This window comes from Nothobranchius furzeri, chromosome 3 (assembly GCF_043380555.1).
Source record: "Nothobranchius furzeri strain GRZ-AD chromosome 3, NfurGRZ-RIMD1, whole genome shotgun sequence".
Classification (NCBI taxonomy): Eukaryota; Metazoa; Chordata; class Actinopteri; order Cyprinodontiformes; family Nothobranchiidae; genus Nothobranchius; species Nothobranchius furzeri.
Window position 1 is genome coordinate 52116736 of NC_091743.1, and position 144179 is coordinate 52260914.

The window sequence follows — 144179 nt, forward strand, 5'->3', positions numbered from 1 at the left end:
TCTGCTGTTTAGGATTGTTTTCTCCGTTCTTCACTTTTTGTGCTTTATTTACATTTTGGTGCTTTTTGCTTCTAAATCTTTCAAAACATTCAGCTCATTTTAACAGTTTTTCTTAGCTTCAGCTTCAGCAATTAGTTTCTGAATTCAGCATATGATGCTAATTCCACAGTTCAGCTAAATGTAAAAATTAAACTGTTAAACTAGTCCTACTCTAACAACAAGTGTTTAGAGTAGAGACATTTTTGCTGTCCAGATTTTTAAATAATGTTCAGATTTCAGTTTTCTGCTGTTTAGGATTGTTTTGTCCGGTCTTCACTTTTTGTGCTTTATTTACATTTTGGTGCTTTTTGCTTCTAAATCTTTCAAAACATTCAGCTCATTTTAACAGTTTTGCTTAGCTTCAGCTTCAGCAATTAGTTTCTGAATTCAGCATATGATGCTAATTCCACAGTTCAGCTAAATGTAGAAATTAAACTGTTAAACTAGTCCTACTGAATTAACAGGTGTTTAGACATTTTAGCTGTCCAATTCTTTTAAACAGTGTTCACAGATTTGAGTCTTCTGCTATTTAGGATTAGTTTTCTTGATTCTTCACTTACTTTTTGTGCTTTTTTTGCTTCTTGGTGCTTTTTGCTTTCACATCTTTCACTACATTCAGCTCATTTGACAGTTTAGCTTAGTTTCAGCTTACTTCAGCTATTCAACAACTTCAGCAATCAGTTACCAAATTTAGCATAAACTGCTAATTTCACAGTTCAGCTAAATGTAAAGATTTAACTGTTAAACTTGGCTAACTGAAATAACAGGTGTTTAGACATTTAAGCTGTCCAGATTTTTATACAATGTTCACAGATGTAAGTTTTTTTTTGCTATTTAGAATTATTTTTTCTCTATTCTTCACTTACTTTTTGTGCTTTTTTTGCAAGTTTTGCTTAATTTCAGCTTCAGTTCAGCTGTTCAGCAGCTTCAGCTTACAGTTTCAGCTATCCAGCATTCAAACAGCATTTGTGCAATAAATGCAATTTTTCTAGTTTAAGTTAATTTTTAAGAAACCACATTACTGATTTAATGTTTTTAATTGCATTTTAGGTGGAAAAAAACACAGAACACAATTTTCATCTCCCATGTTGATAAATTAAAATATTGTTTATTGTAAGTTTTATCAACTATGATTTATAATCTGACTTTGTTCTTCTATTCCTCTCTATTCTCATCCAGAACCAGTACCTTTAAGGAGCATCTGTAATTTCATTATGCCCACAGTGTTCTCTGTTGTTAAATGACAATAAAGCCTTGTAATTCTAATTCCCTTTGTCTGTAGGACTGCAAGTATCCAGGGTCAGGAGAGGGAGTCAGCGGAAAGCCCACTGCTGAAAGCTGGCCCTGGTTTGTCCCCATGGACGAGGTGTTGGGACAGAGGCCTTCCACTATGCCTCCTGTCCTTATTGCTTCCATTCCCGAGGACACTCCAGGGCCAAGTGCAGCAGTGGGTGAGACAGAGGACAGGGAGAGTGGTGGAAGGAAGCCGGACTCCTCATCAGGGAGAAAAAGGAGAAGGGCTGATGAGCTCCTTGGCCTGATCAGGGAGGACATGAGACAACAGAGGGAAGCGGAGGAGAGGAGAGAAAGAAGGATGGACAGATGGAAAGGATGGCAGAGAAATGGGTTTTTTTTCTTTTAGTTTCTTCTGGTTCAGGTTCTATATATGTGTTTGAATGTTTTTGTTATTTGTTTAAATGTAATAAAATTTCTATTAATTGATAACTCTTTTTTGATCATTAACAGTTTTATTATTCAGTTTTTAACAAGTAACAACATAGTAAATAAATTGTAAGGGAACACTGTAAGGAATAAAAGTAAAGATAAAAGTAAAATATATACAGTAAACTTGGAAAGCAGGGAGTCTTTGGTGGTGTTGCTAAATCTACTAAACATGGATCGAGGTGGATGGAGTGCAGGAACCGAGATCTGTGGCTGAACGTTTCTGGTTGATAAGTGGAACATCAGACAGAGTGGTCTGCAGAGGGTGCTTCTGGATACCTCATCTCACTGACCACTGCATCGTCCATCAAAAGGGTTTCTCTGGGCTGGCTCAATCGACGGCTGTCACATCACTAACATTCAGATATATGCAAAAAAGGAGATCATGAGTATAATACTTGTAACTCTAGCAGATAACAGGACTAAATTATTTTTAAACTTTAAATACAAAGGCCGGTGACGTTTATTGAGCCGTCGCAGCTCCTCAAAAACCACAAATAAGATGAAATATTGCTGTGGATCCATTTTCAACGTCGCCACTAGCTTGTTAGCTTGTTAGCCTGTTTGCCGCCGTCACGGTAGCTAGGCAACTTGACCTGGGGGCGGGAATAAAAACTAGGCGAGTACTGTCCGAATTCAGAGCCGCTGATTTCGGGGGGAGGCGACAAGATGGCGGAGTGAGCAGTTCGTTTATAGCAGGATCCAAAGGGAAAAAAGTATTTTTGCAAGTCCAAAAGCTGTTAAAAAGGTAAAAAACCAAGCCATAACGTATTGGAGGAGACTTTCATCCGTTTTTTGAAAAACTGAGGAACTTTTTTGACGAGCTAATTATGGTGAGAGAGAGTTAAAGATGGAACAACGTAGCGAAGCTAGCATCGTCGATCATGATTATGGCATGGCTGTGATGGATGATATGAGTGAAAACGAACCCCAAAATACAGAGCAAGCTGATGATAATCTTGAGGACAGTGAAACTGATATGAACAGTCCACAACCCAAAAAGCTGAGGAAGAGAAGTTTGAAGGCAAGAGAGGAGAGTACAAATAGTCTTGTGCAAATGATGGAGATTCTGATAAAAAAAATTGACGGGCTGGACGGGAAGTTGGAGAACACTGAAGGGAGAATGAACAATGTTCAAGAAGCTCTAAAAAAGTTGGATGCTCTAGAAAGCAAACTACAAAACATTGAAAAAAGCACAGAAGTCACGAAGAAAGAAACGAGTGTAAACAAAGAAAACATCACTAAACTACAAAAACAAGTTGAGTTTCTGGGTGTCGAAAATAAAGCTCTGAAAGAGAAGGTACTGGAAGCTGAGAGGTACAAGAGGAGATGGAACCTCAGGCTTTTTGGGTTAGCTGAAAAAGAGGAAGAGAAAATCAGAGAGGAAGTTATCGGCATACTCACAAGAGTGGTCCCCGTGTCTGTCGACGAGCTCCGCAGGAATGTGGACACCGTTCACCGTTTGGGAAAAAAAGATGCAAGGAATACCAGGCCAAGACCCATTATCATTCAGTTTGTGTCACGTACGATGAAGGAAGAAGTGTGGAAGATGTCGAAAGAGGCCAGAGTATGCAAGGAGAAGAAGATCATCTTTAAAATGGACTTCTCCAAAGAGGATCGGGAGGCGAGGGAGAAGCTGTGGCCCCAGGTGGAGGAAGCCAGACGACGTGGAAAGAAGGCCTTCTTGAAGGAAGGAAACGCCATCATCGATGGGAGGAAGGTCTATATATGTTAGAAATATGATGCATTTCAATATTCAGGAAAGGACCAATACACTTTTTTTCTAATATACTGTTCCTGTGTTAAGATGGGCTGCTATTTTGAGAATGAGATCTCACTAGACCAAACAGCCCAATGTTTTTTATCTTCTGATTGTTAAAGGTGGAGGTTTTGAATGAGATATAATATAGTTGGACAATATTGCTCATTCCCTCTGCTTGGATAAATCCAGAGCGGATAAACTAGGTAACATTCTAGCCATTTGTTTTGTTTGGTATGTCAGTTATGAGGGTTGAAAAACACCATAAAGCGCAAGGCACTTTTTTTTATTTTGTAAAGAGCTTAAGGCCAACTTAATTTTGTTACAGGAAACACATTCAGGCATAGAGGAGGAAACATTTTGGAGACAACAGTGGGGGGATAATATTTTATATAGCCATGGTACCAGCTATTTGGCAGGGGTTATGATACTATTTAACAAATTTACAGGGAAAGTTATTAATCATAGAGGAGACAAAGACGGCCACTGGTTAATAGCAGCTATAGAAATATATGATCAGAAATGTATTATACTTTCTATTTATGGATATAATAACAAAACTAAAAACAGAGAGATGTTAGAAAACTTGGGAAGAATGATAACAGATTGGCAGAATGTTCATATGACAGATAAAGTGGTTTTGGGATGAGATTTTAATATCGCACCAAACTCTTGGTTAGATAGGTTACCACCTAGAGGTCAGCAACCTGAAAACAATGATATCTTACAAAATTTCTGTTCTATCACTAATACTTTTGACTATTGGAGATTAAATAATCCTACAAAATCAGAATACACATGGATCAGTGCTTCTAATGGAAACCAACAGTCAAGAATAGATTATTGGCTAATCTCATACTCTATAGGTAACAATGTAAAGAAATGTGAGATTATTACTTCGCCGCTTACTGATCACTGTTTAATAAGCTTAACTTTAATAATAATAAAACAAACATGTTCTTCAGACAGTTTATGGAAACTAAATAATAGCCTTTTATTAAATGAAGGGTTTTGCAAACAGATAAAAGCCCTTTGTCAAAAGGTAAAAAGCATGGATATGTCAAATAAAGGAAAATGGGAATGGTTTAAATTTGAAACAAAGAGGATAGCAATTGAAATGGGGAAAATTATGACATAAGAGAGAAAATTAAAGCAGAAAGAACTGCTAAAAAGAATCAGCCTACTCTGTGATAAAATTAATAACACGGAGGATGAACTAACAGAGCTAAACTTGCTCCAAAAACAGCTTGACGAAATTTATATAGAAAAAGCGAATGGAGCCTTTGTAAGATCCAGGGCTAAGTGGATTGAAGAAGGCGAAAAGAACTCAACATATTTTTATGGTTTAGAAAAGTCTAGACAATCAAAAAAGAAAATATGCAAGGCCTGCTCGCTGTCCCTCGGTCTAGGTGTCGTACCCGTGGGGACCGGGCTTTCTCAGTCCTAGCACCGTTACTCTGGAACCAGTTGCCACCCTCAGTTAGGCTGTCCCCTTCTCTGCCAGTCTTTAAGAATCACCTAAAAACACACCTCCTCCGCTTGGCGTTTCCAGAACATGTTTGATTATGGCCCTCTATTATGTTGAATCCATTCCACAGTTTTCATTGGTACACTCAATCCATCCACTCAATCCAATTGTGTTTCACACATTTGTATTTTACCGGCATGTTTAATCTATCTTGTAATTAGGCCCGAGCAGTGAAGCTGCGAAGGCCTATTGTATCTGCTCCGTTTCTTCTTATTATTAGGCCCGAGCAGCGAAAGCGCTGCGAAGGCCTCTTGTTTTTGCTCTGTTTATTATTTTTAGGCCCGAGCAGCGAAAGCGCTGCGAAGGCCTCTTGTTTTTGCTCTGATTATTATTATTTTTTGTTATTCCGTGCCCCCTTTGAACAGCTTTTTGGGGACCTTAACATACCCCAAAACTCACAATATTTTGCACACTTGTCAGGCCTGGTGAAAAATTTGATATTTTAAAGGTCCCAAAAAAATCGCAAAGAAAATGGCTGAACAGCGCCCCCTACAAAGTGAAAAAAAACCCTCTCCATAAAGCTTAGTTTATCGTACAGTTATGAAATTTGGTACACTTGTAGTACTCAACAGTCCGCACAGAAAAGTCTCTTGCAACCATGGTCAATATCAAACAGGAAGTCGGCCATTTTGGGTTGAAATGGCGATTTTTTGCCGTTTTTGCCGTTTTTAGGGTCCGTTTCTGATTGGATTGCTCGATCATTTTTCGCACGATCGTCTCAAAAATTGTGTAAAATTGCTCAGAAGGGATGGGCGAACAAAATGAGATAAGGATTCTGAGTTTTCGTATATGTTGAAGGGGCGGAGCCAGGCCTCGAAGTTTGACTACTCGCCAAAAATATTTAAATTGCTATAACTTCATAACTGAATGGAATAGAGTTACCAAACTTTCTGTGGTCATTCGTCATCCACCCACAAAGTAAATTGAAAGGTCGGATGATGACATCACACAAGCCCCGCCCCCTCAGGACCAAAAAGATCAAGTTTTACTGTGAAAGGTCCCAAATTGCCCCATTTCACTTAATCACCACAAATTTGTAGCTGGTAACTCAAGACAAGTGGGGGTTGCTTGGCGTCACTTTATGGGAGTTTTCGGCAGAGGGCGGGGCTGTGGTGGCGCGGCGAATTCAGGCGTACCGCCTTGGCCTTACGTTTGCCTCCCATTTCGTCATTTCCAAAGATATCGTCACGAAACTTCTTGTGAGTGATCCTAGTCCGGCCCCCCAAAAGATCTGATGTGAACATCTGGTGGGCGTGGCCTATTTTCTGAAATAGCGCCCCCTAGGACCATTAAAACTATTAGCCCCAAGCCATGCTTTGACTGAGGATTACGAAATTTGGTACACTAATGTGGTGTCTCAGGACCTACAAAAAAGTCTCTTGGAGTCAAGTTCAAAGTCGCACAGGAAGTCGGCCATTTTGGATCAAGTACGCGATTTAGTGGTTTTCGCACACGTTGTTTGGAGAGTGATGCTCCGTCGCCCTTTTCACCAATCTCCTTCAAACTTCTGCTATATACCCTTAAGACATAGGGGAAAAAATTCAACCGTCGGATTTTTCAAAAGTTGAAAGGTGTGGGCGTGGCTAAGCCTCAAACTTTGACCTGTCGCCACGCTACTCTTTTTTTCACAGCTCCCTACTGGACTCCTTTTACCCAATCACCAGGATTCTGTGGCAAACAGCAGTAGACAAGTTGAGGTTACTTGGTCTCCAGTACTGGCAGGTTTTGAAAAAAGGCGGGGCTTTGGGACCATGGCGAAAATCGCCATCACGCCATGGAAATACGTTTGTCTCTCATTTCTTCAGTTATCGTGATATTGCTACGAAACTTCTGGTGAGTGATCCTAGTCTGAGCTCCAAGAGAAATAGACAGCTGAATTTTGTGGGCGTGGCCTATGTTTTGAAATAGCGCCCCCTAGGACCATTTAAACTATTAGCCCCAAGCCATGCTTTGACTGAGGATTACGAAATTTGGTACACTAATGTGGTGTCTCAGGACCTACAAAAAAGTCTCTTGGAGTCAAGTTCAAAGTCGCACAGGAAGTCGGCCATTTTGGATCAAGTACGCGATTTAGTGGTTTTCGCACACGTTGTTTGGAGAGTGATGCTCCGTCGCCCTTTTCACCAATCTCCTTCAAACTTCTGCTATATACCCTTAAGACATAGGGGAAAAAATTTAACCGTCGGATTTTTCAAAAGTTGAAAGGTGTGGGCGTGGCTAAGCCTCAAACTTTGACCTGTCGCCACGCTACTCTTTTTTTCACAGCTCCCTACTGGACTCCTTTTACCCAATCACCAGGATTCTGTGGCAAACAGCAGTAGACAAGTTGAGGTTACTTGGTCTCCAGTACTGGCAGGTTTTGAAAAAAGGCGGGGCTTTGGGACCATGGCGAAAATCGCCATCACGCCATGGAAATACGTTTGTCTCATTTCTTCAGTTATCGTGATATTGCTACGAAACTTCTGGTGAGTGATCCTAGTCTGAGCTCCAAGAGAAATAGACAGCTGAAGTTTGTGGGCGTGGCCTATATTCTTAAATAGCGCCCCCTAGAGCCATTAAAACTTTCAGCCCCAAGCCATGCTTTGACTGAGGATTACGAAATTTGGTACACTAATGTGGGGTCTCAGGACCTACAAAAAAGTCTCTTGGAGCCAAGCGTAAAGTCGCACAGGAAGTCGGCCATTTTGGTGCAAGTACGTGATTTAGTGGTTTTCGCACACATTGTTTGGAGAGTGATGCTCCGTCGCCCTTTTCACCAATCACCTTCAAACTTCTGCAATACACTCTTAAGACATAGGGGAAAAAATTCAACCGTCGGATTTTTCAAAAGTTGAAAGGTGTGGGCGTGGCTAAGCCTCAAACGTTGACCTTTCGCCATTACTTTACTTGACTTAATAACTCCCATGTGCATGATCAGATCTTTTTCGAACTTTGTCTGTGTGATCATTGACCATATCTGTAAACAATGACAATGTGGACAGCTGACATCACCTAAGCCCCGCCCCCTGACTACAGGAATTTATTTTTTATGCTGAAATGCCCATATTTGTCCCCTCTAATTTAGTCAACATGACCCTAAGGTCATGCACTGTCTTCATGATGCTGTAATGACCATTCAGATCTGATAGCTTTCCAGAAAGGGAGGGGCTTTGATGCCATGGCGAATTCTGGCGTAACGCCGTAATCTTAATATTCAATTTAATGGTGAGCTCAGAGGGGATGCTGAGTCAGGGTGAGGTGCAGACTAGGAGGCCATTCGCGGTTTCTGGTGTCGGGGTGGTTGACGTTTCTGTTCTGTCAGACGTGCACTGGTGCCCCGGGCTGCCGTCCAGACCGGAGCGGCGCGGAGCTGCGAGGGCCGAACGACGCTGCTTGCAGCTTTAATTTTTATTTATTATTCCGGTGCCGCTTTGAATGTCTTTTTGGGGACCTTAACATACCCCAAAACTCACAATATTTTGCACACTTGTCAGGCCTGGTGAAAAATTTGATATTTTAAAGGTCCCAAAAAAATCGCAAAGAAAATGGCTGAACAGCGCCCCCTAGAAAATGAAAAAAACCCCTCTCCATAAAGCTTAGTTTATCGTACCGTTATGAAATTTGGTAGACTTATAGTACTCAATAGTCCGCACAGAAAAGTCTCTTGCAAGCATGGTCAATATCAAACAGGAAGTCGGCCATTTTGGGTTGAAATGGCGATTTTTTGCCGTTTTGGCCGTTTTTAGGGTCCGTTTCTGATTGGATTGCTCGATCATTTTTTGCACGATCATCTCAAAAATTATGTAAAATTGCTCAGAAGAGATGGGCGAACAAAATGAGACAATAAAACTGACTTTTCGTAAATACTGAAGGGGCGGGGCCAGGCCTCGAAGTTTGACTACTCGCCAAAATTTTTTAAATTGCTATAACTTCATAACTGAATGGAATAGAGTTACCAAACTTTCTGTGGTCATTCGTCATCACCTCACAAAGTAAATTGAATGGTCGCATGATGACATCACACAAGCCCCGCCCCCTCAGGACCAAAAAGATCAAGTTTTACTGTGAAAGGTCCCAAATTGCCCCATTTCACTAAATCACCACAAATTTGTAGCTGGTAACTCAAGACAAGTGGGGTTTGCTTGGCGTCACATTATGTGAGTTTTCGGCAGAGGGCGGGGCTGTGGCGGCGCGGCGAAGTCAGGCGTACCGCCGTGGCCTTACGTTTGCCTCCCATTTCGTCATTTCTAAAGATATCATCACGAAACTTCTTGTGAGTGATCCTAGTCTGGCCCCCCAAAAGATCTGATGTGAACATCCGGTGGGCGTGGCCTATTTTCTGAAATAGCGCCCCCTAGGACCATTAAAACTGTCAGCCCCAAGCCATGCTTTGACTGAGGATTACGAAATTTGGTACACTAATGTGGTGTCTCAGGACCTACAAAAAAGTCTCTTGGAGCCAAGCGCAAAGTCGCACAGGAAGTCGGCCATTTTGGTCCAAGTGCGCGATTTAGTGGTTTTCGCACACGTTGTTTGGAGAGTGATGCTCCGTCGCCCTTTTCACCAATCTCCTTCAAACTTCTGCTATATACTCTTAAGACATAGGGGAAAAAATTCAACTGTCGGATTTTTCAAAAGTTGAAAGATGTGGGCGTGGCTAAGCCTCAAACTTTGACCTGTCGCCACGCCACTCTTTTTTTCACAGCTCCCTACTGGACTCCTTTTACCCAAACACCAGTATTCTGTGGCAAACAGCAGTAGACAAGTTGAGGTTACTTTGTCTCCAGTACTGGCAGGTTTTGAAAAAAGGCGGGGCTTTGGGAGCATGGCGAAAATCGCCATCACGCCATGGAAATACGTTTGCCTCTCATTTCTTAAGTTATCGAGATATCACCTCGAAATTTGTTGTGAGTGATCCTAGTCTGACCCCCAATAGAAATGGACAGCTAAAATTTGTGGGCATGGCCATTTTTCTGAAATAGCGCCCCCTAGGACCATTAAAACTGTCAGCCCCTAGCCATTCTTTGACTGAGGATTACGAAATTTGGTACACTAATGAGGTGTCTCCGGACCTACAAAAAAGTCTCTTGGAGCCAAGTGCAAAGTCGCACAGGAAGTCGGGCATTTTGGTCCAAGTACGCGATTTAGTTGTTTTGGCACACGTTGTTTGGAGAGTGATGCTCCGTTGCCCTTTTCACCAATCGCCTTCAAACTTCTGCTATTTACTCTTAAGACATAGGAGAAAAAATTCCACCGTCGGATTTTTCAAAAGTTGAAAGGTGTGGGCGTGGCTAAGTCTCAAACTTTGACCTTTCGCCATTACTTTACTTGACTTAATAACTCCCATGTGCATGATCAGATCTTTTTCGAACTTTGTCTGTGTGATCATTGACCATATCTTTAAACAATGACAATGTGGACAGCTGACATCACCTAAGCCCCGCCCCCTGAATACAGGAAGTCTATTGTTTTATGCTGAAATGCCCATATTTGTCCCCTCTAATTTAGTCAACATGACACTAAGGTCATGCACGGTCTTCATGATGCTGTAATGACCATTCAGATCTGATAGCTTTCCAGATAGGGAGGGGCTTTGATGCCATGGCGAATTCTGGCGTAACGCCGTAACCTTACAATTCAATTTAATGGTGAGCTCAGAGGGGATGCTGAGTCAGGGTGAGGTGCGGACGAGGAGGCCATTTGCGGTTTCTGGTGTCGGGGTGGTTGACGTTTCTGTTCTGCCAGACGTGCCCTGGTGCCCCGGGCTGCCGGCCAGGCCGGAGCGGCGCGGAGCTGCGAGGGCCGAACGACGCTGCTTGCAGCTTTAATTAGGCCCGAGCAGCGAAAGCGCTGCGAAGGCCTCTTGTTTTTGCTCTGTTTATTATTAGGCCCGAGCAGTGAAGCTGCGAAGGCCTATTGTATCTGCTCCGTTTATTATTTAGGCCCGAGCAGCGAAAGCGCTGCGAAGGCCTCTTGTTTTTGCTCTGTTTATTATTTTTCTTTATTATTATTTTTTGTTATTCTCGTGCCCCTTTGAACGGCTTTTTGGGGACCTTAGCATACCCCAAAACTCACAATATTTGGCAAACTTGTCAGGCCTGGTGAAAAATTTGATATTTTAAAGGTCCCAAAAAAATCGCACAGAAAATGACTGAACAGCGCCCCCTAGAAAGTGAAAAAAAACCCTCTCCATAAAGCTTAGTTTATCGTACAGTTATGAAATTTGGTACACTTGTAGTACTCAATAGTCCGCACAGAAAAGTCTCTTGCAAGCATGGTCAATATCAAACAGGAAGTCGGCCATTTTGGGTTGAAATGGCGATTTTTTGCCGTTTTTGCCGTTTTTAGGGTCCGTTTCTGATTGGATTGCTCGATCATTTTTCGCACGATCGTCTCAAAAATTGTGTAAAATTGCTAAGAAGGGATGGGCGAACAAAATGAGATGAGAATTCTGAGTTTTCGTATATGATGAAGGGGCGGGGCCAGGCCTCGAAGTTTGACTACTCGCCAAAAATATTTAAATTGCTATAACTTCATAACTGAATGGAATAGAGTTACCAAACTTTCTGGGGTCATTCGTCATCCACCCACAAAGTAAATTGAATGGTCGGATGATGACATCACACAAGCCCCGCCCCCTCAGGACCAAAAAGATCAAGTTTTACTGTGAAAGGACCCAAATTGCCCCATTTCACTTAATCACCACAAATTTGTAGCTGGTAACTCAAGACAAGTGGGGGTTGCTTGGCGTCACTTTATGGGAGTTTTCGGCAGAGGGCGGGGCTGTGGCGGCGCGGCAAATTCAGGCGTACCGCCGTGGCCTTACGTTTGCCTCCCATTTCGTCATTTCCAAAGATATCGTCACGAATCTTCTTGTGAGTGATCCTAGTCCGGCCCCCCAAAAGATCTGATGTGAACATCTGGTGGGCGTGGCCTATTTTCTGAAATAGCGCCCCCTAGGACCATTAAAACTGTCAGCCCCAAGCCATGCTTTGACTGAGGATTACGAAATTTGGTACACTAATGTGGTGTCTCAGGACCTACAAAAAAGTCTCTTGGAGCCAAGTGCAAAGTCGCACAGGAAGTCGGCCATTTTGGTCCAAGTGCGCGATTTAGTGGTTTTCACACACGTTGTTTGGAGAGTGATACTCCGTCGCCCTTTTCACCAATCACTTTCAAACTTCTGCTATATAGTCTTAAGACATAGAGGAAAAAATTCAACCGTCGGATTTTAAATAAGTATAAAGGTGTGGGCGTGGCTAAGCCTCAAACTTTGACCTTTCGCCACGCCACTATTTTTTTCACAGCTCCCTATTGGACTCCTTTTACCCAATCACCAGGAATCTCTGGTAAATAGCAGCAGGCAAGTTGAGGTCACTTGGTCTCCAGTACTGGAAGGTTTTGAAAAAAGGCGGGGCTTTGGGAGCATGGCGAAATTCGCCATCATGCCATGGAAATACGTTTGCCTCTCATTTCTTCATTTATCGTGATATCACCTCGACCATTGTTGTGAGTGATCCTAGTCTGACCCCCAATAGAAAAGGTCAGCTTAAGTTTGTGGGCGTGGCCTATTTTCTGTATTAGCGCCCCCTAGGACCATTAAAACTGTCAGCCCCAAGCCATGCTTTGACTGAGGATTACGAAATTTGGTACACTAATGTGGTGTCTCAGGACCTACAAAAAAGTCTCTTGGAGCCAAGTGCAAAGTCGCACAGGAAGTCGGCCATTTTGGTCCAAGTGCGCGATTTAGTGGTTTTCACACACATTGTTTGGAGAGTGATGCTCCGTCGCCCTTTTCACCAATCGCCTTCGAGCTTCTGCTATATAGTCTTAAGACATAGAGGAAAAAATTCAACCGTCGGATTTTAAATAAGTATAAAGGTGTGGGCGTGGCTAAGCCTCAAACTTTGACCTTTCGCCACGCCACTCTTTTTTTCACAGCTCCCTATTGGACTCCTTTTACCCAATCACCTGGAATCTCTGGTAAATAGCAGCTGACAAGTTGAGGTCACTTGGTCTCCAGTACTGGAAGGTTTTGAAAAAAGGCGGGGCTTTGGGAGCATGGCGAAATTCGCCATCACGCCATGGAAATACATTTGCCTCTCATTTCTTCATTTATCGTGATATCACCTCGAAATTTGTTGTGAGTGATCCTAGTCTGACCCCCAATAGAAATGGTCAGCTTAAGTTTGTGGGCGTGGCCTATTTTCTGAATTAGCGCCCCCTAGGACCATTAAAACTGTCAGCCCTAAGCCATGCTTTGACTGAGGATTACGAAATTTGGTACACTAATGTGGTGTCTCAGGACCTACAAAAAAGTCCCTTGGAGCCAAGTGCAAAGTTGCACAGAAAGTCGGCCATTTTGGTCCAAGTGCGCGATTTAGTTGTTTTCGCACACGTTGTTTGGAGAGTGATGCTCCGTCGCCCTTTTCACCAATCTCCTTCAAACTTCTGCTATATCCTCTTAAGACATAGAGGAAAAAATTCAACTGTCGGATTTTTCAAAAGTTGAAAGGTGTGGGCGTGGCTAAGCCTCAAACTTTAACCTTTCGCCATTACATTACATGACTTAATAACTCCTAAGTGCATGATCAGATCTATTTCAAACTTTGTCTGTGTGATCACTGACCACATCTCAAGACAACGACAATGTGGACAGCTGACATCACCTAAGCCACGCCCCCTGACAACAGGAAGTGTATTGTTTTATGGTGAAATACCCATATTTGTCCCATCTAATTTAGTGAACATGACACTAAGGTCATACACTGTCTTCATGATGTTGTAATGACCATTCAGATCTGATAGCTTTCCAGAAAGGGAGGGGATTTGATGCCATGGTGAATGCTGGCATGACGCCATGACCGTATATTTGACTGTAACTTCCACAAACGGCCTCCGATTTGCCCGAGACTGAACATGGCAATGAACAATCATGCCCTTTAGCCAATGAGGCACAAACGGTTGGTGAATGTTATATAATGTCACCAAAGCTGACCTCAATGGGACTTTTCTGTAGTTGGTCACAGCGCCCCCTAGATAACGTTATCCTTCAATAACTTTAAAAAACATGGTCAGAATAGCATTAAAGTTGGTCACTGTCATCACATCACCAGTGTGGTTCAGATAGAGGATTCCCTAGTGGTGAGACATAAAATATAATGGTGGGCTCAAAGGGGATGCTGAGTCAGGGTGAGGTGCGGACGAGGTGGCCGTTAGCAGTTTCGGGTGTCGGGGTGGTCGATGTTTCTGTTTCACAGACGTAGCCGGGTGCCCCGGGCTGCCGGCCAGGCCGGAGCGGCGCGGAGCTGCGAGGGCCGAACGACGCTGCTTGCAGCTTTAATACGCTTTCTTTCTTTCTTTTTTCTTCCGCGTCTTTGACTGGCCTTTAGGGGGTCTTAGCATATCCAAAAAGTCACCAAATTCTGGCCCAATATTGAAAGTGCGTGAAATTTACGTATTTCACTGGCAATGTGAAAGTTCATAAAAGAATGGCTGAACAGCGCCCCCTAGAAAGTGAAAAATACCCCTCTCCATAAAGCTTAGTTTATCGTACAGTTATGAAATTTGGTACACTTGTAGAACTCAACAATACGCACAGAAAAGCCTCTTGCATCCATGGTCAATATCAAACAGGAAGTCGGCCATTTTGGACTAAAGTGGCCATTTTGACCCTGTTTCGGCCATTTCTTGGGTCTATATTTGGTTGAACAGTTTGGTCATTTTTCGCACGATCGTCTCAAAAATAGTGTGCGATCGAACAGAAGCGACGGACGATTAAAATGAGACAATAAAATTGACTTTTCGTAAATACTGAAGGGGCGGGACCAGGCCTCAAAGTTCGAGCACTCGCCAAAAAAATTCAAATTGCTATAATTTCATAAATGAAAGAATTACAGTTAAAGTAACTTTCTATGGACAATCATCATCGCCCCCCGAAGACAAATGAATGGTCAATTGATGATGTCACATAAGCCCCGCCCCTTCAGGACTTAAAAGGTCAAGTTTTACTGGGAAATTTTCCAAAATTTGCCCTTTCAAATAATCATCCCAAATTTGTATCAGGTAACTGAAGACAAGTTGGGGTTGCTTGGCGTCACTTTATGGGAGTTTTCTGCAGAAGGCTGGGCTGTGGCGGCGCGGCGAACTCAGGCGTACCACTTAGGCCTTACGTTTGCCTCCCATTTCGTCATTTCTAGAGATATCGCCACGAAACTTCTTGTGAGTGATCCTAGTCCGGCCCCCCAAAAAATCTGATGTGACATTCCGGTGGGCGTGGTCTATTTGCTGAAATAGCGCCCCCTAGGACCATTAAAACTGACAGCCCCAAGCCATGCTTTGACTGAGGATTTCGAAATGTGGTACACTAATGTGGTGTCTCAGGACCTACAAAAAAGTCTCTTAGAGCCAAGTGCAAAGTCGCACAGGAAGTCGGCCATTTTGGTCCAAGTGCGTGATTTAGTGGTTTTCGCACACGTTGTTTGGAGAGTGATGCTCCGTCGCCCTTTTCACCAATCGCATTCACACTTCTGCTATATACTCTTAAGACATAGATGAAAAAATTCAACCGTCGGATTTTAAATAAGTATAAAGGTGTGGGCGTGGCTAAGCCTCAAACTCTGACTTGTCGCCACGCCACTCTTTTTTTCACAGCTCCCTATTGGACTCCTTTTATCCAATCACCACCAAACAGTGGCAAATTGCAGCAGACAAGTTGAGGTCACTAGGTCTATAGTACTGGCAGGTTTCGAATAAAGGCGGGGCTTTGGGAGCATGGCGAAATTCGCCATCACGCCATGGAAATACGTTTGTCTCTCATTTCTTCAATCATTGTGACATTGCCACACAATTTCTGATGAGTGATCCTACTCTGACCCCTAATATAATTGGACAGCTGAAGTTTGTGGGCGTGGCCTATTTTCCAAAACAGTGCCCCCTAGGACCATTAAAACAGTCAGCCCCAAGCCATGCTTTGACTGAGGATCACAAAATTTGGCACACTAATGTAGTGTCTCAGGACCTACAAAAAAGTCTCTTGGAGCCAAGCGCAATGTCGCACAGGAGGTCGGCCATTTTGGTGCAATTACTCAATTTAGTGGTTTTCGCACACGTTATAAGGAGAATGATATCTCCTCGCCCTTTCCACCGATCACCTTCAAACTCCTGTTATATACTCTTAAGACATAGAGGAAAAAATTCAACCGTCGGATTTTAAATAAGTATAAAGGTATGGGCGTGGCTAAGCCTCAAACTTTGACCAGTCGCCATTACTTTATTTGACTTAATAACTCCCATGTGCATGATCAGATCAATTTCATACTTTGTCTGTGTGATCACTGACCACATCTGAAGACAGTGACAATGTGGACAGCTGACATCACCTAAGCCCCGCCCCCTGACTAAAGGAAGTCTATTGTTTTATGGTGAACTGCCCATATTTGTCCCCTCTAATTTAGTCAAGATGACACTAAGGTCATGCACTGTCTTCATGATGTTGTAATGACCATTCAGATCTGATAGCTTTTCAGAAAGTGAGGGGCTTTGATGCCATGGCGATTTCTGGCGTGACGCTGTGACCTTACGTTTGACTGTAACTTCCACAAACAGCCTCCGATTTGCCAGAGACTGAACATCACATCACCAGTGTGGTAAAGATAGAGTATCTCCTAGGGGTGAGACATGTAATGGTGGGCTCAGAAGGGATGCTGAGTCAGGGTGAGGTGTGGACGAGGAGGCCTTTCACGGTTTCCGGTGTTGGGGTGGCTGACTTTCTGTTCCGACAGGCATGCCCTGATGCCCTCGGCTGCCGGCCAGGATGGAGAAGCGCGGAGCCGGGTTTGGAGAGCGTCGGGGATGGAGCGGAGGGGGTGCTGAAGGAGGGCGAGCAGCTTCGCTGCGAGGGCCGAACGACGCTGCTTGCAGCTTTAATTAGGCCCGAGCAGTGAAGCTGCGAAGGCCTATTGTATCTGCTCCGTTTATTAGGCCCGAGCAGTGAAGCTGCGAAGGCCTATTGTATCTGCTCCGTTTATTATTATTATTTATTATTATTATTATTATTTTTTTTCTTCCGCGTCTTTGGGTGGCCTTTAGGGGGTCTTAGCATATCCAAAAAGTCACCAAATTCTGGCCCAATATAGAAAGTGCGTGAAATTTACGTATTTCACTGGCGATGTGAAAGTTCATAAAAAAGTGGCTGAACAGCGCCCTCTAGAAAGTGAAAAATACCCCTCTCCATAAAGCTTAGTTTATCGTACAGTTATGAAATTTGGTTTACTTGTAGTACTCAACAGTCCGCACAGAAAAGTCTCTTGCAACCATGGTCAATATCAAACAGGAAGTCGGCCATTTTGGGTTGAAATGGAGATTTTTAGCCGTTTTGGCCATTTCTAGGGTCTACATTTGGTTGAACAGTTTGGTCATTTTTCGCACGATTGTCTCAAAAATAGTGTACTATCGAACAGAAGCGATGGACAGTTCAAATGAGAAAATAAAATTGACTTTTCGTAAATACTGAAGGGGCGGGACCAGACCTCAAAGTTCGAGCACTCGCCAAAAAAATTCAAATTGCTATAATTTCATAAATGAAAGAATTAGAGTTAAAGTAACTTTCTATGGATAATTGGCATCACCCCCCGAAGACAAATGAATGGTCGATTGATGATGTCACACAAGCCCCGCCCCCTCAGGACTTAAAAGGTCAAGTTTTACTGGGAAATTTTCCAAAATTTGCCCTTTCGAATAATCAGCCCAAATTTGTAGCAGTTAACTGAAGAGAAGGTGGCGTTGCTTGGCGTCACTTTATGGGTGTTTTCTGCAGAAGGCGGGGCAGTGGCGGCGCGGCGAAGTCAGGCGTACCACTTAGGCCTTACGTTTGCCTCCCATTTCGTCATTTCTAGAGATATCGCCACGACACTTCTTGGGAGTGATCCTAGTCCGGCCCCCAAAAGAATCTGATGTGAACATCTGGTGGGCGTGGCCTATTTTCTGAAATAGCGCCCCCTAGGACCATTAAAACTGTCAGCCCCAAGCCATGCTTTGACTGAGGAGTATGAGATTTGGTACACTAATGTGGTGTCTCAGGACCTACAAAAAAGTCTTTTGGAGCCAAGTGCAAAGTCGCACAGGAAGTCGGCCATTTTGGTCCAAGTACTCGATTTAGTGGTTTTCGCACACGTTGTTTGGAGAGTGATGCTCCATCACCCTTTTCACCAATCACCTTCAAACATCTGCTATACACTCTTAAGACATAGAAGAAAAAATTCAACCGTCGGATTTTAAATAAGTATAAAGGTGTGGGCGTGGCTAAGCCTCAAACTTTGACTTGTCGCCACGCCACTCTTTTTTTCACAGCTCCCTATTGGACTCCTTTTACTCAATCACCAGCAATCACTGGCACATAGCAGCAGACATGTTGAGGTCACTTGGTGTATAGTACTGGCAGGTTTCGAATAAAGGCGGGGCTTTGGGAGCATGGCGAAATTCGCCATCACGCCATGGAAATACGTTTGTCTCTCATTTCTTCAATCATTGTGACATCGCCACACAATTTCTGATGAGTGATCCTACTCTGACCCCTAATAGAAAAGGACAGCTGAAGTTTGTGGGCGTGGCCTATTTTCTGAAATAGCGCCCCCTAGGACCATTAAAACTGTCAGCCCCAAGCCATGCTTTGACTGAGGAACACGAAATTTGGCACACTAATGTGGTGTCTCAGGACCTACAAAAAAGTCTCTTGGAGCTAAGTGCAAAGTCGCACAGGAAGTCGGCCATTTTGGTCCAAGTACTCGATTTAGTGGTTTTCGCACACGTTGTTTGGAGAGTGTTGCACCATCGCCCTTTTCACCAATCACCTTCAAACTTCTGCTACATACTCTTAAGACAAAGGGGGGAAAATTCAACCATCGGATTTCAAATAAGTATAAAGGTGTGGGCGTGGCTAAGCCTCAAACTTTGACCTTTCGCCATTACATTCCTTGACTTAACAACTCCCATGTGCATGATCAGATCTATATCAAACTGTGTCTGTGTGATCATTGACCACATCTCAAGACAATGACAATGTGGACAGCTGACATCACCTAAGCCCCGCCCCCTGACTACAGGAAGTCGATTTTTTCATGGTGAAATGCCCATATTTGTCCCCTCTAATTTAGTGAACATGACACTAAGGTCATGCACTGTCTTCATGATGTTGTAATGACCATTCAGATCTGCTAGCTTTTCAGAAAGGGAGGGGATTTGATGCCATGGCGAATTCTGGCGTGACGCTGTGACCTTACGTTTGACTGTAACTTCCACAAACAGCCTCCGATTTGCCCGAGACTGAACAACACATCACCAGTGTGGTAAAGATAGAGTATCTCCTAGTGGTGAGACGTGTAATGGCGGGCTCAGAGGGGATGCTGAGTCAGGGTGAGGTGTGGACGAGGAGGCCGTTCACGGTTTCTGGTGTCGGGGTGGTTGACTTTCTGTTCTGCCAGACGTGCCCTGGTGCCCCCGGCTGCCGGACAGGATGGAGAAGCGCGGAGCTGGGTTTGGAGAGGGTCGGGGATGGAGCGGAGGGGGTGCGGAAGGAGGGCGAGCAGCTTCGCTGCGAGGGCCGAACGACGCTGCTTGCAGCTTTAATTAGGCCCGAGCAGTGAAGCTGCGAAGGCCTATTGTATCTGCTCCGTTTATTATTACGCTTTCTTTCTTTCTTTTTTCTTCCGCGTCTTTGACTGGCCTTTAGGGGGTCTTAGCATATCCAAAAAGTCACCAAATTCTGGCCCAATATTGAAAGTGCGTGAAATTTACGTATTTCACTGGCAATGTGAAAGTTCATAAAAGAATGGCTGAACAGCGCCCCCTAGAAAGTGAAAAATACCCCTCTCCATAAAGCTTAGTTTATCGTACAGTTATGAAATTTGGTACACTTGTAGAACTCAACAATACGCACAGAAAAGCCTCTTGCATCCATGGTCAATATCAAACAGGAAGTCGGCCATTTTGGACTAAAGTGGCCATTTTGACCCTGTTTCGGCCATTTCTTGGGTCTATATTTGGTTGAACAGTTGGGTCATTTTTCGCACGATCGTCTCAAAAATAGTGTGCGATCGAACAGAAGCGACGGACGATTAAAATGAGACAATAAAATTGACTTTTCGTAAATACTGAAGGGGCGGGACCAGGCCTCAAAGTTCGAGCACTCGCCAAAAAAATTCAAATTGCTATAATTTCATAAATGAAAGAATTACAGTTAAAGTAACTTTCTATGGACAATCATCATCGCCCCCCGAAGACAAATGAATGGTCAATTGATGATGTCACATAAGCCCCGCCCCTTCAGGACTTAAAAGGTCAAGTTTTACTGGGAAATTTTCCAAAATTTGCCCTTTCAAATAATCATCCCAAATTTGTATCAGGTAACTGAAGACAAGTTGGGGTTGCTTGGCGTCACTTTATGGGAGTTTTCTGCAGAAGGCGGGGCTGTGGCGGCGCGGCGAACTCAGGCGTACCACTTAGGCCTTACGTTTGCCTCCCATTTCGTCATTTCTAGAGATATCGCCACAAAACTTCTTGTGAGTGATGCTAGTCCGGCCCCCCAAAAAATCTGATGTGACATTCCGGTGGGCGTGGTCTATTTGCTGAAATAGCGCCCCCTAGGACCATTAAAACTGACAGCCCCAAGCCATGCTTTGACTGAGGATTACGAAATGTGGTACACTAATGTGGTGTCTCAGGACCTACAAAAAAGTCTCTTGGAGCCAAGTGCAAAGTCGCACAGGAAGTCGGCCATTTTGGTCCAAGTGCGTGATTTAGTGGTTTTCGCACACGTTGTTTGGAGAGTGATGCTCCGTCGCCCTTTTCACCAATCGCCTTCACACTTCTGCTATATACTCTTAAGACATAGATGAAAAAATTCAACCGTCGGATTTTAAATAAGTATAAAGGTGTGGGCGTGGCTAAGCCTCAAACTCTGACTTGTCGCCACGCCACTCTTTTTTTCACAGCTCCCTATTGGACTCCTTTTATCCAATCACCACCAAACAGTGGCAAATAGCAGCAGACAAGTTGAGGTCACTAGGTCTATAGTACTGGCAGGTTTCGAATAAAGGCGGGGCTTTGGGAGCATGGCGAAATTCGCCATCACGCCATGGAAATACGTTTGTCTCTCATTTCTTCAATCATTGTGACATTGCCACACAATTTCTGATGAGTGATCCTACTCTGACCCCTAATATAATTGGACAGCTGAAGTTTGTGGGCGTGGCCTATTTTCCAAAACAGTGCCCCCTAGGACCATTAAAACAGTCAGCCCCAAGCCATGCTTTGACTGAGGATCACAAAATTTGGCACACTAATGTAGTGTCTCAGGACCTACAAAAAAGTCTCTTGGAGCCAAGCGCAATGTCGCACAGGAGGTCGGCCATTTTGGTGCAATTACTCAATTTAGTGGTTTTCGCACACGTTATAAGGAGAATGATATCTCCTCGCCTTTTCCACCGATCACCTTCAAACTCCTGCTATATACTCTTAAGACATAGAGGAAAAAATTCAACCGTCGGATTTTAAATAAGTATAAAGGTATGGGCGTGGCTAAGCCTCAAACTTTGACCAGTCGCCATTACTTTATTTGACTTAATAACTCCCATGTGCATGATCAGATCAATTTCATACTTTGTCTGTGTGATCACTGACCACATCTGAAGACAGTGACAATGTGGACAGCTGACATCACCTAAGCCCCGCCCCCTGACTAAAGGAAGTCTATTGTTTTATGGTGAACTGCCCATATTTGTCCCCTCTAATTTAGTCAAGATGACACTAAGGTCATGCACTGTCTTCATGATGTTGTAATGACCATTCAGATCTGATAGCTTTTCAGAAAGTGAGGGGCTTTGATGCCATGGCGATTTCTGGCGTGACGCTGTGACCTTACGTTTGACTGTAACTTCCACAAACATCCTCCGATTTGCCCGAGACTGAACATCACATCACCAGTGTGGTAAAGATAGAGTATCTCCTAGGGGTGAGACATGTAATGGTGGGCTCAGAAGGGATGCTGAGTCAGGGTGAGGTGTGGACGAGGAGGCCTTTCACGGTTTCCGGTGTTGGGGTGGCTGACTTTCTGTTCCGACAGGCATGCCCTGATGCCCTCGGCTGCCGGCCAGGATGGAGAAGCGCGGAGCCGGGTTTGGAGAGCGTCGGGGATGGAGCGGAGGGGGTGCTGAAGGAGGGTGAGCAGCTTCGCTGCGAGGGCCGAACGACGCTGCTTGCAGCTTTAATTATTTTTTTTTTTTCTTTCTTTCTTTTTTTTTCTTCCGCGTCTTTGGATGGCCTTTAGGGGGTCTTAGCATATCCAAAAAGTCACCAAATTCTGGCCCAATATAGAAAGTGTGTGAAATTTACGTATTTCACTGGCAACGTGAAAGTTGGTAAAAAAATGTTTCAACAGCGCCCCCTGGAAAATTAAAAATACCCCTCCGCTTTGACCTTTTTTCATAGTAGAGTGATGAAATTTGGTACACTTGTAGAACTCAACAATACGCACAGAAAAGCCTCTTGCACCCATGGTCAATATCAAACAGGAAGTCGGCCATTTTGGACTAAAGTGGCCATTTTGAACCCGTTTTGGCCATTTCTAGGGTCTATATTTGGTTGAACAGTTTGGTCATTTTTCGCACGATCGTCTCAAAAATAGTGTGCGATCGAACAGAAGCGATGGACGATTAAAATGAGACAATAAAATTGACTTTTCGTAAATACTGAAGGGGCGGGACCAGGCCTCAAAGTTCGAGCACTCGCCAAAAAAATTCAAATTGCTATAGATTCATAAATGAAAGAATTACAGTTAAAGAAATGGTCTATGGACAATCGTCGTCGCCCTCCGAAGACAAATGAATGGTCAATTGATGATGTCACATAAGCCCCGCCCCCTCAGGACTTAAAAGGTCAAGTTTTACTGGGAAATTTTCCAAAATTCGCCCTTTCCAATAATCACCCCAAATTTGTAGCGGGTAACTGAAGACAAGTTGGGGTTGCTTGGCGTCACTTTATGGGAGTTTTCTCCAGAAGGCGGGGCTGTGGCGGCGCGGCGAAGTCAGGCGTACCGCTTAGGCCTTACGTTTGCCTCCCATTTCGTCATTTCTAGAGATATCGCCACGAAACTTCTTGTGAGTGATCCTAGTCTGGCCCCCCAAAAGATCTGATGTGAAATTCTGGTGGGCGTGGTCTATTTTCTGAAATAGCGCCCTCTAGGACCATTAAAACTGACAGCCCCAAGCCATGCTTTGACTGAGGATTACGAAATTTGGTACACTAATGTGGTGTCTCAGGACCTACAAAATAGTCTCTTGGAGCCAAGTGCAATGTCGCACAGGAAGTCGGCCATTTTGGTCCAAGTGCGCGATTTAGTGGTTTTCGCACACGTTGTTTGGAGAGTGATGCTCCGTCGCCCTTTTCACCAATCGCCTTCACACTTCTGCTATATACTCTTAAGACATAGATGAAAAAATTCAACCGTCGGATTTTAAATAAGTATAAAGGTGTGGGCGTGGCTAAGCCTCAAACTTTGACCTGTCGCCACGCCACTCTTTTTTTCACAGCTCCCTATCGGACTACTTTTAACCAATCACCACCAAACAGTGGCAAATAGCAGCAGACAAGTTGAGGTCACTTGGTCTATAGTACTGGCAGGTTTCGAATAAAGGCGGCGCTTTGGGAGCATGGCAAAATTCGCCATCACGACATGGAAATACGTTTGTCTCTCATTTCTTCAGTCATTGTGACATCGCCACACAAGTTCTGATGAGTGATCCTACTCTGACCCCTAATAGAATTGGACAGCTGAAGTTTGTGGGCGTGGCCTATTTTCTGAAACAGCGCCTCCTAGGACCATTAAAACAGTCAGCCCCAAGCCATGCTTTGACTGAGGTTCACAAAATTTGGCACACTAATGTAGTGTATCAGGACCTACAAAAAAGTCTCTTGGAGTCAAGCGCAATGTCGCACAGGAGGTCGGCCATTTTGGTCCAAGTACTCAATTTAGTGGTTTTCGCACACGTTATTAGGAGAATGATATCTCCTCGCCCTTTCCACCGATCACCTTCAAACTTCTGCTATATACTCTTAAGACATAGAGGAAAAAATTCAACCGTCGGATTTTAAATAAGTATAAAGGTGTGGGCGTGGCTAAGCCTCAAACTTTGACCAGTCGCCATTACCTTATTTGACTTAACAACTCCCATGTGCATGATCAGATCAATTTCATACTTTGTCTGTGTGATCACTGACCACATCTGAAGACAGTGACAATGTGGACAGCTGACATCACATAAGCCCCGCCCCCTGACTACAGGAAGTCTATATTTTTATGGTGAAATGCCCATATTTGTCCCCTCTAATTTAGTCAACATGACACTAAGGTCATGCACTGTCTTCATGATGTTGTAATGACCATTCAGATCTGATAGCTTTCCAGATAGGGAGGGACTTTGATGCCATGGCGAATTCTGGCATGACGCCATGACCTTATGTTTGACTGTAACTTCCACAAACAGCCTCCGATCTGCCTGAGACTGAACATGGCAATGAACAATCATGCCCTTTAGTCAACAAGGCACAAAGGGTTGGAGAACGTTGTATAATATCACCACAGCGCCCCCTACATACCTTTAAAACTGTAATAACTCCTACAGAAGAGGTCGTAACTGCATCAAACTTGCTATGTGTCACAAAGGAACCCAACACAATCATGTGGTAATTGGTATATATAGCTTTAGCTCCGCCCCCTAACAGTTATTAGGCCCTGAATAACACATGCATGATGCAATTCACACCAAACTGCACACAAATGACTGTTATCAACCTACAAACTTCTTCATGGAATATTTCCTAAATTTGGGACAGCGCCCCTTAGATACAATAAAACTTTTGTAACTTCTGCAAAAAAGGTCTAAACTATATTAAACTTGGTGGGAGTCATCACACAACTGCAATCAACACATGTATGTTGCTCACTTGTTCAAATCACTTTAACTCTGCCCACTTAGAGCCTTTTGTCTCTAGATGACACATGCAACATTTGATTGATGCTAAATTAACAGGAAACCATCTTTGATGAGCAAAGATTACCTCTATGGGATTTACAGTAGTTGTAAATGGTCACAGCACCCCTAGATAGGTTCAAACTTTATTAACTTCTGAAGACAAAGTCAGAATGGCAATATACTTGGCTTGTGACATCACGTGATTGCACCAAACACATTGATGTGGTTGTTGGTTTTAATCCCTGTAGCTCCGCCCCTTTCAGCTAATTGGTTCTAGAAAGAACACACAATGTCTGATTGATGTCAAAATAACAGAAAACCATCTTTGTCAACCAAAGCTGACCTCAATGGGATTTTTCTGTGGTTGGTCACAACGCCCTCTAGATAAATTTAACCTACAATAACTTCAAAAAACGTGGTCAGAAAAGCATTAAAGTTTGTCTCCGTCATCACACCACCAGTGTGGTAAAGATAGAGTATGCCCTAGTGGTGAGACGTTTCTGAGTGCTGTGCGAATGCAATGTGAAAATGTTCTTACTGGAAGGATGGTTCTAGGAACTTATGCAGTTGGTAAGCGCCTATAAATGCAGCGTCTAACTGAACTATGTGAAAATTGTTAAAGCATGTGATCCATTTTCTCTACAGTGCCACCTACACACTTTTAAAAGTGTAATAATTTCTACAGACAATTGGCTCTAGATAAATAATGCAGTGTGATTTACACCAATTTACACCACATTGATTTTAATTCTCTCAAGAACAGCTCAAAGAGATTTTACGTGAATTAAAGACAGCAACATCTAGATGAATTAAAACTTGAACAACATCAACAAATAAAGTCACAAACATTCCAAACTTGTTGTATTTTATTACACAACACTGGTAAATGTTTTTAGTAGCTCAGCAAATTAAATCACTTTAGCACCATTTCCTTAAACATTGTTTGCTTTGTATGATATATGCATGATTTGATTGTTTTTACAATTTTCCACCAATATCAACATCCCATTATAATAAATCCAAACTTTTTTGATAAATTGTCTTTTTTCCCCCAGAATTTAAAAAAACTGAAACAGAATGGTGGCTTAGCAAAAATGACAAATAGTTTCTTACAGTAGAAATTTAGAGGAGAGAAAACAACAATTAGTGACTTTGATCTCTGACATAAGTTAGATTTAAATTTTATGTTCTGATTTTTTTTCCCTCAGACATGTCTGAAGAAATAATCAAGGATTTAATTAGATTTTTTCAACTGTTAAATGCTATTCAAAAGGGTTTGGCTATGAAACAACACAAGTACCTTGTCTGTGTTAGAAGCTTATTATTGGGCTTCTTTAGCACCAGCCTGTCTGATTACTGAAGAACCTTAGCAAGTTTAACCCTTCAGCCTTTCTTGTAACAGCATTTCTCCACTGCGCTCATCTCCCATGAGTCCTGGATCACTCCGACGTTACCATTTGGTATGAAGGTTCGTGAGTGGCCAGACCTGCGTCAAAGTTCCACCTTCTAGTTTGATTGACAGCTGCTGTTTTCGTCTCACAATCAGTTTATGCAAGATTCAAAGACCTGTGAAAAATAATGTAAATTCAGGTCTGTCCCACAGAAAGAAACGTGGTTCCTAATGGCAGCATGTCAGCCACTCAGGAAGGCTCAGAGTAGAACGGAACGAAGTAAGATCCTGTGATGCTGGAAAGGTGAGCACGATCAAACCATTTTTGAGACAGGGGAGATTTGCTATATTATTGTTTTGTCCATTGTTTTTAGATATTAGTAATGTGTTTAAAAATCACCATAAATTGTAAAAATAAATAAATAAATGTTAAACTTTAGGGGTGCTAGAGATTAATTTACGGGTGCTTCAGTACTCACAAAAGCAGGCTAGAAATGCCCATGAGTGTGATCTTATCAGTTGTCCTTGAAATCAAAATGTGTGTTTAGTTCTAGGGTGAGGGTGCTTCAGTACTCACAAAAGCAGGCTAGAAATGCCCATGAGTGTGATCTTATCAGTTGTCCTTGAAATCAAAATGTGTGTTTAGTTCTAGGGTGAATTGCAGCAAGTAAGATTTTAAACTTAAATTTGATTGTTTTTCGCCTTTTTGAATAATAGTTTTTTTCACTGATCAACACAATTAGCAGGGCAACACAGGGATTTGAACCCTGTCCCACAAGTGGGAGACCAGACCATTGCCTTTGCTTTTTTGTGCATTTTACCAGGTAAAGCAAACCCTGCATTAAAACAGCATGGAATTCACCAGTTTAATTTTTAACATTATGCATAATTTGGGGTTTAATTGTTACATCACTCAATAGTGATGAATGAGAAGCCAATTGTACTAAAGGTTTTCAGTTTAATTTCAATAAATGCCACCTTAATGCAGGAAACGAAACCTTTAGAAAGCTTTTAAACACATTTAATTTTGATGTAAAAAAAGACATGTTTAAAAGCTTTCCAGTACATCCTAGACATTTTGCAACAAAGAAGATGAAATACACACACACACACACACACAATCACACACACTTACAAACATTAAAACAATAAAATTAGTGTATTAATTGCTGATCAGGACAGATGTTTTTAGTTTTGATTAAAAAGTGGGTGAGAGATTAATGCAGAGGACAAGGGGAAAGAGCATTCTAGAGCTGAGAGAAGGTGGGAAATGGCTAAATGTTATTTTGACTAGGTCAGTAGGGGACATGAAAATTGAAGAAATCACAGAAATGGTGAAGCATACAGCAGCAGTTAGTGGTTTTTCCTACATAGGCGTGGTGCTGCACTACACCCGAAATTCTAGTGCCATGACAAATGCACGACACCAAAACGTTCCGCGCGTTACTACCCCCTTCGTTGCTCTCATGACAGCGAAATAGTTTGCCAATGTAACACTTCTCACCTATATGCATCAGAGAAATTTCAACACCCACAGTTTAAAAATCTTGCTACACTCCTGTGCGCACATTGTCCTGCAACCCCTGCTCTCACACATGGAACGCGGCAGCGAAGTTGTCCTGAGTGTGCACAACCCCTCAACGGCATCGAAACATGTACACTGCTTAAAAACAATACATCCAATATATTTCATATAGAAAAGTTCTGACAGACTATATGTATGATATATATATATAAGTTCTATTGTCATTGCATAGGTGTACAACGAAATTGATTTTGCTCTCAGTAGAGATAGCTCATGTAAGGAAAGGTAAAATATTCGTAAAAGTAAAGCTAAAATTGATCTCACACACACACACACACACACACACACACACACACACACACACACACACACACCACACACACACACCACACACACACACACACCTCTTTACATTACAAATTCTGCAGTTAGGTGTTGATCAAATCAAATCTGTTTTTTGAGGTGAACTAAAGCCGTGTGAAATCACACATGATGCCCTGATGATCACTAAAATATGTTGGAACAACAGATGCTTCTGTTATATACTTGTTGGATTTTACATAGACATGATCTATTAAAGTGCCTTTTTTGGTTGTTGGCTGTTTGACTATTTGGGCATAGCCTCTGTCAGTCAAAAGTTTTAATATTGTTGATGATTTTAAAATGTCATCATTAAAATCTCCCATTAGCACTAATGTCTCACTTTGTAGCTCCAGCCAATCAAGCAACTTTGTTAAATTTACTTTAAACAAAGAAAGGGGATACAAAGGAGGTCGATAAATGAGTCCAAGTACTATGTGTAAGTTAACAAAGCTATACACTAAACTCTCCAAGTTGACGTCTGGAGCCTGCAACATTTTAAATGGCACACCATCTGCAGTATAAAAGCCAACACCACCATGTTGTTGTTCTTGAAAAGCAACCAATGACTCATGGGTACTAGAATAAGCTAAAACTCGTGGGCAGTTGTAAAAACTATAGCCATCAATCTGTACTGCATCTGATCTGTCTGTAGATACCCATGTTTCTGTGACAGCAATGCAATTAGGTTGCAAATGCTGTGTGCAGAAAGCCAAGTCTTTAACGTGTCGATTCAGACTTTGGACATTCATTAAAAACACAGTGAATGCAGAAGAGTTAAATCTGTCGAACTGTGAGTTTGGAGTCAAAAAAGGTGTCATATTACTAACTGCAACTGTAATGTCTTCTTTACAATAGATTCGTTTTTCATCAAAGTCCTGAATTGTGAGTCCTGAAAGACTTGTTACACGGCTAAGTGCTACATATGCTTGACCTGGTGCAAATATTTTTCTAAAACTAACAACGGCGTTTTCAAGAGTGAGTCCCTGAACTTTATGAACCGTAACCGCCCAAGCTAATTTAAGAGGAAATTGTCGACGTAATCCACCTTTAACAGTGGCCCTTTCCTCCTCGGGTTCAATAGGTGTAGATCCAGCTAAATTTGATGACAGAGACTGGGAGGTTTTCCTCCTCTGCAAGCCTACACGATGGTCATCAAACTGAACATAAACTTTTTTAGGAAAGGTGTCATTTTCTAACATTTTAATTTCCATCAAAGTACCACAAACTCCGTTTACTAAACCGTCAATGACATCCACATTTTTACACAACATTACACGCGCACCCTTACCCAACTGTAACACTTCTGACAAGTTAGTATTAGAAGCTCTGGCATGATTCCCTTCCAACAACTTCAGTTTGCCTGTTCTTTTATCATTAACATAATCTTTGGCTGTAATTGATATGTAATCAGGACAAACGTGACATAACTGATGGATGTTGTGATTATTTACTTGATTATTTGTTGCAAATATGTGCAATGCTGAGCTCGCCTCACCTGTTTCACAAGTTTTTAAAACCTTTAAATCCTCAGGTAACAATGGTGTACCTTTTGTATGAGTTCTGATTCTATTTAGCAGTCCAGAAAACACAGCATCTTTCTGTCTAACGACTTCAGTTAACTGTACAACTTTAAATAGGCTTGACCATAAGTTGCTACCTACACCATCAGAATAGAGTGGCTTCCCTTTAACAGGAGGTAGCTGGAAGAAATCTCCAACGGCCACTACACTGACATTTCCAAAAGGTGAAAAATCACCCGTTTGTTTAATTTGACGTAATCTACCATGAACATAGGACAACAGGTTATGATCGACCATTGATATTTCATCAATAATAAGAAGCTGCAGATCACAATATTTTGTACGTAAAGAATTTAGTTTTTCTTCACCCAGAGGAGTGTACGGTAAGCGCACATCCTTTCCTATAGACAGTGTAGTGTGGATTGTTGTTGCACCTAAATTATATGCTGCAATCCCAGTAGGAGCTGTCAATACTACACATACATTATCAGGATGTCTACAGCTTGGTGACAGTAATCTCTGTGTTTCATACTCTATTGCTCGAATTAAATGACTTTTCCCAACGCCCGCCCCGCCTGTAACAAAAACATGCAGTGGTTCAGGGTTATTACCATTAACTTTATCTACACACCACTGCCTGATTTGATTAAAAACAGAAAACTGTTTTTCATTTAAAGACCTAATCAATGCCAGACCTTCACCTCTACTCATTGTGTTTCTCTTCTCTAAATGTGCAGTTTGGTTTGAACATGGAGCCAAATCTGGGATTACTTCTGCCTCGTCACTTACTGTTGGTTCTGATTCTTTCAGTATTTCAACACACTCCAAACGTTCCATTTCAACTGCCGGACACAACTCACACCATGCATCTTCTAACATTACATCACCAACTAGATTATTCACAGCATCCAAATGATCAGATTCTAACTCAAATTTACTCCGATTTAAATCTACAACAGCCTTTACCGAGTGGTTTGTTCTATCAAAAAATCTAATTAAACCAGTTCTGTAAAATTCCTCAAAAGTTTCACAGTTAAGCTTAAGCTGACTATCATGGCGGTACGGTAAAAACAACTGCAACATGCTTTGAAAAAATTTCTCTGGGTCTTTGGTTTCAGAGAAACGCGCGTAACGAACAACCGCTGGTTTAGTCCGAGTTCTTTTTGTAACAAATCCTAAATCATTACTTAACTTTATAGGATTTCTACATTTTTCGTTTTTACTCAAAACACGATATTCTGATGCAAACGTAGCCAGGCACATATCATTGAACACATCATCATTTGGCCTCTTCTTATAACGATCAACTAATCCGGTCATCCACATGTCATCTGAAGTAAGATCCTGTGATGCTGCTTTTTGCCTCAAAACAGAAATAGGCAAACTCATTTTCACTATATTATCACCGGTGGGAACAAACACAACTTTCCTAGAACACTCCTTAAGATGCATGTTAGTTAGCCTGTAGACTGCTTCCTGCGCACAAACATCCCGATTATGAAGATAAACATTACCAAGAGTCTTCAAGGCCTCTTTAGCACTAAGATTACCATCTTTGGCTGCTTCTCTTTGAGAATTAGCAAGCAGAAGGCCAATTTCCCGTTCACTTTTAGACATGTAAGATATTATGTATACACAGCACGCATAAGCATCGACGCAATACTGGATATCAAGATTAGCATTCCAAGCTTTTAACAGCAACTTGCTATACTGATTAATCCAGATTTCATTAACTTCCCTTTTCAAAACAACATGTGTATTTCGACTAAATCGTTTATATGCCATTTCAAATAGTTCCTGACTGATACCTAGGCCCTGAAACAGACCTTCTACACTGTTATATGGACAGTCTTCACTAGAAATAGCAGTCTTCACTTTAGTTAAAATGGCACTTGCTACTTCTTTGTCCATTTCCTGTTTACGTGCTTTATCTTGAGACGCACAGGCACACTGTACAGTGCTATCTGTTTTATCACACTTGCAAGTCTTCACTGCATCTTGATACTTTTCACCGCGGCTAATAAAAGTTCTAACAGATGCGGGTCGTGGAAAATTAAAACGACAAACAGTTTTTTTCTTTCTACAAGTCTTTGAATGCCGTTTGGAGTGCTGCTGGACAGATGAGACGACTTCATGTAGTGAATAGTCTTCAGAAGGAAGTTCACATGTGACATATTCATCAACAAATGCAATGACCTCCTCATCTGTGTTCTTATCTAAAATGGGAGCACCAGAAACCCAGAAAAGGCAATGACAGTGAGGAGAACCACGCTGCTGGAACTCAACACGATAATAATAATCTTCTATTTTACCAATGGGATTGGCAGGAGACATCAGCACTTCCCTTAAGAAGACATGCCATCTAAAATCAAACATTCGGGCAGCAGTAACTGGATTCCTACGTAGGAGGTCACATTTATCAGCCCACTCCAGCTGTTCAACTGTCTCTGTTCTGCCTTCCTGTTTCAAAATACTATAAAGAAGGTTAGTCCACCTCAAATCTGCCGATGAAAATGATGCGAACCAAGTAGGTTTGCCCAACATTTTTACACAAGCCAGGAGGTCTCGCTGTGCAGATTGCCAAAAAGCAGGTGTGCCGCGAATTGGTTTAAGAAACCGGTAGCCATCATCAAACTCTAACAGCTTATTTAAAGAATCCTGATCCTGTATCAAATTACCCAACTTCTGAGATTCACCGCTTTTACCTTTACGCAAAGCTATAGAAACTTTGGACACAACTTGCTCTAGTTCAGACATGTACTGTGCAAAAAATATATATTCTACATTGTTAGCAAATCGACCATCGACATGAAGAAGCCTGTTGTTGAAATACCGATTCAGAGTCAAACGAAACTGTCTGCTTTCATAGTAAGTATTTGATCCTGAAGGAAACAAGACGGGAAAACATTTTGCTTCATTTGTAAAATCTGAAAGCAATTTCACTGGATTGTTACCTTCACCTGGAGCTACATTTAATATGTTATCTACATACTGGTCCAATGCTTCTTGTCCTATATCTACTGGCATGAGACAGGTGTCCTGAAACATACAGTGCTGTTGTCTGTCATGCAATAACTCATCTTCTCCATCTATGCAAGTATCTTCATCTTTACTAGAACCACTATCCTTTTCCAAAACAGATGACTCATCTTCCTGAGTAAATGTGTTAATCCAAGACTCATTGAACTCTACATCTTTGTAATGCAAATTATGATGTTTTAAATACTGAAGAGCTTCCTGAACATGCTGTGTGTCAACATACTGATAATCATAGTGTCCTTTATATGTCAATTTACGCTTTAACTTTACAGGTAATAAAGACCCCTCCATGTTGGTACGTGGTAACAAACTGCACGTTTCCACTATATTTGCAGGTATACAAGTTATCGGGCCATGAATCCCATTCTGACCACCTTTAGGCAGAGCCAACATTTTCATAAATGGTATATTCATCGCTATTAAATGTTGCTCTAATGTATTTAAACATGCCAGTTGAGGTGGGATGGGATCAACAGTCAGCCTGTTGATTGAACTTTCTGGGGGTATCTGACATTTACCCATTTTATAATGGCACGAGTAACAGATGTACAGTTTATTTCTACATAAATTAAATTTGCAAGGTAATCTACAGGCATCATTGCATTTGTGCAGATGATTGTCACTTATACATTTATCTGCTATAAGTGACATTTCTTTGGTTTTTCTATAGTATTCTTGATTACAATTTAAGACCTGATGTCTAAACAACAATCGTGAGCAAACACAACACACAAAATCAGGTCCATCTTTCACCTTCTCTAAAAACTGATCTACAACAAAATCAAAGTTTTGTGAATTTACTTTAATCAGCATTCTTTTATGCTGGATACTTTCTATTAAACATGTCTTATGTTTAACATTACGGTATTTCTTTCCACTCAACTCTTTCATTTTGTCTCGATGAGCCAAATTATGATGGTACTTATACACACTCTTCTGTTTAAGCTTTTCTTGATAAGCCAAATTATGATGGTAGTTGAAAATGGCCCTCTGTTTAACTTTGTCTTTGTGAGCCAAATTATGATGGTAGTTGAAAATGGCCCTCTGTTTAACTTTATCTTTGTGAGCCAAATTATGATGGTAGTTGAAAATGGCCCTCCCTTTAACTTTGTCTTTGTGAGCCAAATTACGATGGTAGTTGGAAATGGACCTATGTTTGGCCCTCTGTTTAACTTTGTCTTTGTGAGCCAAATTATGATGGTAGTTGGAAATGGACCTATGTTTGGCCCTCTGTTTAACTTTGTCTTTGTGAGCCAAATTACGATGGTAGTTGAAAATGGACCTATGTTTGGCCCTCTGTTTAACTTTGTCTTTGTGAGCCAAATTACGATGGTAGTTGAAAATGGACCTATGTTTGGCCCTCCGTTTAACTTCCTCTTTTTTAGACAAGTTGTAATGGTAGTTAAACAAAGCCACCTTTTTCACTTTCTCATTATGTGAAAGAAGACATTTGTATTTAAATTTGGTCACGCTGATCTTTTTCATTCTGTAAGCAGCATTTTGCTTGTATGCATTTTTTTTCTGACTTTTTATTTTGTCTTTAACTGCACTTATCGTTTTATAATTAGAGGCTTCTGCAGAAGCCTTATTTCGCTTTAAATATCTAGAAAAACTCTTCCTCATTTTCATCTTTTCCATGTTTGGGTCAGCATTTAACTGCATCACAGTTGACCTTCTGCATTTGTTTACGTTGTCTGACAAAGAATCAACTTTACAAAACCCAAAGCATGTTTCTTTATTACCCAGTCTTATGCAAAGAACGGGTTCAAAATGATTATTACAGTTTGACAAATATAGTCCCTCAGTGACAAAATTACCAGTTTGAGAACTATATTTGACCCACTCTGTGCCACTGTTGATAAATATGGGTAATCCTACAACACTGGCTGTAGTTCTAAATTCTACTTCTGTAGCACAGTGACCGACATAATTCATCTGTGACTTTTTTATGTATTCTGACACAGAAGCATGTTCTTTTCCCAGAAAGTTCTCACACTCTTCAGCATTTTTGGACATATAAGAAACAACAGCGAGTCTGATCTTACGATGGCCCTTCTGTGACCCACTAATTACATGAGCTACAGCTCTAAAAAAACTGTTACCATCTTCAATAATATGTTCTGTCTTACACACATTTCCTAAAGGCCCACCTGATGTGGACTCTTGAGAATTGTGTTTCTCAAAATCTATTTTCAACCGATTACACAGAGTTTTACAAAAATCTGCAGACATAGGAGTAAATAAAGTATTTGAATGAACAACACTAACACCATCTGTATCTATGGAACTCGGCTCAAGTGTCACAGTTTCTACTGAACATTTTAAATGTTCTGTAGGGGCATGTCGAGTATTGTATCTACCAGAAATACTATTTACAGGGCCACAATAACCATAACAAGTTCCTGTGTTAGGTTGTTTTACACAAACCACTGTCTCATAATGGTTACCATTACTATTCTCCAAATAAACAGCCTGCTGTGAAAAGTTGCTGTTGGAAGTGTATTTAAGCCATTTATCATTACAGTAAGTAAATATGTTAATGCCAAAATAATCAGAAGCAGCTTGAATTTCCACTTCAGTTGCCCAACTGCCAACGTATTGCATCCTGGATGAGGTGAGGTACTGCGAAACTGAGGAATACTCACTTCTTAAAATGGTTTTATACGTTTGAGGATTCTTTTTTAACTGATTGACCAAAGCAAGACGGATTTTTCTATGATATTCCTGGGTGCTATAAACAGCTTGACTAAGTGCTCTAAAAAAACAGTTTCCATCTGCCACTATTGATTTATTCATGCATGGTACACCCAATTCACCAATCACACGAGATGATTCATCAACCATTGCCGACTTCACATTCAGACGTTTACTTAAAACCTGTGACACGTCTCTAGAAATGGGATTGAAATGAAAATCTTTAGTGCTAACATCACTAACAAAAACAACAGGGTTTATGTCAATGTCATCTGTCTGTAACTTTATTGGTTCCGAGAGTGTAAATGACTCTTCACGCCTAACCTCCTTTCCTGTTGTTGGAGCCAACCTTGTTTGTTTAGAAACATTTTTAAATGTGTCCATCTGAACAATGTTAACTCCACTGATCTCAAACAACTTCTGAGTTCCATTTAATTTACTGGCAAACCTCAGAATATATCTAAAAACATTGTCAAGACTACTAAAGTATAGAATTACACTTTTACCGTTTGGGTCAACCATTCCATCTGCAGAACGAGCATGTGAATCAACAATAGCATAATGTCCATCTTCACTAAGTAAAGCGCAAGTATTGTCTCCAAGTGTAATAAAACATGTTTCATATTGTGTACACAACTTATTCAAACCATCCCAAAGACTAGTGTACACTCCAGCATTTATAAGTTCGCCTTCAACGATATCTACATTTCCACAAACAAAATCGCCATAATTCAACTTAAAAGTCTGTTTGCCCATAACGATTTCCTTTGGCAATTCTGGAACAGAAAGAAACACATTCCCAGCACTTATTAGATTACTGTCACGTAAATGTGTGTACAGCTCATCGCCCAAAACAACAACATTGTCTAACATGGCAACATCCCATGAAAAAACACTTTGTATGTTGTGCTTAGTTAAAGCAACAAGACTAATTGCTGCACACTGAACGCCGCCATATTTAAAACGCCCATCGCTCTGATTAAATGATCCTGTAAGTGAGCTTAAAATTGTATCATTGTTTACAATACTGTTGTCATCATCAACGTTAACCACACTTGTGCTACATGAAGGAACAGGAGATGATTCATCAACCATCGCAGACTTCACATTCAGACATTTACTCAACGCCTGTGACACGTCTCTAGAAACGGGACTGAAATGAAAATCTTTAGTACTAGCATCACTAACAAAAATAACAGGGTTTATGTCAATGTCATCTGTTTGTTCAGATACATGTTTAAATGTGTCCATCTGAACAATATCCACTCCAGTGATCTCAAATAACCTCTGAGATCCCACCAGTTCACTAGCAAATCTCTGAAAATGTTGAAAAACATTATCAAGGTTCGCAAAGTACAGAACTACACTCTGTCCTGTCGGGTCTACCATGCCGTCTGCGGAGCGTGCATGGGAATCTACTACAGCATAACGTCCATTATCACAAATGATAGCACAAGTATTGCCACTTAATGTCATAATGCAAGTTTCATGCTGTGTGCACATCTTCTTCAATCCATCCAGGAGAGGAGTGTACACACCAGCATCTATTAACTCGCCTTCAGCTACATCTATATCTCCTAAAACGAAATCCCCGTAAACAAGCTTAAAACGCTGTTCTTCTATGTCAATTTCCTTTGGCAAGTCTGGAACAGAGAGAAACTCATGTCCACCTCTAATCTTCTTGTTGTCGCGCAAATCTGTGTACAGCTCATCTCCTAACTCAACAACGTTATCCAACACGGCAAAATCCCAAGAGAAAACACTCTTCTGTTTGTGCTTTGTTAAAGCAACAACAGTAATAGCTGCACACTGAACTCCCCCATATTTAAAACGCCCATCGCCCTGATGAAATGATCCTAGGACAGAGTCTAAAATTGTATCATCGTTGTGTAAAATTGTTTTATCTTTATCAAAATTATTTACAACAGGATTTTGAACAGTTGTCTCTGGAACTAGAGATGACAGCAAAACCTGTGAACGCACGCAAGAAGGGGTGTTAGCAGACTGACCTCTGGGTGATGCATGCGCATGATGGCCAGAAGGAAGCATCACAGCATGGGCAGCACCAGACCCAGAGACAGACCCAGGACAACCAGATGCCTCCTGATGGTGGGGTGAAGGCAGCTGGTCACAGTCCAACACCTATACAGAAGAAATTAAAGGTCAATACATCGTCAATAATGATTAGTTTAGTTTTTATGTTTGAAACACACGCTTCTTACCTCCTTCCTAGACCGAACAGACTCCACGTCTGCAAGAGGATTTATGCAAGGTGTGGATGCAACCTATAATTAAAGAACAACAACGGTGAAGAAAAATAACACCACAATGTATTTGTATGCCAGATAATTTAATGAATCAACCTCCTGCTGGACACGCCTAGCTGCTTTCTTAAAATGTCGCACAGATGTAGTCTACAAACAGAAAATAATACGATTAAGTACAATACTTTCAAATATACCATACAGACAGCCCATATTACAAGCACCAGGAACAACATCACACTTTACATTAAAAGATAATAAACTTTTGCTTTAAAGCTACCTGTATATCTGTGGGACCATCCGCTGGAGCAATCGTGTCCATGGCAGCCAGAATTGAAGGTGAGAACCTAACGGGATTCAGGGGGATGAAACACTCCTTCAAGGCCACTGAAGTGTCATCAGCCTATTGAAGAAAATTCACCACATATTATCATCTAATCAAAATTCTTTGAAAAAGATCAATCAAAAACATTCACAAACCTTAGAAACAACCACTCGTTTCTTGGGGGAATTAGAAGTCTTTTCAAATTCCCCTGAATGGTTTCTCTGCAATGGTAAATAAAAGAAAACACATTTAGAAGCATTACTGGCCCAGTTGCCTAAAATTATAAACATTTTACAATATTTATACTTTATAAAGTCTCTCACCTTCCCGCTAGGTCTCACAAACGTCCATTCGGAAGGGCGTGGAGGTGGAATGCGTTCCACACCCTTCACAACCACACGGGGCACAATACTCACTTTCTGCGGACGAGACACCTGGTGCTGCACCAGTGGCTTTGGTGCGTGTGTCTCCAAGAACTGATAGGAGGCATTCCACATCAGTTGCGTGAGTATAGGCATCCCGTGATTATCACTGAGGTGGATCTGCAACCACAAACACGAACAAAAGAATACAAATTTATCATCTCAAACTTAAGAACCTTTACCTTGTTTTCTTCCAAGCAATATACTTACACCATCACGGCACCACAGTTTAAGACGATACCTGGGTAGGTGATCGTGGATCGGCACATAACTTACACCTTCGAAGCAGAAGGAAAAAATTCATGTAAACTTATAAATTGTGATTGTTTGATACCTAAGAGTAAATAGCAATAACGCTTGTCGTTAATACTACCTTTTCATCTAATTATGTTGCAACTTACCTAGCTTAGCCGATCTGCGGTGGTACTCCTGCTGAAACAGGTCTTGACGCTCCCAGGATCCAACTAAACGGGGAATCATGGAGGTACAGAAAACCTAAAAAAAAAAAAAAAAAGAAGAAGAAAGAATACAATTATTTTTAAGGATGTACGTTTACTGTCATCTCTCATACCTTCAAAATTACACAAATCAGCCTCTCACCTTAGGCCAGCGACTGAGAACAGCCAAAAGGTACCGCTCAAATGCATCCCCTGCCTCTTCAACTGTTCTGCTGGCCGTAAGGTTGTTAGAAGGAGCCATGACGCAAACAGCATCAGGCTCCCGAGGTAACACAGCCTGTGAAACCTCAAGGCGCAGAAGATCTGCACAGGCTCCTGGAGTGGACATCACACCAAAAGCGAGGCCGCCAACCGGCATAGGGACTATGCCGTCTGCCACGGACCTCAAGTGGGAGTCCCCAACAAGTAGGATGAACTAAATTAGAAAAATTAATAAATACATTTCAATATAAAACAATCTGTATTTCTATGACATTTCATACAAACGGCAATGCAATATGCTTTTCAGGAAGAAAGAGATCACATTAAACAGTCAAAGTTTACAAACAATAAAACATGAAATGGTAAAACTAATCACAGAATACACCAACATAAATACAAATAAAGATATGTAAAAATAACTGCGCAGCTTAAGTTCTAAATCACAGATTGAGAAGCACCGACTAAAAAGGAAGATGAACACAACTAGGTTTTCTATTAAGATTCAAAAGTTGGTAGACTTTAGGCACATGTCAAAAAGAAGCCGATTCAGTCTGTTTGCAGCACTGTAACTGATAGCGGCTTCAACACCATCTGACCGTTTCCTTAGAATCCCAGAGTACTGCTAGATAGTATTGGAAGAAAATCTATATTTATATTTTAAATATTTGTGGACATTACACTCACTTTCTTGTCAGGAATCTCATCTGGAAGGACCAACTTGTGAGCTTTGTTAGAAATCACACTGGTCGGCCAACGACGAACTCGATGACGAAAGCCAGTTCCAGAAACTTACAAAACAAAAACACACACACAAAAATTAACAATCTTTTTGGCTAATAATTTTTCATCTTACATAAATACAGTATAGATTAAATCGATTGCAAAACACTACAATAATTTGTTCTGCGAAATAATACTGCAATACATACAATTAACATCATCATTGATGTGCGTTGGAATCCCGATACGAATAGGCGGAGCTGGACGATTGCTGCGCTTAGCAGCATCCGCCTTGCGTTTGGACTCTTTGCCAGGCATAGTGAATGCTGTTTGAAACATAAAATACATGACAGCACTATTAGAAAAGCAACACAAACACTATGGATTTCTATGTTATCATGTGTCTGTACTCGGTAAAGACAGAATTAGACTCACTCACTCACACCTTTTAGAATCTTATACAACCATCAATTTGCTAAACTTATATAATTGTAAAAACAATCCTAAATTTTAAAGAGCAAGTCACCCATGACCAGATTCTTACTCAACTCCCACTTCCTGTTTGAAAAATGCAACAAATGCTGTTGTCTAGCAGACCGAGAGGGTAGAGCCACAAACAAATACACACACTCACAACATTGTGACATAATAATGTACCATCTAACATCACTGTGTACCTCTTAGCCAATAGCTATGACAGATTTAAATTAAAATACAGTGCAGAGTTTTTATCTGACAACGGCACAACACTGACAGTTTTAGGCAGAAAATTAAAATCTTAACTAAAATGCACTAAAGTGCAAAACTATTGACTATGCATTTCTGTAGCACGATTAGACACACATTTATATAGTTTATCAGAAAAAAAAGTTGATTTGGGGGCGACTTGCTCTTTAAATGAGTTAATCACAGTATAATCTAATTTAAAGGATAAAAATTAATAACTTGTGTGTGACATCTATGACAAAATACATTAACATAATTATTACTACTTTACTGATAACCCCTGAACAAGGAATCATAATATAAAAATGAAAATTTCTAATCAAACCCCAAGAATGTAGTTTTAAATCATGCTAAATTTCAAACTATTGTTTAAAAATATCAAAAGTTATTAAATGTCAAGTTTTATTAGAACTTACTTGCACTTATGAAAGTGCACATACACCTGCTGTATTCTATATATAATGCTTAGACTAATTCAAATAGTCAGCAATACATATACTAAAAAACATTTATTTATAACTGCATTGTATGAAATATTCAGTCACAACATATTCTTTAATTTAGTCTTAAACAATGCAACTTTAATAGTTTAAACACCCCATTGTTATCAGTCAAACTTTTGAATAGTCTTATGGTATTTACATTATTTTACTTAATCTCAGTTTAGCTTTAAGTACTGTAACTTTTAATAACGTTTTACTTATTTCTACATTAAACTTTGCATGACTAAAAATAAACTCACAATATTACATTATTTTTATCATTATTTTTTCCCCGTGTCCTGTCTGGCTGTGAAGCAAACAGAATTGATGTCTGAATGTTGGTGAAAAGCCTTACAGATTTACTCTCAAGTGGAGCATCAAAGCTAATGTCACGTCTGATACTTTAAACGTTATTGTTTTTGAATACTTTGTAATTCCGACCAGACACGGAATCAGAGGCGAAAGATAAAGACAAAGACAAAAGGTGGGGGCAGAAAAGGGGGGGGGTCCACAAAAATAAACAATAATGAACAAGAGTCTGCTTCTAGGCCTGCAGAAAGAGAAAGAAGAGAAAAAAATGGGACACACAACACAACAGGAGCAAGCTATGACTGTGTCAACTTGAAGAAATACAATCACACAATAATAATAAATCATAGTGCATTTAGTGGCAACGACAGCCTTAAGACATGTGTTGAACGTGCCCAAGTCCATACTTATATGAGCACCTGTGTGTGTGTACACACGCTTGTTTATGTAAGGTTTCTCTATAGGAGCGTCCAATAGATAGTGTGAGGGGCCACAGACCTGCCCCCAAAGATGTGTAGGAGACTAAGAGAGCTCCAAGTCCCAGAGATCCAGCCGCTGCCCCAGAACACAAAAACCCCAAGGAGACTGCAACCAGAAAGGCCCCCGCCCCCTTGAGAGGTGCAGAGGATCGCCCTGGGGGGACCACAACCAGCAGCTGGCAGAGACCCGGGAGATATCAGCGGCAAGCCCACCTGCAGCCTCCCACCCCCCGCCTGGGACCCAGCAGAGCCCAGGGACCCAGACCCCACCAGGCAGCCACCGGGATTGATCAGACAGATGCCAAAAATCTTAAACCCCCTGACCCGGGAGCCACGAACATTCAGGCAGACCAAGGTACCGCACTCCACACCAGGTGTGGCAGGGAGAGGGGAGACGAAGATCTACATCATCAAAACAAGTCCCAGGAGAAGGGAGGAGTCAAAGGCCCCACCTGACATATACAGTCATACACAAACACAGTAATACACTCCCTCTCATGCTCACACATACACATGAAACCAAAGACTTCTAAAAATGCACGCCAGACACCCACTTATGCTCCCTATACACACCCTAGTCCCGGTACTGCTGCACATTGGGTACAACCATTACTAGAGTTTGACCCTTTCTGCTGGGGTGCTGATGAACAGACTCCCCGCCCAACGCTGAGCCCAGCAACCCACCACCCCAGACCCCAACCAGACAGCCAGATCTCCCTCTTAGCCTCCAGCCCCAGGAAGCCAAGCAACAACAGAGGTGTGCTAAGACCCCTAGTCTCCCTCCGCCTGCTCCAATATAGTTAGTGTTCGTTGATGAGGTGTATTCCATGGCTGTGGTGAGCGGGCAGTGCGGGCATTGTCTGCCCATGCCAGTTGATGCCACCACACCACCCCACTTGCACCCACAGCCCTCGGTGTCTAAGTGCACTTTAAAATTGGAAGTGGCCACCGGCACCCTGGAGGAGGCTGAGATATCCCCCTGCCAAATGCCGCTGAATGTGCTCACTCCCAAGGCCCTAAGTGTGTGTTTGTGTTGAATGTCGTCAGTGGAAGTGTATAAGGTGCAAATAAATTGGGGGGCAGGTTGTCACAGGAATGCGGAAATGGGTCCATACCCGCACTCCCTGATATGCCCACCCCCCAAGGTCCTATGTGTATGTTTGTGTGATGATGTGAGGGAGCAGGAGGAGAGAAATATGCGGGGATGGGGAGGAATGGCTGGTTGGGCTTAGCCCTCCAGGGAGCCAAAAATAAACTTTTGACAATATTACATTCAAATGTGAAAAACTACAAGTTTCTGTTAGAAACATAAAACAGAAGTGACTCAAATATGCACGTTACTTCCACGTTTTATCAGCAAAAAAAAGTTGATTTGGGGGTGACTTGCTCTTTAAGGGCAATTCTCATCTGTTTTGTTTAATCTCATCTGTAGACATTTATTATAATTGAGGATGTCAAACAACTAATTTTTAAATGTAATTAAACATAGGCTGTGAATTAATCAAAATTAATCACCATTTCCACAAATGACTGAAAAAATACCAAATAAACCAAAAGTAAATGAATGCCATCCCCCTTGTGATGATGCCCTGGGCAACTGCCATAAGTCACATCAAAAAATGCTGCTGATCATTCCAATGATCCCAAATAGACTCACATTAGACCACATGAAAGCAACTGAACCCAAAAATATATTAACCAGTAGGGCTGCTCAATTAATCGAATTTTAATCACGATTACAATCTGAGTTTTGAACGATTATAAAAAAACAAAACAAGCCGATTATTTGCTCCTCCCGCTTGCGCTGCCCTGAGTTGCAAATGAAGCGTTCCTCCACAGTGTTGCCAACTTAGCGACTTTGACGCTATTTCTAGCAGCTTTTCAGACCCCCTTCTTGACTTTTCAAACTTAAAAGTACCTAGCAAACACCTCAGAAACATCTCTGGGAACCCTTAGCTATTTTCTGGATAACTGTCGTCAACATTTCCTGCAGGTTAGCTTAACAGCTCTCGGAGCTGGCTCCCTGTTGGATTAACCAGAGTGAGTGACACACACACCGCACCTGCGGACTCCTGAGCCACAAAAAATGACTAAATGTGCGTGTGCGGCGCGCTAAACACACGTGCAGCTTGCCCCGATTGCTGTGAGACCGGGTTGGGGGTGTAGCTGTGGTTGGGACAATTATTACATTAACTGATGGACCTGTAAATAAATAGTTTATAAATAAGGTAGAAATAAGTTCCTCACGCTGATAACTAATAACTAATCTCTCTGAGGACACGGTGCTTGTGCACTCTCCTACAGCACCTTGACACGACTCAATGTTATGCAACATTTTGTGAACATCAATTTCTTTGCATTTATTTGTTATAAATGTCACTGTATAATTCTTGCTGTCAGTATTTGCAAGGTATTGGTATTTGGGTCTGTACTGGTTAGACTTACATGAGTTAAACCAAGGTCTATAGCCCTTGGGTCATAGACTGTGAGCTATAAGTATATTGGTCTTTTTATACTGGGAATCAGGAGTTATTTTAGTGATCATCTAGTTTATTATTTTTGTCCTGATTGTGCCCTGAGCAATTTTATGACTTAATAAAAACAAATAAAATCAACATAAATTGAAAAATCGTCCTAAATAATCGTGATCTCAATTTCAGTCACCATAATCGTGATTATTATTTTTGCCATAATCGAGCAGCCCTATTAACCAGTAAATAACTGCACTCTCACACAACACGCCTGTGTCACTCACTCAACCTCCTCTAGGGAGGCACCGCAGAGCCGCTCAGACTCCATTACCCAACATCCCCAGCGCCAAGCTTCCGGTTCACGTCACCCGCCAAATCTATTTAAGGAAGTGCCGCACAACACCGACTCACGTCGGCATCAACCATCAAGCATTAACCAACCAGGTGCGAGGTCCGCACGGCTCCGCGCGGAAAAGTTGCGTCATTTTAACAACCACGCCCCTCCACCGCGCCTCCGCACGGCCCAGAATTTCCGCAACGCACACCTCGGAAAATTTCTAACCACGCGGAAAAACATGGCGGACCAGCAAGAACTACTATGGCAGAGGTTCGTAAATAGACATTTGTATGATTCAGCTCTCAGAGGTCACCGTGATCAACATGTTGTTAATAGTTCTTGGAGAGAAATAGCTCGCACTGTCGGAAAAGACGAGAACGCTGTTAAAAATGCTGAAATGCCATGTTGTAAACAGTAAGTTCTACTTCTACTATGGTGTAGTGTTGAATGCATGCTGTAGAGCTCCATGCTGCCCCGTTCAGTTTGGGAGAATATTGGCTCACCGCAGAGACAAGCCGCACAAACCATAAACACTGCGAGTTGTGAAGCGCGTTCCATCCGCGAGCCGCATCACCGCGCGGAAAGTGAATGCGTCAAGCATAAAACCAAAGTCATTGTTCGAACCGAACCTAACCCAGAGTCCAAACCAGATTGTCTCAGATCACGAAGCCTGTTCAGATCAGACCAGCCAGATCTAAGAATCCTGCCTGTTCTTAGAGACCAGCCTCAGACCAGGACTCGCCGTGTTCAGCTGTGTCACCAGGTCACCATACAGCTGCGCACTCGGCTCCCAGAACAGCGTGTCCATTCAACCCGGCGTCAGTCACTCCGCGCTTGGGTTAAAAGCCACGCCACATCCAAACTCTCGCCCAGCTCGAGTCACCCCGTTACAGCCTGCAGCAACAGTTAGGACTCCTCCCTCCCTTTTTAAAGCGTTTTCGCTTCCTAGGACATTGTGGTTGTAAAACCCCAATGTCTGAGACTCGAGTCTGGTCCCGGTGTGATCAACCAGTTTCTGCGGGAATGTAACGGCGGAACCGGTTCGCAGCAGCGCGAGTCCACCGCCCCTTCGTGTCTTACCGTTAAATGTTACATCACGTGCCACATGGACACTCACTCACGCTGCAGATTCAACAAAACTACTTTACTCTTTTCCAAATTATATCACAAGAATAATGAAGCTGCTTGCGTAAAAATCGACACAGCAAATATGCAAGTATTACTTACCATAATAAGAAGTGAACACGCCAGCTGAATACAGCTAATATTGCTTAAAACAAACATACAAACAAACAAACAAACGACAGATAACAATAAGCACAAATGAAATATTCTCCAAAATGCTGCTTTACAACGCTAAAAAGAAGGCAAAACCCCAAGCAAGCCTACGTAGTGCGCACTGAAACGAGTCTTGTTCAAAGACGTGAGTGGCGGTTGGATTGAAAAATATATAGCCGAATTTGAGCCAATCAGCGGGATAGAATACATCACGTGGAAAAATATCTCCCAATAAGGTTGAAGTCTTTAGAAAACACAATGCGCTAATCCTCCAATCAGTAAGGAAAATCGGAAAATTCAAAATAAACCAATAAGTTTCTTTAACGACACAGCAACGTCACGTTCGTCTCTGATTCCCGTGTTTTACAGAGGCCGCCCCCTCACGTCCAGACAGTCCAGGAGAAGAAGCCGGTATAAGGTTAGTCAATCGATGTTAAAGCTAAAGCTAGCAAAAACTAGCTACTTGCTAGCTGACTAATGTTTGTTGAAATTATCACGATTTGCAGTAAACGATGTCCGGAGAATTGTTCGAGGATGCATAGCTGTTAGCTCAGACTAGCTTTTGGCTCAGACTAACTGTTAACTCAGACTAGCACTTAGCCCAGACTAGCGTTTGGCTCAGACTAAGACTAGCTTTTGGCTCAGACTAGCGGTTTGCTCAGACTAGCGTTTGGCTCAGACTAAGACTACTTTTTGTTTCAAACTAGCGGTTAGCTCAGACTAGCTTTTAGCTCTAACTTGGCAAAATATGGCTACCACAGATAAGTTTCATCAGCAAACACAAAAATGGCACCAACTCTGGTTTTACATATTCATCTGAAATCTGTTCATTTTTTAGGTCAGTCATTCATATCGAATTACACCAGATCTTATGATTTTGCATGATCCATTATTTTGTAAATCTGATTTCAAGTTCCATGAAAAACAGTGATGTGATGTGATGAAGGGGCTTGACTGTGACCAATAACGAGACAGTTGTAGCTGAGCAATACGGGCCGTGTGATCAAGCCAAAGCTTTGGTCAAATCTAAAGGCAATAAGGAAAAGCATGAAAGTCAGCTGACTAGGTGAAAGATGTTGCAAGGAATCAAAGCAACATGCTTCTAGAGACTTGTACAGGTATCAGGTGGTGTTCTCACTGTTTCTGGTTTATTTTCTGTTTTTAGAGCATTCCCAGGTCTGGTCACAGCCCATGCCTTTTTTCAAGGAATCAGGCTCGTGATGGGACACGGACCATACGCCAAACTGGTCGTAGTCTTCCTCTTTACCTCACTGGGTTTCATGGTGAGTGTGGAATAAATCCTCACGGAACAAAAATGATTTTTGTGCGTGCGTGTGCAGTTTGACTGAGCAAGCCTATTTTTTACCCTGCAACTTCTGGAAGGAAACTTTGCTCTGTTCTGCAGCTCCACACTGGGATTCAGAAATGACTTCCAGAATATTCTACTGGTCATCATGGTGAGCGCACACACACGGCATTCTCACAGCTAGAGCAGGTCCCGTTCTCCTAGCACGGGCAGATGAAACTCTGGCCTGTGCGTTAATCAGTGTTGGGAACGTTACTTTAAAAAAGTAATTAGTTATAGTTACTGATTACTTTGTCAAAAAAGTAACTCAGTTACAAGATCATAAAAGTAACTGATTACCAACAAAAATAACTACTTAGTTACTTTTTTCATTAAAGAATGCAAGAATTACTACAATAGTGAAATATAAATGACTGTTGACTGGAACATAATAAAATGTATGTCCAAATGTTTTTTATAAACCTGAATAATTTAAATAAATAAGCACTTAACAGGAGGACCTACTAACAGGAACATTACACTTATCTAGACTATTAAAAGGTCACTGTGTGATATTTAACAAGACCCTAATCAGCTGAAATTTAAAATTGCAAATAGAAACACCTGTAAAGGTTCCCGAACCTTTAAATGGTATCTCGGTCTAGTTAAATTACAGAAATAAATGTAATTTTGCACAGTATTCTAATTTTTCCAGCTTCACATAATTGTGTGTTTTTAGCAGCATTTCTGTTGCTGGTAATCTAGTATCGGTTAAATAAATTAATAAAATCCTTTAAAATGACACTAGAAGAGGCACAAGCCTGATGGAGGACTTAAATGTACTAACATGGGTCAGACCCAACCACAGAAGAGCTGAAGCTGGGTGGTGAACACACACAGGTTCTAATAACACCTGAGCTCCATGTCGTTTGAGACTGATGCATCAGTGTTACAGCGGGGCTAAAGACATGATCAGGAACAGGTTACAGCTGGATGATCTAGGAAGGCAAAAGATCAGGACGTCTGAGTGGTGAACAGGTGAGCGGACCTTCGGGACGTCCCGCTGTCACGCCAAGAAGGGCACGGCTGCAGACCCGCAGATTCACTGCTGCAGATTCCCACCTACAGCAGCAAATCTGCGGCGGGTCTGCAGCCGTAGATATTCATCACGTCTTCCTCGTTCTTCATGGGCCGTGATGCTCTTGGATGAAAACATCTACCTCTAGCAGCTCCTGATCAGCTGATGACAGCTTCTACAGACCGCGCTGCTTAACGCATGCATTTCCTTATCAGTAACAGAAACGACGTCTTGACGTGGGCCGCTGCTGTAAAAAGTGAGGCGCGAACCAGAAAAGCTTCTGCCGATCACAATTCAACAACGGATTATGAAAGAACGGATAACGCTCGAAACACGCAGATTCTTCCTGATGTGAGAGGTGAGTCTCCACTTTGTTTTGGTTGTTTTGGCGTCGACATCATCCTAGCGCGCCGACACCTCTCTCTCCCTGGCTGCAGCTTTTTGAGGTTCTCTCCAAGTTCAGTGAATCCAATTATGTGATCAGAACTCCTCTAATGAGAAAGAAAACCATGACTTGCCATGTGAATCGTTTGAAGCTATTTCATGAACGTGCTACCGCTGTGACTCAGCCTTGTTTAGTCTCTGCAGAGGTTTCTCCCCCACTGCCTGATACTGTGCAAGATGATGCTGTGGCGTGGAGTTTGCTGCCCCCTGTCACCCCACGTCTCTGCAACTCCGAAGCTCTCTCCAACCTGTCGTCCAGTTTGGGTCACCTCACCTCTTCGCAACAGGAGGAGCTTTCTCATCTAATTCACTCTTTTCCGGAACTATTTTCAGACGTGTCCAGTCAGACCCACCTAATAACTCATGACATCAGCCTTACTGATTCCGTCCCCGTTCATATGCACCCTTACAGGGCTAGTCCGATGAAGAGGGAACTTATGAGAAAGGAAGTAACTTATCTATTAGAACATGGCCTAGCAAAGCCCAGCACCAGTTCCTGGAGCTCACCATGTTTACTGGAAAATAAACCTGATGGCTCATATAGGTTTGTTACTGACTACCGCAAGTTAAATGCAAAAACCGTCCCAGATTCGTTTCCTTTGCCTCGTGTAGAGAATTGTGTGGATAGTGTGGGTTCAGCTACATTTGTTACTAAACTAGATCTTCTAAAAGCCTATTGGCAGGTGCCGCTAACTCCGTTTGCATCTAAAGTGTCTGCTTTCGTCACTCCAGATAACCTGCTCCAGTACACCGTGTTGCCGTTCGGTTTGAGGAACGCCCCCGCTACTTTTCAGCGTTTTCAGCAAGAACTACTTCTTCTTCCGCCAACCATGGTGTGTGATACGGCACAATATAAATACCTTAACCCTCCACTGGGGGGCGCACACTGGGCTCCCTGTTTATTCAATTCAATAATTTATTTCACTCAAAGTTTAAATATACAAACTTCAAATTAGAATATAAGCATTTGAGTGAAATAGGGGGAGGAAGAAGAAAAAATCTTATATGACCTACCCCCTTTAACTAAGACAAGATAAATAACAAAAAGTACAAAATAGCCTTATACACAAAAAATAAACCGCTCTCTTACTTCCACAAATAATATCACTACTAAAACATTAATCCTCCATCCTAAACTTACCAAATCATACGATTTTAGCCTTTTATCTTTATACATTTTTTTTAATTGACCAGTACTTGTACATTTTTTTAATTCATCATCCAGGTTATTCCATAATTTCACACCATATGTTAACATACACATTTGCTTTAATGTAGTACGAACAAATATCCTTTTAAACTCTGGTTTCTTTCTACTCTTATCATTTTTTGGGATCAAAACAAAGAACCTTTGTAGATTAGTTGGCAGTAAATTATTTCTAGCCTTAAACATAATTAGTAAAATTTTCAAGTTAACTAAGTGTTTAATTGATGCTTTTCCTGTTTGCTCAGCAGGAAGAATCACGCCCCTCCCAGAGACACCCTCTGTCGTGGCTGGATGATGATGCAGAGATGGTGGCTGCTTGTAAATCTGTGGAAGGTATGGGGCAGAACAAATCTAATTTGCACCTTCCAAGCTTAAACAACGCACACTACAAATTTTTGTGGTCTTTTTAGACTCCCTCATCTCAAAGCAACCAACAATAGGAGCTGCAGCGACCAGGGCGTCGCCAAAGGCTCCTGCTCTACAGCGGCTGTTGGTTCTCCTGCTCCTGCTGATCCCTCTGCTTCTGCATCCCCTGCTGGTCCGATAGCTGCTTCTTCTGGCTCCACTACTCCTCCTGGTCCCTCTGCTGGCTTTTCTGCTGCTGTCCTGGACAAGGTTTTAAGGAACAGGACGGACCTTGCGATGCCAGTCTCTCGGCCTGCTGCTACTCAGCCACAGCTTCAGCCCCAGGTGAAGCCTCAATTTCAACCTCAGTCTCTGCTACAGCCTAGAAAACAGACTCCTGTGAGTTGTGAAACAGTTGTAGCCTCTTCCACCTCTACGCTATCTGAAACCCCTTGGCACACAGTCAGGCCCATTGTGCCTAAGCGGTCTCTGTTCAGTCCAGCTCCAGCCCTGCGTCGCTCCAGCCTTCTGCCAGTCTGGTGTTTCCTGAGGCCACTGCTACCTCGTCTCCATCCCCATCATGGTCCAGGGACACGCTTTACAAGTGTAAACAGGAGCTTTCCTTCTTTGGGGAGGGAAATAAATCCAGGGTGCAAAACAACCCTGTGTGCATGATCTGTGGACAGGTGACTCAAGGACACAAAAAATACAAAAGGAAGAGCTTCTGTACTGTAAAAATGATGTCCACATCAAAGGGTCTCACAGGCATTTTATTTAAAAGTTTTGAGGAGTTTATGTTGGTTCAATGTCCGTTTTACCGCGGGTGTCAATACCGACACTCTGGCACAGCGCGGTACCTCCCGGTGAGCAGGGGCTTGTCACCTGCTGTCTTTAGGAAGAGACTACTCGATGACAAACATGAAAAGTCACTACAGAGCAGTGAAATCGACTAGTTCATACAACCCCAAGTTTGTAGTGTTCGTATGTCCAATATTTTCATCAATCAGCAACTGAAGCGCTGCTACCTGCTGTTCTTTCAGTGGACTGTCAAATTCTGGAATCACAATCACAACGTCCGCAACTACTCCATATTCAGCTGCCACATCCCAGTCATTGTCCGGCTCTTGAATATCCTGATAATTGGACCAAACAAATTTAAACACCACAATTATTATCATTCCCTTATTGCATCAGTTATTAGCCAATATTGACTTGTTTAAACCTCATGTGGATAACCAAACTTTTCAAGCTATTTTACCAGCTGATCCATTTAAGCAAATGAACTTTAACATTAATTCCAAATACTTTAATTTGTTTCACATTTGATGCTGTTCACTTAGGACTCATTCCTTTTTATTTTGAATGAATTAAAAAGAAATGCACCTCAACTTACTCTGGCTGCTGGGTCGGGTGACACATCATTCCTGTGTACCATAGCTGCTCAGGAGTTTGGTTTCCTTCTGTTCTAAGAGGATAGTTGTTCCAGCCTTGAAGAAAAGCTTGTAGGTCTGCCTTCAATTTAAGAAGAAACGTCATGTGAACAGCAAAATGATCTTCTGTAAAAGAGTTAGAAATTGATTGCTGCGCCTTTGTCACACATGTTGCATGTACATCCACACCTGTGATAAGGGATACTTTGAGTATGCCCTAGTGGTGAGACGTGTAATATAATGGTGGCCTCAGAGGGGATGCTGAGTCAGGGTGAGGTGCGGACGAGGTGACCGTTGGCGGTTTCTGGTGTCGAGGTGGTCAACGTTTCTGTTCCACAGACATGCCCTTGGCTACCGGCCAGGACGGAGCGGTGAGCAGTGAAGCTGCGAAGGCCTATTGTATCTGCTCCGTTTATTATTATTATTTATTATTATTATTAGGCCCGAGCAGTGAAGCTGCGAAGGCCTATTGTATCTGCTCCGTTTATTATTATTTTTTTTCTTTCTTTCTTTCTTTCTTTTTTTTTCTTCCGCGTCTTTGGATGGCCTTTAGGGGGTCTTAGCATATCCAAAAAGTCACCAAATTCTGGCCCAATATAGAAAGTGCGTGAAATTTACGTATTTCACTGGCAACCTGAAAGTTGGTAAAAAAATGTTTCAACAGCGCCCCCTGGAAAATTAAAAATACCCCTCCGCTTTGACCTTTTTTCATAGTAGAGTGATGAAATTTGGTACACTTGTAGAACTCAACAATACGCACAGAAAAGCCTCTTGCACCCATGGTCAATATCAAACAGGAAGTCGGCCATTTTGGACTAAAGTGGCCATTTTGACCCCGTTTTGGCCATTTCTAGGGTCTATATTTGGTTTAACAGTTTGGTCATTTTTCGCACGATCGTCTCAAAAATAGTGTGCGATCGAACAGAAGCGATGGACGATTAAAATGAGACAATAAAATTGACTTTTCGTAAATACTGAAGGGGCGGGACCAGGCCTCAAAGTTCGAGCACTCGCCCAAAAAATTCAAATTGCTATAGATTCATAAATGAAAGAATTACAGTTAAAGAAATGTTCTAAGGACAATCGGCGTCGCCCTCCGAAGACAAATGAATGGTCGATTGATGATGTCACATAAGCCCCGCCCCCTCAGGACTTAAAAGGTCAAGATTTACTGGGAAATTTTCCAAAATTCGCCCTTTCCAATAATCACCCCAAATTTGTAGCGGGTAACTGAAGACAAGTTGGGGTTGCTTGGCGTCACTTTATGGGAGTTTTCTCCAGAAGGCGGGGCTGTGGCGGCGCGGCGAAGTCAGGCGTACCGCTTAGGACTTACGTTTGCCTCCCATTTCGTCATTTCTAGAGATATCGCCACAAAACCTCTTGGGAGTGATCCTAGTTCAGCCCCCCACAAAATGTGATGTGAACATCCGGTGGGCGTGGCCTATTTTCTGAAATAGCGCCCCCTAGGACCATTAAAACTGTCAGCCCCAAGTCATGCTTTGACTGAGGATTATGAAATTTGGCACACTAATGTGGTGTCTCAGGACCTACAAAAAAGTCTCTTGGAGCCAAGTGCAAAGTCGCACAGGAAGTCGGCCATTTTGGTCCAAGTACTCGATTTAGTGGTTTTCGCACACGTTGTTTGGAGAGTGATGCTCCATCGCCCTTTTCACCAATCGCCTTCAAACTTCTGCTATAGACTCTTAAGACATAAAGGAAAAAATTCAACCGTCGGATTTTAAATAAGTATAAAGGTGTGGGCGTGGCTAAGCCTCAAACTTTGACCTGTCACCACGCCACTTATTTTTTCACAGCTACCTATTGGACTCCTTTTACCCAATCGCCAGCAATCTCTGGCGAATAGCAGCTGACAAGTTGAGGTCACTTAGTCTCCAGTACTGGCAGGTTTTGAAAAAAGGCGGGGCTTTGGGAGCATGGCAAAATTCACCATGACGCCATGGCAATACGTTTGCCTCTCATTTCTTCAATTATCGTGCCATCACCACAAAATGTCTGGTGAGTGATCTTAGTCTGACCCCCAATAGATTTGGACAGCTGTAGTTTGTGGGCGTGGCCTATTTTCTGAAATGGCGCCCTCTAGGACCATTAAAACTGTCAGCCCCTAGCCATGCTTTGACTGAGGAGTACGAAATCTGGTACACTAATGTGGTGTCTCCGGTCCTACAAAAAAGTCTCTTGGAGCCAAGTGCAAAGTCGCACAGGAAGTCGGCCATTTTGGTCCAAGTAGTCGATTTAGTGGTTTTCGCACACGTTGTTTGGAGAGTGTTACACCATTGCCCTTTTCACCAATCACCTTCAAACTTCTGCTATAGACTCTTAAGACAAAGGGGAAAAAATTCAACCTACGGATTTTAAATAAGTATAAAGGTGTGGGCGTGGCTAAGCCTCAAACTTTGACCTGTCGCCACGCCACTCTTTTTTTCACAGCTCCCTATTGGACTCCTTTTAACCAATCACCAGCAATCACTGGCAAATAGCAGCAGACAAGTTGAGGTCACTTGGTCTATAGTACTGGCAGGTTTCGAATAAAGTCGGGGCTTTGGGAGCATGGCGAAATTCGCCATCACGCCATGGAAATACATTTGTCTCTCATTTCTTCAATCATTGTGACATCGCCACACAATTTCTGATGAGTGATCCTACTCTGACCCCTAATAGAATTGGACAGCTGAAGTTTGTGGGCGTGGCCTATTTTCTGAAATAGCGCCCCCTAGGACCATTAAAACTGTCAGCCCCAAGCCGTGCTTTGACTGAGGATCACGAAATTTGGCACACTAATGTAGTGTCTCAGGACCTACAAAAAAGTCTCTTGGAGCCAAGTGCAAAGTCGCACAGGAAGTCGGCCATTTTGGTCCAAGTGCGCAATTTAGTGGTTTTCACACACGTTGTTTGGAGAGTGATGCTCCGTCGCCCTTTTCACCAATCGCCTTCAAACTTCTGCTATATACTCTTAAGACATAGAGGAAAAAATTCAACCGTCGGATTTTAAATAAGTATAAAGGTGTGGGCGTGGCTAAGCCTCAAACTTTGACCTTTCGCCACGCCACCCTTTTTTTCACAGCTCCCTATTGGACTCCTTTTACCCAATCACCAGGAATCTCTGGTAAATAGCAGCAGGCAAGTTGAGGTCACTTGGTCTCCAGTACTGGAAGGTTTTGAAAAAAGGCGAGGCTTTGGGAGCATGGCGAAATTCGCCATAACGCCATGGAAATACGTTTGCCTCTCATTTCTTCATTTATCGTGATATCACCTCGAAATTTGTTATGAGTGATCTTAGTCTGACCCCCAATAGAAATGGTCAGCTTAAGTTTGTGGGCGTGGCCTATCTTCTGAATTAGCGCCCCCTAGGACCATTAAAACTGTCAGCCCCAAGCCATGCTTTGACTGAGGATTACGAAATCTGGTACACTAATGTGGTTTCTCAGGACCTACAAAAAAGTCTCTTGGAGCCAAGTGCAAAGTCGTACAGGAAGTCGGCCATTTTGGTCCAAGTACTCGATTTAGTGGTTTTCGCACACCTTGTTTGGAGAGTGATGCTCCATCGCCCTTTTCACCAATCACCTTCAAACTCCTGCTAAATACTCTTAAGTCATACAGGAAAAAATTCAACCGTCGGATTTTAAATAAGTATAAAGGTGTGGGCGTGGCTAAGCCTCAAACTTTGACCTTTCGCCACGCCACCCTTTTTTTCACAGCTCCCTATTGGACTCCTTTTACCCAATCACCAGGAATCTCTGGTAAATAGCAGCAGGCAAGTTGAGGTCACTTGGTCTCCAGTACTGGAAGGTTTTGAAAAAAGGCGGGGCTTTGGGAGCATGGCGAAATTCGCCATCACGCCATGGAAATACGTTTGCCTCTCATTTCTTCATTTATCGTGATATCACCTCGAAATTTGTTGTGAGTGATCCTAGTCTGACCCCCAATAGAAATGGTCAGCTTAAGTTTGTGGGCGTGGCCTATTGTCTGAATTAGCGCCCCCTAGGACCATTAAAACTGTCAGCCCCAAGCCATGCTTTGACTGAGGACTACGAAATTTGGTACACTAATGTGGTGTCTTAGGACCTACAAAAAAGTCTCTTGGAGCCAAGTGCAAGGTCGCACAGGAAGTCGGCCATTTTGGTCCAAGTGCGCGATTTAGTTGTTTTCACACACGTTGTTTGGAGAGTGATGCTCCGTCGCCCTTTTCACCAATCGCCTTCAGACGTCTGCTATATACTCTTAAGACATAGAGGAAAAAATTCAACCGTCGGATTTTAAATAAGTATAAAGGTGTGGGCGTGGCTAAGCCTCAAATTTTGACCTTTCGCCACGCCACTCTTTTTTTCACAGCTCCCTATTGGACCCATTTTACCCAATCACCAGGAATCTCTGGTAAATAGCAGCAGACAAGTTGAGGTCACTTGGTCTCCAGTACTGGAAGGTTTTGAGAAAAGGCGGGGCTTTGGGAGCATGGCGAAATTCGCCATCACGCCATGGCTATACGTTTGCCTCTCATTTCTTCAATTATCGTGACATCGCCACAAAATGTCTGGTGAGTGATCCGAGTCTGACCCCCAATAGAACTGGACAGTTGAAGTTTGTGGGCGTGGCCTATTTTCTGAAATAGCGCCCCCTGGGACCATTAAAACTGTCAGCCCCAAGCCAAGCTTTAACTGAGGATCACGAAATTTGGTACACTAATGTAGTGTCTCAGGACCTACAAAAAAGTCTCTTGGAGCCAAGTGCAAAGTCGTTCAGGAGGTCGGCCATTTTGGTCCAAGTACTTGATTTAGTTGGTTTTCGCACATGTTGTTTGGACCTTGATGCCCCGTCGCCCTTTTCACCGATCACCTTCAAACATCTGCTATGTACTCTTAAGACAAAGGGGAAAAAATTCAACCGTCGGATTTTAAATAAGTATCAAGGTGTGGGCGTGGCTAAGCCTCAAACTTTGACCTTTCGCCATTACATTACCTGACTTAACTCCCATGTGCATGATCAGATCGTATATCAAACGTTGTCTGTGTGATCACTGACCACATCTGAAGACAATGATAATGTGGACAGCTGACATCACCTAAGCCCCGCCCCCTGACTATTGGAAGTCTATTGTTTTATGGTGAAATGCCCATATTTGTCCCCTTTAATTTAGTCAACATGACACTAAGGTCATGCACTGTCTTCATGATGTTGTAATGACCATTCAGATCTGATAGCTTTCTAGATAGGGAGGGACTTTGATGCCATGGCGAATTCTGGCGTGACGCCATGACCTTACGTTTGACTGTAACTTCCACAAACAGCCTCCGATCTGCCCGAGACTGAACATGGCAATGAACAATCATGCCCTTTAGCCAACGAGGCACAAACAGTTGGAGAATGTTGTGTAATATCACCACAGCGCCCCCTACATACCTTTAAAACTGTAACAACTCCTACAGAAGAGGTCGTAATTGCATCAAACTTGCCATATGTCATCACACAAAGGAACCCAACACAATCATGTGGTAATTGGTGGATATAGCTTTAGCTCCGCCCCTTGACAGATATTAGGCCCTTAATAACACATGCATGATGCAATTCACACCAAACGGCACACAAATGACTGTTATCAACCTACAAACTTCTTCATGGAATATTTCCTAAATTTGGAACAGCACCCCCTAGATACGATAAAACCTTTGTTACTTCTGTAAAAAAGCTCCAAACTATATTAAACTTGATGGGAGTCATCACACAACTGCAATCAACACATGTATGTGCTCACTTGTTCAAATCACTTTAACTCTGCCCACTTACAGCCTTTTGTCTCTAGATGACACATGCAACAATTGATTGATGCCAAACCATCTTTGATGAGCAAAGATACCTCTATGGGATTTAGTTGTAAATGGTCACAGCACCCCAAGATAGGTTCAAACTTTATTAACTTCTAAAGACAAAGTCAGAATGGCAATATACTTGGCTTGTGATATCACGTGACTGCACCAAACACATTGATGTGGTTGTTGGTTTTAATCCCTGTAGCTCTGCCCCTTTCAGCTCACTGGTTCTAGAAAGAACACACAGTGTCTGATTGATGTCAAAATAACAGAAAACCATCTTTGTCAACCAAAGCTGACCTCAACGGGATTTTTCTGTGGTTGGTCACAACACCCTCTAGATAAATTTAACCTACAATAACTTAAAAAACCTGGTCAGAAAAGCATTAAAGTTTGTCTCTGTCATCACACCACCAGTGTGGTAAAGATAGAGTATGCCCTAGTGGTGAGACGTGTAATATAATGGTGGGCTCAAAGGGGATGCTGTGTCAGGGTGAGGTGCGGATGAGGTGACCGTTAGCAGTTTCTGGTGTCGGGGTGGTTGACGTTTCTGTTTCGCAGACGTAGCCTGGTGCCCCGGGCTGCCGGCCAGGCCAGAGCGGCGCGGAGCTGCGAGGGCCGAACGACGCTGCTTGCAGCTTTAATTATTATTATTTTTTTTTTTTTTTCTTTTTTTTTCTTCCGCGTCTTTGGATGGCCTTTAGGGGGTCTTAGCATATCCAAAAAGTCACCAAATTCTGGCCCAATATAGAAAGTGCGTGAAATTTACGTATTTCACTGGCAACGTGAAAGTTGGTAAAAAAATGTTTCAACAGCGCCCCCTGGAAAATTAAAAATACCCCTCCGCTTTGACCTTTTTTCATAGTAGAGTGATGAAATTTGGTACACTTGTTGAACTCAACAATACGCACAGAAAAGCCTCTTGCACCCATGGTCAATATCAAACAGGAAGTCGGCCATTTTGGACTAAAGTGGCCATTTTGACCCCGTTTTGGCCATTTCTAGGGTCTATATTTGGTTTAACAGTTTGGTCATTTTTCGCACGATCGTCTCAAAAATAGTGTGCGATCGAACAGAAGCGATGGACGATTAAAATGAGACAATAAAATTGACTTTTCGTAAATACTGAAGGGGCGGGACCAGGCCTCAAAGTTCGAGCACTCGCCAAAAAAATTCAAATTGCTATAGATTCATAAATGAAAGAATTACAGTTAAAGAAATGTTCTAAGGACAATCGTCGTCGACCTCCGAAGACAAATGAATGGTCGATTGATGATGTCACATAAGCCCCGCCCCCTCAGGACTTAAAAGGTCAAGATTTACTGGGAAATTTTCCAAAATTCGCCCTTTCCAATAACCACCCCAAATTTGTAGCGGGTAACTGAAGACAAGTTGGGGTTGCTTGGCGTCACTTTATGGGAGTTTTCTCCAGAAGGCGGGGCTGTGGCGGCGCGGCGAAGTCAGGCGTACCGCTTAGGCCTTACGTTTGCCTCCCATTTCGTCATTTCTAGAGATATCGCCACAAAACCTCTTGGGAGTGATCCTAGTTCAGCCCCCCACAAAATGTGATGTGAACATCCGGTGGGCGTGGCCTATTTTCTGAAATAGCGCCCCCTAGGACCATTAAAACTGTCAGCCCCAAGTCATGCTTTGACTGAGGATTATGAAATTTGGCACACTAATGTGGTGTCTCAGGACCTACAAAAAAGTCTCTTGGAGCCAAGTGCAAAGTCGCACAGGAAGTCGGCCATTTTGGTCCAAGTACTCGATTTAGTGGTTTTCGCACACGTTGTTTGGAGAGTGATGCTCCATCGCCCTTTTCACCAATCGCCTTCAAACTTCTGCTATAGACTCTTAAGACATAAAGGAAAAAATTCAACCGTCGGATTTTAAATAAGTATAAAGGTGTGGGCGTGGCTAAGCCTCAAACTTTGACCTGTCACCACGCCACTCTTTTTTTCACAGCTACCTATTGGACTCCTTTTACCCAATCGCCAGCAATCTCTGGCGAATAGCAGCTGACAAGTTGAGGTCACTTAGTCTCCAGTACTGGCAGGTTTTGAAAAAAGGCGGGGCTTTGGGAGCATGGCAAAATTCACCATCACGCCATGGCAATACGTTTGCCTCTCATTTCTTCAATTATCGTGCCATCACCACAAAATGTCTGGTGAGTGATCCTAGTCTGACCCCCAATAGATTTGGACAGCTGTAGTTTGTGGGCGTGGCCTATTTTCTGAAATGGCGCCCTCTAGGACCATTAAAACTGTCAGCCCCTAGCCATGCTTTGACTGAGGAGTACGAAATCTGGTACACTAATGTGGTGTCTCCGGTCCTACAAAAAAGTCTCTTGGAGCCAAGTGCAAAGTCGCACAGGAAGTCGGCCATTTTGGTCCAAGTAGTCGATTTAGTGGTTTTCGCACACGTTGTTTGGAGAGTGTTACACCATTGCCCTTTTCACCAATCACCTTCAAACTTCTGCTATAGACTCTTAAGACAAAGGGGAAAAAATTCAACCTACGGATTTTAAATAAGTATAAAGGTGTGGGCGTGGCTAAGCCTCAAACTTTGACCTGTCGCCACGCCACTCTTTTTTTCACAGCTCCCTATTGGACTCCTTTTAACCAATCACCAGCAATCACTGGCAAATAGCAGCAGACAAGTTGAGGTCACTTGGTCTATAGTACTGGCAGCTTTCGAATAAAGGCGGGGCTTTGGGAGCATGGCGAAATTCGCCATCACGCCATGGAAATACGTTTGTCTCTCATTTCTTCAATCATTGTGACATCGCCACACAATTTCTGATGAGTGATCCTACTCTGACCCCTAATAGAATTGGACAGCTGAAGTTTGTGGGCGTGGCCTATTTTCTGAAATAGCGCCCCCTAGGACCATTAAAACTGTCAGCCCCAAGCCGTGCTTTGACTGAGGATCACGAAATTTGGCACACTAATGTAGTGTCTCAGGACCTACAAAAAAGTCTCTTGGAGCCAAGCGCAATGTCGCACAGGAGGTCGGCCATTTTGGTCCAAGTACTCGATTTAGTGGTTTTCGCACACGTTATTAGGAGAATGATGTCTCGTCGCCCTTTCCACCGATCACCTTCAAACTCTTGCTATATACTCTTAAGACATAGAGGAAAAGATTCAACCGTCGGATTTTAAATAAGTATAAAGGTGTGGGCGTGGCTAAGCCTCAAACTTTGACCAGTCGCCATTACGTTACTTGACTCAATAACTCCCTTGTGCATGATCAGATCAATTTCAAACTTTGTCCGTGTGATCACTGACCACATCTGAAGACAGTGACAATGTGGACAGCTGGCATCACCTAAGCCCCGCCCCCTGACTACAGGAAGTCTTCTGTTTTATGGTGAAATGCCCATATTTGTCCCCTCTAATTTAGTCAACATGACACTAAGGTCATGCACTGTCTTCATGATGTTCTAATGACTATTCAGATCTGATAGCTTTTCAGAAAGGGAGGAGCTTTGATGCCATGGCGATTTCTGGCGTGACGCTGTGACCTTACGTTTGACTGTAACTTCCACAAACAGCCTCCGATTTGCCAGAGACTGAACATCACATCACCAGTGTGGTAAAGATAGAGTATCTCCTAGTGGTGAGACGTGTAATGCTGGGCTCAGAGGGGATGCTGAATCAGGGTGAGGTGTGGACGAGGAGGCCGTTCACGGTTTCTGGTGTCGGGGTGGTTGACTTTCTGTTCTGCCAGACGTGCCCTGGTGCCCCCGGCTGCCGTCCAGGATGGACAAGCGCGGAGCTGGGTTTGGAGAGCGTCGGGGATGGAGCGGAGGGGGTGCGGAAGGAGGGCGAGCAGCTTCGCTGCGAGGGCCGAACGACGCTGCTTGCAGCTTTAATTATTAGGCCCGAGCAGTGAAGCTGCGAAGGCCTATTGTATCTGCTCCGTTTCTTCTTATTATTATTCTTTTTTCTTCCGCGTCTTTGACTGGCCTTTAGGGGGTCTTAGCATATCCAAAAAGTCACCAAATTCTGGCCCAATATAGAAAGTGCGTGAAATTTACGTATTTCACTGGCAATGTGAAAGTTCATAAAAGAATGGCTGAACAGCGCCCCCTAGAAAGTGAAAAATACCCCTCTCCATAAAGCTTAGTTTATCGTACAGTTATGAAATTTGGTACACTTGTAGAACTCAACAATACGCACAGAAAAGCCTCTTGCATCCATGGTCAATATCAAACAGGAAGTCGGCCATTTTGGACTAAAGTGGCCATTTTGACCCTGTTTCGGCCATTTCTTGGGTCTATATTTGGTTGAACAGTTTGGTCATTTTTCGCACGATCGTCTCAAAAATAGTGTGCGATCGAACAGAAGCGACGGACGATTAAAATGAGACAATAAAATTGACTTTTCGTAAATACTGAAGGGGCGGGACCAGGCCTCAAAGTTCGAGCACTCGCCAAAAAAATTCAAATTGCTATAATTTCATAAATGAAAGAATTACAGTTAAAGTAACTTTCTATGGACAATCATCATCGCCCCCCGAAGACAAATGAATGGTCAATTGATGATGTCACATAAGCCCCGCCCCTTCAGGACTTAAAAGGTCAAGTTTTACTGGGAAATTTTCCAAAATTTGCCCTTTCAAATAATCATCCCAAATTTGTATCAGGTAACTGAAGACAAGTTGGGGTTGCTTGGCGTCACTTTATGGGAGTTTTCTGCAGAAGGCGGGGCTGTGGCGGCGCGGCGAACTCAGGCGTACCACTTAGGCCTTACGTTTGCCTCCCATTTCGTCATTTCTAGAGATATCGCCACGAAACTTCTTGTGAGTGATGCTAGTCCGGCCCCCCAAAAAATCTGATGTGACATTCCGGTGGGCGTGGTCTATTTGTTGAAATAGCGCCCCCTAGGACCATTAAAACTGACAGCCCCAAGCCATGCTTTGACTGAGGATTACGAAATGTGGTACACTAATGTGGTGTCTCAGGACCTACAAAAAAGTCTCTTGGAGCCAAGTGCAAAGTCGCACAGGAAGTCGGACATTTTGGTCCAAGTGCGTGATTTAGTGGTTTTCGCACACGTTGTTTGGAGAGTGATGCTCCGTCGCCCTTTTCACCAATCGCCTTCACACTTCTGCTATATACTCTTAAGACATAGATGAAAAAATTCAACCGTCGGATTTTAAATAAGTATAAAGGTGTGGGCGTGGCTAAGCCTCAAACTCTGACTTGTCGCCACGCCACTCTTTTTTTCACAGTTCCCTATTGGACTCCTTTTATCCAATCACCACCAAACAGTGGCAAATAGCAGCAGACAAGTTGAGGTCACTAGGTCTATAGTACTGGCAGGTTTCGAATAAAGGCGGGGCTTTGGGAGCATGGCGAAATTCGCCATCACGCCATGGAAATACGTTTGTCTCTCATTTCTTCAATCATTGTGACATTGCCACACAATTTCTGATGAGTGATCCTACTCTGACCCCTAATATAATTGGACAGCTGAAGTTTGTGGGCGTGGCCTATTTTCCAAAACAGTGCCCCCTAGGACCATTAAAACAGTCAGCCCCAAGCCATGCTTTGACTGAGGATCACAAAATTTGGCACACTAATGTAGTGTCTCAGGACCTACAAAAAAGTCTCTTGGAGCCAAGCGCAATGTCGCACAGGAGGTCGGCCATTTTGGTGCAATTACTCAATTAAGTGGTTTTCGCACACGTTATAAGGAGAATGATATCTCCTCGCCCTTTCCACCGATCACCTTCAAACTCCTGCTATATACTCTTAAGACATAGAGGAAAAAATTCAACCGTCGGATTTTAAATAAGTATAAAGGTATGGGCGTGGCTAAGCCTCAAACTTTGACCAGTCGCCATTACTTTATTTGACTTAATAACTCCCATGTGCATGATCAGATCAATTTCATACTTTGTCTGTGTGATCACTGACCACATCTGAAGACAGTGACAATGTGGACAGCTGACATCACCTAAGCCCCGCCCCCTGACTAAAGGAAGTCTATTGTTTTATGGTGAACTGCCCATATTTGTCCCCTCTAATTTAGTCAAGATGACACTAAGGTCATGCACTGTCTTCATGATGTTGTAATGACCATTCAGATCTGATAGCTTTTCAGAAAGTGAGGGGCTTTGATGCCATGGCGATTTCTGGCGTGACGCTGTGACCTTACGTTTGACTGTAACTTCCACAAACAGCCTCCGATTTGCCCGAGACTGAACATCACATCACCAGTGTGGTAAAGATAGAGTATCTCCTAGGGGTGAGACATGTAATGGTGGGCTCAGAAGGGATGCTGAGTCAGGGTGAGGTGTGGACGAGGAGGCCTTTCACGGTTTCCGGTGTTGGGGTGGCTGACTTTCTGTTCCGACAGGCATGCCCTGATGCCCTCGGCTGCCGGCCAGGATGGAGAAGCGCGGAGCCGGGTTTGGAGAGCGTCGGGGATGGAGCGGAGGGGGTGCTGAAGGAGGGCGAGCAGCTTCGCTGCGAGGGCCGAACGACGCTGCTTGCAGCTTTAATTAGGCCCGAGCAGCGAAAGCGCTGCGAAGGCCTCTTGTTTTTGCTCTGATTATTATTAGGCCCGAGCAGCGAAAGCGCTGCGAAGGCCTCTTGTTTTTGCTCTGATTAGGCCCGAGCAGCGAAAGCGCTGCGAAGGCCTCTTGTTTTTGCTCTGATTATTATTATTTTTTGTTATTCCGTGCCCCCTTTGAACAGCTTTTTGGGGACCTTAACATACCCCAAAACTCACAATATTTTGCACACTTGTCAGGCCTGGTGAAAAATTTGATATTTTAAAGGTCCCAAAAAAATCGCAAAGAAAATGGCTGAACAGCGCCCCCTACAAAGTGAAAAAAACCCCTCTCCATAAAGCTTAGTTTATCGTACAGTTATGAAATTTGGTACACTTGTAGTACTCAACAGTCCGCACAGAAAAGTCTCTTGCAACCATGGTCAATATCAAACAGGAAGTCGGCCATTTTGGGTTGAAATGGCGATTTTTTGCCGTTTTTGCCGTTTTTAGGGTCCGTTTCTGATTGGATTGCTCGATCATTTTTCGCACGATCGTCTCAAAAATTGTGTAAAATTGCTCAGAAGGGATGGGCGAACAAAATGAGATAAGGATTCTGAGTTTTCGTATATGTTGAAGGGGCGGAGCCAGGCCTCGAAGTTTGACTACTCGCCAAAAATATTTAAATTGCTATAACTTCATAACTGAATGGAATAGAGTTACCAAACTTTCTGTGGTCATTCGTCATCCACCCACAAAGTAAATTGAAAGGTCGGATGATGACATCACACAAGCCCCGCCCCCTCAGGACCAAAAAGATCAAGTTTTACTGTGAAAGGTCCCAAATTGCCCCATTTCACTTAATCACCACAAATTTGTAGCTGGTAACTCAAGACAAGTGGGGGTTGCTTGGCGTCACTGTATGGGAGTTTTCGGCAGAGGGCGGGGCTGTGGTGGCGCGGCGAATTCAGGCGTACCGCCTTGGCCTTACGTTTGCCTCCCATTTCGTCATTTCCAAAGATATCGTCACGAAACTTCTTGTGAGTGATCCTAGTCCGGCCCCCCAAAAGATCTGATGTGAACATCTGGTGGGCGTGGCCTATTTTCTGAAATAGCGCCCCCTAGGACCATTAAAACTATTAGCCCCAAGCCATGCTTTGACTGAGGATTACGAAATTTGGTACACTAATGTGGTGTCTCAGGACCTACAAAAAAGTCTCTTGGAGTCAAGTTCAAAGTCGCACAGGAAGTCGGCCATTTTGGATCAAGTACGCGATTTAGTGGTTTTCGCACACGTTGTTTGGAGAGTGATGCTCCGTCGCCCTTTTCACCAATCTCCTTCAAACTTCTGCTATATACCCTTAAGACATAGGGGAAAAAATTCAACCGTCGGATTTTTCAAAAGTTGAAAGGTGTGGGCGTGGCTAAGCCTCAAACTTTGACCTGTCGCCACGCTACTCTTTTTTTCACAGCTCCCTACTGGACTCCTTTTACCCAATCACCAGGATTCTGTGGCAAACAGCAGTAGACAAGTTGAGGTTACTTGGTCTCCAGTACTGGCAGGTTTTGAAAAAAGGCGGGGCTTTGGGACCATGGCGAAAATCGCCATCACGCCATGGAAATACGTTTGTCTCTCATTTCTTCAGTTATCGTGATATTGCTACGAAACTTCTGGTGAGTGATCCTAGTCTGAGCTCCAAGAGAAATAGACAGCTGAATTTTGTGGGCGTGGCCTATGTTTTGAAATAGCGCCCCCTAGGACCATTTAAACTATTAGCCCCAAGCCATGCTTTGACTGAGGATTACGAAATTTGGTACACTAATGTGGTGTCTCAGGACCTACAAAAAAGTCTCTTGGAGTCAAGTTCAAAGTCGCACAGGAAGTCGGCCATTTTGGATCAAGTACGCGATTTAGTGGTTTTCGCACACGTTGTTTGGAGAGTGATGCTCCGTCGCCCTTTTCACCAATCTCCTTCAAACTTCTGCTATATACCCTTAAGACATAGGGGAAAAAATTTAACCGTCGGATTTTTCAAAAGTTGAAAGGTGTGGGCGTGGCTAAGCCTCAAACTTTGACCTGTCGCCACGCTACTCTTTTTTTCACAGCTCCCTACTGGACTCCTTTTACCCAATCACCAGGATTCTGTGGCAAACAGCAGTAGACAAGTTGAGGTTACTTGGTCTCCAGTACTGGCAGGTTTTGAAAAAAGGCGGGGCTTTGGGACCATGGCGAAAATCGCCATCACGCCATGGAAATACGTTTGTCTCATTTCTTCAGTTATCGTGATATTGCTACGAAACTTCTGGTGAGTGATCCTAGTCTGAGCTCCAAGAGAAATAGACAGCTGAAGTTTGTGGGCGTGGCCTATATTCTTAAATAGCGCCCCCTAGAGCCATTAAAACTTTCAGCCCCAAGCCATGCTTTGACTGAGGATTACGAAATTTGGTACACTAATGTGGGGTCTCAGGACCTACAAAAAAGTCTCTTGGAGCCAAGCGTAAAGTCGCACAGGAAGTCGGCCATTTTGGTGCAAGTACGTGATTTAGTGGTTTTCGCACACATTGTTTGGAGAGTGATGCTCCGTCGCCCTTTTCACCAATCACCTTCAAACTTCTGCAATACACTCTTAAGACATAGGGGAAAAAATTCAACCGTCGGATTTTTCAAAAGTTGAAAGGTGTGGGCGTGGCTAAGCCTCAAACGTTGACCTTTCGCCATTACTTTACTTGACTTAATAACTCCCATGTGCATGATCAGATCTTTTTCGAACTTTGTCTGTGTGATCATTGACCATATCTGTAAACAATGACAATGTGGACAGCTGACATCACCTAAGCCCCGCCCCCTGACTACAGGAATTTATTTTTTATGCTGAAATGCCCATATTTGTCCCCTCTAATTTAGTCAACATGACCCTAAGGTCATGCACTGTCTTCATGATGCTGTAATGACCATTCAGATCTGATAGCTTTCCAGAAAGGGAGGGGCTTTGATGCCATGGCGAATTCTGGCGTAACGCCGTAATCTTAATATTCAATTTAATGGTGAGCTCAGAGGGGATGCTGAGTCAGGGTGAGGTGCAGACTAGGAGGCCATTCGCGGTTTCTGGTGTCGGGGTGGTTGACGTTTCTGTTCTGTCAGACGTGCACTGGTGCGACGGCAGACCGGAGCGGCGCGGAGCTGCGAGGGCCGAACGACGCTGCTTGCAGCTTTAATTATTATTATTTTTTGTTATTCCGTGCCCCCTTTGAACAGCTTTTTGGGGACCTTAACATACCCCAAAACTCACAATATTTTGCACACTTGTCAGGCCTGGTGAAAAATTTGATATTTTAAAGGTCCCAAAAAAATCGCAAAGAAAATGGCTGAACAGCGCCCCCTACAAAGTGAAAAAAACCCCTCTCCATAAAGCTTAGTTTATCGTACAGTTATGAAATTTGGTACACTTGTAGTACTCAACAGTCCGCACAGAAAAGTCTCTTGCAACCATGGTCAATATCAAACAGGAAGTCGGCCATTTTGGGTTGAAATGGCGATTTTTTGCCGTTTTTGCCGTTTTTAGGGTCCGTTTCTGATTGGATTGCTCGATCATTTTTCGCACGATCGTCTCAAAAATTGTGTAAAATTGCTCAGAAGGGATGGGCGAACAAAATGAGATAAGGATTCTGAGTTTTCGTATATGTTGAAGGGGCGGAGCCAGGCCTCGAAGTTTGACTACTCGCCAAAAATATTTAAATTGCTATAACTTCATAACTGAATGGAATAGAGTTACCAAACTTTCTGTGGTCATTCGTCATCCACCCACAAAGTAAATTGAAAGGTCGGATGATGACATCACACAAGCCCCGCCCCCTCAGGACCAAAAAGATCAAGTTTTACTGTGAAAGGTCCCAAATTGCCCCATTTCACTTAATCACCACAAATTTGTAGCTGGTAACTCAAGACAAGTGGGGGTTGCTTGGCGTCACTTTATGGGAGTTTTCGGCAGAGGGCGGGGCTGTGGTGGCGCGGCGAATTCAGGCGTACCGCCTTGGCCTTACGTTTGCCTCCCATTTCGTCATTTCCAAAGATATCGTCACGAAACTTCTTGTGAGTGATCCTAGTCCGGCCCCCCAAAAGATCTGATGTGAACATCTGGTGGGCGTGGCCTATTTTCTGAAATAGCGCCCCCTAGGACCATTAAAACTATTAGCCCCAAGCCATGCTTTGACTGAGGATTACGAAATTTGGTACACTAATGTGGTGTCTCAGGACCTACAAAAAAGTCTCTTGGAGTCAAGTTCAAAGTCGCACAGGAAGTCGGCCATTTTGGATCAAGTACGCGATTTAGTGGTTTTCGCACACGTTGTTTGGAGAGTGATGCTCCGTCGCCCTTTTCACCAATCTCCTTCAAACTTCTGCTATATACCCTTAAGACATAGGGGAAAAAATTCAACCGTCGGATTTTTCAAAAGTTGAAAGGTGTGGGCGTGGCTAAGCCTCAAACTTTGACCTGTCGCCACGCTACTCTTTTTTTCACAGCTCCCTACTGGACTCCTTTTACCCAATCACCAGGATTCTGTGGCAAACAGCAGTAGACAAGTTGAGGTTACTTGGTCTCCAGTACTGGCAGGTTTTGAAAAAAGGCGGGGCTTTGGGACCATGGCGAAAATCGCCATCACGCCATGGAAATACGTTTGTCTCTCATTTCTTCAGTTATCGTGATATTGCTACGAAACTTCTGGTGAGTGATCCTAGTCTGAGCTCCAAGAGAAATAGATAGCTGAATTTTGTGGGCGTGGCCTATGTTTTGAAATAGCGCCCCCTAGGACCATTTAAACTATTAGCCCCAAGCCATGCTTTGACTGAGGATTACGAAATTTGGTACACTAATGTGGTGTCTCAGGACCTACAAAAAAGTCTCTTGGAGTCAAGTTCAAAGTCGCACAGGAAGTCGGCCATTTTGGATCAAGTACGCGATTTAGTGGTTTTCGCACACGTTGTTTGGAGAGTGATGCTCCGTCGCCCTTTTCACCAATCTCCTTCAAACTTCTGCTATATACCCTTAAGACATAGGGGAAAAAATTTAACCGTCGGATTTTTCAAAAGTTGAAAGGTGTGGGCGTGGCTAAGCCTCAAACTTTGACCTGTCGCCACGCTACTCTTTTTTTCACAGCTCCCTACTGGACTCCTTTTACCCAATCACCAGGATTCTGTGGCAAACAGCAGTAGACAAGTTGAGGTTACTTGGTCTCCAGTACTGGCAGGTTTTGAAAAAAGGCGGGGCTTTGGGACCATGGCGAAAATCGCCATCACGCCATGGAAATACGTTTGTCTCATTTCTTCAGTTATCGTGATATTGCTACGAAACTTCTGGTGAGTGATCCTAGTCTGAGCTCCAAGAGAAATAGACAGCTGAAGTTTGTGGGCGTGGCCTATATTCTTAAATAGCGCCCCCTAGAGCCATTAAAACTTTCAGCCCCAAGCCATGCTTTGACTGAGGATTACGAAATTTGGTACACTAATGTGGGGTCTCAGGACCTACAAAAAAGTCTCTTGGAGCCAAGCGTAAAGTCGCACAGGAAGTCGGCCATTTTGGTGCAAGTACGTGATTTAGTGGTTTTCGCACACATTGTTTGGAGAGTGATGCTCCGTCGCCCTTTTCACCAATCACCTTCAAACTTCTGCAATACACTCTTAAGACATAGGGGAAAAAATTCAACCGTCGGATTTTTCAAAAGTTGAAAGGTGTGGGCGTGGCTAAGCCTCAAACGTTGACCTTTCGCCATTACTTTACTTGACTTAATAACTCCCATGTGCATGATCAGATCTTTTTCGAACTTTGTCTGTGTGATCATTGACCATATCTGTAAACAATGACAATGTGGACAGCTGACATCACCTAAGCCCCGCCCCCTGACTACAGGAATTTATTTTTTATGCTGAAATGCCCATATTTGTCCCCTCTAATTTAGTCAACATGACCCTAAGGTCATGCACTGTCTTCATGATGCTGTAATGACCATTCAGATCTGATAGCTTTCCAGAAAGGGAGGGGCTTTGATGCCATGGCGAATTCTGGCGTAACGCCGTAATCTTAATATTCAATTTAATGGTGAGCTCAGAGGGGATGCTGAGTCAGGGTGAGGTGCAGACTAGGAGGCCATTCGCGGTTTCTGGTGTCGGGGTGGTTGACGTTTCTGTTCTGTCAGACGTGCACTGGTGCGACGGCAGACCGGAGCGGCGCGGAGCTGCGAGGGCCGAACGACGCTGCTTGCAGCTTTAATTAGGCCCGAGCAGCGAAAGCGCTGCGAAGGCCTCTTGTTTTTGCTCTGATTATTATTATTTTTTGTTATTCCGTGCCCCCTTTGAACAGCTTTTTGGGGACCTTAACATACCCCAAAACTCACAATATTTTGCACACTTGTCAGGCCTGGTGAAAAATTTGATATTTTAAAGGTCCCGAAAAAATCGCAAAGAAAATGGCTGAACAGCGCCCCCTACAAAGTGAAAAAAACCCCTCTCCATAAAGCTTAGTTTATCGTACAGTTATGAAATTTGGTACACTTGTAGTACTCAACAGTCCGCACAGAAAAGTCTCTTGCAACCATGGTCAATATCAAACAGGAAGTCGGCCATTTTGGGTTGAAATGGCGATTTTTTGCCGTTTTTGCCGTTTTTAGGGTCCGTTTCTGATTGGATTGCTCGATCATTTTTCGCACGATCGTCTCAAAAATTGTGTAAAATTGCTCAGAAGGGATGGGCGAACAAAATGAGATAAGGATTCTGAGTTTTCGTATATGTTGAAGGGGCGGAGCCAGGCCTCGAAGTTTGACTACTCGCCAAAAATATTTAAATTGCTATAACTTCATAACTGAATGGAATAGAGTTACCAAACTTTCTGTGGTCATTCGTCATCCACTCACAAAGTAAATTGAATGGTCGGATGATGACATCACACAAGCCCCGCCCCCTCAGGACCAAAAAGATCAAGTTTTACTGTGAAAGGTCCCAAATTGCCCCATTTCACTTAATCACCACAAATTTGTAGCTGGTAACTCAAGACAAGTGGGGGTTGCTTGGCGTCACTTTATGGGAGTTTTCGGCAGAGGGCGGGGCTGTGGCGGCGCGGCGAATTCAGGCGTACCGCCTTGGCCTTACGTTTGCCTCCCATTTCGTCATTTCCAAAGATATCGTCACGAAACTTCTTGTGAGTGATCCTAGTCCGGCCCATCAAAAGATCTGATGTGAACATCCGGTGGGCGTGGCCTATTTTCTGAAATAGCGCCCCCTAGGACCATTAAAACTGTCAGCCCCAAGCCATGCTTTGACTGAGGATTACGAAATATGGTACACTAATGTGCTGTCTCAGGACCTACAAAAAAGTCTCTTGGAGCCAAGTGCAAAGTCGCACAGGAAGTCGGCCATTTTGGTCCAAGTACGCGATTTAGTGGTTTTCGCACACGTTGTTTGGAGAGTGATGCTCCGTCGCCCTTTTCACCATTCTCCTTCAAACTTCTGCTATGTACTCGTAAGACATAGGGAAAAAAATTCAACCGTCGGATTTTTCAAAAGTTGAAAGGTGTGGGCGTGGCTAAGCCTCAAACTTTGACCTGCCGCCACGCCACTCTTTTTTTCACAGCTCCCTACTGGACTCCTTTTACCCAATCACCAGGATTCTGTGGGAAACAGCAGTAGACAACTTGAGGTTACTTGGTCTCCAGTACTGGCAGGTTTTGAAAAAAGGCGGGGCTTTGGGAGCATGGCGAAAATCGCCATCACGCCATGGAAATACGTTTGCCTCTCATTTCTTCAGTTATCGTGATATCGCTCCGACACTTCTGGTGAGTGATCCTAGTCTGACCCCCAAGAGAAGTAGACAGCTGAAGTTTGTGGGCGTGGCCTATTCTCTTAAATAGCGCCCCCTAGGTCCATTTAAACTAATAGCCCCAAGCCAAGCTTTGACTGAGGATTGCGAAATTTGGTACACTAATGTGGTGTCTCAGGACCTACAAAAAAGTCTCTTGGAGCCAAGTGCAAAGTCGCACAGGAAGTCGGCCATTTTGGTCCAAGTACGCGATTTAGTGGTTTTCGCACACGTTGTTTGGAGAGTGATGCTCCGTCGCCCTTTTCACCAATCTCCTTCAAACTTCTGCTATATACTCTTAAGACATAGGGGAAAAAATTCAACCGTCGGATTTTTCAAAAGTTGAAAGGTGTGGGCGTGGCTAAGCCTCAAACTTTGACCTGTCGCCACGCCACTCTTTTTTTCACAGCTCCCTACTGGACTCCTTTTACCCAATCACCAGGATTCTGTGGGAAACAGCAGTAGACAACTTGAGGTTACTTAGTCTCCAGTACTGGCAGGTTTTGAAAAAAGGCGGGGCTTTGGGAGCATGGCGAAAATCGCCATCACGCCATGGAAATACGTTTGCCTCTCATTTCTTCAGTTATTGTGATATCGCTACGAAACTTCTGGTGAGTGATCCTAGTCTGACCCCCAAGAGAAATAGACAGCTGAAGTTTGTGGGCGTGGCCTATTCTCTTAAATAGCGCCCCCTAGGACCATTTAAACTAATAGCCCCAAGCCATGCTTTGACTGAGGATTACGAAATTTGGTACACTAATGTGGTGTCTCAGGACCTACAAAAAAGTCTCTTGGAGCCAGGACAAAGTCGCACAGGAAGTCGGCCATTTTGGTCCAAGTACGCGATTTAGTGGTTTTCGCACACGTTGTTTGGAGAGTGATGCTCTGTCGCCCTTTTCACCAATCACTTTCAAACTTCTGCTGTATACTCATACGACGTAGGGGAAAAAATTCAACCGTCGGATTTTTCAAAAGTTGAAAGGTGTGGGCGTGGCTAAGCCTCAAACTTTGACCTTTCGCCATTACTTTACTTGACTTAATAACTCCCATGTGCATGATCAGATCTTTTTCAAACTTTGTCTGTGTGATCATTGACCATATCTGTAAAAAATGACAATGTGGACAGCTGACATCACCTAAGCCCCGCCCCCTGACTACAGGAAGTCTATTTTTTATTCTGAAATACCCATATTTGTCCCCTCTAATTTAGTGAACATGACACTAAGGTCATACACTGTCTTCATGATGTTGTAATGACCATTCAGATCTGATTGCTTTCCAGAAAGGGAGGGGCTTTTATGCCATGGCGAATTCTGGCGTAACGCCGTAACCTTACAATTCAATTTAATGGTGAGCTCAGAGGGGATGCTGAGTCAGGGTGAGGTGCGGACTAGGAAGCCATTTGCAGATTCTGGCGTCGGGGTGGTTGACGATTCTGTTCTGCCAGACGTGCCCTGGTGCCCCGGGCTGCTGGCCAGGCCGGAGCGGCGCAGAGCTGCGAGGGCCGAACGACGCTGCTTGCAGCTTTAATTATTTTTTGTTATTCCGTGCCCCCTTTGAACAGCTTTTTGGGGACCTTAACATACCCCAAAACTCACAATATTTTGCACACTTGTCAGGCCTGGTGAAAAATTTGATATTTTAAAGGTCCCAAAAAAATCGCAAAGAAAATGGCTGAACAGCGCCCCCTACAAAGTGAAAAAAACCCCTCTCCATAAAGCTTAGTTTATCGTACAGTTATGAAATTTGGTACACTTGTAGTACTCAACAGTCCGCACAGAAAAGTCTCTTGCAACCATGGTCAATATCAAACAGGAAGTCGGCCATTTTGGGTTGAAATGGCGATTTTTTGCCGTTTTTGCCGTTTTTAGGGTCCGTTTCTGATTGGATTGCTCGATCATTTTTCGCACGATCGTCTCAAAAATTGTGTAAAATTGCTCAGAAGGGATGGGCGAACAAAATGAGATAAGGATTCTGAGTTTTCGTATATGTTGAAGGGGCGGAGCCAGGCCTCGAAGTTTGACTACTCGCCAAAAATATTTAAATTGCTATAACTTCATAACTGAATGGAATAGAGTTACCAAACTTTCTGTGGTCATTCGTCATCCACCCACAAAGTAAATTGAAAGGTCGGATGATGACATCACACAAGCCCCGCCCCCTCAGGACCAAAAAGATCAAGTTTTACTGTGAAAGGTCCCAAATTGCCCCATTTCACTTAATCACCACAAATTTGTAGCTGGTAACTCAAGACAAGTGGGGGTTGCTTGGCGTCACTTTATGGGAGTTTTCGGCAGAGGGCGGGGCTGTGGTGGCGCGGCGAATTCAGGCGTACCGCCTTGGCCTTACGTTTGCCTCCCATTTCGTCATTTCCAAAGATATCGTCACGAAACTTCTTGTGAGTGATCCTAGTCCGGCCCCCCAAAAGATCTGATGTGAACATCTGGTGGGCGTGGCCTATTTTCTGAAATAGCGCCCCCTAGGACCATTAAAACTATTAGCCCCAAGCCATGCTTTGACTGAGGATTACGAAATTTGGTACACTAATGTGGTGTCTCAGGACCTACAAAAAAGTCTCTTGGAGTCAAGTTCAAAGTCGCACAGGAAGTCGGCCATTTTGGATCAAGTACGCGATTTAGTGGTTTTCGCACACGTTGTTTGGAGAGTGATGCTCCGTCGCCCTTTTCACCAATCTCCTTCAAACTTCTGCTATATACCCTTAAGACATAGGGGAAAAAATTCAACCGTCGGATTTTTCAAAAGTTGAAAGGTGTGGGCGTGGCTAAGCCTCAAACTTTGACCTGTCGCCACGCTACTCTTTTTTTCACAGCTCCCTACTGGACTCCTTTTACCCAATCACCAGGATTCTGTGGCAAACAGCAGTAGACAAGTTGAGGTTACTTGGTCTCCAGTACTGGCAGGTTTTGAAAAAAGGCGGGGCTTTGGGACCATGGCGAAAATCGCCATCACGCCATGGAAATACGTTTGTCTCTCATTTCTTCAGTTATCGTGATATTGCTACAAAACTTCTGGTGAGTGATCCTAGTCTGAGCTCCAAGAGAAATAGACAGCTGAATTTTGTGGGCGTGGCCTATGTTTTGAAATAGCGCCCCCTAGGACCATTTAAACTATTAGCCCCAAGCCATGCTTTGACTGAGGATTACGAAATTTGGTACACTAATGTGGTGTCTCAGGACCTACAAAAAAGTCTCTTGGAGTCAAGTTCAAAGTCGCACAGGAAGTCGGCCATTTTGGATCAAGTACGCGATTTAGTGGTTTTCGCACACGTTGTTTGGAGAGTGATGCTCCGTCGCCCTTTTCACCAATCTCCTTCAAACTTCTGCTATATACCCTTAAGACATAGGGGAAAAAATTTAACCGTCGGATTTTTCAAAAGTTGAAAGGTGTGGGCGTGGCTAAGCCTCAAACTTTGACCTGTCGCCACGCTACTCTTTTTTTCACAGCTCCCTACTGGACTCCTTTTACCCAATCACCAGGATTCTGTGGCAAACAGCAGTAGACAAGTTGAGGTTACTTGGTCTCCAGTACTGGCAGGTTTTGAAAAAAGGCGGGGCTTTGGGACCATGGCGAAAATCGCCATCACGCCATGGAAATACGTTTGTCTCATTTCTTCAGTTATCGTGATATTGCTACGAAACTTCTGGTGAGTGATCCTAGTCTGAGCTCCAAGAGAAATAGACAGCTGAAGTTTGTGGGCGTGGCCTATATTCTTAAATAGCGCCCCCTAGAGCCATTAAAACTTTCAGCCCCAAGCCATGCTTTGACTGAGGATTACGAAATTTGGTACACTAATGTGGGGTCTCAGGACCTACAAAAAAGTCTCTTGGAGCCAAGCGTAAAGTCGCACAGGAAGTCGGCCATTTTGGTGCAAGTACGTGATTTAGTGGTTTTCGCACACATTGTTTGGAGAGTGATGCTCCGTCGCCCTTTTCACCAATCACCTTCAAACTTCTGCAATACACTCTTAAGACATAGGGGAAAAAATTCAACCGTCGGATTTTTCAAAAGTTGAAAGGTGTGGGCGTGGCTAAGCCTCAAACGTTGACCTTTCGCCATTACTTTACTTGACTTAATAACTCCCATGTGCATGATCAGATCTTTTTCGAACTTTGTCTGTGTGATCATTGACCATATCTGTAAACAATGACAATGTGGACAGCTGACATCACCTAAGCCCCGCCCCCTGACTACAGGAATTTATTTTTTATGCTGAAATGCCCATATTTGTCCCCTCTAATTTAGTCAACATGACCCTAAGGTCATGCACTGTCTTCATGATGCTGTAATGACCATTCAGATCTGATAGCTTTCCAGAAAGGGAGGGGCTTTGATGCCATGGCGAATTCTGGCGTAACGCCGTAATCTTAATATTCAATTTAATGGTGAGCTCAGAGGGGATGCTGAGTCAGGGTGAGGTGCAGACTAGGAGGCCATTCGCGGTTTCTGGTGTCGGGGTGGTTGACGTTTCTGTTCTGTCAGACGTGCACTGGTGCGACGGCAGACCGGAGCGGCGCGGAGCTGCGAGGGCCGAACGACGCTGCTTGCAGCTTTAATTATTATTCTTTTTTCTTCCGCGTCTTTGGGTGGCCTTTAGGGGGTCTTTGCATATCCAAAAAGTCACCAAATTCTGGCTCAATATAGAAAGTGTGTGAAATTTACGTATTTCACTGGCGATGTGAAAGTTCATAAAAAAGTGGCTCGACAGTGCCCCCTAGAAAGTGAAAAATACCCCTCTCCATAAAGCTTAGTTTATCGTACAGTTATGAAATTTGGTATACTGATAATACTCAACAGTCCGCACAGAAAAGCCTCTTGCAACCATGGTCAATATAAAACAGGAAGTCGGCCATTTTGGGTTGAAATGAGGATTTTTAGCCGTTTTGGCCAATTCTAGGGTCTACATTTGGTTGAACAGTTTGGTCATTTTTCGCACCATCGTCTCAAAAATAGTGCGAGATCGAACAGAAGCGATGGACGATTCAAATGAGACAATAAAATTGACTTTTCGTAAATACTGAAGGGGCGGGGCCAGGCCTCAAAGTTCGAGCACTCGCCAAAAAAATTCAAATTGCTATAATTTCACAAATGAAAGAATTACAGTTAAAACAATTTCTAAGGACAATTGCCATCGCCCCCCGAAGACAAATGAATGGTCGATAGATGATGTCACACAAGCCCCGCCCCCTCAGGACTTAAAAGGTCAAGTTTTACTGGGAAATTTTCCAAAATTCGCCCTTTCAAATAATCACCCCAAATTTGTAGCAGGTAACTGAAGACAAGTTGGGGTTGCTTGGCGTCACTTTATGGGAGTTTTCTGCAGAAGGCGGGGCTGTGGCGGCGCGGCGAAGTCAGGCGTACCGCTTAGGCCTTACGTTTGCCTCCCATTTCGTCATTTCTAAAGATATCGCCACAAAACTTCTTGGGAGTGATCCTAGTCCTGCCCCCCAAAAAATGTGATGTGAAAATCCTGTGGGCGTGGCCTATTTTCTGAAATAGCGCCCTCTAGGACCATTAAAACTGTCAGCCCCAAGCCAGGCTTTGACTGAGGATTACGAAATTTGGTACACTAATGTGGTGTCTCAGGACCTACAAAAAAGTCTCTTGGAGCCAAGCACCAAGTCACACAGGAAGTCGGCCATTTTGGTCCAAGTACTCGATTTAGTGGTTTTCGCACACGTTGTTTGGAGAGTGTTGCACCATCGCCCTTTTCACCAATCACCTTCAAACATCTGCTATACACTCTTAAGACATAGATGAAAAAATTCAACCGTCGGATTTTAAATAAGTATAAAGGTGTGGGCGTGGCTAAGCCTCAAACTTTGACCTGTCGCCACGCCACTCTTTTTTTCACAGCTCCCTATTGGACTCCTTTTAACCAATCACCAGCAATCACTGGCAAATAGCAGCAGACAAGTTGAGGTCACTTGGTTTATAGTACTGGCAGGTTTCGAATAAAGGCGGGGCTTTGGGAGCATGGCGAAATTCACCATCACGCCATGGAAATACGTTTGTCTCTCATTTCTTCAATCATTGTTACATCACCACACAATTTCTGATGAGTGATCTTACTCTGACCCCTAATAGAATTGGACAGCTGAAGTTTGTGGGCGTGGCCTATTTTCTGAAATAGCGCCCCCTAGGACCATTAAAACTATCAGCCCCAAGCCATGCTTTGACTGAGGATCACGAAATTTGGCACACTAATGTAGTGTCTCAGGACCTACAAAAAAGTCTCTTGGAGCCAAGTCCAATGTCGCACAGGAGGTCGGCCATTTTGGTCCAAGTACTCGATTTAGTGGTTTTCCCACACGTTATTAGGAGAATGATGTCTCGTCGTCCTTTCCACCGATCACCTTCAAACTCCTGCTATATACTCTTAAGACATAGAGGAAAAAATTCAACCGTCGGATTTTAAATAAGTATAAAGGTGTGGGCGTGGCTAAGCCTCAAACTTTGACCAGTCGCCATTACGTTACTTGACTTAATAACTCCCATGTGCATGATCAGATCAATTTCAAACTTTGTCTGTGTGATCACTGACCACATCTGAAGACAGTGACAATGTGGACAGCTGACATCACCTAAGCCCCGCCCCCTGACTACAGGAAGTCTACTGTTTTATGGTGAAATGCCCATATTTGTCCCCTCTAATTTAGTCAACATGACACTAAGGTCATGCACTGTCTTCATGATGTTGTAATGACCATTCAGATCTGATAGCTTTTCAGAAAGGGAGGGGCTTTGATGCCATGGCGATTTCTGGCGTGAAGCTGTGACCTTACGTTTGACTGTAACTTCCACAAACAGCCTCCGATTTGCCCGAGACTGAACATCACATCACCAGTGTGGTAAAGATAGAGTATCTCCTAGTGGTGAGACGTGTAATGGTGGGCTCAGAGGGGATGCTGAGTCAGGGTGAGGTGTGGACGAGGAGGCCATTCACGGTTTCTGGTGTCGGGGTGGTTGACTGTCTGTTCTGCCAGACGTGCCCTGGTGCTCCCGGCTGCCGGCCAGGATGGAGAAGCGCAGAGCTGGGTTTGGAGAGCGTCGGGGATGGAGCGGAGGGGGTGCGGAAGGAGGGCGAGCTGCTTCGCTGCGAGGGCCGAACGACGCTGCTTGCAGCTTTAATTAGGCCCGAGCAGCGAAGCGCTGCGAAGGCCTATTGTATCTGCTCCGTTTATTAGGCCCGAGCAGTGAAGCTGCGAAGGCCTATTGTATCTGCTCCGTTTATTCTTTCTTTCTTTCTTTCTTTCTTTTTTCTTCCGCGTCTTTGAATGGCCTTTAGGGGGTCTTAGCATATCCAAAAAGTCACCAAATTCTGGCTCAATATAGAAAGTGCGTGAAATTTACGTATTTCAATGGCGATGTGCAAGTTCGTAAAAAAGTGGCTGGACAGCGCCCCCTAGAAAGTGAAAAATACCCCTCTCCATAAAGCTTAGTTTATCGTACGGTTATGAAATTTGGTATACTTGTAGTACTCCACAGTCCGCACAGAAAAGTCTCTTGCAACCATGGTCAATATCAAACAGGAAGTCGGCCATTTTAGGTTGAAATGGCGATTTTTAGCCATTTTGGTCATTTGTTGGGTCTATATTTGGTTGAACAGTTTGGTCATTTTTCGCACGATCGTCTCAAAAATAGTGTGCGATCGAACAGAAGCGATGGACGATTCAAATGAGAAAATAAAATTGACTTTTCGTAAATACTGAAGGGGCGGGGCCAGGCCTCAAAGTTCGAGCACTCGCCAAAAAAATTCAAATTGCTATAATTTCATAAATGAAAGAACTACAGTTAAAGTAACTTTCTGTGGACAATCGTCATCGCCCCCCGAAGACAAATGAATGGTCGATTGATGATGTCACATAAGCCCCGCCCCCTCAGGACTTAAAAGGTCAAGTTTTACTGGGAAATTTTCTAAAATTCGCCCTTTCAAATAATCATCCCAAATTTGTACCAGGTAACTGAAGACAAGTTGGGGTTGCTTGGCGTCACTTTCTGGGAGTTTTCTGCAGAAGGCGGGGCTGTGGCGGCACGGCGAAGTCAGGCGTACCACTTAGGCCTTACGTTTGCCTCCCATTTCGTCATTTCTAAAGATATCGCCACGAAACTTCTTGGGAGTGATCCTAGTCCTGCCCCCCAAAAAATGGGATGTGAAAATCCGGTGGGCGTGGCCTATTTTCTGAAATAGCGCCCCCTAGGACCATTAAAACTGTCAGCCCCAAGCCATGCTTTGACTGAGGATTACGAAATTTGGTACACTAATGTGGGGTCTCAGGACCTACAAAAAAGTATCTTGGAGCCAAGAACCAAGTCGCACAGGAAGTCGGCCATTTTGGTCCAAGTACTCGATTTAGTGGTTTTCGCACACGTTGTTTGGAGAGTGTTGCACCATCGCCCTTTTCACCAATCACCTTCAAACTTCTGCTATAGACTCTTAAGACAAAGGGGAAAAAACTCAACCTACGGATTTTAAATAAGTATAAAGGTGTGGGCGTGGCTAAGCCTCAAACTTTGACCTGTCGCCACGCCACTCTTTTTTTCACAGCTCCCTATTGGACTCCTTTTAACCAATCACCAGCAATCACTGGTAAATAGCAGCAGACAAGTTGAGGTCACTTGGTCTATAGTACTGGCAGGTTTCGAATAAAGGCGGGGCTTTGGGATCATGGCGAAATTCACCATCACGCCATGGAAATACGTTTGTCTCTCATTTCTTCAATCATTGTGACATCACCACACAATTTCTGATGAGTGATCTTACTCTGACCCCTAATAGAATTGGACAGCTGAAGTTTGTGGGCGTGGCCTATTTTCTGAAATAGCGCCCCCTAGGACCATTAAAACTGTCAGCCCCAAGCCATGCTTTGACTGAGGATTACGAAATTTGGTACACTAATGTGGTGTCTCAGGACCTACAAAAAAGTCTCTTGGAGCCAAGAACCAAGTCGCACAGGAAGTCGGCCATTTTGGTCCAAGTACTCGATTTAGTGGTTTTCGCACATGTTGTTTGGAGAATGTTGCACCATCGCCCTTTTCACCAATCACCTTCAAACTTCTGCTATAGACTCTTAAGACAAAGGGGAAAAAATTCAACCTACGGATTTTAAATAAGTATAAAGGTGTGGGCGTGGCTAAGCCTCAAACTTTGACCTGTCGCCACGCCACTCTTTTTTTCACAGCTCCCTATTGGACTCCTTTTAACCAATCACCAGCAATCACTGGTAAATAGCAGCAGACAAGTTGAGGTCACTTGGTCTATAGTACTGGCAGGTTTCGAATAAAGGCGGGGCTCTGGGATCATGGCGAAATTCACCATCACGCCATGGAAATACGTTTGTCTCTCATTTCTTCAATCATTGTGACATCACCACACAATTTCTGATGAGTGATCTTACTCTGACCCCTAATAGAATTGGACAGCTGAAGTTTGTGGGCGTGGCCTATTTTCTGAAATAGCGCCCCCTAGGACCATTAAAACTGTCAGCCCCAAGCCATGCTTTGACTGAGGATCACGAAATTTGGCACACTAATGTAGTGTCTCAGGACCTACAAAAAAGTCTCTTGGAGCCAAGCGCAATGTCACACAGGAGGTCGGCCATTTTGGTCCAAGTACTCGATTTAGTGGTTTTCGCACACGTTATTAGGAGAATGATGTCTCGTCGCCCTTTCCACCGATCACCTTCAAACTCCTGCTATATACTCTTAAGACATAGAGGAAAACTTCAACCGTCGGATTTTAAATAAGTATAAAGGTGTGGGCGTGGCTAAGCCTCAAACTTTGACCAGTCGCCTTTACGTTACTTGACTTAATAACTCCCATGTGCATGATCAGATCAATTTCAAACTTTGTCTGTGTGATCACTGACCACATCTGAAGACAGTGACAATGTGGACAGCTGACATCACCTAAGCCCCGCCCCCTGACTACAGGAAGTCTACTGTTTTATGGTGAAATGCTCATATTTGTCCCCTCTAATTTAGTCAACATGACACTAAGGTCATGCACTGTCTTCATGATGTTGTAATGACCATTCAGATCTGATAGCTTTTCAGAAAGGGAGGGGCTTTGATGCCATGGCGATTTCTGGCGTGACGCTGTGACCTTACGTTTGACTGTAACTTCCACAAACAGCCTCCGATTTGTACCGAGACTGAACATCACATCACCAGTGTGGTAAAGATAGAGTATCTCCTAGTGGTGAGACGTGTAATGGTGGGCTAAGAGGGGATGCTGAGTCAGGGTGAGGTGTGGACGAGGAGGCCGTTCACGGTTTCTGGTGTCGGGGTGGTTGACTTTCTGTTCTGCCAGACGTGCCCTGGTGCCCCCGGCTGCCGGCCAGGATGGAGAAGCGCGTAGCTGGGTTTGGAGAGCGTCTGGGATGGAGCGGAGGGGGTGCGGAAGGAGGGCGAGCAGCTTCGCTGCGAGGGCCGAACGACGCTGCTTGCAGCTTTAATTATTATTACGCTTTCTTTTTTCTTCCGCGTCTTTGGGTGGCCTTTAGGGGGTCTTAGCATATCCAAAAACTCACCAAATTCTGGCCCAATATAGAAAGTGCGTGAAATTTACGTATTTCACTGGCGATGTGAAAGTTGATAAAAAAGTGGCTCGACAGCGCCCCCTAAAGAGTGAAAAATACCCCTCTCCATAAAGCTTAGTTTATCGTACAGTTATGAAATTTGGTATACTGGTACTACTCAACAGTCCGCACAGAAAAGCCTCTTGCAACCATGGTCAATATAAAACAGGAAGTCGGCCATTTTGGGTTGAAATGGCGATTTTTAGCCGTTTTGGCCATTTCTAGGGTCTATATTTGGTTGAACAGTTTCGTCATTTTTCGTACCATCGTCTCTAAAATAGTGTGCCATCGAACAGAAGCGATGGACGATTCAAATGAGAAAATAAAATTGACTTTTCGTAAATACTGAAGGGGCGGGGCCAGGCCTCAAAGTTCGAGCACTCGCCAAAAAAATTCAAATAGCTATAATTTCATAAATGAAAGAATTACAGTTAAAGTAACTTTCTATGGATAATTGCCATCGCCCCCCAAAGACAAATGAATGGTCGCTGGATGATGTCACACAAGCCCCGCCCCCTCAGGACTTAAAAGGTCAAGTTTTACTGGGAAATTTTCCAAAATTCGCCCTTTCGAATAATCTGCTCAAATTTGTAGCAGGTAACTGAAGAGAAGTTGGTGTTGCTTGGCGTCACTTTATGGGTGTTTTCTGCAGAAGGCGGGGCTGTGGCGGCGCGGCGAAGTCAGGTGTACCGCCGTGGCCATACGTGTGCCTCCCATGTCGTCATTTCTATAGATATAGTCACGAAACGTCTTGTGAGTGATCCTAGTCCGGCCCCCCAAAAGATCTCATGTGAACATCCGGTGGGCGTGGCCTATTTTCTGAAATAGCGCCCCCTAGGTCCATTAAAACTGTCAGCCCCAAGCCATGCTTTGACTGAGGAGTACGAAATTTGGTACACTAATGTGAGGTCTCAGGACCTACAAAAAAGTCTCTTGGAGCCAAGTGCAAAGTCGCACAGGAAGTCGGCCATTTTGGTCCAAGTACTCGATTTAGTGGTTTTCACACACGTTGTTTGGAGAGTGTTGCACCATTGCCCTTTTCACCAATCGCCTTCAAACTTCTGCTATATACTCTTAAGATAAAGCGGGAAAAATTCAACCGTCGGATTTTATACAAGTATAAAGGTGTGGGCGTGGCTAAGCCTCAAACTTTGACCTTTCGCCATTACATTACTTGACTTAACAACTCCCATGTGCATGATCAGATCTATATCAAACTGTGTCTGTGTGATCATTGACCACATCTCAAGACAATGACAATGTGGACAGCTGACATCACCTATGCCCCGCCCCCTGACTACAGGAAGTCTATTTTTTTATGGTGAAATGCCCATATTTGTCCCCTCTACTTTAGTCAACATGACACTAAGGTCATGCACTGTCTTCATGATGTTGTAATGACCATTCAGATCTGATAGCTTTTCAGAAAGGGAGGGGCTTTGATGCCACGGCGAATTCTGGCGTGACGCCGTGACCTTACGTTTGACTGTAACTTCCACTAACAGCCTCCGATCTGCCCGAGACTGAACATGGCAATCAACAATCATGCCCTTTATTCAACGAGGCACACACGGTTGGTGAACGTTGTGTAATGTCACCACAGCGCCCCCTACACACCATTAAAACTGTAATAACTCCTACAGACGAGGTCGTAGCTGCACTAAACTTGCTATGTGTCATCACACAAAGGCACCCAACACAATCCTGTAGCAATTGGTTGATATTGCTTTAGCTCCTCCCCCTGACATTTATTAGGCCCTGAATAACACTTGCATCATGCAATTCACACCAAACTGCACACAAATGGCTGTTATCAACCCACAAACTTCTTCATGGAATATTCCCTAAATTTGGAATAGCGCCCCCTAGATACAATAAAACCTTTGTAACTTCTGCAAAAAAGCTCCAAACTATATCTAACTTTGTGGGAGTCATCACACAACTGCAATCAACACATGTGTGTGTTCACTTGTTCAAATAACTTTAATTCCATGCACTTACAGCTTTTTGTCTTTAGATGACCCATGCAACATTTGATTGATGCCAAATTAACAGAAAACAATGTTTGATAACCAAAGATGAGCTCTATGGGATTTAGTTGTAAATGGTCACAGCGGACCCTAGATGGGTTCAAACTTTATTAACTTCTAAAGACAAGGTCAGAATGGCATTATATTTGGCTTGTGATGTGTTTGAACAGATTGGAACTAGGAAGTTTTTTCCTGTAGTTCCTAGAACAGTTTTAGCTCATACTCTGAAGCAGGGACTTTCGTTGTTTCCTATGAAACTAACGAGACGTGGGCGCTTGGTGAGCTATGCCCCTTTCTTGATTTTTGCATCGTTTCTGTTTCGAATGGAGGTTGGAGTTCGAATTAACACACAGGAGTCATAATACACTATATTCTAAATCTATGGGATGAGATGTGTATACCAGGTTTGGAGTGGCAGAGCTGCTAGTAGGTAGTAGGTGCAGTGTAGATGCTGAAGGATAAAATATTTAAGAATTAAATCATTTTAATAACCAGAGATTGCACATTTGCATATGTAATAAGACAGTTCTGTACCTGGTGTAGGGTGGCAGAGGCTGCCAGGAGCAGGTTGAAAGAAGCTGATGCCTCTGCAGATGCTAGCTGTGTTGTAGCATTTGGATGGATAAACATTTCCGAATAAGCCAAGTTTAAAAATACCTTTTTCAGTAACAAAGTGTCCTAAACTAAAGCCTGATTCATTCTTCTCCGTCAGCTCCGCAAGGGACAGACACGCACGGCTTGACGGAAGCGTTTTGCTCTCATACTTCTGTCTTCTGGGGAGTGTTGCAAAGCAATTCCCCGGCAGGACTACAGAGGGCGTAGCGTCGTTCTGTGGTATTCTGTCATGTATCTGGTCCAAGATAATGTGTTTATATTGTTTTTTTGTATATAGGAGACTTTTTAACACAGACAAATTTGTCTCTCATTCTCCTCCATGCACTTGCCACTTCTAAACCCATGTTTCCAGTCATTTCCGACCACAAATAAAATGCTTGCTTCACATCTTTTCACTCTTCCAGTCACATCTCCCATGAGTCCTGGACCACTCTGACGTTACTATTTGGTATAGAGGTTCATGAGTGGCACGCGCTCCAGACCTGCATCAAAGTCCCATCTCCTAGTTTGATTGACAGCTGCTGTTTTTGCCTCACAATCAGTTTATGCAAGATTCAAAGACCTGTGAAAAATAATGTAAATTCAGGACTGTCCTACAGAAAGGAACGAGGTCCCTATTGGCAGCATGTCAGTCACTCAGGAAGGCTCAGAGTAGAGGCTGGAAAGGTAGGCAGGATCAAACCATTTTTGAGACAGGGGAGATTTGCTATATTATTGTTTGTTAAACAATGTTTTGACCTATTGTTTTTAGATATTAGTAATGTGTGAAAAATCACCATAAATTGTAAAAATAAAGAGATAAATAAATGTTAAATGTTAGGGGTGCTAGAGATGAATTTAGGGGTGCTTCAGCACCCCCAAAAGCAGGCTATAAATGCCCATGGGTGTGATCTTATCAGTTGTCCTTGAAATCAAAATGTGTGTTTAGTTCTAGGGTGAATTGCAGCAAGAAAAATTTTAAACTTAATTTTTATTGTTTTTTGCCTTTTTGAATAATAGTTTTTCCAGTAATCAACACAATTAGCAGGGCAACACAGGGATTTGAACCCTGTCCCACAAGTGGGAGACCAGACCATTGCCTTTGCTTTTTTGTGCATTTTACCAGGTAAAGCAAACCCTGCATTAAAACAGCATGAAATTCACCAGTTTAATTTTTAACATTATGCATAATTTGGTGTTTAATTGTTACATCACTCAATAGTGATGAATGAGAAGCCAATTGTACTAAAGGTTTTCAGTTTAATTTCAGTAAATGCCATCTTAATGCAGGAAACGAAACCTTTAGAAAGCTTTTAAACACATTTAATTTTGATGTAAAAAATACATGTTTGAAAGCTTTCCAATACATCCTAGACATTTTGCAACAAAGAAGATGACACACACACACACACACACACAAAAACAATAAAATTAGTGTATTAATTCCTGATCTGGACAGATATGTTTTTAGTTTGATTAAAATGTGGGTGAGGGATTAATTCAGAGGAGAAGGGGAAAGAGCATTCTAGAGCTGAGAGAAGGTGGGAAATGGCTCAATGTTATTTTGACTAGGTCAGTAGGGGACATGAAAATTGAAGAAATCACAGAAATGGTGAAGCATAAAGCAGCAGTCAGTGGTTTTTCCTACATAGGCGTGGTGCTGCACCACACCCGAAATTCTAGTGCCATGACAAATGCACGACACCAAAACGTTCCGCGTGTTACTACCCTCTTCGTTGCTGTCATGACAGCGAAATAGTTTGTGAATGTAACACTTCTCACCTATATGCATCAGAGAAATTTCAACACTCAGTTTAAAAATCTTGCTACACTCCTGTGCACACATTGTCCTGCAACCCCTGCTTTCACACATGGAACGCGGCAGCGAAGTTGTCCTGAGTGTGCACAACCCCTCAACGGCATCGTAACATGTACACTGCTTAAAAACAATACATCTAATATATTTCATGTAGAAAAGTTCTGACAGACTATATGGACAATATATATATAAGTTCTATTGTCATTGCATAGGTGTACAACGAAATTGACTTTGCTCTCAGTAGAGATAGCTCATGTAAGGAAAGGTGAAATATTAGTAAAAGTAAAGCTAAAATAGAACACACACACACACACACACACACACACACACACACACACACACACACACACACACACACACACACACACACACACACACACACACACACACACACACACACACACACACACACACACACACACACACACACACACACACACACACACACACACACACACACACACACACACACACACACACACACACACACACACACACACACACACACACACACATCTTTACATTACAAATTCTGCAGTCAGGTGTTGTTCAAATTAAATCTGGTTTTTGAGGTAAACTAAAGCCGTGTAAAATCACACATGATGCCCTGATGATCACTAAAATATGTTGGAATAACAGATGCTTCTGTTATATACTTGTTGGATTTTACATAGACATGATCTATTAAAGTGCCTTTTTCAGTTGTTGGCTGTTTGACTATTTGGGCATAGCCTCTGTCGGTCAAAAGTTTTAATATTGTTGATGATTTTAAAATGTCATCATTAAAATCTCCCATTAGTACTAATGTCTCACTTTGTACCTCCAGCCAGTCAAGCAACTTTGTTAAATTTACTTTAAACAAAGAAAGGGGATACAAAGGAGGTCGATAAATGAGTCCAAGTACTATGTGTAAGTTAACAAAGCTATACACTAAACTCTCCAAGTTGACGTCTGGAGCCTGCAACATTTTAAATGCCACACCATCTGCAGTATAAAAGCCAACACCACCATGTTGTTGTTCTTGAAAAGCAACCAATGACTCATGGGTACTAGAATAAGCTAAACCTCGTGGGCAGTTGTAAAAACTATAGCCATCAATCTGTACTGCATCTGATCTGTCTGTAGATACCCATGTTTCTGTGACAGCAATGCAATTAGGTTGCAAATGCGTGTGCAGAAAGCCAAGTCTTTAACGTGTCGATTCAGACTTTGGACATTCATTAAAAACACAGTGAATGCAGAAGAGTTAAATCTGTCGAACTGTGAGTTTGGAGTCAAAAAAGGGGTCATTTCGTTAACTGCAACTGTGATGTCATCTTTACAATAGATTCGTTTTTCATCAAAGTCCTGAATTGTGAGTCCTGAAAGACTTGTTACACGGCTAAGTGCTACATATGCTTGACCTGGTGCAAATATTTTCCTAAAACTAACAACGGCGTTTTCAAGAGTGAGTCCCTGAACTTTATGAACCGTAACCGCCCAAGCTAATTTAAGAGGAAATTGTCGACGTAATCCACCTTTAACAGTGGCCCTTTCCTCCTCGGGTTCAATAGGTGTAGATCCAGCTAAATTTGATGACAGAGACTGGGAGTTGTTCCTCCTCTGCAAGCCTACACGATGGTCATCAAACAGAACATAAACCTTTTTAGGAAAGGTGTCATTTTCTAACATTACCATTTCTGTCACAGTACCACAAATTCCGTTTACCAAACCGTCATTGACATCCACATTTTTACACAACATTACACGAGCACCCTTACCCAACTGTAACACTTCTGACAAGTTAGTATTAGAAGCTCTGGCATGATTCCCTTCCAACAACTTCAGTTTGCCTGTTCTTTTATCATTAACATAATCTTTGGCTGTAATTGATATGTAATCAGGACAAACGTGACATAACTGATGGATGTTGTGATTATTTACTTGATTATTTGTTGCAAATGTGAAACAGGTGAGGCAAGCTCAGCATTGCACATAAGTTTTTAAAACCTTTAAATCCTCAGGTAACAATGGTGTACCTTTTGTATGAGTTCTGATTCTATTTAGCAGTCCAGAAAACACAGCATCTTTCTGTCTAACGACTTCAGTTAACTGTACAACTTTAAATAGGCTTGACCATAAGTTGCTACCTACACCATCAGAATAGAGTGGCTTCCCTTTAACAGGAGGTAGCTGGAAGAAATCTCCAACAGCCACTACACTGACATTTCCAAAAGGTGAAAAATCACCCGTTTGTTTAATTTGACGTAATCTACCATGAACATAGGACAATAGGTTATGATCGACCATTGATATTTCATCAATAATAAGAAGCTGCAAATCACAATATTTTGTACGTAAAGAATTTAGTTTTTCTTCACCCAGAGGAGTGTACGGTAACCGTACATCCTTTCCTATAGACAGTGTAGTGTGGATTGTTGTTGCACCTAAATTATATGCTGCAATCCCAGTAGGAGCTGCCAATACTACACATGCATTATCAGGATGTCTACAGCTTGGTGACAGTAATCTCTGTGTTTCATATTCTATTGCTCGAATTAAATGACTTTTCCCAACGCCCGCCCCGCCTGTAACAAAAACATGCAGTGGTTCAGGGTTATTACCATTAACTCTATCTACACACCACTGCCTGATTTGATTAAAAACAGAAAACTGTTTTTCATTTAAAGACCTAATCAATGCCAGACCTTCACCTCTACTCATCGTGTTTCTCTTCTCTAAATGTGCAGTTTGGTTTGAACATGGAGCCAAATCTGGGATTACTTCTGCCTCGTCACTTACTGTTGGTTCTGATTCTTTCAGTATTTCAACACACTCTAAACGTTCCATTTCAACTGCCGGACACAACTCACACCATGCATCTTCTAAAATTACATCACCGACTATATTATTCACAGCATCCAAATGATCAGATTCCAACTCAAATTTACCCCGATTTAAATCTACAACAGCCTTTACCGAGTGGTTTGTTCTATCAAAAAATCTAATTAAACCAGTTCTGTAAAATTCCTCAAAAGTTTCACAGTTAAGCTTAAGTTGACTATCATGGCGGTACGGTAAAAACAACTGCAAAATGCTTTGATAAAATTTCTCTGAGTCTTTCGTTTCAGAGAAACGCGCGTAACGAACAACCGCTGGTTTAGTCCGAGTTCTTTTTGTAACAAATCCTAAATCATTACTTAACTTTATAGGATTTCTACATTTTTCGTTTTTACTCAAAACACGATATTCTGATGCAAACGTAGCCAGGCACATATCATTGAACACATCATCATTTGGCCTCTTCTTATAACGATCAACTAATCCGGTCATCCACATGTCATCTGAAGTAAGATCTTGTGATGCTGCTTTTTGCCTCAAAACAGAAATAGGCAAACTCATTTTCACTATATTATCACCAGTGGGAACAAACACAACTTTCCTAGAACACTCCTTTAGATGCATGTTAGTTAGCCTGTAGACTGCTTCTTGAGCACAAACATCCCGATTATGAAGATAAACGTTACCAAGACTCTTCAAGGCCTCTTTAGCACTAAGATTACCATCTTTGGCTGCTTCTCTTTGAGAATTAGCAAGCAGAAGGCCAATTTCCCGTTCACTTTTAGACATGTAAGATATTATGTATACACAGCACGCATAAGCATCGACGCAATACTGGATATCAAGATTAGCATTCCAAGCTTTTAACAGCAACTTGCTATACTGATTAATCCAGATTTCATTAACTTCCCTTTTCAAAACAACATGTGTATTTCGACTAAATCGTTTATATGCCATCTCAAATAGTTCCTGACTGATACCCAGGCCCTGAAACAGACCTTCTACACTGTTATATGGACAGTCTTCACTAGAAATAGCAGTCTTTACTTTAGTTAAAATGGCACTTGCTACTTCTTTGTCCATTTCCTGTTTACGTGCTTTATCTTGAGACGCACAGGCACTCTGTACAGTGCTATCTGTTTTATCACATTTGCAAGTCTTCACTGCATCTTGATACTTTTCGCCGCGACTAATAAAAGTTCTAACAGATGCGGGTCGTGGAAAATTAAAACGACAAACAGTTTTTTTCTTTCTACAAGTCTTTGAATGCCGTTTGGAGTGCTGCTGGACAGATGAGACAACTTCATGTAGTGAATCGTCTTCAGAAGGAAGTTCACATGTGACATATTCATCAACAAATGCAATGACCTCCTCATCTGTGTTCTTATCTAAAATGGGAGCACCAGAAACCCAGAAAAGGCAATGACAGTGAGGAGAACCACGCTGCTGGAACTCAACACGATAATAATAATCTTCTATTTTACCAATGGGATTGGCAGGAGACATTAGCACTTCCCTTAAGAAGACATGCCATCTAAAATCAAACATTCGGGCAGCAGTTACTGGATTCCTACGTAGGAGGTCACATTTATCAGCCCACTCCAGCTGTTCCACTGTCTCTGTTCTGCCTTCCTGTTTCAAAATACTATAAAGAAGGTTAGTCCACCTCAAATCTGCCGAAGAAAATGATGCGAACCAAGTAGGTTTGCCCAACATTTTTACACAGGCCAGGAGGTCTCGCTGAGCAGATTGCCAAAAAGCAGGTGTGCCGCGAATTGGTTTAAGAAACCGGTAGCCATCATCAAACTCTAACAGCTTATTTAAAGAATCCTGATCCTGTATCAAATTACCCAACTTCTGAGACTCACCGCTTTTACCTTTACGTAAAGCTATAGAAACTTTGGACACAACTTGCTCTAGTTCAGACATGTACTGCGCAAAAAATATATACTCTACATTGTTAGCAAATCGACCATCAACATGAAGAAGCCTGTTGTTGAAATACCGATTCAGAGTCAAACGAAATTGTCTGCTTTCATAGTAAGTATTAGATCCTGAAGGAAACAAGACGGGAAAACATTTTGCTTCATTTGTAAAATCTGATAGCAATTTCACTGGATTGTTACCTTCACCTGGAGCTAAATTTAATATGTTATCTACATACTGGTCCAATGCTTCTTGTCCTATATCTACTGGCATGAGACAGGTGTCCTGAAACATACAGTGCTGCTGTCTGTCATGCAATAACTCATCTTCTCCATCTATGCAAGTATCTTCATCTTTACTAGAACCACTATCCTTTTCCAAGACAGATGACTCATCTTCCTGAGTAAATGTGTTAATCCAAGCCTCATTGAACTCTACATCTTTGTAATGCAAATTATGATGTTTTAAATACTGAAGAGCTTCCTGAACATGCTGTGTGTCAACATACTGATAATCATAGTGTCCTTTATATGTCAATTTACGCTTTAACTTAACAGGTAATAAAGACCCCTCCATGTTGGTACGTGGTAACAAACTGCACGTTTCCACTATATTTGCAGGTACACAAACGATCGGGCCATGAACCCCATTCTGACCACCTTTGGGCAGAGCCAACATTTTCATAAATGGTATATTCATCGCTATTAAATGTTGCTCTAATGTATTTAAACATGCCAGTTGAGGTGGGATGGGATCAACAGTCAGCTTGTTGATTGAACTTTCTGGGGGTATCTGACATTTACCCATTTTATAATGACACGTGTAACAGATGTACAGTTTATTTCTACATAATTTAAATTTGCAAGGTAATCTACAGGCATCATTGCAAATGTGCAGATGATTGTCACTTATACATTTATCTGCTATAAGTGACATTTCTTTGGTTTTTCTATAGTATTCTTGATTACAATTTAAGACCTGATGTCTAAACAACAACCGTGAGCAGACACAACACACAAAATCAGGTCCATCTTTCACTTTCTCTAAAAATTGATCTATAACAAAATCAAAGTTTTGTGCATTTAATTTAATCAGCATTCTTTTATGCTGGATACTTTCTATTAAACATGTTTTATGCTCAATATTAAGGTATTTCTTTCTAGTCAACTCTTTCATTTTTTTTCGATGAGCCAAATTATGACGATACTTATACACACTCACCTGTTTAAGCGTCTCTCGATGAGCCAAGTTATGATGATACTTATACACACTCATCTGTTTAAGCTTCTCTCGATGAGCCAAGTTATGATGATACTTATACACACTCACCTGTTTAAGCTTCTCTCGATGAGCCAAGTTATGACGATAGTTGAAAATGGCCCTATGTTTGACCCTATGTTTAACTTTCTCTTTGTAAGCCAAATTATGATGGTAGTTGAAAATGGCCCTATGTTTGGCTCTCCGTTTAACTTTCTCTTTATGTGCAAGAAGAAATTTGTATTTAAATTTGGTCGTGCTGATCTTTTTCATTCTGTAAGCAACATTTTCCTTGTATGCATTTTTCTTCTGACTTTTTATTTCCACTTCAGTTGCCCAACTGCCAATGTACTGCATCCTTGATGAGGCGAGGTACTGCGAAACTGAGGAATACTCACTTCTTAAAATGGTTTGATACGTTTGAGGATTCTTTTTTAACTGATTGACCAAAGCAAGACGGATTTTTCTATGATATTCCTGGGTGCTATAAACAGCTTGACTAAGTGCTCTAAAAAAACAGTTTCCATCTGCCACTATTGATTTATTCATGCATGGTACACCCAATTCACCAATCACACGAGATGATTCATCAACCATTGCCGACTTCACATTCAGACGTTTACTTAAAACCTGTGACACGTCTCTAGAAATGGGATTGAAATGAAAATCTTTAGTGCCAACATCACTAACAAAAACAACAGGGTTTATGTCGGTGTCATCGGTCTGTAACTTGATTGGTTCCGAGAGTGGAAATGACTCTTCACGTCTAACCTCCTTTCCTGTTGTTGGAGGCAACCTTGTTTGTTCAGAAACATTTTTAAATGTGTCCATCTGAACAATGTTAACTCCACTAATCTCAAATAACTTCTGAGTTCCATTTAATTTACTGGCAAACCTCAGAATATATCCAAAAACATTGTCAAGACTACTAAAGTATAAAATTACACTTTTACCGTTTGGATCAACCATTCCATCTGCAGAACGAGCATGTGAATCAACAATAGCATAATGTCCATCTTCATTAAGTAAAGCGCAAGTATTGTCTCCAAGTGTAATAAAACATGTTTCATATTGTGTACACATCTTATTCAAACCATCCCAAAGACTAGTGTACACTCCAGCATTTATAAGTTCGCCTTCAGCTATGTCTATATTTCCACAAACAAAATCCCCATAATTCAACTTAAAAGTCTGTTCGCCCATAACGATTTCCTTTGGCAATTCTGGAACAGAAAGAAACACATTCCCAGCACTTATTAGATTACTGTCACGCAAATGTGTGTACAACTCATCGCCCAAAACAACAACATTGTCTAACATGGCAAAATCCCATGAAAAAACACTTTGTATGTTGTGCTTAGTTAAAGCAACAAGACTAATTGCTGCACACTGAACGCCGCCATATTTAAAACGCCCATCGCTCTGATTAAATGATCCTGTAAGTGAGCTTAAAATTGTATCATTGTCTACAATACTGTTGTCATCAACGTTAACCACACTTGTGCTACATGAAGGAACAGGAGATGATTCATCAACCATCGCAGACTTCACATTCAGACATTTACTCAACACCTGTGACACGTCTGTAGAAATGGGACTGAAATGAAAATCTTTAGTACTAGCATCACTAACAAAAATAACAGGGTTTATGTCAATGTCATCTGTTTGTTCAGATACATTTTTAAATGTGTCCATCTGAACAATATCCACTCCAGTGATCTCAAATAACTTCTGAGATCCCACCAGTTCACTAGCAAACCTCTGAAAATGTTGAAAAACATTATCAAGGTTCGCAAAGTACAGAACTACACTCTGTCCTGTCTGGTCTACCATACCATCTGCGGAGCGTGCATGGGAATCTACTACAGCAAAACGTCCATTATCACAAATGATAGCGCAAGTATTGCCACTTAATGTCATAATGCAAGTTTCATACTGTGTGCACATCTTCTTCAATCCATCCAGGAGAGGAGTGTACACACAAGCATCTATTAACTCGCCTTCAATTACATCTACATCTCCTAGAACGAAATCCCCGTAAACAAGCTTAAAACGCTGTTCTTCCATGTCAATTTCCTTTGGCAAGTCTGGAACAGAGAGAAACTCATGTCCACCTCTAATCTTTTTGTTGTCGCGCAAATCTGTGTACAGCTCATCTCCTAACTCAACAACGTTATCCAACACGGCAAAATCCCAAGAGAAAACACTCTTCTGTTTGTGCTTTGTTAAAGCAACAACAGTAATAGCTGCACACTGAACTCCCCCATATTTAAAACGCCCATCGCCCTGATGAAATGATCCTAGGACAGAGTCTAAAATTGTATCATCGTTGTGTAAAATTGTTTTATCTTCATCAAAATTATTTACAACAGGATTTTGAACAGTTGTCTCTGGAACTACAGACGACAGCAAAACCTGTGAACGCACGCAAGAAGGGGTGTTAGCAGACTGACCTCTGGGTGATGCATGCGCGTGATGGCCAGAAGGAAGCATCACAGCATGGGCAGCACCAGACCCAGAGACAGACCCAGGACAACCAGATGCCTCCTGATGGTGGGGTGAAGGCAGCTGGTCACAGTCCAACACCTATACAGAAGAAATTAAAGGTCAATACATCGTCAATAAAGATTAGTTTAGTTTTTATGTTTGAAACACACGCTTCTTACCTCCTTCCTAGACCGAACAGACTCCACGTCTGCAAGAGGATTTATGCAAGGTGTGGATGCAACCTATAATTAAAGAACAACAACGGTTAAGAAAAATAACACCACAATGTATTTGTATGCCAGATAATTTAATGAATCAACCTCCTGCTGGACACGCCTAGCTGCTTTCTTAAAATGTCGCACAGACGTAGTCTACAAACAGAAAATAATACGGTTAAGTACAATACTTTCAAATATAGCATACAGACAGCCCATATTACAAGCACCAGGAACAACATTACACTTTACATTAAAAGATAATAAACTTTTGCTTTAAAGTTACCTGTAATTCTGTGGGACCATCCGCTGGAGCAATCGTGTCCATGGCAGCCAGAATTGAAGGTGAGAACCTAACGGGATTCAGGGGGATGAAACACTCCTTCAAGGCCACTGAAGTGTCATCAGCCTATTGAAGAAAATTCACCACATATTATCATCTAATCAAAATTCTTTGAAAAAGATCAATCAAAAATATTCACAAACCTTAGAAACAACCACTCGTTTCTTGGGGGAATTAGAAGCCTTTTCAAATTCCCCTGAATGGTTTCTCTGCAATGATAAATAAAAGAAAACACATTTAGAAGCATTACTGGCCCAGTTGCCTAAAATTATAAACATTTTACAATATTTATACTTTATAAAGTCTCTCACCTTCCCGCTAGGTCTCACAAACGTCCATTCGGAAGGGCGTGGAGGTGGAATGCGTTCCACACCCTTCACAACCACACGGGGCACAATACTCGCTTTCTGCGGACGAGACACCTGGTGCTGCACCAGTGGCTTTGGTGCGTGTGTCTCCAAGAACTGATAGGAGGCATTCCACATCAGTTGCGTGAGTATAGGCATCCCGTGATTATCACTGAGGTGGATCTGCAACCACAAACACAAACAAAAGACAATACAAATTTATCATCTCAAACTTAAGAACCTTTACCTGGTTTTCTTCCAAGCAATATACTTACACCATCACGGCACCACAGTTTAAGACGATACCTGGGTAGGGCATCGTGGATCGGCACATAACTTACACCTTCGAAGCAGAAGGAAAAAATTCATGTAAAGTTATACATTGTGATTGTTTGATACCTAAGAGTAAATAGCAATAACGCTTGTCGTTAATACTACCGTTTCATCTAATTATGTTGCAACTTACCTAACTTAGCCGATCTGCGGTGGTACTCCTGCTGAAACAGGTCTTGACGCTCCCAGGATCCAACTAAACGGGGAATCATGGAGGTACAGAAAACCTAAAAAAAAAAAAGAAGAATACAATTATTTTTAAGGATGTACGTTTACTGTCATCTCTCATACCTTCAAAATTACACAAATCAGCCTCTCACCTTAGGCCAGCGACTGAGAACAGCCAAAAGGTACCGCTCAAATGCATCCCCTGCCTCTTCAACTGTTCTGCTGGCCGTAAGGTTGTTAGAAGGAGCCATGACGCAAACAGCATCAGGCTCCCGAGGTAACACAGCCTGTGAAACCTCAAGGCGCAGAAGATCTGCACAAGCTCCTGGAGTGGACATCACACCAAAAGCGAGGCCGCCAACCGGCATAGGGACTATGCCGTCTGCCACGGACCTCAAGTGGGAGTCCCCAACAAGTAGGATGAACTAAATTAGAAAAATTAATAAATACATTTCAATATAAAACAATCTGTATTTTTAGGACATTTCATACAAACGGCAATGCAATATGCTTTTCAGGAAGAAAGAGATCACATTAAACAGTCAAAGTTTACAAACAATAAAACATGAAATGGTAAAACTAATCACAGAATACACCAACATAAATACAAATAAAGATATGTAAAAATAACTGAGCAGCTTAAGTTCTAAATCACAGATTGAGAAGCACCGACTAAAAAGGAAGATGAACACAACTAGGTTTTCTATTAAGATTCAAAAGTTGGTAGACTTGAGGCACAAGTCAAAAAGAAGCCGATTCAGTCTGTTTGCAGCACTGTAACTGATAGCGGCTTCAACACCATCTGACCGTTTCCTTAGAATCCCAGAGTATTGCTAGATAGTATTGGAAGAAAATCTATATTTACATTTTAAATATTTGTGGACATTACACTCACTTTCTTCTCAGGAATCTCATCTGGAAGGACCAACTTGTGAGCTTTGTTAGAAATCAGACTAGTCGGCCAACGACGAACTCGATGACGAAAGCCAGTTCCAGAAACTTACAAAACAAAAACACACACACACAAAAATTAACAATCTTTTTGGCTAATAATTTTTCATCTTACATAAATACAGTATAGATTAAATGAATTGCAAAACACTACAATAATTTGTTCTGCGAAATAATACTGCAATACATACAATTAGCATCATCATTGCTGTGCGTTGGAATCCCGATACGAATAGGCGGAGCTGGACGATTGCTGCGCTTAGCAGCATCCGCCTTGCGTTTGGACTCTTTGCCAGGCATAGTGAATGCTGTTTGAAACATAAAATACATGACAGCACTATTAGAAAAGCAACACAAACACTATGGATTTCTATGTTATCATGTGTCTGTACTCAGTAAAGACAGAATTAGACTCACTCACTCACACCTTTTAGAATCTTATGCAACCATCAATTTGCTAAACTTATATAAATGTAAAAACAATCCTAAATTTTAAAGAGCAAGTCACCCATGACCAGATTCTTACTCAACTCCCACTTCCTGTTTGAAAAATGCAACAAATGCTGTTGTCTAGCAAACCGAGAGGGTGGAGCCACAAACAAATACACACACTCACAACATTGTGACATCATAATGTACCATCTAACATCACTGTGTACCTCTTAGCCAATAGCTATGACAGATTTAAATTAAAATACAGTGCAGAGTTTTTATCTGACAACGGCACAACACTGACAGTTTTAGGCAGAAAATTAAAATCTTAACTAAAATGCACTAAAGTGCAGAACTATTGACTGCGCATTTCTGTAGCACGATTAGACACACATTTATATAGTTTATCAGAAAAAAAGTTGATTTGGGGGCAACTTGCTCTTTAAATGAGTTAATCACAGTATAATCTAATTTAAAGGATAAAAATTAATAACTTGTGTGTGACATCTATGACAAAATACATTAACATAATTATTACTACTTTACTGATAACCCCTGAACAAGGAATCATAATATAAAAATGAAAATATCTAATCAAACCCCAAGAATGAAGTTTTAAATCATGCTAAATTTCAAACTATTGTTTAAAAATATCAAAAGTTATTAAAAGTCAAGTTTGATTAGTACTTACTTGCACTTATGAAAGTGCACATACACCTGCTGTATTTCATATAGAATGCTTAGACTAATTTAAATAGTCAGCAATACATGTACTAAAAGACATTTATTTATAACTGCATTGTATGAAATATTCAGTCACAACATATTTTTTAATTTAGTCTTAAACAATGCAACTTTAATAGTTTAAACACCCCATTGTTATCAGTCAAACTTTTGAATAGTCTTATGGTATTTACATTATTTTACTTAATCTCAGTTTAGCTTTAAGTACTGTAACTTTTAATAACGTTTTACTTATTTCTACATTAAACTTCGCATGACTAAAAATAAACTCACAATATTACATTTTTATTATAATTTTTTCCCCGTGTCCTGTCTGGCTGTGAAGCAAACAGAATTGATGTCTGAATGTTGGTGAAAAGCCTTACAGATTTACTCTCAGGTGGAGCATCAAAGCTAATGTCACGTCTGATACTTTAAACTTTATTGCTTTTGAATAATTTGTCATTCCGACCAGACACGGAATCAGAGATGAAAGATAAAGACAAAGACAAAAGGTGGGGGGAGAAAAGGGGGTTGGGGGTTGGGGGGGGGTCCACAAAAATAAACAATAATGAACAAGAGTCTGCTTCTAGGCCTGCAGAAAGAGAAAAAAAATGGGACACACAACAACACAACAGGAGCAAGCTATCACTGTGTCAACTTGAAGAAATACAATCACACGATAATAATAAATCATAGTGCATTTAGTGGCAACGACAGCGTTAAGACATGTGTGGAACGTGCCCAACCCCATACTTATGAGAGCACCGTGTGAGCACTTGTGTGTGTACACGCGCTTGTTTATGTAAGATTTCTCTATAAAAGCATCCAATAGAGAGTGTGAGGGGCCACAGATCTGCCCCCAAAGATGTGTAGGAGACTAAGAGAGCTCCAAGTCCCAGAGATCCAGCCGCTGCCCCAGAACACAAAACCGTCAGACAGCAGAGCGCTGCTCACAACAGGTGACAACAGCCGGTACCAGTCGCTCGTGTACGTCAAAGCTCTCTTTCATAAGATGATAATCAATAAAACGATTTATATAAAGTGGATCCAGAAGCTGTAGCCCGTCTCTGCCTACAATATTTTGATATTTTACACCCTGTTGGTGGTTTTACTGAGCAGGTGCCACTTTTGTCATACGTTTCTTTTAAAAACATGTTTAGACTTCAGAATACAAATCCAGGCTCTGTCACGTTTGATTGTTGTAATTAAACTTTGTAGGTGGGGAAGGTCAGAAAAGGATCCGATCATTTTATTTTTCCCTCATTTATAGTGACAGAGATAATGGCGCAGTGCGCCTGCCTCTGAATCAAGTTTAATTTTATCTATTTTCACAAGAAAACAGAACAGTTAAAAGCAGGGCTTGTGTTGACCGGACAGTTCCCGTATTTGGCCATTTATTTTGACGGAGAAAGAAAGAATTACTCCGACGCACGCAGACGAACTGACACTTTATTCGTTTCGCAAATCACAGATGTAGCTAAATCACTCAAGAAAAGATTCCCTTCTGAACATCTGAGCTGGACACCGCTCAGTGCAGCTCACTGTCAGCATGTACATAAGGTGCACAGCGAGCTGAAGATGTGGAGAGGGGCTTGGAGAACGTTGCAGAACCATGCAGGAAGATTCCTTCCACTGAAGTGAGAGTTTTCCAAACCCGGTCTCTCAGAGAGACTTCTCACAGAAAATGTTCCCTGATGATGAAACTTTGGCTGAATTGTGCTTGTTCCCAGTGGCGGTTCTACATGGAATTACTCCCCGGGCAAGTCCCCCTTTGAGGTATCCGTGTCATACATCAACTTTTTGTAAACCAACTCTGTTTTTTAAGCGGAAGTATTATTTGACCAATCAAATGTAGCCCTTCTGATATGCAGCCAATCAGACGGGTCCGTTCACGTAATACGCCTGCCCCCTACGTAGACCCTTACCCCAAAATTCCACTATCTCTGCTCTGCCCCCCGCTTTCCACTGCCGCTCGCTTCCCTTGTTCGTCATGCTGGCTCAGATTAACTAACTCACTTTGTGCTGAGGTTTCTGGAATCAGTGTTGCTTTCAAACGTGAACGTGAGTCCGCTCGGTGTCATTAAGCAGCTGATAATAACGGGGTTGACTCCGACACGTGCCTGTGAACCAACCCACCGTTAGCCCCAGGCTCCAGTTAGCTTCCAGCTAAAAGGCTACAGCACTCTCCTCCCAGTCCCACCCTGCTAAAGAGGGCCTGGAAAAGTTCCCCCACACATCAAAGTGATTTTTCATTTATGAGCTTTTATAACCTTGTTAATCAGGATAGTTGATTTGCTGCTGCACATAAACTGTCAGTCAGAAGCTCTGCTAGCCGGTTATCTTAGAGGAGCTAGTTCAATTTGTTAGCTTGTTATCAGAATCATAGTTGCAGTTTCATCATCTGAGATGCTTTTTAAGATCTAGGTAAACTTGTTCAATTTGGGGTTAAAAACAAACGTTTTCACATATTTTCCATGTAGTTTTTTGCCAGTTCCTCTTCTGAAAGGTAGACGATTGTTTTTCTCTTTCCCTCAGAAAATCTTAATATTCTCCTAAGTTGGCCCAGCACAGTTCACTTCCCAATTACAGCAACAGCCTTATATCATAACCACATAAGTGGAGAAAATGTTCAGTAGCAATGAGAGAATTTGCTGTTGCATTTAAGTGATGTTAACTATTATTTAACATTTAAACTTATTTTCTGTTTTTTTTTTTTATTTATTCAAAAACCCTGGTAAGGGATGTTTTCCTGTATTTGGAGCATCAGAAAAAGTTTTATGGTGGAGGTGATGTTTTAAAGTCACTGAGAAACTGCCTGCATGCAGTTTGTTGTTTTGCTGCTAATACAGTAGCAGGTGCAGCTGCTAATACAGTAGCGGGTGCAGCTGCTAATACAGTAGCAGGTGCAGCTGCTAATACAGTAGCAGGTGCAGCTGCTAATACAGTAGCAGGTGCAGCTGCATATTTTTTCAATAAAAATGGTATGCTGTAATGGAATTCATGCATTAGTTTTTGTTTGCTTTGAACCCAGAGCAGACGTCACACACCAGACGACATCAACACTGCATACTTTAGTATTTGTTCATCTATCGTGAGTAATATCGGTATTGCAAAATTAAGCACTGTTATGGAATATCGCAGGTTTCCCTAACATCGTGCAGCCCTACTAAATAGCAAAATTATTTCACACATAACAAACTAAAGATAATCACTACGGCATTGCACTTAGAACTGAAAACACAAACTAAAATTAAAACCTAACCTTGATGCAAAGTCATCAATAATGTCATCATATGAAATCTGCTCCCCTACTGAGTGATTGATACTAATCAGAGCCAGGTTAGTCAGCCGCCCCTGAAACATAGGTGACCTCAGGTATGACTTGATCAAGTTTTGAAAAGCTCCTCTCAGCTTGAGCCACAGTGACTGGCAGAGCAGTCCAAAAGTTGGGTTAGATCTCCAATAGATCTTTATCATGATCCCTACCACCCACAAATGAGTTTCTGGCTACGCTAATGGTGACTTTTGACAGAATTCTCTGAGCTCTGCAGCCATTACACTTTTCACCTCACGCACCCCCTAGCGGCAGCTCGCGCACGCACCACACTTTGGGAATCCCTGATCTACACGACTGAAGGAAGAAATGACGTAGCAGCTGACCGCCATCTTAGATGGGTTCCCACTCACATCATTGAAGTTAAAAAACCCACCCAAAATGACGGAAACAGCGCCATGTTTAATGGGAAGCCATTCAACACATTGCATTCGTTAGACGGACAAGTTCCCTTGCATTTGAAGACTAAACACCCACCCAAAATGGCGGATGGGCCATTGCTTCTCAAACGCACATGTAGCATTTACGTCTTTATTGCTATGCAGAAAAATGTTCAAGTATTGACTATTAAATAAAACGTGACAAAAATGACCCACAAAACGAATATGTCTACAACTTTGTAACATACTTCAGCAATCAATATTGAAACCGTTACATTCTTCTGCGTCAGTGCGGAGACACACGGAGCACTTACGCAGTCAATGGACAGAAATCACAACCGCTCAACAGGAAAAGGAGCAAGCACACCTTCCGTTATTTCACAATAAATCGATAACAAAAAGCGTTATTTTTTGTTTCATATGCACAGGTTTAACAACTTTTAACAACTATCAATGGCGGTTGAACTTTAAATGCACAAAAATAAGCCATAAACACAGTTTCCACTATCAAAGTAGTCACACTTTGTGGATCCAAACACTGCTGATCTCTCAACAAAAAAAATAGGCAGCTTAGCGCACTGTGCAAACACTTTCACTCTCTGTGTAACTGAATCCACACCATCCAACCAGTTAGCTTTACTCGGTTCCAAATTAAATCACAGGAATAATAAAACTGCTTGCTTAAAGATCTGCACAAGAAATTATTTATCAAAGCATTCATTACTCACCATGACAAGAAGTTATTTATCAAAGCATTCATTACTCACCATGACAAGAAGTGAACAAGATGAAAACAACTAAAAATGCTTAAAAATAAACAAACATACTAAAACAAATGACAGAGAACAAGAAACGCAACAGGTAAAGATCCAAACAAACGTACGTGTGCACTCAGAGAAGTCTTACTAAAAAAGACGTTAGATGCAGTTCAAATGACACATATATAGCCAAACTGTGAGCCAATCGGCGGGATGGAAAACATCACGTGGAAAAAAACTCCCAATTAGATTGAAGTTTATTCAAAACACAATGTACTATCGTCCAATCAGTAAGCCAGACTCGGAAATTTCAAAATAAACCAATCAGTTTCTTGAACGACAGACCACGTTACATCCATGTATGGTTTCGGTTTTACATGAGACCGCCCCCTCACGAAGCCGAAGATACGTGGACTCAGCTTTGATGATGATGGGCGATAGAGCTACCGCCAAAGGCTTTCGTTAGTGCTCGGTAGAACTCGGAGATTCTCGACTCCAGCACGTTTTTGGCCGTCACTCGTCACGGTCATCACGCAGACGTAACAAACATGGACGCCAGTGCGCCTACAACCAGCAGCAGCATGGATACCGGATCTCAGCAGCCAATGAATTCAGTTCGGTCTCTTCTCCAATATCCGTTCGAGAGGAGAACTATGGTGGAAAAACTTAATATCAAAGAGCTTGGACCAGATCAGCCCGACGTAAAGATAAGCCAGCAGGAGGAGGAGAGAGGTAAACTGTACACACGAGGCTTCGGGAAGGCTTGGCTAGCTGGATGCAATCACGCTAATGCGTTATTTTGCTTTCCAAACGACTGTGACAGATGAGGCATGGATTGAGTCAGGAGTTACGGACATGAAACATTTTTCTGAGAAGGTGAAGAAACATGAGTTATCCCGGGCGCACATGGACAACACGGTGAAGCTAGCTATGCTAGGCAGAGCTAACATAGCCATGCAGCTACAGACGAGGGACGCAGGCTTGCAGTGAATAAACACAATGAAGAAGTGGATCAGAACCGGCACATTTTGTCCAAGAGAGAGTTGTCAACACAGTGTATGAGCACAAGGATGGCCTGCTCAGATTTTTCCAGATGATCAGAGACTCGGATGACTTAAATCCAGTCACTGAGAGAGAGGCAGGAGGCTTTGTGAGAATGCTGGAGGAAGATTACGGCTTTCTGCTGGCACTGTATCACAAGATCATGCCACATGTGGACATGCTGTTCAACCAGCTGCAGAAGAGGAACATTGACTCTGTCTCCATCACAGGGGTAATCCAGAGCTTCAACAACAGTATACAAAAGATCAGGTACATACTTGTTTATTTATTATTATTGTGATGAAATTCTCCAGTATGTTAGTTTCACAAACAGTAATGTGGATGTGGACCATATATGGTCATGTTATTTTATGTGCAATTTAATGCAGTATTTTTCAACCTTGGTCCGCAAGGCAGCGTGCCAATAGTCAGACACACGTGGATTAATCCCTTTGTCCAATAATGTAAGACAGGAAATAAAAGAGCTGTGCTTAATTCAGGAAATAGTGAAGTTGTTCACAAAGCTCAGAAAACACAAGTTTGTTTAAAAAAAAAATAGCACAGCCCCAACAAAAATATTTTTCACCAGCCGCCACTGCTGGCAAGTGACACCTTTTTTCAAGCGTATCTGTTGGATGGCCTGGCCAGGTAGAACGAAGACCGCACCATGTCAGCAGAAGGGAGATCAGAGCCTCACCCCTACAGTGGCCTCCTGAGGCATGCTTCAAACCAGCTGTCACAGGAAGTTCTCGGGAAGAGCTGTGTGAATTACACAGGGCCACAGGCGTACACAGGTGTGTTACCTGAGCTGATGCACGAGTCAGAGGAGACGAAGTTCAGCTTTGACCAAGCTCTGATTAGATTAATATTTCATGCTAGCTAATTAAAAGTCAACAATGTGTTTGTTTGCTGAAATTGTGTCGTGACAGTGACTTACAGTTAAACAAACGTTAATTAAAGTTAAAGTTGATTTTTGATTGATTGCTTTCAGGGAAACTCATTGGGGTCAAGTATATCTACGACCAAACAGGAGATGTTCTTGAGGACCGCAGAGTGGCAAATGCAGCATTGGAGACAGAGGACGTAGCTGTGGCAGAAGATGAGGGCTTTGAAGAGTCTGAGGATTTTGTGGATCTCACAGTTCCCATTTTGGAAACCATGCTCCAGACTCCTCAACCTGCCTGTTCACATGACTTCTTGACATCACCTGCATCTGAACCCTTCCTAGAGATAGCATCTGTAGAAGTTAAACATGCTCCTGTGGATGCAATGAAAGAAAGTGAGTGATGTTCATGCCCAAATATCACATAGATGGGAAAGTCAAGATGGATTCTTTTATTATGTAAAGTCACATGACATAAGTGACTTTAGAACCAGGTTACTGATTAATTTTGTTCTATGAACCTGTGTCTGAAAGTGTGTGTGTGTGTGTGTGTGTGTGTTTAATAAAAGGTTTTGATATTTATGTTTAGCTGCATCTCCATCAAGGCTGCCTGATTTCCACTCTGATGACACCTGCTCCAGGGACATCAAGGAGACAGGTAAGTTAGATATGATTTGGCTACTTTTGCCCATTTCTTTTCTTATAAATACGTGACAAACATCATTTAGGACTCCGTTGGCCCCGACAACACAGAAGGTTTCAGAGCTGTGCAGAATTTGACTGAAGCACTCTTCAGTCTGAGAGAGCACAACCTGGCTCTCACCCTTGAAAACTCCAATAACACTGTCGCTCTTTGGAAAAGATTGTCAGAACACAAAAAGGAGCGCACCGTTTTTTAACCACGCCACCAAACAACCCTGAACAAAGGCCGTTTTAGAGCAACAAAAAAATCGTTGCACCAGGCGTTGAGTCGACAAAACGGTATATTGCTCACAGCTGTTCAGCCACTGATGCATATTCTTCTACAGATCTTGCCTCAGTCCATTTCTCTTACTTTTGTCCTCCTAGGTTCTATTCTGGAGCACGCATTCCTGGACAGTAGCCGGATTGCAACCAGATTGTTGAAGCCCTTTTTGTCCAGCTCTAGCCTGGCAAGCCAGACTAAATAAATGTATTATTTAGTCTGGCCACGCTCCATTGACGGCTCTCGGTTGTGGGGCGGGTTCTACCGTTGTCTTTCAAATGATCTCCACATTCCACTGGACAATGAATGTGACATACTCTTGTTTCACTCTGTTGCATCATCCCACCCACCAGGCATATAGAGTGCCCTGATTGGCCCACAAAGCGGATAAAGCTCTGTGATTCGTTCACTAAGCAGATAGAGCACTATGATTGGCCCACCATTATGGACCAATCACAGCTCTTTTTGTGTTTGAAACCCCTCTAGGGAGCTGTGATTGGCTAGCCAGAGTCCTGGTAGGAGCTGCTGAGGTTCCAATGGAGCATGCCTAGACCATTCTTTGCAAAGCAAGAATTTGGTCTAGTTCACTAGGCTAGTCCAGCTCTGCATGGCTTACCCAAACCCAAAGACAGTGGAAGGTGTGGCATTTTCAAGGTGGACCCTCATCATTCGTACTTACAAGCACATTAGAGAGTGCATGCCACCATTGTTATCTTAGAACATGGCCTAGCAAAGCCCAGCACCAGTTCCTTGAGCTCACCATGTTTACTGGAAAATAAACCTGATGGCTCATATAGGTTTGTTACTGACTACCGCAAGTTAAATGCAAAAACCGTCCCAGATTCGTTTCCTTTGCCTCGTGTAGAGGATTGTGTGGATAGTGTGGGTTCAGCTACATTTGTTACTAAACTAGATCTTCTAAAAGGCTATTGGCAGGTGCCGCTAACTCCGTTTGCATCTAAAGTGTCTGCTTTCGTCACTCCAGATAACCTGCTCCAGTACACCGTGTTGCCGTTCGGTTTGAGGACGCCCCCGCTACTTTTCAGCATTTTCAGCAAGAACTACTTCTTCTTCCGCCAACCATGGTGTGATACGGCACAATATAAATACCTTAACCCTCCACTGGGGGGCGCACACTGGGCTCCCTGTTTATTCAATTCAATAATTTATTTCACTCAAAAGTTTAAATATACAAACTTCAAATTAGAATATAAGCATTCGAGTGAAATAGGGGGAGGAAGAAGAAAAAATCTTATGACCTACCCCCTTTAACTAAGACAAGATAAATAACAAAAAGTACAAAATAGCCTTATACACAAAAATTAAACCGCTCTCTTACTTCCACAAATAATATCACTACTAAAACATTAATCCTCCATCCTAAACCCACCAAATCATACGATTTTTGCCTTTTATCTTTATACATTTTTTTGAATTGACCAGTACTTGTACATTTTTTTAATTCATCATCCAGGTTATTCCATAATTTCACACCATATGTTAACATACACATTTGCTTTAATGTAGTACGAACAAATATCCTTTTAAACTCTGGTTTCTTTCTACTCTTCATTTTTTGGGTTCAAAACAAAGGACCTTTATAGATTAGTTGGCAGTAAATTATTTCTAGCCTTAAACATAATTAGTAAAATTTTCAAGTTAACTAAGTCTTTAATTGATGCTTTTCCTGTTTGCTCAGCAGGAGGAATCACGCCCCTCCCAGAGACACCCTCTGTCGTGGCTGGATGATGATGCAGAGATGGTGGCTGCTTGTAAATCTGTGGAAGGTATGGGGCAGAACAAATCTAATTTGCACCTTCCAAGCTTAAACAACACACACTACAAAGCTTTTGTGGTCTTTTTAGACTCCCTCATCTCAAAGCAACCAACAATAGGAGCTGCAGCGACCAGGACGTTGCCAAAGGCTCCTGCTCTACAGCGGCTGATGGTTCTCCTGCTCCTGCTGATCCCTCTGCTTCTGCATCCCCTGCTGGTCCGATAGCTGCTTCTTCAGGCTCCACTACTCCTCCTGGTCCCTCTGCTGGCTTTTCTGCTGCTATCCTGGACAAGGTTTTAAGGAACAGGACGGACCTTGCGATGCCAGTCTCTCGGCCTGCTGCTACTCAGCCACAGCTTCAGCCCCACACACACACACACACACACACACACACACACACACACACACACACACACACACACACACACACACACACACACATACAACGTCATGTGAACAGCAAAATTATCTTCTGTAAAAGAGTTAGAAATTGATTGCGGCGCCTTTGTCACACATGTTGCATGTACCTCCACACTTGTGATAAGGGATACTCTGAGTATGCCCTAGTGGTGAGACGTGTAATATAATGGTGGCCTCAGAGGGGATGCTGAATCAGGGTGAGGTGCGGACGAGGTGACCGTTGGCGGTTTCTGGTGTCGAGATGGTCGACGTTTCTGTTCCACAGACATGCCCTGGGCTACCAGCCAGGAAGGAGCGGCGCGAAGCTGGGTTTGGAGAGCGTCGGGGATGGAGCGGAGGGGGTGCGGACGGAGGGCGAGCAGCTTCGCTGCGAGGGCCGAACGACGCTGCTTGCAGCTTTAATTATTATTCTTTTTTCTTCCGCGTCTTTGAATGGCCTTTAGGGGGTCTTAGCATATCCAAAAAGTCACCAAATTCTGGCCCAATATAGAAAGTGCGTGAAATTTACGTATTTCACTGGCGATGTGAAAGTTCGTCAAAAAGTGACTGAACAGCGCCCCCTAGAAAGTGAAAAATACCCCTCTCCATAAAGCTTAGTTTATCGTACAGTTATGAAATTTGGTATACTTGTAGTACTCAACAGTCCGCACAGAAAAGTCTCTTGCAACCATGGTCAATATCAAACAGGAAGTCGGCCATTTTGGAGTAAAGTGGCCATTTTGACGCCGTTTTGGCCATTTCTAGGGTCTATATTTGGTTGAACAGTTTGGTCATTTTTCGCACGATTGTCTCAAAAATAGTGTACTATCGAACAGAAGCGATGGACGATTCAAATGAGAAAATAAAATTGACTTTTCGTAAATACTGAAGGGGCGGGGCCAGACCTCAAAGTTCGAGCACTCGCCAAAAAAATTCAAATTGCTATAATTTCATAAATTAAAGAATTACAGTTAAAACAATTTCTAAGGACAATCGTCATCGCCCCCCGAAGACAAATGAATGGTCGATTGGTGATGTCACATAAGCCCCGCCCCCTCAGGACTTAAAAGGTCAAGTTTTACTGGGAAATTTTCCAAAATTCGCCCTTTCAAATAATCATCTCAGATTTGTAGCAGGTAACTGAAGACAAGTTGGGGTTGCTTGGCGTCACTTTATGAGAGTTTTCTGCAGAAGGCGGGGCTGTGGCGGTGCGGCGAAGTCAGGCGTACCGACGTGGACATATGTTTGCCTCCCATTTCGTCATTTCTAGAGATATCGCCACGACACCTCTTGGGAGTGATCCTAGTCCGGCCCCCAAAAGAATCAGATGTCAACATCTGGTGGGCGTGGCCTATTTTCTGAAATAGCGCCCCCTAGGACCATTAAAACTGTCAGCCCCAAGCCATGCTTTGACTGAGGAGTACGAAATTTGGTACACTAATGTGGTGTCTCAGGACCTACAAAAAAGTCTCTTGGAGCCAAGTGCAAAGTCGCACAGGAAGTCGGCCATTTTGGTCCAAGTACTCGATTTAGTGGTTTTCGCACACGTTGTTTGGAGAGTGTTGCACCAACACCCTTTTCACCAATCACCTCCAAACATCTTTTATACACTCTTAAGACATAGATGAAAAAATTCAACCGTCGGATTTTAAATAAGTATAAAGGTGTGGGCGTGGCTAAGCCTCAAACTTTGATCTGTCGCCACGCCACTCTTTTTTTCACAGCTCCCTATTGGACTCCTTTTAACCAATCACCAGCAATCACTGGCAAATAGCAGCAGACAAGTTGAGGTCACTTGGTCTATAGCACTGGCAGGTTTCGAATAAAGGCGGGGCTTTGGGAGCATGGCGAATTTCACCATCAAGCCATGGAAATACGTTTGTCTCTTATTTCTTCAATCATTGTGACATCGCCACACAATTTCTGATGAGTGATCCTAATCTGACCCCTAATAGAATTGGACAGCTGAAGTTTGTGGGCATGGCCTATTTTCTGAAATAGCGCCCCCTAGGACCATTAAAACTGTCAGCCCCAAGCCATGCTTGGACTGAGGATCACGAAATTTGGTACACTAATGTGGTGTCTCAGGACCTACAAAAAAGTCTCTTGGAGCCAAGCGCAATGTCGCACAGGAGGTCAGCCATTTTGGTCCAAGTACTCGATTTAGTGGTTTTCGCACACGTTATTAGGAGAATGACGTCTCGTCGTCCTTTCCACCGATCACCTTCAAACTCCTGCTATATACTCTTAAGACATAGAGGAAAAAATTCAACCGTCGGATTTTAAATAAGTATAAAGGTGTGGGCGTGGCTAAGCCTCAAACATTGACCAGTCGCCATTACGTTACTTGACTTAATCACTTCCATGTGCATGATCAGATCAAATTCAAACTTTGTCTGTGTGATCACTGACTACATCTGAAGACAGCGACAATGTGGACAGCTGACTTCACCTAAGCCCCGCCCCCTGACTACAGGAAGTCTACTGTTTTATGGTGAACTGCCCATATTTGTCCCCTCTAATTTAGTCAACATGACACTAAGGTCATGCACTGTCTTCATGATGTTGTAATGACCATTCAGATCTGCTAGCTTTTCAGAAAGGGAGGGGCTTTGATGCCATGGCAAATTCTGGCGTGACGCTGTGACCTTACTTTTGACTGTAACTTCCACAAACAGCTTCCGATTTGCCCAAGACTGAACATCACATCACCAGTGTGGTAAAGATAGAGTATCTCCTAGTGGTGAGACGTGTAATGCTGGGCTCAAAGGGGATGCTGAGTCAGGGTGAGGTGTGGACGAGGAGGCCGTTCACGGTTTCTGGTGTCGGGGTGGTTGATGTTTCTGTTGTGCCAGACGTGCCCTGGTGCCCCCGGCTGCCGGCCAGAACGGAGCGGCGCGGAGCTGGGTTTGGAGAGCGTCGGGGATGGAGCGGAGGGGGTGCGGACAGAGGGCGAGCAGCTTCACTGCGAGGGCCGAACGACGCTGCTTGCAGCTTTAATTTCCATTTTGTATCTGGTAATTTTTTATTTTGTAATCTGAATTTCTTTTATTGTTGATTTATTCAGTATAATTACTTACAACTGTACCATGTTCAGCGCTTTGGGCTTCCTGACAGGGTTGCGGAAGGCGCTTTATAAATAAAGCTTTGATTGATTGATTGATTGATAAAAAAAATGACACTGTAATAGTAGACCAAAATCAAATAAAGGAGGAAGTTCAACGTTTTTACTCAGACCTATATAGTTCTAATTTCTGTGAGGAGGAATGTAAATCCTTCTTCACTCAGATAAAGAACAATATTAAATCTATTGGAGAGGAAGACAGAAAAAATCTGGAGGATGATTTGAATATTAAAGAAATAGAAAATTCCCTGAAAAAAATGAAAAACGGGAAATCGCCCGGTATTGATGGATTGACCTCGGAATTTCTTAAATTTTTTTGGGAAGATGTTCAAGAATTGTTATTAAGTACATTTAATGAGTGTATAAATGAAGGATGTCTTACCCCAACAATGAAAACTGGAATAATAACCCTTCTTCCCAGACCAAAAAAAGATACAACAGACTTAGACAACTGGAGGCCAATTACTCTGTTGTGCAATGATTATAAATTATTAGCGCTATTATATGCAGAAAGACTGAAAACGGTAATTGATGAAATAGTAGATGATAATCAGTCTGCGTTTATAAAAGGAAGAAGCATACATAATAATGTGAGATTAGTACTGGATATGCTGGATTATAGGTCCATTTTGGAAACGGACAGCCTCATTTTATTTATAGACTATTTCAAAGCTTTTGATTCAATAGATCATAATTTTTTATTTTCCACCTTAGAATATTTCGGTTTTGGAAAAAAATTTTGTTCAGTGATAAAAATGTTCTATACTGATATTAACAGTTATGTTTCCTTAAACCCAGGATTAACAAAAAGAATAAATATAACTTGTGGAATAAGACAAGGATGTCCAATCAGCCCCAAGCTGTTTATCTTATGTACACAACTATTAGCATATCTAGTAATAAATCATCCACATTTTCAGGGTATAAATTTTTTTGATTATGAATTTCGTTTAAGTCAGTTTGCAGATGACACTGGTTTTTTTCTAAAGGATAAATCTATGGTTAACAAAGCATTACAAATTATTTCAATTTTTTCCAAAGCATCAGGTCTTTGTCTGAACACAAAAAAATGTGAGTTACTTTCACTGTATGAATGCACAGATAAGGAGATAATGACAATTCATGTTAAAAAGGAAATAAAATATCTAGGAGTTAAGATAGTTGCAGATGAAAAACAAAGAGAAGAAATCAATATGAAAGAAAAAACTGAGCAAATACAAAAAACTCTGAACCAATGGCTTAGCAGAGATCTTTCTATTTTTGGGCGAAATTTATTGTCCAAGTCTGAGGGTATTTCCCAACTGATCTATCCATGTCAATCTCTTTATATCGCTCCAAAAACAGTGAAAAATATTAACGCTATTATATATAAATTTATATAAAAAGATCTCAGTTAGTTAAAGAACATAAAAATGGAGGTATGAAATCTGTGGATTTTGAAGCAATGCTGGGAACATTTAAAACAAAGTGGCTGAAAGAATTTCTAATAAACACAGATTCAATTTGGTTTCATATTCCAAAAAATGTCTTCAAGAAGTTTGGGGGGCTAAACTTTCTTTTGAAATGTGACTTTGAAATCACTAAATTGCCTTTTAAGTTATCTGAATTTCACAAACAAGTAATGCATTACTGGAAGATGGTATTTACCCATAACTTTACTCCTCATTGTGCCACCTTGTGGAATAATCGAGTAATTGTTTCAAACAGAAAGTCTTTGTTTAACCAACAGTGGTTTGATCAAGGAATTATCTTTGTACATGATATTATGGATAAAGATGGTGAAATTCTAAAGCTACAGAATTTTAAATATAAATTTAATAACATTCAAAGTTCTCATCAGGAATATAAGAAAGTATGTAAGGCTATACCAGTGACTTTGATACAAATGATAAAAAACACACTTCTCTTCTCTAATGTTCAAATAAAACTTCCTAACTTATTAATAGGAGAATTGAAAATCACAGAAAAAAATGTGAAAATAAATTTTTAAATGGAGCCTTTAAAAAATATATCTATCATGATTATGATAGAAAGATTAAAATAAAAATTCTAGGAAATACAATAATTGAAGAAAAACAATTAAAATTTATAAAATGGCCTATAATGCCCAAAGTAAAAGAAATGCAATTTAAAATTCTTAACAACTACTATCCATCAGCAGAGACACTGAGGAAGAGATTTGGTTTTGAAGTTGACCCTTGTGAATTCTGTCAGGAAAGCCCTGAAGGAACAGAACACTTATTTTTCAGCTGTCATATAAGTAAGAGGTTTTGGGAAGAAGTCCATTGTTGGTTAAGAAATAAAATAAGAGAACTTGACCGTTTTACAAATGAAGATATTCTTATTTACAATTCTAAATTAAAGGGGAATAATTCATTGTTAATTAACATTATTATTATTATGGGTAAATACCACATTCACAAAAGCAAATGGAAAAAACAACTGCCAAACATGAACTGTTTCACAAATGAATTCCATATGTTCTTATCCACTTTGACTCGTATAAAAAATTCAAATGCAACTGCAAAAGCCATTTGTCATGCTGCAGAAAAATGTTTAATCTTGTAACAATGTTTTTACTTTGTGATATAAGTGCCTCTTTTTAAGTTTCTTATTTGTTTTTCTTTTGTTACTAAAGATGCCTTGTATGTTTTACATTATGTGTTGTTGTCTCACGAGAGATTGTAATAAGCATTTAATAAAAAAATAAATTAAAAAATAAAATTAAAAAAAGCCGCTGACTTCCTGTTTTAGCGGTCTTGCAAGGACCCGGCCTTGCTAGACCGGCGAGGACCCGTACTCACAAGCATCCTTCCTCTGGATTCGGACACAGTCTATGGAAACATATTGTCCATATATTAATGTCGATGGGTCTACTCCACAGACTTACAGAAAGAACCATTCAGACATCTCTCATCAGCAGAGTTTAACTAACATGCATTCACGCTCAGCAGAAATCGAACTGCTGAAGGAAGAACTTAAAAACTGTTGAGAAAACGAGCAGAAATGGAAAGAAAAGTTTGAAAGACTTTCAGCAGACGAGGCCCACTGTCAACACATATACAGTCAAAAGCTATAGATTAACAAACTAACAGAAAGACTCAGTTTATGTGAAGATTATTTAGATGAGACTAAAGAACAGCAAAAGAAAAACATAGCAGAGCTTGAAGAGGTACTATTGGAAATGGAAAACACATTCAACAAACTAAAAAATGAAAATAGGTTCCTAAGACAACAGTTACAGACAATGGACGAAGAGGAATGCTCTCAGAGACAAAGGAGAAACTCTGTGCTGAACTGGTTTTTCTCAGATCAGATTTAGAAAAAAAATACAGTGAATGAAAATTTCAAAGAAAGTGAATATAACTTGAGTCAGAGAGTTGAAAGCCTCATAAATGATTTAGGTTATGCTGAAAAGCAGATCAGCAAACATGCTGAAATTATTAAAAGCCTTCGCTGTGAGTTAGAAGATGCCAACAAACAAAAATTGCTCAAAGATTTGGAAATTTCACATCTTATAAAATATGAGAGGGCCAGTTCACCCGCAGGCAAACTACCCCTCAGTGAATCTGTAGCTCTGAGTGAAAACTGTGATCAGATGTGCAAAATCCCAGAATGTCTCAGAAAGGCTAATACTAAGGACAAGCGAACACAGACTTCCTTTTCTAAAGCCCTGCCAGCTAAAACTAACACGTCTAGTTGGGGGGATTTCTGCAAGTCAGGTCTGGTACTTGCAGCTAAAAATATCGTCAGAGGTTTTGTCGAACAGGCATCTAAAGAGGTGATTTGTTACTTGCTATCCAGTGGTGAACTGATTGCTTATCCTTTGTAAAGAATGTAGACCAGAGTGTCCAATATGTGTATGGCCCTAGCCTAGAAATCTAGACAGACTAGCAAAAGCTGAAGGATTTTACTCTGCAGGTTGGTCTAGCCACGCTCCATAGGAGCCTTTCTCCAATCACAGCGTTCTATCAGTTTGTGGGCAGGATTAGCACCCGAGGACTGATCTGCAGCACAGCTCTCCCCGCTCGTTCGGTCCTCTTCCAGCCACCTCCTCATCCCTGCAGTTGCCCATAAAAATATAATAAAAGCATATAAGCCACTATAATATTTTTGTCTCTAGACATGTGGCACAGATATTTTATTTACTTTTTATTCTACCACGATATTTTGTCAGCTGGAAATGTGTAAAATGTAACGTTTGCTGTCCTTTCGTCTACTTGTGCAGCCTGCAACTATAGAGCTCCGGGAGTTGACGTCACGTTTCCCGGCATGCAACAGTTCAAATCGAAACGGCACCATTAGGCAGGCAGAAGCCGGCAGCTGGACTATTTGTTATGGTTAGAAAACTCAAACAGGAAATATGGTAGATTCCTGTTGTGCCCCAGGATGCAGAACAGACGCGGACGACATAAGGAATGAGCCATCTACAGGATTTCCCAAGATCCGGAGCGCCGCAAACGTTGGATCATTGTAATAAAACGCGCTAGTGACCGGGCTAAAATGAAACTGTGGGATCCCGAGAGTAAAGGTTTTCGCTTATGCAGTGACTACTTCATATCAGGTACTTAAACCAACGTTTCCTCAATTGTGTATGGTATTTATTTTAAACGCTTTTATTACGATTCTTAGTGGGCTTCCTAAACTTATTTAGGCGTGGCTTTTCTGTCTTATTACTCATAGCGACAAGTGAACATCACATAAAACGTTGCCTCGTGATTTCTGCATGCTGCCGTTTACGTGTTTTATGATCACAGCAATTAACCGTCTAAGCTGTATTTCATTTTTAAGCAATGGTTGATCAATTGTCAGATCACACATAAAAAGCACTTTGGATTGCTATTATCTGTCTCACCGAGACAGATCTCAGACAGATCCTGAGACGCTCCTGCCTGACTTATTTATTTTATTCACGGAAAAAAAAATCAAACTAGTGATTTCTCTTGGCGTTCAGTTTATACATTCAAACAGCACAGCACTCTATTTAAACTACTTACGTGTAAATCTGTTACTTGTCCATCCATCCATTTTCATCCGCTTATCCGGAGTGGGGTTACGGGGTAGTAGCGTCTAGAGGCCCTGACTTCCCTCTCCCCAGCTGCCGGAGCCAACTCCTCCGGGTAAATCCCAAGGGGTTCCCCGGCCAGGTCCAGTAAGAAGTCCGCTCCGACAGCTTCTGGCGTTTTTAAAAAGTATCCCAGGGGCACGGTGGTCGGAGATGTTTAGTCTATTTAATTTCTGACTATATAAAACGATTTCTTTGGTTTTAAAGTGTGAAGTAAACTCCGACGAAGTAAAATCCAAGTGGATCCCGTTCACGTTCATGGTTACATCCGTGTTTGTTTACCTTTTTTTTCCTGCCAAAATGGCGTCTACTAACTGAGAGTCACGAGGGGTCCGGAGCTCTATATAACTATTTCATATGTTAACAACGCTGATAGATTTTTTTTCACTAATATTTATCTTTGTGTGGCAAGGTGGAGAAACGAGGGCCCAGGCGGAATTCGATCCCCAGACTCCCGGGTGAGAGTCATACGCTCTAACCAGTCAGCCAAAGGGGACATCCCCTTGGCCAAGTAGCCAGGGCGCATGATCAATCGGGACACTGTGACAGGATGCTCACACTGTCACATGTTGTTGTTTATTGACAGCTAACAGATAAACACAACTGTGGTCAACGGGGGGTGGGTGTGTGTGTGTGTGTGGGTGGGGGGCTTCTTGCTCTGCAGCCTGGGGCTGGTGAGTGGCGGTGTGGGTGTAGGCACGTGACATCACTCTGCAATGGGTCTATAGGGAGCCTGAGTCTTCTCCCTTTCCGGTCGGCTCATGGGTCCCCGGAAGAACGAAAAAAATGAATGCAAGTCAATGGGGCGAAAAAGAGCCATGTTATAATCTGCTTTGCCTTAGACCCTGGCTCACACACATGTTGTACTGCAATTTAAATGAAAACTAATGATGGGTGTTTTTACCATGCCTGTCACATACTATTTATCAGCTCATAAAAGTTCGTAATTAGCATGACTACAAATTATATAGCATGTTGCATATGTGACGTCACCACAGACTCTCTTCCCCTCTAGTGTAGCTGCTATTTACCAAATGACCAGATTTATGGTGGTTATTTTCCTCCTGAAGGAAAGATTTAAAGTTTGCTGAACGTCCCTGTTTTTCTCAGTGACTGGTTTGATGACGTCACTTTCGTGATGCGCATGTGTAGTCCTGGACTTATTTTCACACAAAACGTTTCCCCCCTGAGGTGCGTTCTTGGTATCAAGATGCGCATTTAAAATTCACGGATATTATATGTGAAATCCATGGCACATAACGACCAGACGTGGAAAATCGAGTTTTTAGCCCCATTGACTTGTTTTCATTTTTTTTTTCTTCTGGGGAGGAGGGTGTGACTTAGGCTCCCTATAGCATGCAAAGACAGTTTGAAAGACAGCTCTAGATTTCACCTCACTACTGAGCTCTTGTCTATCGGCCGTGGCCAGACTACACATAAATATATATAAAAGGGCAGATCATAATACATTGCCATGTTAAAATATGGAGGGTGGGACCCAATGATTGGGTCCCGGGCTCGGCCGGCTAGAGGGTGGGAGGCTGCGGGCGGGCCTGTGGGCTTGCCGCCGATATCTCCTGGGACTTTGCCGGCCGCTGATTGTGGCCCCCCCAGGGCGATCCTCTGCGCCTCTCGAGGGGAGCGGGGGCATTTCTGGTCGCAGTCTCCCTGGAGTTCCTGTGCTCTGGGGCAGCTCCTAGATTTCTGGGACTTGGAGCTCCCTCCGTCTCCTGCACATCTTTAGGGGGCAGATCTGTGGCCCCTCATTAAAAGCAGATGCTTTGATGCTCCACCTGAGAGTAAATCTGTAAGGCTTGTCACCAGCATTCAGACATCAATTCTGTTTGCTTCACAGCCGGACAGGACACACACAAAAAATAAAAAAACAAAAATAAAAATATATAGTGCAATATTGTTTTTTGGATGGTAAAAAGTGCTGGGAAAAAAATTTACTTTGGAAAAAGTGGGGGGGGGGGGACATGTCCCCCCAAAAATATGTCCACATTACAGCATCAAAATGTATGGTTGACTAAAGTAAACATAAAATTTCCAAGACTGAGAATGATTCAGAAAAAGACTGAATAAACCCAAAAAATGTTTAAATTGAAAGAAAAGAAAGAAAAAAATGGAGGGCGAACTGGAGCTCCCAGAGAAAACCCTCATGTTTTTTTCCCCAGATGTGATCAAGTGTGTCACATGATTTGATAGATGTGCATTTCTTAATGTTTTATTTATCTAAAAACAAATCTGATAATTGATCTAACTAATAATGAACTAAAAATGTAATGAAAGCGTATAACCTAATTCATTATTTCAATTAGTAATCATTTTTTTATCTAAAAAAATCCCTCACCATCTGCAAGTTTATCTTCAAAAGCCACCATTTCTCCTAATTAGTAGCTAACTTTTCTGGTGACTTCTTTGTCTTAGGCTGTTTATTTTCCACTTGTTTGCCAGGAGACTGCCCCCTTTTCAATGCCATATTCACTATCAATCAATCAATCAATCAATCAATCAATCAATCAATCAATCAAATTTTATTTCTAAAGCGCTTTTCAAACAAAGTGTTATTCAAAGTGCTTTACAAAATGACCCCAGATTCCCATAACAGGTTAAAAACATTAAGTTGCTCCAAAGGAAGATTGCAGCTTTTTTCAAATATGTCCTCTGTCGACAGGGTTGATCGACTTGCTGTGAGACTGTCCTCAGAACAAGAAACTTCATTTTCCACAGCTGTTTTGTCTTTTTTAAGAGATTTCAAAAAGCTGTATGTCTTCACACTAGATATCTTTAACTTAGAGAGACTATTTTTGCATTTGCTTTTGAAGTTTTCCAAAGTCCCCTCACTTTCAATGTGTATATTTTTACTGGCAGAGACTTGTTTCACACTGGTCTGCTTAGGGCTGCCGTTGGTTTGCATTTCAGACTGAAGCTTAGGTCCTGAATCGTTTTCGAATCTTAAGGATTTAGTTTGTGATTCAGTTGTATCACTCCTTGTTGAAGTTGAGCATCTGGTAGACAAATTTACATTTTCAAAATTGTTAAGTTGCTCCAAAGGAAGATTGCAGCTTTTTTCAAATATGTCCTCCGTCGACAAGGTTGATCGACTTGCTGTGAGACTGTCCTCAGAACAAGAAACTTCATTTTCCACAGCTGTTTTGTCTTTTTTAAGAGATTTCAAAAAGCTGTATGTCTTCACACTAGATATCTTTAACTTAGAGAAACTATTTTTGCATTTGCTTTTGAAGTTTTCAAAAATCCCCTCACTTTCAATGTGTATATTTTTACTAGCGGATTCAGAGACTTGTTTGTTTGCCCCATTAAAGCCAGTTTCCTCATCCAGTGAATACACTTCTCTGTTATCACAAGTCTGTTCAGAATTCCTCCTGGCTTCTGCTTTAAAGACTTCAAGTACGGTTTCATCAGGCTTAAAATCTTCTACATCTGGTCTTTTAAATTTTGTTGGGGATTCTTTTGAGTCTCTTCTTGGTTGAGGTGAGCACGTGTTTGACAATTTGGAGGATGTACTCTTGGTGTTTACAAGTTTTAAACCTATATTTTGCCTCAGAGAAAGAACGTCACTTGTTTCATTAATTTCCTCAATGGCCAGGGTTGATTGTTCAGACTGATCAGAATCTGTCTTCCTTCCCTCTTTAAGTGATTTCAAGAAATTGTAAGTAGCAATGACAGGTTTCATGACGTCAGTAAACTTATCTTTGCATGCCTGTAAAAAGCTTTTATCAGAAGCACTAGAAGCTGAAGTAAAATTGGTTTCACAGTCTGTTTCTCTAGAAGTATCTGAATAGTCACTGTCAAACTCTGAAACGTTGAAATTGTGTTCGTCAGACACTGGAAAGGGTGTGAAGCAACTCTCTAGACTTCCACAAATGGCTGTCTGTTGGAGAGAATCACTCTTCAAACAATTCCCCAAATTGTCTTCAAAAGACTTCGATTTTCCACAATCTGTAGATCTTTCCTCCTGTTTACCTAATTCCATGTTCTGACAGAGTTTGGTAACATTTGTTCAAACATTTCTATGTGAAGTTTCGCCTAATTCATCTTCTGGTTTTGTAGAACTCTCTGAATCATCAGCGTCCATGTGAAGGGCTCGGTGCTGGGCAAAAAAGTTTTTTAAATAATTATTCTGCTCGTCTTCAAATGAGTAGGGTATTCCTAACTTCCTACATAATGCTTCTTCTTCCCTCCATTCAGCTCTTTTTTTATTCAGTTCATTAATATCTGCACTTACCTTTCCGGCTATATCTCCAATCAAAGTATGTACTGTTTCACACATTGATTGATAGTTAGAATCTAAATTGATTGATTTATTTTTTCTCTTGTTATCTTTTGACAAAGACATTTTAAAGGTATTGCTGTTGCTTTGAATGCTTCCTGGTATTTGAAAAGCCTCTTTTCCTGACCGTTCTTGAGAAGAGAAGAGGTCCTCTGTGATCGCTAGTCAAGCTAAAATGAAATTAAAGGTAATGAGAGGAGATGATATGATAGGCCTTTATGACGTCACAAGGGGGCGGGGCCAAGTGTGCCTCTAGTCACTCTCTCTGTAGAATGCGTTGCTGCAGCTAACAGGCTGCCTGTTGTTATGCGCCGGGGGGGGGGGGGGGGGGGGGGGTGGAGGAGCATTTGGCACTGTGCCACTCTCAATTTGCATATTAAGTAATTATGATCATACTCAGTTGGTTAATTAAATGGTAGGCCCTCTAAACAGGCTTTTTTGTACATATGCATGAACATTATCATGATTTACTATTTTTTAATTATTATTTTTTTAATGTCATCCATTTTGAGTTTTTCACCCCAACGACACCCAAATGTCATGATTTAGAGGTTTTCACCCCTAATTCATCCCCATAATCATGATTCTGTGTTTTTAACCCAGCATCTCCCAGATGTCATGATTATGGGGTTTTCACCCCATAATCATGATTTTGGGTTTTTCAAACAGCTGAAATCTCATAATAAACCAGAAAGTAAAAATATAAGTTTTTTAAAATTAAATAATATAAAACAGCACATTAGGGGCAGAAGTCACGTCATTATTACTAGTAGTAGTTTCTCATTGGTCCTCCTCCTCCTCCTTGGGGAGGAGACTGATGATGGGATGGGAATCTGCTATCTACAAGTAGTAGGATTCCCCCATCAGGACTGCCCCCCCATTCTTATTAGACACACACACACTCGGGCTAGTGGTCTGAGACAGTCTCTAAGGGCCCTGAGGTTGTTCTGTAGGATGTAAACTCCATTTATCTAAACAGAGGCTGTTCAGAAAATTATCTATAACAGTGTGTGTGTGTGAGAGGGAGTGATCTGAGTGAACCTGATAGCACAGCTCCACTTCAGTCACTTCCTGTGTTCACACGTCTTCTCCCTACTGAGACAGATCTCCACCTTGATGCAGACCTGGGTTGGGGTGGGGGGATTGTTGGGGGCCAGTCTGACCTGAGACCAGCACCGTACCACTGATTGTATCACAGACTCCATAGGGAGAATAATATGACATCTTATTTGTTTTAATATTTGTCTCTTGACTTTTAAACACATTAGCAGGTGTTTCTCATGTTTATTTACAAACATCATTTTTCTGAATGTGAACCAAAAACCTTCCCAGTCAGACCGTTCTCTCTGCTAGTTGAATCTGTCTTTTCAGTGTTTTATTAACCTCTGACCCCATGACCCCCTTGCCTTCTCTTGTGTTGTTTTGTTTTTGTTGCTCAAAGACGACGGCGCAGCAAACTTTACCTGACCGTCAGTCAGCTCCATGCAGAAGTTGGACGTCCATTCTGCTGCTGTAACCGCTGCCTCTGCAGGACCGAGCCATCTAAAGCAACTGGACCAGACAGAATCCCAGGGGGAGTTTCTTTCTTCTGCTGCCCCTTTCAGGATGTCCTCACCTCACCATGGGCAGGTCCTGCAGTCATGCTTGCAGAGCTGAGAAGCTGCCCCAAGTGAAGGCTCAGGACATCTTCTCCTTGTTGTTATTGAACTCAATCTGTTATTTGTGTTTTTTTATTCCAGACTCCTGTCTGAACCTCTACCTCTCCATTGTCCCTCTCTTCTGGATTCACCCTGGCCTCCCTTTAGGCACATCCCTGGACCACTGGACTCCTGGACCCTCAGACCCCTGGACACTTGGACATCTAAACATTTTGGTTGCTGGCCACCTTGGACATTGAACAACCAGAACACTGGACACCTGAACACCTCCTAGACATTTAGAACCCTGGACATTTGGACACCTGGAACTTTGGACTAATAAACTTTTTAAACGTTTTATCGTTGCAGTTTTCTGTTTCCTGCACTTCAGTTCATATTCAAACCTAAAAAATGGCAATGAACTTGTTTTAAGTTGAAGTGTTTCTCCTATGTTTAAAAGGCAGATAAATGTCTCGATCATCTGCTGAGCAGCAAAAAGAAACATTATGCTAATTGAAATTGGATCACAGCGGCAGCATAAACGGTAAAAAGAGACAGTCTAACGGTGTGTTTTAAAAGGGTTTTTGGTTTCTCATGCAAGGGCAAAATTAAAATCAACTCATTTGTCTAAATTGTAAAATTATAGGCTTTAATCTGAGCACAGGTGACACAGTGGCACCCTCTCCAAGTAGAAATGAAACACAAACTAAGATGAAACAGATGAATAGAATAACACAAAGACACTTTGTTGTGAACACAACGAGCAAACAGAGAGCTTCATGTGTTGGAGGCACAAACATCTGGCTGAGGTGATACTTTAAGCAGCTCTGATCTGGGATGACTCAACAGCTGGGTCATGCGTGCGCCCGTCCCAATGCAGAAGGGAAATGTATAAATTAGGCTTTACACTAATCTGTACCCGACAATCTTTGTGAGAAGCTTATGTTTTTTTAACAGGCAGCATAATTCTGGAGTTTTGGCATTTCAGCAGAAATGTTGTAAAGCTCTGGGAAACCCGACACGGCAATTATTAACTTTTTCTTCATGTTAGATTGGAGATGTACTGAGAAACATCCTGTCTGCTTATTTGACAGTCAATGAAACCTCCGCTGATTGTTCCTTTTCCGAGCGACAGAGACGAAAATTTTAAATTTTCTCAACTTTCTGGGACTGCGTCGCTGGCTTGCCTGTGCACAAGCGCAAAAATTTACATGCACATTAATTCACGTGTTGCTTAGCAGGAGAGAGACCCACGATTATCACTTAGTCGCTCATGGCTCATTAAAAATTAATGGAGGAGAGGTGATGTTTATTTATTTGGCAGACACTTTTAGCCAAAGAGACTTACAGTTGTTGATCTATAGGGCATGTTGTGATCTGTGGGGGAAATCGGTGTACCCGGAGGAAACCCATGTATGCATGGAGGGAAGTTGCAACTCCACGTAGAAAAGATGCAGCCGAGATTCAAACCTGCAACCTTTTTGTTGCAAGGCAACAGTGCTAACAGCTGCGCCACCATGCAGCCCATGTGCAGCCCAGGTGATGCTGCCTCCCGTGTGTCGAGCCCATTAGGCGTCAATAGAAAATAGAGGGGTAAACGCTTGAGTTTGAAGAAGCCACGCAGATCTACATCACAATGTACATTTTCATTCATGGGCTCATGTCTTGCAGGGTAGAATTGCACTGCTGCTAGCCAATCTGAGGACAGATGTCCAAATAGCAGGACTCCAAATCCTGCCATTTTCTTCTCCCCTCACCTCCGGTTAAGTTTCATGTCCTGAAACATGAGCATGAGAGATTTTTTTCTACAGAGATCGACTCACAAGGCATTCATTTATACTGGAAACCACTGTAAATGCAATGGAAAACCCAAGTGAACTTGGTCTTTAAATTGGTTCTTTGTGTCCTGTGTGGACTCTCATGTGCCTATTTAAATATGTCTTTCGGCTAAATTGTTGTCCACAGAGCTCACAGGAAAAAGGTTTCTGTCCTGTGTGGACCCTCATGTGACTATTAAAAGTTGTCTTCTGGCTAAATCTTTGTCCACAGATCTCACAGGCAAAAGGTTTCTGTCCTGTGTGGACTCTCACGTGATTGTTTAAAGTTGTCTTCTGGCTAAATCTTTGTCCACAGAGCTCACAAGCAAAAGGTTTATGTCCTGTGTGGACTGTCATGTGTCTGTTTAAATGTGTCTTTTGGCTAAATCCTTGTCCACACAGCTCACAGGCAAAAGGCTTCTGTCCTGTGTGAACTCTCATGTGACGGTGTAAAGTTGAATTAACGCTAAATCTTTGTCCACAGAGTTCACAAGCAAAAGGCCTCTGTCCCGTATGGATTCTCATATGCCTCTTTGAAGTTGTCTTATCGCTAAACCTTTGTCCACAGAACTCACAAGCAAAAGGTTTATGACCTGTGTGGACACTCATGTGAGTGTTTAAATTGGCCTTTCGGCTAAATCTCTGTCCACAGAACTCACACGCAAAAGGCTTCTGTCCTGTGTGGACACTCATGTGAGTGTTTAAATTTGCCTTCCGGCTGAATCTTTGTCCACAGTGCTCACAAACAAAAAGTTTCTGTCCTGTGTGAAGTCTAGTGTGTGTTTTTAAATTAGATTTTTTATCAAATCTTTTCCTACAGACATCACAACTAAATGGTTTTTGCTCTGTCTGCTCAGTCTCAACATCTGACTCAAAAGACCTACTCTTATTCCAGTCATTGTCTCTGTCTCCAGTTTTAGACTCAGACTCTGACAGTTCAGGTTCTAGATTCACATCCTCATCCTCTTCATCCTCTCCACTAACTTCAGTCTCTGAAGAATCAGATGTGTGTTCATAAGGACTTAGATCTGGGTTCCTGCTACTTTCTGCTATTCCACCCGTCTCTGTTGTCATCTGGTCGGCTAAGCTGCTGGTTGGAACATCTCTGTCTTCTATTTGCTGCTGATGAAGCTGTAAGAACACAGGTTTCTCTTCATTATTCTCACTCTTTATAGAAAATGCAGTGAATGGGAACCTGGAGGCATCCATCTCCTCCTTCAAATGGAACTGATCTCTATCAAGACTGGTCCAGTGTTCCTCCTCTTCCTCCTTTATAAGGTGTTCTGGGTCCTGCTGGTCCACATCAGCACTCAGTCCTTCAGGAGCTTCTTCTTTAACCACCACCACCACCTGTGTAACATCTTGTAGAAAACACAGTAACAAATGAAGTGAATGACAGACCACTGTAACTATGTTCCCACATATAACAGCTGTAGCTTGAAATGATTTATATCATGCTATTTTAAACCTTTCAGAACAATGCTAAGCCCATATATGATGAAATATTACTGCAGACAGTATGGAGAAGTCACTCATTAGTTCTGAAAAATAAGCCACTTTCTTTAGACATTATTAAAAAAATAAAATAAATAAAAATAAAAGAATGGAAGCCTAAGGGCCAATAAGTTATTTTCTGACCCTGTTTGACATGTTCCATGGATTTCACATATGATATCCTTGAATTTTAAAGACACATTTTAATACCAAGAACACTCTTATTTTTGACTGGCGGAAAAAGTTATTTTATGTTTTGTGTGAAAAAAAAAGTGGAGAACTCCAACTGCTTGTTGCACCAAATTGATGTCATCAAACCAGGCACGAAGAAGAAAAACGGCTGTGAGTTTAATGAGCTTCACATCCATTTTCCAGGACGAAAGAAGAAGGATTAAATGTGGAGAAAACCACTATGAAGCTGGGCATGTCATAAGTGGTAGCTTAGCTGGGGGAGATACACGCGACTTGTGTTCTATTTCGTCTAGTCTTAGCCCTTAAGCGAGCTGCTATTGGAAGGGTGATCTCAGCATCAGCCAATCATGAAGAGCTTAAATGTACGCCCACCACGTGGGCACCCCTTGTGGGTTATATAAGTGGAGCGACTCCACTGTTCGCCTCCGTTTTCTCTTCACGCCAAGCTTAAGAGCTTCTTTTAAGAGCAATTATACAAGAAAAATCTACTCACCGACCATGTCCAGCGACGCCAGGACCTGCCCGGCCTGCCAGACGGGCTCCATCTCCAGCGGCGACCTGCACGCCAAGTGTGAGGTCTGTCTCGGGGCTCACCACGCTGGCCTGGCCTTGACCCCCAGGCCTCGTGCCCCGTTTTGTACCGCTCTGCCCGTGGCTGAAAAGGTCCGCCGGGTCGAGTACTTCACCCCCTCCACCGACGAGGAAATTCCGGTGGCTGGCACGTACTCGCTGGACAAGGCGTTACGGTTCTTCAACGTCGGCCAGGAGCCGGCTGGCTCCTACCGATTGGACGATGTCATCGACAGCGAGGAGTACGACGAAGCTGGCTTCCATAGCCCTTCCCTCCTGTACAACACGGAGGTCGACTACGAGGCTGGCTGCCATAGCCCCTTTTCCCTCCAGTACAACACGGAGGTCGACGAGCCTCGTGAGGAGCACGACGAGGCTGGCTGCTGCAGCCATTATTCCCTCCTGTACAGCACGGAGGTCGACGAGCCTCGTGAGGAGCACGACGAGGCTGGCTGCCGCAGCCATTATTCCCTCCTGTACAACACGGAGGTCGACGAGCCTCGTGAGGAGCACGACGAGGCTGGCTGCCGCAGCCATTATTCCCTCCTGTACAACACGGAGGTCGACGAGCCTCGTGAGGAGCACGACGAGGCTGGCTGCCATAGCCCTTTTTCCCTCCTGTACAACACGGAGGTCGACGAGCCTCGTGAGGAGCACGACGAGGCTGGCTGCCGCAGCCATTATTCCCTCCTGTACAACACGGAGGTCGACGAGCCTCGCTCAGCGGGTCCTTCTGCCCCAGTGGTTTCTCGCTCCTCCCTGCCAGCAGTTAGAGCACTGCTCCAGGAGCTGCCCGCCATCATCTCCGCGGCTGCGACCCGCAGGTGGCTAGCCGTTCCAGAACCGGCTCCCCTGAGGCGGATGAATTGGCGGGAATTTTTGGGGCAACACAGACGCGCTGTCCAGACCCCGTCTGGCCGCACTTCCCTGCTGCCATGAGCTGCTGGTCCGCCGCCTTCTCCGAGCCTGCCAGGCTCGAGGCGCCAATTTCCAGTGTGGCGTCAAGAACCACCTCACTGGACCGCGAGCAGTTCCCACTAAGCATGACCAGCTGCTGAGGCGGCTCGCCGATCGCGCACACCAGTGCGCCTTCCAGACCGGCGCTGCAGGAAATAACATCGCCTTCTCGCCTTTGGCGTTTCCAAAATGGTGGAGGAGCTTGACTCTCCTGTCGAGTCAAAAACCATCATTACTAAAACTGCTGATGCCATCCTCAATCTGTGCGCTGCTGTACTCACCGGTTCTGCTCGCATTGCTGCCTGGCAGACCCTTATCCAGCGGCCTTGTGGCTCATGGCCCTGCCCTCCATTCCTGAACACCTGCACAGAGAGATGCTGGAAGGCCACATCACCTCTGACGTTCTGTTTGGTCCCCATCTTACGAGCATCATCTAGAGGGCTCAGCAGCTGAACTTTCAGCCACGGTGCGAGACCTGCTCCACTCTCGGTCAGCCTGCACTCCGGCCGTTCCCCCAGAGGATGGGACGAACGGCGCGGAAACTCCATGCGCCCAGCTGCACGGCCCGCCCCGCGGAGCCGGCCTCCCGCTGAGGCGGGACCAGGGAGTTGGCGGCCAACGGTTCCGAACGAGCCAGCAGACACAGCCTTGGCAGTCACAGGAACCTCGCCGAAAACAACCACGAAAACGACTCGTTGGGGGGGGGAATATGTGTGCTTATGGCTGCAATGTTAATTCTGTGAATTATTTTGGTTTTGAAATAAAAACCCAAAAAACGTCACATCGAGAGCACAATCCTACAGTCCTCTGCAGAACCTTCTGCCGAATCCTCACACATGATGTTCCCCGCACCAAGCACTGCAGCACATCTGCATGTTCACACAGTCGGACTCGGTCATGTTACACGGGCAGCTGTAAGGGTGCGCTCCATTTGCGCACCGCCCCCAGCCTACGGCCAGGCCCGACTCATCCCGCTTCCCCCACAACTTTGGGTGGGACGGGATGTCATGGCGCTGTCGCGACCACGCGCAAAGCGCGCACATTGCGCGGCTCCATCCGCTGGCACTTTGACGTTCCCGTGCACGGGCCCGGCTCCCACTCGTCCTTCATGGACTCCACGCTCTGCGGTGCGGATCAGCCTCTTCCAGCTGTTTCACACTTGCTCTTTCGAGCACAGCCCTCCATGGGTCGCTCCCAGTTCTCTGGTACGAGCGACGGCGGTAAGGGCGCGAAACCGATCCTCAGACGTTGCTCACGTGACCTCGAGCACACGTCCGCTGTCGGAACGCGCGCACGAATGCCTCCCTTTCGGCTACTCGCTAGCCCAGCGCACTTTCTCCAAATGTCCGGAGACCGTGCTGCAGCCACTGCGGAAACGAGGGTTTTATTTTACCGGGACGATCTGCTCCGATGCGCCCGGTCCGAGGACAGGGCGTCAGTGCAAACCAGGAGGTTAACAGAGCATCTGTCAACCCTGGGGTTTTCTACAAACTGGGGGAAGAACTCTGTTCTTCCATCCCAGTCGATTATGTTTCTCGGGAGGGGAGCTGAACGCCTCTCTAATGAGAGCACGTTCGTCGCCGGTGAGAGCGGCAGATCTCACCACGGTGATCTCCCGCGTGCAACCCCGCGAGATCGTGAGAGCCCTGTTAGTCATGAGACTTCTGGGCATGATGGCTGCAGCCCACTCGGTGGTGCTGCTGGGGTTGTTGCACTCGAGGCGCCTTGCAAAGTTGGTTCATCTGCCTCCGGGTACACCCGATACGTCAGAAGAGACGTATGTTGAGGGTTCCCCCCTCAGTGGGCGGGGACCTCGCTCACTGGGGGAATCCCTGCATCCCCTCACACGGGATTCCCATCGGACGTCCTGCGTCACACGTATCTGTGTTTACGGATGCGTCACTGTCTGGGGTGGAGGGCACGTGCTTGTTACGCGGCAGATCGCTGGCCCTCCCACACGCACGAGCACATAAATGTGTTGGAGCTTATGACAATGAGGAATGTGTTCATGCACTTCGCTGCCCTTCTCGATGGCCGTCATGTCGAAGTTCACACAGACAACCAGGTGGCGGCAGCCTGCATAAATCGCCAAGGGGGAGTTCGATCCCCTCCTCTATTGCGCATAGCCACAGATTTACTGTGTTGGGCACATGTCCACCTGCTGTGCCACCTACATTCCGGGGATCCTGAATGTAGCGGCAGACATCCTGTCGAGAGGGGGTCCCCGCGACTCCGACTGGCGTCTGCATCCCGCGCTGATATCACAGATTTGGATAAGGTTCGGGGAACCGTGTGGATCTGTTCACGGCTCGCGAAAACGCTCAGTGTCGCCTGTGGTTTTCCCTGAGTCTCCGGGACCAAACCTCGCTCGGAGCGGACGCCTTCTCACACCAGCCCGGGCTTCGAACGCTCCTTTATGCGTTTCCACCAGTCCCTCTGATTCCCCTTCTCCTGGACCGAGTTCGGTCAGAACAGCTCTCGGTAATTCTGGTGGCTCCCAGACGCTTGTCCGCGTCATGGCTTCCGGACCAGCAAGCGCTACTGTCCGGCTCCCCGTGGAGACTCCCGCGAAGGGAGGACGCCCCTCCCCGGGCGGATGGGATAATCAGACATCCTCCGGAAATAAGCCATCGGCTGTGGGTCTGGCCGATGAGCGGTTTCGATTAGGGGTTTCTGGGCTGCCGCATGATGTGGTCATCACGATTCAGAGTGTGCGGGCGCCCTCTACCATTGCATCTTACGCTGCTAAATGGGCAGCTTTCCAGAACTGGGGCACAGAGCGGAATGTTCAAGCGCTCTCCTGCCAGCTGGCGGATGTCCTATCATTTCTGCAGATACGGACGGACAGGGGCCTCGTATTCAGCACTATTAAAACATATGCTGCAGCTATCTCATCCTGTCACCAGGGTTTTGGTGATAGATCTGTTTTCAATCATCCCCTCACAAAACGTTTTCTAAAAGGTGTCAGAAGGAACAGACCTGTGTCCCGCCCGCTAATTCCCCAGTGGGATCTAACGGTGGTTTTGCGTGGCTTATCTGAAGCCCCATTTGAGCCCTTGGACCAGGTCTCACTCAAGTTCCTGTCACTTACTAGCCTAGTGAACTAGACCAAATTCTTGCTTTGCAAAGAATGGTCTAGGCACGCTACATTGGAACCTCAGCAGCTCCTACCAGGACTCTGGCTAGCCAATCACAGCTCTCTAGAGGGGTTTCAAACACATAAAGAGCTGTGATTGGTCCATAATGGTGGGCCAATCATAGTGCTCTATCTGCTTAGTGAACAAATCACAGAGCTTTATCCTCTTTGTGGGCCAATCAGGGCACTCTATATGCCTGGTGGGTGGGATGATGCAACAGAATGAAACAAGAGTATGTCACATTCATTGTCCAGTGGAATGCGGAGATCATTTGAAAGACAACAGTAGAACCCGCCCCACAACCGAGAGCCGTCAATGGAGCGTGGCCAGACTAAATAATACATTTATTTAGTCTGGCTTGCCAGGCTAGTCACTTACAACTGCCTTGCTGCTGGCACTGGCATCAGTCACGAGAGTGAGCGACCAAACCGCCCTCTCAGTGGCTCCCGCATGCCTCAGGATCCGGAAAGATGGTGGGTCTGCTGTTTTATGCCCCAACCCAGCCTTTGTGCCCAAAAAACATTAATACTTCCTTCAAATCCAGGTCAATTTCATTGGCTGGACTTTTTCCTCCTCCCCATAATTCTGAGGAGAAGGCGGCTTCCCATCTTCTCTGCCCAGTGCGCGCGCTCGCACGATATGTGTCACGCACTTCAGGGATTCGCCGCTCACAAATCATGTTTGTGCACTACAGGGAGTCTTCCCTTGGGCAAGCGCTGTTGGCCCAGCGCCTTTGACTCTGGCTATGTGACGCCATTTCACTCGCTTACACATCATTGGGGCTGGATCCTCCTGAGACACTCAGGGCTCACTCAGCCAGAGGGATTTCCTCTTCTGTGGCGCCCCACAGTGGTGGGTCAATGGAAGTCATTTGTCAGGCTGCTTCATGGGCTTCACCCTGTTCCTTTACTCGTTCTTATTTACGAGATGTGTCTTCAGGATCCATCACTCGTTCAGTGCTTGGACCTCAGCAGGCTGAGTGAACGCATTATGGCACCTCATCGGCCCTGCTTGAATGAATTTCATCCTCTTGTGGATGATATTTTTTAGTGGTGGCCCCACTCTTCTCTCTGGCTGCCTCAGCCTTTTAAGCCCTGGGCTGAGCGACCCCCACTAAAAGGAGACATGTTGGGTGTGTCCATTGGTTGAGCTAACCAGTGTGGCGTAAACCCATCCAGCTGTGCTTTATTCCAATAGCAGCTCGCTTAAGGGCTAAGACTAGACAAAATAGAACGTTGGTTACGTATTGTAACCCCAGATTCTATGAGTCTAGTCGCAGCCCTTAAGCCACTTGGCCACACTGGTTCTGTTAGGACTAAGAGCCATCGGAGGCGAACAGTGGAGTCGCTCCACTTATATAACCCACAAGGGGTGCCCACGTGGTGGGCGTACATTTAAGCTCTTCATGATTGGCTGATGCTGAGATCACCCTTCCAATAGCAGCTCGCTTAAGGGCTGCGACTAGACTCATAGAATCTGGGGTTACAATACGTAACCAACGATTTGTAGTCTTTATTTACGAATTTTAACAAGCATCAAATTACGTGACAGTGGAAAGCATAAATATTTTTTAATCAAATTGAAGTACAGCATACGTGTAATTCAGGGAGACCCCTATTCAGCATGTTTTAAATGTTTCCCTGTTTCAACACACCTGATTTGAATTAGTTGTGCTTAGCAGGCTTCAGCAGAGCCTGATGAGCTGCTGAACAGATGACTCAGCCACTGAATCAGAAGGGAAACATTTAAAACATGTTGGGGATAGGGCATCTCTGGGACAAGGGTTGGGCACACCTGGCAAGGCATAGGAAAATAACTTCTACAGCCCCATTTACTTACATTTATTTATTTATTTATTTATCTATTCACTTATTTTGTTGTTCAGCAGACCCCCGAGCCACTGGAAGGTGAGGAGATTTAGGTTCCCATTCCCAACACACATAGTAAACCATCGCAGGTAGGGGTGGGTACCTTTGACATTTGAATCGATTCGGTACTAATTCCCGGTACCTAGGAATCGATACCGTTACTTAACGGTACCAATTTTCGTAACTTTTGAGTGTTTATTATCTTAATTCTCTTTTATAATTAAATATATATTTTTCTCAATATATAACAATATTTGATAAATATCACGATAAATAACATTCAACTGTTTGTATTTTAACATCGTCCTTGTAGTTTTATAAGCTGATAATTAAACTGAAGCAAACATCTTTACTGTGAACTAAATTTACTGTGTATCTTCATTCCTTTAGCCGTCTTTTTACATTTGATTTTTCCTATTGGGAAGTTAGAATTTCCGAGGAGAAAGCGAACGCACCATTAGCTGATAACAACGGTGGCAATGGAAGCTAACATATCAAGCTAACGTTATCTTAAACAGTTTATTTAGTTGCTGGAGCAGATTTAAACGATGATGCCGCACACTTAGATCGTTGTCACTGGTTTCATCTTCACCCAATCACCTGTCGCATTTAGTAAAGTGAAGCCAAACTTTAGAGCGCGTTCATGTTCTTCTAGTCGGAAATTCGGAGTTCCGAGGAGAAAGCGAACGCACCATTAGCGAAACGGAAGCAAACATATCAAGCTAACGTTATCTTAAACATTTTATTTACCTACCGGAGCAGATGAGGATGTCTAACTTAGATCGTTGCCGCTGGTTTCATCATCACCCAGTTACCCATCACATTTAGTGAAGTGGACCCAAGCTTTAGCGTGCATTCTTTCTACCATGCTGCTCTGTTTACAACTGGCTCGCAGCGAGCGACGACATAATGCTCTTGCGCATGCGCAGCTGTCTTGGCAAGTTCTCGTTATGAAGCATGGGTACCGAAACGAGGCACCGTTTGAAATGACGTGAATCGGTGCTCGGTCGGTACTATGGAATTCGGTCGGTACCTTAAAATGTACCGAATTCGGTACCCATCCCGCAGGCAGAAAAGAAGTTCTTGACTTTTAGTTTTTCTTTAATTTTTCAAAGAGTAAAAGCTTGATTTGAAATCTATTTGTGTAAGGGCCTAACTAAAGCCTGGCTACATAATTATCTTTACCCTACTTTTGGTCTGTTGAAGTTAACACAATTTAACCAAAAGTAAACATATAAAAGCAGGCTTTAATAATGGTCATGACACTGACTCAGCAATAATGACTGAAGAAATGATTTCTAGAAGAATTGAGGGGAAGGAAGAAATGAGGGGAGGGAGGGAAGGAAGGAGGGAGGGAAAATCTTTTCCATAGCGCCTCTCAAGATAAAAATATAAAAATTTTAAATATAAAAAAGATTTTTTTAAATGATTAAACATATGTTTAAAATAAGCAAAAATAGACAATTGTGATAAAAAATGCAGAGAATGAGAGTGAATAGGAATGAAGGAAATCAGTGGATCCTGAGAAAGGCAGAATAGGTGGGGAGAGCAGAATAAGGAGAGGGTGGTGATGAAGGTCACGCTAAAGCCAGCCTGAACAGGTGAGTTTTCAGCTGCTTTTTAAAGGAGACCACTGAGTTCTCTGATCTCAGGCTCAGGGGGGGAGAGTTCCGGAGTCTAGGGGCCACAGCAGCAAATGATCTGTCGTCACCTTTGGTCTTTAGCCTGGTGCTGCAAGGTTAACATTTTCTTGTGTTTGTGCACACTAACGTATTTCTACAGAAAATATCAGTACAGTGAAGTAGAGAAGTACAGTGGAGGAAACCAGAACACACACACACACACACACACACACACACACACACACACACACACACACACAATAGTAGTAATAGCAGTGTGGCAGTACCGGTATTAATGATGTCCAGATCCATGTGTTGAAGTAAACACGACTGGTCAGTCAGAGCTGATCGATGGTCCTGATGCAGTAGCACGTTGTATGTATGTCTATAGTACTAGCCGTATTTAGCTAACAGATGCAGAAAAAAAGCAGCTTAGAGATGACCGGGATGATAGAAGGAACATTTGATGGCAAAACGAGCGCGTTTCTCAAATAAACAGAAGCAGGTACAGAAAGCAGGAGTCTTTCTGCTACGCTCCGATTGTCACGTTGACTGCAGTAGAAAATCTCTGATTCTGAAACTAACTCACACCATGTTGTTGAGGAAGAGAATAATATCCTCCGCATGGTAGAAACATTTCTTCAGCAGCAGTTAGTCTTCTTATTTATTTATTTTTATTTTATTTTGTTACTAATAACGTCTCCTAGAGGCTCAAAATTGTAATTTAACACACCAAAACAGCAAAAGGCTAATATGGCTAACCACCATGGATTCTTTCTCTTCATCTACTTTTTTTCTGGGAATCAACGCAAAGGTGCTTTACCGCCACCTACTGGACTGGAGTGTGACAGACTGTACAGCAAGTCTAAACAAAACACATTTATTTTTGTGATGACTTTCCCAGGCAATTATTTAAACTAAAGCCATGCATTTTTCATCTGTTTAATCAATATTTTTGCTTTTTTAGGCAGTTTCTTTGGCTTCCCCAGAAAAATAACAAAACGATACAAGTTTGAATTGTCCAAGACGCCATTGAAAATCCAAACAACAGGAACACAATTCAAACATCAGCTTGTATTGTGTCATATATGTTCCAGATTTGGGAACCAGCGAAGTAAGGAGCTAAACTGAATTCCGTGTCACACGTGTTTTCAATTATCTGAAACTTACATTTTTATTCTTGTTAAGCTGCATTTAAGCTGCCCAAACAAGAGCCTGAAAATTCTAAGTGTTAATTTGAAATGATACAACTAATGCTGAGTTTTATGGTATGATAAATATTAACAATATTTTACAGGGAGGCAGCCCCACTGTTCTACCATATGGTAGACACACCCCTGTGGAGATGGAGCAGGTAAATTGGGGTCAAAAGTGGCCCCAATACAGAGCTTTGCTGGACACCATGGGCAAGGGAGCGGAGGAGAACTGGAACCTGAAAACAGCCACAGAGAAGGAACACTAAGGCAAGTAAGAAAGAAATCACCCCAGTGCAGTTCCCGATAGGTCAAGCCAGTCTTTCAGCTTATAAAGTAGCAAGTTATGGTCCATGGTGGCGATGACATAATCAGAAGACCGCTTCCATGATCTTGTCACTTTCTGGAGTGCCCTACCAGTCACAGCTGGGCTGAGCTGTTTACATGCAGAAGAATGTGGTTTCTAGCTGCATTATCTGGGTACTTGCCCTATTAGAATCAGTTCAACTTTGGCCAGATTAACATGTTTACATGCATTTAAAAAAATCTGACTTCAGTTGATCTAAGGCAATACTTTGGTTTTTCTGACGGTGTTTAGATGTACTGACTAGTGCTGATGGTGTCTTTGATACCAAGTTAGAGAAACACATCCCTGGCATCTTTGACTGCAGAGTCAAAAGAGGTCAGGAGATCAAATAGATGCAGCAGATGACATAGAGGCGAGTTTTCTCAGTAATGCACTTGATTCAATGTAGTGTTTTCATTTCACTGTGTGTGTGTGTGTGCGTGCGCGCGCGCGCAGCTTTAAGGGGGAGAATGACGTGACTAAAGTGGGCGTGACCTGAAGACGGGACAAAAAAGAACCAAATCCAAGTCACGTGACTGGCCATGGCATCTTTTTTTGTCCTTTTTGGATGAGCACGATCTCCGTGCAACCCCCAAAATGACCAAGCTGCAGTTTTTAAACGTCTTCCTGACTGAGCGCCTCATGCTTGCTGCACAGGAGATTTACAAGTCTGTGGAGGACACAATTTTGGAGTACCGAGAAGAGATAGCGATCAGGGAGCGGGAGAACGACCGTCTAAGACGTAGGCTCCGAGACGCCGGAATTGAAATATGGCCAGGTTAGCTCTTCGAAAAGCTAACAGCGTAGCCCTAGCCCATGATTTTCATAAGAGCCAAGCATCACTGCGATAACACTTGTTTAAATAATAGATAATGACTTGTAGGAGTATGAGATTAGTTAGTTACTATTGCCCCAAACTCAATACAAGTTTACCGTTTCCACAGCAGGTTAGCTAACATTAGCAGCTTTTGGGTTAGCGACCTTTGTTCGTTAGCCAGCCGGGTGTTGTGCTGAAAAATGCATCCCCGTAGAAAGTGTATTTAAAGCTCAGATCAGTCGTTAATAAAACAGTTTCATTAAAAGCTGTTTCTTACTATACTTTTAAACACAAACATCACTGGTGATTGGCATGGGAGCCTCTGCTTTCAGAATTAGATCTGTTGTAGCAACAGGAGTATTTTATACTAAGAGTGGTAAAGTATCTTTTAGAGTAGCGAAAATCAGGATGCAACTAACTTTTGACATTTTAGTAAATATTTGGGCAGTGTGCGTGCCACAACGGGTGATTTGGTTCAGCACAACACCCTGTTGTGATTGCACCATTGACTAGCCAGTGCTTCACTCTTGTAATAACGGATCATGCAGGTTCTTCGCTCACATTTTAATACATTTGCAGTGGTCTGTAGTAAAAATAAAGTGTTTCTCAGTGTAGGACCTCTTTAAAAATACGCACATTACAATTGGCCAACATTGTTAATGGCAAACTCAGTCACTGAAACGTTATGATCAGAAATGTTTAAAATCACCACTTACATTCACAGTAAGCAGACACAGTTTGTCAAAATTTTCTGTTAGAAATTCAAAACGATGACAAGGCTTCTTGTTATTTTCAGAAAAGATGGATGGTACTACTACATTCAGTTTTTACCTGTAAGAAAATGTTATTTTTTACCTGTAAGAAAATGTTTAAATGTTAATGCAAAACTTATAATTATTTTATACAATATAGTTTATATGTAAATTTGTCTGTAACCTTTAGTTTTTCTACAAATGTGAAAATTTTTCTTTTTGCTGTTCAGCAAGCTGCTGAGGGGAAGCCATCTTTTTCATAGTGCATAAGCAATAGGCCACGGATTCCCTGTTTGAGGCTTCCTGTCTCTTTTAGCCTGCAAAATCACTTCCGGGTTACATTAATATTGGTGTTCTCTGTTCACACAATCACTGCAGGACCTGCTGAGGATAAAGATCTGTGATGATGTACACAGGTTAAATCAAGCCACATCTAAAATGGCAAAATCAAATAGAGGTGTATGTGTTTGCCTACATCCATAACATTGAAGGAAAATCAAATGCCAAGTTCACAGAGAATGTTTTTTTTTTTTTTTTTACTTCTTTTAAAACTATAATCGGCCACATTAAGTTTAACATGCATGCTAATGGTGAAAATCCTCCTCTGGCAATGCAGCTGCATTAGCTGATGATAGAAACTAGACAGGGAAACACTCAGATTAGTCAATTTAGCGTTCATAAACTCATCCATCTTTGCTCGACATCTTGACTAATAGAAGCTAACCATTAGCATTAGCAGCATCTTGGCAACATGGCCGAACTCCTTCAGGCTTGTGTTATTTGGAGATAAAACAGTGTTGCAAAACAAGCCAGTCAGAGGCGAGATTTTGGAATATCAGGAAGAAAGACTTCAAATCCTGTTGCTTCTGTTCACTTCTCATCTGCCAGCTACCTCCTAGTTCCTGAAACAAGAGCGCCAGAGCTTTTCTCCCACAAAAATTGGCCTTGTTTGAGATGAGCAGCGCCTCGCCTGGAAAACAGACGAGAGCAGACAGACGCAGCAGTGGGAGTGGCTAAAAGCCGGCGTGTCAGTCGGACAGATTTCCATACTTGTAGCTTGCGGGTGACGATGGCTGAAGATATCACGTTAGCATTCATACTTGTTTAATTTTTACTTTTAATTCTGGTGCCTATTAGCAACCGAAACACATCCTCACATGCTTGTGGATATCATACAGGTGCTGGCCAGTAAATTAGAATATCATCAAAAGGTTGAAAATATTTCAGTAATTCCATTTAAAACGTGAAACTTGTACATTATATTCATGCATTGCACACAGACCAATGTATTTCCAATGTTCATTACATTTAAATTTGATATTCATAAGTGACAACTAATGAAAACTCCAAATTTGGTATCTCAAAAAATTAGAATATTCTGAAAAGGCTGAATATAGAAGACACCTGCTGCCACTCTAATCAGCTGATTTACTCAAAACACCTGCAAAGGCCTTTAAAAGGTCCCTCAGTCTTGTTTTGAAGGCACCACAATCATGGGGAAGACTTCTGACTTAACAGCTGTCCAAAAGACAATCATTGACACCTTGCACAAGGAGGGCAAGACACAAAAGGTGATTGCTAAAGAAGCTGGCTGTTCGCAGAGCTCTGTGTCCAAGCACATTAACAGACAGGCGAAGGGACGGAAAAAATGTGGTAGAAAAAAGTGTACAAGCTCTAGGGATAACCGCACCCTGCAGAGAATTGTGACGACAAACCCATTCAAAAATGTGGGGGAGATCCACAAAGAGTGGACTGCAGCTGGAGTCAGCGCTTCAAGAACCACCACGAGGAGACTCATGAAAGACATGGGATTCAGGTGTCGCATTCCATGTGTCAAGCCACTCTTGAACATGAAACAGCGCAAGAAGCGTCTCGCCTGGGCCAAGGACAAAAAGGACTGGACTGATGCTGAGTGGTCCAAAGTTATGTTTTCTGATGAAAGCAAGTTCTGCATTTCCTTTGGAAATCAAGGACCCAGAGTCTGGAGGAAGAGCGGAGAAGCACAGAATCCACGTTGCATGAGGTCCAGTGTAAAGTTTCCACCGTCAGTGATGGTGTGGGGTGCCATGTCATCTGCCGGTGTTGGCCCACTCTGTTTCCTGAGGTCCAGGGTCAATGCAGCCGTCTACCAGGAAGTTTTAGAGCACTTCATGCTTCCTGCTGCTGACCAACTTTATGGGGATGCAGACTTCACCTTTCAACAGGACTTGGCACCTGCACACAGTGCCAAAACCACCAGCACCTGGTTCAAGGACCATGGTATCCCTGTCCTTGATTGGCCAGCAAACTCGCCTGACCTTAACCCCATAGAAAATCTATGGGGTATTGTGAAGCGGAGGATGCAATACGCTAGACCCAACAATGCAGAGGAGCTGAAGACGACTATCAGAGCAACCTGGGCTCTCATAACACCTGAGCAGTGCCACAGACTGATCGAGTCCATGCCACGCCGCATTACTGCAGTTATTGAGGCAAAAGGAGCCCCGACTAAGTATTGAGTGCTATACGTGCACATTCTTTTCATGTTCATTCTTTTCAGTTGGCCAACATTAGAGAAACAAACATTTTTTCATTGGCCTTTAGAATATTCTAATTTTCTGAGATACCAGATTTGATGTTTTCATTGGTTGTCACCTATAAATATCAAAATTAAACGTAATAAACATCGGAAATACATTGGTCTGTGTGCATTGCATGAATATAATGTACAAGTTTCACGTTTTGAATGGAATTACTGAAATATTTTCAACCTTTTGATGATATTCTAATTTACTGGCCAGCACCTGTATATTGTGGAAATGTACATATGAAGATATGACTGTAATAATAAGTAAAGGTTATCAACTGTAGAGTTTGTGTGCTTATAGGAAATGTCACAAAAGAAGACAAAACATATTTGTCTTTATGGCCTATATAGTTGTCATCATCAGCGTAACATGATTTACAGAATACTTATGACCAACTAACATTTTTCATTCTACCACTGGATGTTTGGATAAGAATGGGAACCAATCAGATCTTAGATCAGGTGAGAGCCAGGTGTTTCCCGTCATACCCTAGTTTTTTCAGCCGGTGGAGAGCAACTGCAGCACCTTGCTCCAAAATCTGCGGCCGCCTTGATCTCACGAGGTTATCGTTGCCTACGTGGGTATGACGCCAGAGCAAGTCGGTGTCAAGTCGGACACGAATCTAACCGGCATGCACTGTGCGCTGATCACCGGTGATCTAATCTGCGCAGAACTTGCTCATCTCAAACACGGCCATAGACTCACAAGGCATTCATTTAAACCGGAGACCACTGCTAACGTGTTAGAAGAAAACGAGTAAGCTTCTGTTTAGGACACAACATGACTGAAAACAATAGCTTTTACCAGCATAGAGAGCAAGCAACACTAACAACATTAACAGAGAATTAGCTTTTCAAAAGTGCTCATGATGTTAACCTATCACTCTGATGATAGATGGTGGTAATGTTGCTTCCTCGCTGCGCTAACTTTGCTAACAAAGAGCTAGCATATATCGTAGACATTACTGCTTTTGAGTTGGATGCTTTAGTTCAGAGGTTTGCCTCTATTCGTCAGAACCCCTAAAACTCAATACTTACGTGTCTGTCTCTTGCCAGATCGTCCATCCATGGGGCTGTTGGATGAGGAGGAGGGTGAGCACCCACGTCGTGAGTGGAGTCCCAGTATGGGACACGAGGAGCGTATTCCCTTACAGATAAAAGACAAAAGAGAGCTGCGGACCAACCAAGGAGATGATCAGCTCAGAAGCCATGGGTCCTGCAGTACCTCAGAGAATATGTTCACTCCTTCACGCGTTTCAAATGAATACCCCCAGGACGGCCCCCACACATCCAGCCTTTCTCAGAGTCAGGGTGTGGAGAACAGGGAAAGGGATCCTGGATCTCGAGGCACCCCCAGGCATGTGAAGGGAGAGAGTGTGGGCAGCCACAGAGGCTCCACGTCTTCCAGCAGTGGTGCTCAGCCTCTAGCGCCGGTAAACCCGAACTGTTCCAACGAGAACAATATTGATATCATAGGTTTGGAAAATGGAGGACAGATGATTGGTGCTAAAGGAGCAGTATCTGGGTCTAACAGAGGACAAGTCACTGTCATGCGTAACCAAGGAGCTAACGCCATGGACTGCCCCCATCAGAAGTCCCCCATACAGGGTCACATGTCATCTTTCTGTTGTAAAGTATGTGGTGAGGCGTTTAGCCACATCGGTCATTTACACGTTCACGTGCAAGTGCACACTCGGGAGAAACCGTACCGCTGCGGGGTTTGTGGGAAATGCTGTAGCTCTTCCGGAAGACTTCAGGAGCACCAGCGAAGCCACACAGGGGAAAAACCTTTTCGCTGCCAGATTTGTGGAAAGGGATTCACACAGATGGCTCATCTGAAAGTCCACATGAGGATCCACACAGGAGAGAAGCCGTACAGCTGCCCTGTGTGTGGCAAGTGCTTCAGTCGCTCCGACAAAATCAAAAGGCACCTGCAGACACACAGCCGTGAGGGAACCTACTTCTCAGGGCAGTGATGCAAAATGTGTTCAACAGCCCAGTGTATGAATAATATTGATGTGAAAAACTTTTCTTATTGAAAGCAAAAACGACTGCAGCTGACAAGGATTCTCTTTGTACTTTACAAAAGTAGAAGTTCTGCAATTGTTAAAGAACTTTTCTTTTTATATCTAACCTAACAGTTCTCACTCTGGACAAGGTTTGTATTAGCCGGTTTAGTATGTTATTTGCATAAATTTGTATCTGTCACACGTATTAAATCTCAGACACATCTGAATAGTTAGTGTTTGAAACATATTTAGCTTTTTTTGTAGTCTCATACGTAGCACAAAGTCTTCCACATAAGCCTGTAAACAAACACATTAAGGGGTTGTCCTTAGTTTTCTTCATGTGTTAACCCATGCATCTGGAAGCAGCAGGAAGGATGCTAAGCTAAAGGAATACAAGCGACTGGTCAGTCAGGGAGATGAGGGGGTTGTGATTAAAGCGTGTGAAGGATTAGAATGAATGGACGATCTGCTCTGATCATAGAACGGTCTCATGATCGAATTAACAATTTTAATTAGTACTCGTACAATAAGTGGTGATGCTAAAGGTGGTAGAGCTGCACAAGATTAGGAAAACTTGCGATGCACGATAATGATTAATATTATGATGACTTGCAATAAAAAAAAGCTTAACTGAAGAACAACAAAAAACAAACAAACAAAGAAATTAAAAAATATATAAAAGGGGAAAAGCAAAAATTGGAATCAAAAGATGTGTGAGGAAAGGGAAAAAGAAAATGAGCAAGAAAAGGCAATCGGTGGATCCTGGGAAAAGCAGAAGGAGCAGAAAGAAGCTAACTCAGGTGTTTGCTAGCCATCCAAATTAAACATCGTTGGCATAGGAGGCGGGCATCTAACCTGTAAATGCCCACCTGATTGGCCAAATGGGTAAAGAGCTGTTTCATTTGTCAAAAACTTCATGCTTCCATTTGACAAATGCATTATGGGTAGAAAACATTTGAGCTGACCGTACATTGCGGTCTTTCCTATTTTTTGTGATATGCATACTGCGCATGCTGATATCGTGATGACGATACATTTGCGATGTATTGTGCAGTCCTAATTTACACTGTGATTACGTTAACTACAAGCTGTTGCAGTATGCTAGTGCTACTAGCACGTGTTAGCACAAGTTGGTGAAAAAACCGTTTAAAAGGACAAACAAATTTGTAAACATGTTTCTGCCACGTCACCCACCCCTGTAAGGAGAGAAGGACTGTTTAGCCTGGCTTAATTGAACGATGTCTGTGATGTTTGTAACAGTTGCGCTGCATTTTCAAGGCTGACCTCTAGCTGTTCTTGGATGGAGAAGTCTTTGGGGGTGTACTAAGGTGGATTAATACTTTTAGAAAAATGTGAATAAATGTCATGAAGAGGGCTTTGTTTAGTTCTAGATGAGGGGTTCTCAGTGGCTGATGCTAATTTACAATTATCTGGCTAAAACTATTTATCCAATTAATAATTGTAAACAACACTTAGAGCATAAAAAAACGTAAATGGAAGAAGACATGCCAAAAAACTGGCCGTTGATGGGATTCATCCAGAAATCCCAACACTTTTCCTGGTCCCTGAACTCACCATCGCTCAGCCTTCACTGGCAATAACAAATCCTCCAGATTAACTTCCAGAAGCATAATTTTCAAGTTATTTTCTAATTAAAGGTATTTTGAGACAAATTGAAAACAAAATCACTTTTGAAAGGTACAAATATTCGCGGTAGGGTCGTACCAAATACTTTAAAAATGGGACCCAATGCTTTAAGGGGTTAGATTGAGGGTAAACCACCAAATGGTTCCCTAGTGCGGCTGTGTCTGCAGCTCACCGCTCCCCACAGGGATGGGTCAAATGTGGAGATGTAGTTTCACCAGTGTGTGATGATGACTATGGGACTTTGATTATCAGAAATTAGTATTGGCCCTAAAAACTGCATCATAGAAAAGTATTTTCACATAAAAACATCAGATGTTTACAACAATATCAGATCAGGCAGGAATATGTCAAACAACAGGGTGATGTGGCGAGGCGGTCCTGAAATAATCCGAATAAAAAAGCTCAATATTGTGATTATTGTTTGTTCTCACTGTCTTCTCGGGTATATGTTAGATTTTTAAAGTTTTAATAGGTT

The 144179-nt window shown here is 42.8% G+C and overlaps 4 protein-coding genes across 12 annotated transcripts; 2 read left to right on the forward strand and 2 right to left on the reverse strand.

Moving 5' to 3' along the window:
* Positions 1 to 27030: 27030 nt before the first annotated feature.
* On the reverse strand, positions 27031 to 103634 carry LOC129152218 (uncharacterized). 6 transcript variants are annotated; one of them, XM_070549316.1, is made up of 22 exons: positions 103543 to 103634; positions 98095 to 98211; positions 97848 to 97951; positions 97105 to 97377; positions 96918 to 97011; positions 96727 to 96794; positions 96416 to 96634; positions 96248 to 96313; positions 96048 to 96170; positions 95867 to 95917; positions 95726 to 95788; positions 95513 to 95645; positions 40185 to 40301; positions 39940 to 40043; positions 39197 to 39469; positions 38998 to 39091; positions 38807 to 38874; positions 38330 to 38716; positions 38130 to 38252; positions 37949 to 37999; positions 37808 to 37870; positions 27031 to 37727 (listed from the first exon to the last, which is right to left on the reverse strand). In XM_070549316.1, the coding sequence occupies exons 2-22, from the start codon at positions 98201 to 98203 to the stop codon at positions 28437 to 28439; spliced, it is 11874 nt and encodes a 3957-aa protein (XP_070405417.1). In that variant the 5' UTR covers positions 98204 to 98211; positions 103543 to 103634; the 3' UTR covers positions 27031 to 28436. The 6 variants fall into 6 exon arrangements, with proteins under 6 accessions (XP_070405417.1, XP_070405418.1, XP_070405416.1 ...); XM_070549317.1 differs by lacking the exon at positions 103543 to 103634 and having other exon boundaries at positions 38330 to 38395; positions 38498 to 38716; positions 98095 to 99580; XM_070549315.1 differs by lacking the exon at positions 103543 to 103634 and having other exon boundaries at positions 98095 to 99581.
* On the forward strand, positions 44900 to 51808 carry LOC129156327 (uncharacterized). Of its 2 annotated transcripts, none has more exons than XM_070549325.1 (8): positions 44900 to 45193; positions 46427 to 46475; positions 47223 to 47340; positions 47463 to 47514; positions 48636 to 48778; positions 49597 to 49697; positions 50320 to 50404; positions 50482 to 51808. In XM_070549325.1, the coding sequence occupies exons 1-8, from the start codon at positions 45018 to 45020 to the stop codon at positions 50616 to 50618; spliced, it is 861 nt and encodes a 286-aa protein (XP_070405426.1). In that variant the 5' UTR covers positions 44900 to 45017; the 3' UTR covers positions 50619 to 51808. The 2 variants fall into 2 exon arrangements, with proteins under 2 accessions (XP_070405426.1, XP_070405425.1); XM_070549324.1 differs by having other exon boundaries at positions 44901 to 45193; positions 50317 to 50404.
* Positions 103635 to 123592: 19958 nt separating the features above from the next.
* Positions 123593 to 135412, reverse strand: LOC139068861 (zinc finger protein OZF-like). Of its 2 annotated transcripts, XM_070549323.1 has the most exons (3): positions 134966 to 135412; positions 134662 to 134781; positions 123593 to 125895 (listed from the first exon to the last, which is right to left on the reverse strand). In XM_070549323.1, exons 2-3 carry the CDS (start codon positions 134684 to 134686, stop codon positions 124604 to 124606), a joined length of 1317 nt encoding a protein of 438 aa, XP_070405424.1. In that variant the 5' UTR covers positions 134687 to 134781; positions 134966 to 135412; the 3' UTR covers positions 123593 to 124603. The 2 variants fall into 2 exon arrangements, with proteins under 2 accessions (XP_070405424.1, XP_070405423.1); XM_070549322.1 differs by having other exon boundaries at positions 134662 to 135412.
* A 1009-nt stretch (positions 135413 to 136421) lies between these two features.
* Positions 136422 to 142197, forward strand: LOC107385569 (zinc finger protein 8). 2 transcript variants are annotated; one of them, XM_015959534.3, is made up of 2 exons: positions 136422 to 136691; positions 141105 to 142197. In XM_015959534.3, the coding sequence occupies exons 1-2, from the start codon at positions 136511 to 136513 to the stop codon at positions 142022 to 142024; spliced, it is 1101 nt and encodes a 366-aa protein (XP_015815020.1). In that variant the 5' UTR covers positions 136422 to 136510; the 3' UTR covers positions 142025 to 142197. The 2 variants fall into 2 exon arrangements, with proteins under 2 accessions (XP_015815020.1, XP_015815021.1); XM_015959535.3 differs by having other exon boundaries at positions 136422 to 136655.
* Positions 142198 to 144179: the final 1982 nt, after the last annotated feature.

Coding starts and splice junctions, on each gene's coding strand:
- LOC129156327 (XM_070549324.1), top strand. CDS start 45,018: ATGGCGGACCAGCAAGAACTACTATGGCAGAGGTTCGTAAATAGACAT. Junction 47,341..47,462: donor TTACCTCACTGGGTTTCATG/GTGAGTGTGGAA, acceptor TCTGTTCTGCAG/CTCCACACTGGGATTCAGAA. Junction 48,779..49,596: donor GATTCTTCCTGATGTGAGAG/GTGAGTCTCCAC, acceptor TCGTCACTCCAG/ATAACCTGCTCCAGTACACC.
- LOC129152218 (XM_070549315.1), bottom strand. CDS start 98,233: ATGTATTTTATGTTTCAAACAGCATTCACTATGCCTGGCAAAGAGTCC. Junction 97,378..97,847: donor ATGAGATTCCTGAGAAGAAA/GTGAGTGTAATG, acceptor TTTCTAATTTAG/TTCATCCTACTTGTTGGGGA. Junction 38,875..38,997: donor CCGCAGATCGGCTAAGCTAG/GTAAGTTGCAAC, acceptor TCTGCTTCGAAG/GTGTAAGTTATGTGCCGATC.
- LOC139068861 (XM_070549323.1), bottom strand. CDS start 134,686: ATGGATCTGGACATCATTAATACCG. Junction 125,896..134,661: donor TCTGGACATCATTAATACCG/GTACTGCCACAC, acceptor GTTTTCTACAAG/ATGTTACACAGGTGGTGGTG.
- LOC107385569 (XM_015959534.3), top strand. CDS start 136,511: ATGACCAAGCTGCAGTTTTTAAACGTCTTCCTGACTGAGCGCCTCATG. Junction 136,692..141,104: donor CGGAATTGAAATATGGCCAG/GTTAGCTCTTCG, acceptor GTCTCTTGCCAG/ATCGTCCATCCATGGGGCTG.